Source organism: Mustela nivalis (assembly GCF_964662115.1).
Source record: "Mustela nivalis genome assembly, chromosome: 5".
Taxonomy (NCBI): Eukaryota; Metazoa; Chordata; class Mammalia; order Carnivora; family Mustelidae; genus Mustela; species Mustela nivalis.
In genome coordinates this window covers 140,546,209-140,690,387 of record NC_139024.1, presented here as the reverse complement: position 1 = coordinate 140,690,387, position 144,179 = coordinate 140,546,209, and the positions used below count along the sequence as shown (strand labels likewise).

Below are 144,179 nucleotides of genomic sequence, written 5' to 3'. Positions count from 1 at the left end.
ATTTATTAATAACCAATAAGTAAGCAATTTACTGAATACATTTTTAGTGTAGAATGTGATAATATCAGATTCTTTCTAAGTGAAACTCTTCCAAAGTCCAAGAATAGAAGAGCTAATAAGGAACTCTTTGCTCTGCCAGAGACCTTAAGACAAAGATATAAAAAAATCTATCTACATGGAACATGATAGAAGAATAAAACAATTATTTGATAGTTTTAATTTTAAAATGGCCAGCAATCAAAGCAAGTGTTCATATTCTTTTGTGAAGATTGTATTGTTTGGTTTACATTTTCCAAAAATTTGGACTCTGTTTCTAGCTTTATTTTATACTTGTGAATCATTTGGGCTTTGTGAATCACCAAGGTTCTCCAGATACTATTACTAACAACTCCTATTTCTAAAATTATTTATAGATCCAAAGCAAATCTTCACAGATAATAACAGAAACAATTCTTTCCCTCCTTCTGCTTTGGAGAAATTCTTGGTCACATGTGTTTGGTGTCACAGACCTTATAAGACAGCCGATGACTTGTTTATAAATTAAATCTTTCTGGGAATACCATCACTCACATTAAAAATTTCATAAACTATCATTGCAAAAGGCTGTTTTGTTCCATTGATTGATTGTCCACAGCAATCTGGTCTCCAAATAATTAGCGTGACTGACTTTGATCTGTGGCTATAAGTTGATTCATGTGAAAAAAAAAAATCTAGCCATTTTGTAAAGTCCTTGTCATGATTTCTTCTTTATATTAGAAAAGTCAAAATACTTTACCTCAAGGGATAAAATATAATATTAGTTCTTGTCACTTATAGTTTTCAACATCTTTCATCTGTGCTTCACAAAGTTCATTTTAAGTGAACTTTATATATTTATAAATGAAATTTAATGAACAAAATTGATAAATTTGATCCATATTTCCATTTTCTTATGATTATAGCTACATAAATAATTAGCTTCATTGTCTACATAATTTCAGAAGAATAACAAAAAGTGGGAGGAAAAACTTCTCTATTTTTCTTTGTTGTTATTCATATGAAATAAGTACCTGCAGAAACAAATAATTGGATCTCCTTTGGACAGAAATAGTCTTTGTGAAAGTAGGGAGCATCAGGGGACATCAATAGCCCCACCTATACCTCCCATCCACTGGCACACACAGACACACACATACTTACACATAGAAGGTATGAGTAGCTTCTTCCCTCACTGGAAATTGGGAGAAAAGAGAGGCAAACAGAAGAAACAGACTTTACACACTCAGATAAAGCATTCTGACACTTCATAAATATGTGAAAAAAGTGCCCTACCTACATACATTAGTTAGTGGAGGCCATTCAGAGTATTAAAGCCTGCTTTATCAGTGCTAAAGATTTTACACAAATTTGCAAAGATAAAGAAGCTCTCTTTATGCCAAATTGAGTTGCTCCTGCTAGAACAAGGATATCCTAAATTAAGAATTTCCCATTAATTGATTTATCAATATCAATACCTATTAACTATCATTGTGACACAATAATAATGATACTATCTTTGTAGTGAGGAGTTTGTTTATCAACCTGCATTACACAGATTATCTAAATACTAGTTACCATTAATTAACATAACTTGCTAACTAAGGAATGGCGAGTTTTGTTTTGTTTTGTTTTGTTTTTGAATGGCGAGTATTTTAACAAAATCTTGGTATTTTTCTTTTGTTACATGTAGCTGTCAAATCTGTTTTCAGGTTTTAGTAGTTTAATTTCTTTTAATGTTTCCGTAGAAATAACATTAACAAGATGATAGATTAGAGGCAATAACATGATATCTGTGACATGCAGTAGAATTTATCTTCATCACATGTCTGAGACTATCCTCTTATTGGGTAATGAACCCTGCTATTTGTATCTATCAGACTTTTACTCATTCATCTTCTTAGCTACTAAAGATAGAATTCTCATCCACACTCTGTTATAAATGCAAATGCATACTCCTCTGTGTGTCCTTCATTTTTTGTGGTCATCTAATAAATTGGCGCTTCATATACCAGTTCAAGTGTTGTTAGCTGGAATGCACACATTTGATGCTATAGAAACTGTTTCCATATTAATAATCCCAGCCGTAGGAGAAATTACTGTAATTAATCTCTTCAGCATGTCTGTAAAATGTTAATAACTGAAAACACCTTTCTGATAAAGATTGGTGCTAGGTAGAAATACTGAGAGAAGTGTGGGAATGGGATAGAAGCTCTGTCGTTTACTTTGACCCAGAAGTTTTTTGAGTGAGAGATCCACTTTAATATCTTTTCTTTTGGGGGCCCCTGTATGGCTCAGTTGGTTAAACATCTGACTCTGCATTTCAGCTCAGGTCATGATCTCAGAGTCTTGAGATCCAGCCCTACAGCCAGTTCATGAAACCTGCTCCAGATTCTCTCTCTCCTCCACCTAAAGCAACAACAACAACAACAACAACAACAAAAACTTAAAATCTTTCCTTTAAATGTTCACTATATTTATTCTAGACTTCCTTTTGGCTAGCAAAAATGGAGAAGAAAGCAAAGAGTAAGTATGTATGCTTTCTGGAATTAAAGATATATAATTATAACTCTCTATTTGTTCCTAGCTCACATGGGTTTGTGGCTCATGCTATTTACCCTCAATGATACACTGACTTCCATCTTTCAATGAAAGAGTCAGACCTACATGAAGGGCTTACTGTGCTGCAAGAGATATTATGTGTCTTGGGATGTAATCATAAAAATACTTGAATCTCAACTTTTATATAGCCTAGATTCTGGATAGAAACCAAAGAGAGAAATAATTTTTAATCAATGTTATAAATTATCTCAAATTAATTTTATGCTTCTTCAACAAAGAATTACAAAAAGCCTATAATAGCACCCAGGAACAAGTTAGACTTGAGAAAATGATTTCATTAAAATATATCAAACACTAAAATGGTTAGAATGGTTCTCCCCTCTGATAAAGGAATGACTAATTAAAAAAAAAAAAAAAAACTACAGCTAATATTGTTGTTGATGCTGGATCAATGGAAGATTCTTGGAGGAGATATTATCACCACACATATTTTTATATATACCAGAAAAGAATGGCAGAGAGGGAAAAGCATATACCAAGGGCTGGGAGAACTTGGGAAAACTTGAAGAATATATACAAATTATGATTACAGTGAGAGAAAGGGCAGAAAGAAGTTTGGACAAATTTTCTTGAGAAGATAACCCAAATGAGTCATTTACTTGCATCTCCTCCTAAGAAGAGATCAGATTTTTATAGCTTATAAAGTTAGAAAACTGGTGATTGGTTTACTAGTAACATATTGCAGGCAGAACCAGATTTGAGAAAGAAAATAATAAAAAGTTGAGGTTGAAACAAATACAAGGAAATCCAAGGATTGGGTAGGAACACAATGGCAGCTTGAATCTAGATCTTCTCAGAAACCATACAAAGCAGGGTGTGCTTGGGTGGCTCAGTCACTGAAAGTCTGCCTTCAACTGAGGTCATGATTCCAGAGTTCTGGGATTGAGCCCCACCTCTGGCTCCCTGCTAGGTGGGGAGTCTGCTTTTCCCTCTCCAGGTTCCCTGGCTTGTGTTGCCCCTCTCAGTGTCTCTCTCTCTCTCTGTCTGTCAAGTAAATAAATAAAATCTTAAAAAGAAAATAAAAGAAACCATACAAAGCAAAATAGAGATAAGAACAAGAAAAAGCAAGTCACTCATTTGAAATTGATGTACAGTAAAATAGGAGGCAAGGAACTGCAAACCCTAAACTGCGTAAATGTAGTCCAAAGTTCCTAAGTTCAGCAACATCTTAAAAAAAAAAAAGTTCAAAACAAAAGCAAAAACAAACAAACAAAAAATACAAAAACACCCCTGAGACAATGTTGGTACAGAGGAAAAGAGGATGGATGCCCTCACCAAACACCAAATCTGCTTGTGTTTTGATCTTGGATTTCCCACCTTCCAGAAATAAAAGAGGTGCTTTTATAAGTCACCCAGCCTATGTTATTTTTGTTAGAGGAGCCCAGATGGAAGAAAACAAGTATCTATGTGGTGGAGGGTCAGGGAGCTCTCTAGAATCTATTTTAAAAGGACACTAACCTTACTGATGAGGACCTCACTCTCAGGACCTAATCACCTCCTAAAGGCTTCACCTTTAAATATCATCCTTGGAGATTAGGTTTCAACATAAGAATTTTGAAGGGGTACAACAACTAAAGTCGTTTTAAAATATAGGCGAGGTTTGGTGGGTTGAGGCTCAGAGCTGATGACCAAGAGAGAATTCTTGAGAGGTCTTTGCTGCATGGGGACAAGAACCATGGGCAGAACGAGCTGCCTGCCAAGTTTGGGGTGGGGTGGGGTGGTGATGTTGATTATATACCTAGGAGTTGGGGAAGGTAAGAAAACAAAGGTTTCGAAAGGATTTTCATATGTTAAAGAGGACCTACAGGATATCAGAAGTCTTGCCATTGTCAAGTTAATGTTTTTCCCTCTAGCAAGGCATTAACTTTAAACTTATTGGGAGCTTCCAGAAAGAATGTCACACATCATCCAGGAGTGATGGTGGGGGGAGGAGGTTGCAGGGTGTCAGCTTCTGCTTTGTCTACAGCTAGCTACCTCTTCCCTGTCACAACCATTGAGTCTATCACAGTAACCAAAAATAAAACAACCCCAAAGCAAACAAAGATACTATAAGAAAAAAAGAAAATCTCAGAAAGGAAACAAAACTTTCTTACTAATTAAAAAATAACGGTACCTGGGTGACTCAATTGGTTAAGTGACTGTCTTAGGCTCAGGTCATAATCCCATGAGCCCCACATCTGGCTATCTGCTCAGTAGGGAGCCTGCTTCTCCCTCTCCCTGTGCTGCTCTGCCTGCTTGTGCTCTTTCTGTCAAATAAATAAACGAAATCTTTAAAAGGAAAAAACAAAACAAAACAAAAACAGAAAAAAAGATGTGTTGCCACACAAATGTGAAAATTATTGTAATATCTTAACAGGAATTTTACAAATTGCTGAAAAAAATGATGATATAAAATATCAGTAAACAGAGATCCAAGATTTAGGAGATTTGGTGGACAGACAATAGGAGAACATGGTGAAACAGTGAGGGGAAAAGAAATGGGAGCAGGGAAAACTCAGGGAAGAAAAATTTTTAAAATGCAAATTTTTTTTTAAACTAAACTGCAAGATGCACTCAGAGGAATAAACAAAATAGGAAACACATCAAAGGGCAGAAAGATTTAAAATAAGAAAAAGAAAGGAAATGGGACTAAAGGTTAAAAAGATTTGGAAAGAAAATGATAGATATAAAGGAAAGCAAAAAATCTAATATATGCATAATGGAATTGCTAAAAAAAACACTAGAATAAGACAATTTTAAATGAAGAAGAAAACCAGTTTGAAATAAGAGTGCTTGGATTCACATAGAAAAAGAGTAGCCCATTTTCCAATGAAAATTGACCCCAAAATTCAAAGTCAGAAAGGTTGATAATAAATGTTTTATATTTAAAAAATAAATGTTTTTATATTTTAAAAATGTTTTATATTTTTATGTTTTATATTTAAATGTTTTAAATGTAAATATTTAAAAATATGTTTATATTTTTATATAAAATGTTTTATATTTTAAAAATATATTATTATATATAAAAATATATAAATATTATATTAGTATATTATAATAATATTATATTATTATAATTATATAATAATTATATAATATATATTAATATATTATATATAAAATATATTATTATATATAAAAAATATTTAAAATAATGAAGAAATCCCTTAGCCTGACAAAGACATGAATGCATATTTCATAAAGAAAATAAATTTGGCATGTATCACTTTCTTCCAAAGCAACACTACTCAGAAAAGATTGAACCAAAATGTTCAGAATACTTAAAAGAAAAAAATGTATTAGTCAAGAGTTTTGTACCAAATTAAGATCTCCCAATATAAATTCTGTAGGCAAAGGTTTTAAACACAAGAAACTAGGTGAATATATCTTACATCGTGTAATTGGATGAAACTATTAGAAAATAAAACCCAAAAGAATAAGATATTACAAGATAAACTTAATACATGATAGGGTAAACTTACCCATTATATATACTTTTCTCTACATCTGAAACAAAAACAAGGATAAGGGTAAGAGTGGCCAAATAGAATACAAATGCTGTATGCTATGACAATATCAAAATAATAAAACTAACAAAAACACCAGAAGGTAAGAGAAGGTAAAAAATAGACTAACCACACTGAATACCTAATGTTTAAGAGGTAACAACCAAGGAAAAGTGTGGGAGTACTTAAGATCACAAATCTACTGGTTTTATTGCATTGTGAAGAAGGAATAAAAAACAAACTTAACTGAAGACGGCAGAACAAATAAATTCATCTGTTTAAAAACACCTACCCACCTGGGATTGAGTCCCGCATCGGGCTCTCTGCTCAACGGGGAGCCTGCTTCCTCCTCTCTCTCTCTCTGCCTGCCTCTCTGCCTACTTGTGATCTCTCTCTGTCAAATAAATAAAAATTAAAAAAAATCTTTAAAAAAAAAAATTGTATAAAAACACCTACCCAGAAAAGTAAGTGTACTAAATTAAATAAAACTCACTGTTCAAAAAAAATGTGTATGTGTATATATGTATATACACACATGCATACATACCTATAGGCCCCTGGGTGGCTCAGTCAATTAAGCTTTTGCCTTTGGCTCAGGCCATGATCTCAGTGTCCTATAGCATCTTCCTGCTGAGAAGGGAGCCTGATTAAAGCCCCAAGTCAGGCTCCCTTCTCAGCAGGAAGTCTGCTTCTCACTCTCCCTCTGCCCCTACCCCCAGCTTGTACACATGTGTGCACATGTACATGTGCTCTCTCTCTAAATAAATAAAGTGTTATATATATATAAATCTGTAGATAAACTAATCAAGCATAGAAGGAAAAAAACACAAATATATGAAATAAGAAATGACGAAGGGTAAATAACCTTAGAATTAGTTTCAAGTGACTTTATTTTACATAACTTCATGCAAATTGAATCTGAACCATAGATAGCAAGGACACATTTTGAGGAAAATACGATTTATCAAACTGACTTCAGAAGACACAAAAGTTTTAAGAGGTAAATTTTGTCTAGAAGAAAGAGCAAATTTTACAAAACCTACCCTTCACCCCCACTAAAAATCACTAAGACTATATTTAGTTATATTTAACTTTACCATGTAATGCGTTTATTCTGGTTAAACTTTTAGGGAATTTATTAAAGTGATTTATCATATCAAAAGATATGAACATAACACTCATAATCAGTTTCATAGATGCTATAGGACACAATGTCCTTGCTCTGCTCAAATGCCCTCAGATATCTTTTTATCATTTCTGGGCCTTCCACTTCCTGCTAGGTGTGTTTTCAACAGCCAGGAAATGCTGCTGGTCTTCACAGATTTGTCCTTGGGTACCTAGAGTCACTTTGCACAATTACACAGAGAACTGAAGTATCTAAGAGTTCATACTCTCCTCCCTCGAGATGATGCCTATGGCCATTAACCAATGATTATAAAGCTGGGAATATGGAAGTCAGTTTCTTACCTCAGATTGGGACAACTCAGAGCCATAATTTACATTCCAGAACTGTCCTTCAGGAAATGACTGAAGCTTACCTCTGCAGACCTATTGTTTGTAATCACACTCTGGTTTGCTTTTTCCACCTTTTCTGCCCTACTTTCCTCATGCCCTTACCAGTCTCTCCTGGGAGTATTTCCATAGTAAATTACTTGCACATATGAGCTATTCCTAAGGTCAGTTTCTAGGGAATGCCATCAAAGCAAATGCTGGAAATGCATTCAACATTGCTTGTTTGATTTTTTTTTTAAGATAATAAAAAAGAAACAAAAGGAACATCTCACATCATCATAAAATATAACTATCTTAGTCAAAAGCCAGCATCATATTTAGTGGGAAATAGAAAAGCCATTTTGTTACAGGCAGGAATTAATGATATTCATTATCACCAGTATTATTTAATAATGCTGAAAGTGTTAGCCAACAGCATTGTACAAGAGAACAAAATTAGTGATAACACGAATTGGGAAGAAGATAAAACAGCTATTTCACACAGATGATCTCATTGATCTGAAAAACCCAACAGAATCAACCAAAAACCTACTGCAAACAGTAGAATAATCACTAAAATTGAAGAAAATACTAATCACTAAGATAGAAAAAAATACTAATTACTAAGATTGTATTTTATTATGCAAATGTTATAAAATTAAATATGTGCGAGGTTATACACACACACATTCACAGAGAAAGGAACAATGAAAGAATGGACTATGTAAGAATGAACTTTATAAGAAATGTATCAAAGCTATGTAAAGGCAAAAATGCAAATTTACTAAAAGACCCATAAAGAAATAGTATAAAGAGAACATTCTTGAACAGAAAGACTCAATATCATAAAGGCATTGATTCTTTTTAGACTAACTTAGTTTTATGTGTTCCCAGTAAAAGATCAAATGGAAAAAAGTAGGCAAAACTAGCAGGAAAAATGCTCAAAATGAAGAGCTTTGAAGAAGGAGCAGTCTTACCCATTGTCAAGCACTAGTAATACTCAACAGTTCTCATGGTGTGCTGGTGATACAGGAACTGATAGAGACCAGGGGGACTGAACAAACAACCCAGGAACCAACCCATGCATACAGGAGATGTTAACATAGGATAAAGGAGGGATCTCAGATGAATCAAGTACATGGAAAATTTAAATAATTGATTTTGGTAAAGCAAGTGATCATTAGGGGAGAGCAAGATAAAATTAGAATCTAATCTTATTCTGTGAACAGGATAAACTCCAAGTAGATCAACATTTAAAATGTAAAAAATGGGACCATTCAGGTGTTAGATGAGACAGGTAAATTCTTTATGACCTGAATGAAGGAAAGTCCAGCTGCCTTTTTCAGCATGGTAAAGTATCAGTATGGTAAAAGAAGGGAGATATAACACCAGAGATCATCTCAACAGTAAATGAAAAATGAGAAGATACTTGCAAAAGAAATTTATAGAGGGTTAATCTCTCCAGTAAATAAGGAGAATTCCTAGAAATCTAGGAGGAAAAAACCTAAACCAACCAAAGAAACAAAAAACGCCCCAATATAGAAGATAAAACAACCACAAAAACCCTCAATAGAAAGGAACCTGAAGAGAGAATTCACAATAATAAGATGAAATATCAAATGTCCCTTAAGTATGTGGGAAGATGGCCAAATTTACTCATAAAGAAAGAAATGCAAATAAAGTATCACTAAGATAATCCTTTCTCAGCCATCAGATGGACAAAATTCCAAAAATGTATCACAGTATATTTTAGTGGAAATATGGAAATACAGGCACAACCTCCCTTGCTAGTGGGAGAGTGAAATGGAGATAAAATGTATAACCACTGTGGAAGAAAAGAGGGATATATGAATCATGTTACCACATTGTCTATTAAAAATAAAATTTTCATTTAAAAAATATAAATTCAGAAGTCATGGTTCCCCATTCAGTAGATGTATGATTTAAATAGCTTGCTTCACTTCTGAGTTTCATTTTCCTCATATATAAAAGGAATATAGTGGAAACACTGACTGCCTGGGATTGTTGTGAAATTCAAATTTAGGAACCATGGTTGTAAAATGCAAAACTTCCATCAAAGGTTATTGTTGTTTAGATTAGAATTAAGAATTAAGGCCAGAATTAAGGCCAGAATCTGGTTTCTGCTCCAAGTATACAATTTTATTGTACAATAAAGCTGTCCTTTTTTTGGACTGCAAAGTAATACACAGTGGTTCTACTCTATCTTTCACTGATTTTTTTTTTTTTTTTTCAAGGAATGTCATTGGGTAGATAGAATGGGCAAGAAGTAAGACTCCATAAACATGTACCCCTAGTCATGGCTTTTATTTATTGCATTTCCAGCTAACTGAAGACTTTTGTAAGCTGATTCCTGAGGGCAGAATTTCTCAAAGCCTATTCCCCAGACCACATGCAACAGAATCAGCTGGAGCTATTTATTTAAAAATATGCAAGATTCCCAGAGTCAACTTCAGACTTAACATCAGACTCTGGTAACATGGAACACATTCGGAAACACAAGGTTTAGTATAATTGCTGGAGAAGAAGAGACCCTCATTAAATGTTAGATAAATATTTGTTTTAACAATAACAGGGGATCCTGAGTGGCTCACTCGGTTAAGTGTCCAGCTCTTGATTTCAGCTCAGGTAATGATCTCAGGGTTCTAGATCAAGCCCCACAGAGAGTTACCCACTCAGTAAGGGAGTCTGCTTCTCTCCCTCTCCTTCTGTCTCTTCCCCCATTTAATGCTCTCTCTCTCTCTTTCTCTCTCAAATAAATAAACCTTGAAAAAATAACAACAACAAATGACTATCAGTGCTACCAAGTGCAGAGTTAGCAGAAAAGAAAATATAAATAACATAAACCATTGTTTTCAAGTTTTAGCTTGTTTCTCAAGGCCAAGGACCAAAGCGTGTTTAGAAAATAGAACCTAGCAATTTACACTATGACCCTAAGTTATTGGCAATATATGCACATAGATGCATGTTCGTCTGCATAGGTGTAACCGTGTTACACAGTCATAGCTCCAAAATATACAGTCTGATGGATTCACATAGAATCAGAGGCTATTCAGGTAATCCCTCTTGAGCCCTAAATTCCAGGATAAGTGTGACATATTTCAACATGAACATATTTTAGTAATCTGAAATCATCTAGTTTACACTAAACACACACACATACACACACACACACGTATATGACTATCTGTTTTACATTCTCACAATTATCACTTTATTGGCTTTATTCTGTTATGATAAAGTATATGAATGTATGTCACAAAGACATACCAATGCTAACTGCAGACACTTCAAAATACATAAAACAAAACTTCCTTTTCTGGAATGAGGAATAGACATACTTTCACAATCTACTTCTGCTAAGTACTGCTAAAATCCCTGATCATCGGATATAAAGCAAACCTAAGAAGATGCTGAAACTTAGAGGAGAGAAAAAAGAATGGCTAAGGAGGTAGGAAAATAGAATGCGATAAGGAACCACATGGTAGTGTCAGATGAAAATCGCTCATCATTTCAAGAGACAGGAAGATCTTAAATTGAATCAAAAGAGGACAATTAACAGATGCTAACATGAAGAGGTCACAGATGTTGAAATTATCTGGCAAAGGTTTTAAAGCATTCGTGACAAAATTTCTTCAATAAGCAATTACAAGCATGTTAAAACAAGTAAAAAGATAAAATAAAATAAAATACTCAGCAAAGAAATAGAAAGTCTTAGAAAATAAACAGAAAGTATAAAGAACCAAATGAAAGTTTTAGAACTAAAAAATTAAATAACAGTAGTAAGAACAGATGGGCTCAACAACAGAATGCAGAGGACAGGGGAAAAAATGAGGAAATTTGAAGATGGAACAATAAAAATTATTCAATCTAGACTATAGAGAGGAAATAGTCTGAATAAAAATTAATAGAGTATCAGGGAGATGTGTGAATGTAATAAAAAGACCTAACAGCTGTGTTACTGGATTCCTATAAGAAGCAGCAAATAAGTGGGATTGAAAAGGTATTTCAATAAATAATGGCTGAAACTTTTTCAAATTTGGCAAAATTAAAACTCTAGTGTGAAGGATAAAATACAAAGTGTTAAAAATAACTATAAAATAATTTGTTAATGTATTCACAAGGTAAAGAGATGTAAATTATTACATAAAGATATCAAATGTGTGGGGTTGGGGCAGAATAAAAGTGTAGGTCATTAGTATGTGTTTGAGGCCCATTATTAGTTTAAAATAGACTTCTTAAGATATTTTATGTAAGTCTTGTGGTAACTGCAAACCAAATTGCAAAGCAAAAACCGATAATAGCTGCCCCTCAAAAAACAAGAAAAAAAAAGTAATTGAGCATATCATTACAGAAAGTCATCAAATCACAAAGGAAGAGAGATAAAGAGAAAAAGAAAACAAAGGAATTACAAAGCAGCCAGAAAACAATTAAGGAAATTTCAATAGTTAGTCCATATCTATAAATAATTACTTTAAATGTAAATGGACCGGACACCTTCAATCGAAAGACAGAATGGCTGCATGGATTAAAACAAACACACAAACAAACAAAAACCCAAAGACCCTATATGCTGCCTGTAAGAGACACATCAGTTTTATGGACACCCACAGACTGGAAGCAAAGGGATAGAAAAAGATATTCTGTGATATCCAGGATATTGGCAACCAAGAGAAAGTAGAGGTAGCTAAACTTATTTCAGACAAATACACTTAAGCCAAAGACTGTAATGAGAGAGAGATCATTATATAATGACAAAGAAGTCAATTCATCAGGAAGATATAACATTGTAAATATTTATATATTCAACATAGGATCACCTTAAATTATATAAGGCAAATATTAATAGACCTGAAGGGAGAAATAGGCAGCAATAAAATCATAGTAGGGAGTGGGATGGAGAGAAGCAGGGAGCCCAATGCGGGGCTTGATTCCAGGACCCAGGGATCATGACCCAAGCCAAAGCCAAACTCCTAATGACTGAGACACCCAGGTGCTCCAAAATAATATGTATTTAAGGGTGAATCCTTAAGTGCTTTCCCCCTAAGACTGGGAACTAGGAAGTGTGTCTACTCTCATCACTGCTATTCAACCTACTCATGGAAGTAAGGTGAATTAAATAAAACATGTACAAATCTTATATGCTGTGAACTATACAATACTGATAAATCAAAGTTCTAAAGCATTAGAGACATATATAATGATGCATTACAAGACTCAATATAGCAAAACTATTAATTTTCCCATACTGATACAAAAGTTGAATACAATACCCATCAAAATCCCAGAAAAATTTCTGATATAAATAGAGAAAAGTATTCTGAAATTTATATAAAATTACAAAGAAATTAAAGAAGACAAAAATTTCTAAAAGAGAAGAAAACATTGGGAGGAATTATGTTATATAGCTAGTTATCTGTTTCTTCAGTATTAGAAGAGAGACAGATGCACAAAATACTAGAACAAAATAAACTATTCAGAAATAGAGACGCACAAATATGTCCAATTGATTTTTGAAAAACCAATTTAGTGGTGAAAAAATTGCCCTTTCAACAAAGAGTGTTAGAGTAATTGGACATCTATAGAAATAAAATGAAATCTAACCAAACTTCACACCTGTTACAAAAAATGAATCAATGAATCTACTTTAAAGTGGATCATATTTTTTTCAGTTTTATGAAGATATAATTTGTATATACAGTGTATAACCTTAAGGTGAAAAATATGATTTGATGTATGTATATATTGCAAAATGATTACCATAAAATGTTAATGTCCATCTCCTCACACATCTTTTTTTTTTTTTTTTCTTATGATGAGAACTTTTAAGATCTAATGGTTTAGCAACGTTAAAATATACAACACCTGGGGCGCCTGGGTGGTTAAGTGGTTAAGCCTCTGCCTTCGGCTCAAGTCATGATCTCAGGGTCCTGGGATGGAGCCCCACATCGAACTCTCTGCTCAGCAGGGTGCTTGCTTCCCCCCTCCCTCTCTGCCTGCCTGTCTGACTACTTGTGATCTCTGTAAAATAAATAAAATCTTAAAAAAAATAATATACAACACCTATTGTTAATCATCATCACCATACTATACATTACATTCCAGGACTTATTTACCTTCAAACCCCTAACCCATTTCCTCCACCCCCCACCGCTCAATTTCTGGCAACAGCCAATCTGTTTTCTGTTTCTTTACATTCAGCTTTTCTAGATTTCACATGTAACAGAGATCATACAGTATTTGTCTTTCCCGTCTGATTTACTTCACTCAGCAAAGTCCATACATGTTCTTGGAAATGGCATGATTTTCTTCTTTTCTATGGAGATCATGTATGTATACATACATTATATATATAAAATGACTATCAAAAGAGCAAGATATATACATATATATATATTGCTAATTATAACAGATGTGAGGTGATATCTCGTGCTTTTGAATTTTACATTTTCCTTATGATTAGTGATTTGAGTGCCTTTTGTGTGTCTGTTGGCCATTTGAATATCTCATGTAGAAAAATGTCTATTCAGGTTCATGCTCATTCGTTAATTATATTATCTGGTTTTAAACTACTGATTGGACGCATTCCTTATATATTTCAGATATTAACCACTTATTAGATGTATGATTTGCAAAGTATTTTTCCAATTCTATAGTTTGACCATTTATTTATTTATTTATTTGACAATTTACTTTGCTGTGCACAGCTTTTTAGTTCACGGTAAGGTCCCACTTAACTTATTTTTTATCTTGTTTTTCGCACTTTTTGTGTCATATCCAAAAAATCATTGCCAAGGCTGATTTCAAGGACCTTTCCCCATATGTTCTTTTAGAATTTTTATACTTGCAGAATTAAGTCTTCAATCCATTCTGAGTTGATTTTTCCATATAGTGTAAGAAATGGTCCAATGTTATTCGTTCACACATGGCTGTGGGTTTTTTCAACACTATGAAAGAGATTATCCTTTTCCCATTGTGTGTTCTTGGGTCCTCTGTTGTAAATTGATTGGCCATATGTTTGTAGGTTTATTTCTGGCTCTCTTTTCTGTTCTATTGATCTATGTGTCTGGTTTTTATGCCAATACTATAGTTGTATTGATCACTATAACTTTATAATAGAGTTTGAAATCAAGCAGTGTGATGCCTCTGGCTTTCTTCTTTCTTAAGACTGTTTTGGCTATTCAGGGTCTTTTGTGGTTTCATACAAATTTTATGATTGTTTGTTCTATTTTTGTGAAAAATGTCACTTGAATTTTGATAGTGATTGCATTGAATCTATAGTTATTAGTAGTATGGATATTTTAACAAGGTTAATTCTTCCAATCAACAATGTAGATATCTTTCTGTGTATCTGTGTCTTCTTCAATTTTTTTTCATCAGTATCTTGTAGTTTTCATTGTAAAGAAAAGCTGTAGTTATAGATACAATGCAGACCTTACCAAAATCACAACTGGCCTTTTTGTAAAAATTGACAAGCTGATGCTAAAATTCATATAGAAATTTAAGGAATCCCAAATAACTAAACAATCTTGAAGTAGAAAAAGAAAGTTGGAAATTTCATATTTTGCAATTTCAAAACTGCTTATGAAGATATACGAAAAATCTATGTAGAACTAGCTTAAGGACAGACTTTTTTTTTTTTTTCCTTTTTTGGCAAACCGCCTCTAAAATAAGTAAAAAATGCAGGAATTGTATTTTTTTTTTATAAATTAGAAATACTCAAGGTGTTTTTGTTTTTGTTTTGTTTTGTTTTTGTTTAAAGCACACTTGTTTGTGGTTCACTATATTATATGGAAGCCAGATCAGTGGTTGAAAATTTCACTGATTGTAGAAATGAGACAGGATTTTAAACATTAAAGTATCTCTTTTTTTCTCCTTGAACATCAGTTTACTGAAGAACTGTAACAGGATTGTTTTCTGTTGTGTCACCATCTAACCATGCCTGGAGAAATTTATGGCACCTCTAACTTGTGGTTGCCCTAGGGAACTTACCAAGGAAAATCCAACTACAGTCAGAACCTGAAGAGCCATTCCCAGAACTCACATTTGAGAAGGGTTTTCATTAAAGCATAGAGAACATCTCTCTGGGATGTCTTCACCTTTCATCTGGGCCCACAACTTTCTTCACTATAGAACTTAAGGTAGTTTAGGAGGGGCAGACCAGATAATAAATCATAAACTTTTATAATTTATTAAGGAAAAAACTTTAGCTACAGATGCCTTTTTTTGTTGTTTTATTTTTGGGGTTTTTGTTTGTTTTGTTTGTTTTGTTTTTTTTTTAGCAAAGCCTAAAGAAATCCAACATCAATGACATGGAACCAGTTTTTGAATTGAGCCCTGAGAACTCATTGTGATTTGCATTCATGTAAACACCTACATTTTTTTGTTAACTGAACTGATTTAACTGCTAATTAAAACTAGTTAGTAAGCACAATGCAAAATTAATTAAACCATTTAGTAGATAGATTCAAATTAGGCAAAGCAATGTATTGGACACTATCAAAGTAAGTACAACTGCTACTTGTCATCAGGCAAAATAGTTCTTAGGGTAAGTGCTGTCCTTAGGGAGCAATGTGAAAGAATAAAAATCATCCTGTTGATTATATGATCTTTTATTAAGCAAATGTGCTAGAATTAAGCTTATCTTTAAAGTAGAAAAACTAGAGACTCCTTGTTTAATAATCACTGAGAAAATTTGTGAAATGGGCACATTATTTACAGGAAAACTTGTCATTTTTCAGATTTTCTGAAGGCAAAATTTTAAGCCACATGATTTGGAAATATTGCTTACCTCACCCAGAAGAAAGATATCAACCAGACTTTCCATCTTCAATCTCTCAATTCCAGGTGGTCTTTTATCTAATAATAGTCTTCTGTTTAAGAGGCGACTACTTTCTTTGTCAATAAATACATTGTCTTGGCACTCTGGACATTCTTTATTTTCTTAACTTGTTTTCATCTGACCTTGGATTAATTTTCTTCTTTAAGTAGCTTCCTGAAAAGCATATGGGACATTCATCAAGGGGAAAACAAGCACTTTACCCTTAATGCTCAAAAATACAAAGGGAGAAATTTCATTTATCTTTCTTTTTTTTCTGTTATGAATGCTGGTGATTATATCTATAGACATTCCTTGAATGTCACACTCTGTCACCCTCTGTCACCTCACATGTTCAGGGTAATTATACCTCAGTGGCTTGGGAAGTCATCTACTGACGTGGCACTATTTTTATTCAGGACTGAGATAATCATATATTAGCTGAACTGCTGAACCGACATATATTATATTACTTTACATTCTCCAAAACACAGTCTATGCATGAGAACACACACACACACACACACTTTTTTTTTTTTTTTCTGTTGTGGGTACCATAACTAACATATTTCATATGACCAAAAAAATCTTAGGACTATTTTTAATAAACAATACTGAGTAAGATTTACTATAACCGAAGCAAAATGACCTTTTATAGATAAGTTAATCTGAATTTAGGTTCAACAGTTTATGTTTTGTGCATGTCTGATAGGATGTCCCAGACCACTCAACGAAGCTTCTGAGTGTATTTCCCTAAAACTGGAGTTAGAATGGGCAGTTCTTAGAGGAGCCATGGAAAAAGAACCAGACTTGCTGTGATCAACATAATAAATGCTGAAAGAAGGAATTTTGAATATATAACTAAAAGAAGTATATCAAGAACCAACTCATTCATGTAAATGAAACCTTGTATGTGGTTTCCTTAGCCAGAGAAGAAAATGCTGTTTGACTAGTCACAACTTAACTATTAGCAGATTTCCTCACTATGGAAAATGTTGGCCATGGGATCTTGTACTGTACATGTGATTCCCTCCAGACCATGAGATGGATGTTGAGCCTTTCAACTACCCAAAATAAATCCTGGCCTTGCAGTGTATCCTTTATCTTCTGCACTACAGTCAGGTATTTTGGCTTTGCCATACTTGATTTATACCTTAAGAATAAGCCCAGAAATATAGATGTATAGTATCCTATAGGAACACATAGTAACTTTTATTCCATGTATATAATACCTCCTAGTTCAGGAATTTTGATTGGCGTGGGGTATAGGAAGCGGGGTACAATATATCAGACATGTACATCTCATTAGATCCCTTAAAATAGATATAGAACACGTCACTGAATGCAAAAATGCTAGAAGTCTATAATCCCCTTAAATGTTTTGAGGGCACCTGGGTGGCTCAGCTGGTTAGGCTTATGCCTTTGGCTCAGGTCATGATCCCAAGCTCCTGGAACTGAGTCCCAAGTCCGGTTCCCTATTCTGTAGGGGGTTTGCTTCTCCCTCTGCCCCTCTTTCTATTCATTCTCTCAATCTCTTTCTCTCTCTCTCTCAAATAGATAAATAAAATCTTTAAAAAAAAATATGGTTTGAAATTAAACCATATGTTAGAGAGGTAAGCCTGTTCTTTTTTTCCATCCCAAGAAAGTATGAAGTGTTGATTGAGGTTAAGTTATCCACAATAACCCTAATGAAAACAGACACAATTTTGTAATTCTCAGAGAAACTGGGCAACTGACAGACTGTTAGTTCTAATTATATATTTAAAGAAGCATCCTACTGCATCCGTGCTAGGCAATCATCTCAATGACTCCATTCTGTATGTACTCAGTCATTTATTACCCTTTCTTGCTCTTTAGAACTCTTTATCCATTCAAGGACCGGGATTCAGAGTCTAGAGACACTGACTACATCCATGAGGCATGTGCCAGACCTCACAGCAAGTGGCTGAAATTGACTTCCTTTATTCAGACTAGAATTTTTCTCCATAGGGTGATAGATCATTTTCTTTTGTGAATGGCAGAAAACTAACCAAACTCTACCTTAAAGGAAAAAAGAAGAAAGAAAGAAAGAAAGAAAGAAAGAAAGAAAGAAAGAAAGAAAGAAAGAAAGAGGAATGCATCAGTTCACTAACTAAAAATTACAAATGCAGCATATCCTTTATAACCGGGCAGGATCCAGGCTCAAAGAGCATGATCGAGTGTTTATTTCCTGTCTCACCAGCCCCCTCTCCCTCTGTGTCTCCCTTCTTTTCTTATCTCTCTCCAGATCGTTCAGCTCTTCTTTCCTGTATTTCAATCACGGTCTCTATCCTACAGTCTCAAGGCTTACATGCTTCTCAAGGGCCGTCATCTCCAAAAGAAGGGAATCTCTCTCTGCTAGCTACAATGCCGATTTCCTTAAGGGTGTTTGATGAAGAATCCTAGGTAATAAAGCCGTTCCTGTGATGAGGACTACAGGATCGACACCTGGGTTGTCATCCCTGAGCCCTACCTCCCCTGCCAGTAGGGAAGAGGAAATTTCTCAAGCCAAAGAAATCCCATGAAGAGGAAGCGATGCCAAGAAACAATAGACAATAGATGTTTACTGCCAATGGATTTTGAGAGCCAAGGACTGAAAGCATTGAAGAAATGAAGAATTTGCAACTAGTCAAAGGAAAGAACATAAAAGTAAGAGAAAGATGAATAGTTTTCCTGGGATTTAGATTCTGGTTTTGATTCTGCTGCTAACTGTAGTAACAATATCTTTGTCTTCTCTGAGGCTTCATTTCCTTAGGTAATAAATGGTAAGTGTGGTTATATTGATTCTCACTCCATCATGGTATGTCTGATGTGAAACAGAAGGATAAGGCCATGACTTCTACTCTGTTCACACTTCTGTGCTTCTCACCATATTTTAATTGCAAGGAAGGATCAGCATTAAAAATGTTAAGATTATATTCAAAGCTCACTCTTCAACTGTCTTTCAAAAGCATTAGCAGCCCACATATAATTATTGTTGTACCAGTGCTTTGCTAAAGACTTTCTCCTGCTCCCTCTCTCCCTATCTCTCTCTCTAAAATAAATAAACAAATGTTTTTAAAAAGTAAAAGAATTTGATCTTCGTACCCCTTAGAAACATATGTTTCTAGCATAAATTCACCGTGGTGATTCTGGAAAATTATTTAAGAACGACTATAGGTTTTTTGTGGGTTTTTTGTTTGTTTGTTTTTTATCTACAGCTAACAGAGAGTAAACAGTGCAATATGGAATTGGAATATAAATGTTTCTATTCTAGATGATGACTGTGTTGGCAATAAATTATTTCCCACACCGATGGCATTTTTTATATAGGTGGGGAAATGAACTTGAAAGATTTCAGGTGCCTTATTAGAGTTCCTATAATCAAAAACATTAAAACTAAACAAAATAAAACAAAATGATGACATTTGGAGAATTTCCAAGTTCTAACAAGTCACAAAAAAAACTGAAATAGATTAACAATCTAACCATACATATGTATAGATAGATACAGAAACAATCAGTAAACATTAGCCATAGTTTATTCTGGACCAAGAAGAGAGTGCTCATGGAATTATTTTGGAAGGTTACATTTTTAAAGACAGTTCTCTCAAATAATCATACAATTAAGTTTACATAAGTGTGTTTCCATCAGGAAAGTTTCCATCATGTGTAAAATAAGATTAACAATGCTAAGACATATGCTAAAAATGAGCATTGGTCATATATATTATTGACTTTGAACTGAATGGAATTTCAGAGGAGATGAAAAACAGGATTTTAAGCTGCTCTGACTACAGGGTACCTACATGATTGAATGACAGTTTAAAAGTCCAACCAAAAGCTATATTTACATTTTATGTGTTCAAAGCAGAGATTTCATTTGGCTTCTTTGGTTTTTCTTTATTCATTTGGTTATATATACGTATATATGTTTTTTTTTTCTTTTTAAGATTTTATTTATTTATTTGACAGAAACACAGTGAGAGAGGGAACACAAGCAGAGGGAGTGGGAGAAGAAGAAGCAGGCTGAGCTGGGAGCCCGATGCGGGGCTTGATCCTAGGATCACGACCTGAGCCTCTAAGTCAGCAGCTTAACGACCAAGCCACGCAGACGCCACATGGTTTGGTTATATTTTGTTTCACTGGTAAGTAGGCATAGTTTTATATAAACAGTCGGTCCATTCCTACCTCCTAATTTGGGACTTCCAGCCTTCAGGAGCCAACATTCAAATGTCTGTTTGCAGGGGGAAGTGGCACCTTCTCACCCCAAAATTTATATAGCTTCTTTGACAACCACAGCTGCAAAGGTGAGAGGACAGGAGGGTGAACCAGCCTGGCTCCCTTCCAGGAGCTCTGTGCAGGACATAACTTTCAGAGATGATGCCAGATTGTCCCCTCCTATGTCCCCTGTCCTGCACATAAAATAGGAACTACTGAATGTACAACTTAAGGGATTTCCAGAAGGCCTGAAGGCCTGAAGGCCTGCCATTTCTCTCTTTCATGTTGACTCAAACCTATGGGTTCATCCTCTTTCTGAAATCCTTCATGAATTCATTAGCAAACACAGGATTTAGTCTGAGTTGTGTAATGAAGAGTTTGGTCCAAGAACCTCAATTCCTGATACTAGAAAAGGAAAAGAAAAGTCTGAAAAGCTAAGCTTCATCTCTGGGCTTCAGAATACACTGGCAACAATAATCTAATTGAATTTCTAAGTTTGGAAGTTGTAGGGGAGGAAAAATAAATTTCTCCTACCTCCTGAGTTCCTCGCAGAGATCCCCATAATAAAAGACAGATTAACTGTATGATATATATATGTATGTGTTAACATATATACCTCCTGCATACATGGGGGGTATCCAGGGAGAAATAGGTTACTTAGAAAGGTCGCTTTAGAATTCAAGACTAAATACAATCTGACTAGGGAAAAGGGAGAGAAGATGCAGACCTCGTAGGGGAGAAGGAATGATTTTTAAGAAAGATGATTGGGGTCTTAGGAGAATACGTGGGAAGTATGATAATTTGTGACAAATTTGTTGGGTATGGTGTGGACTTCTAGTTTTCTCTCCTGTGACTGGAGTCAATCTTCCTGGTTGATGAAACTCCCAGGGAGGGCATTTAGGACAATTGAGTTCCTTCTAGAAGGTCTGTCTTTAAGCAGATATGGGGAACTCAGAGAAATTCTCTCCCTGTAATTGCTATGATTCAAGTGCCTACAGCTCAAAATGTACCAAAGTGACATATTTTGAGGTCACACACATTTTGCTGTTCTTCCAGGGTCACATGAGTAAGGAGAATCTCAGAGTTCCTTTTTAGAGATGTATTCCTTTGCTTTATTTTCTTAATTTTGATTCCTCTTTTTATCAGTTGGAACATGGGTATTCAGATAATCCTTTCTGAACAAAGGTTCCTTTATCTTTGTATAGTATTCGTGATTTTTGAACAATAGTTGCAGTGACTCTAATAAGTAGGTATAACAGCTATTGTACAGGTCCACAGTGACAAATCTGAAATCTTGAAGTCCAAGAATCTCTGGAAATCCAAAGTATTGTTGTTATTCATTTGGTAGGAACCCTTGACCTAAACTGATATGAGACCATTCATGTTCCTTTTTTATCCTACTGGATAAAAATAGCTATATATTTCACTGCAGAATTACTAATGTATGTGTGATTTAGAAAACATTTATATTAGTTAGTATCTTAGCATTTTGCTCAAGCACAACAGTGATTATTTATTTTATTTATTTTATTTTATTTTTTTAGAATGAGAGGGCATGCATGAAAGTGGGGTTGAGGAGAAGGGCAGAGGGAGAAGAATCTTAAGCATGACTTTGATTAGGATCATGAACCTCAGCTGAAATTAAGAGTTGGCCACTTAACTGACTGAGCCACCCAGGTGCCCTTGCACAACAACTATTTTAATACGTAAGTACACACACGCATTAAGAAGTCATATTTAACAAATAAGCCATCCTTTTTGTTTTGGTAACTTAATGTGTTTTATTGTAGAGTGTGGTTTCAGACTCTAAGTCTTGGTAAAATGGGCCCTGTAGTGATCCAGGTCATCCTGGCAAATACTTCCAAGGCCATCCATGTCTGGACTGCAAGAACACAGCTTCATAGTGGATTTGCCAGGTCCTACCCTTATCTCTTGTGCATAAGTTTATATCCTCACAACACTATCTTTTATATTCTTTGGAAACCAAATAAATCTCCTCACCGTCCTGCTGTCAACTATCCACTAACAATGAATCCAAAGATCCTTTCTATGGACTGAAGGATTGTCCCTCAGTGAGCAGCCTGGTTCTTCTTCTCTATCACCAAAGCTCATGGCTCATGGTGTTCCAGTCTTCCCTGTCCTCTGGCTGTCCTATCCCAGGCAGATCTTCCTCCCAGGGCACTTGCACTGGCTGATGCCTCTGCATGGGAAATTCTTCCCCTGAATATCAAGATTGCTTTCTTACTCCCTTCACTGGATGACTGCTGAAGTTCCATCTCCTCTCGAAGCCTCCAGTCTGCCTGAGTAACCTTGCCTATCACCCCCTTGAAGTCTCCATCCCCCGCATCCTGCTTTTTCTCCCCTTATCTATCACTTGTTGATAGCTGCCACTTTATTTATGTGCATGGAACAGGAGTTTTTGCTTTTGTTTTTAGTGTTTCACTCCTTTGACCAAGATATTAACTTCATGAAAGCAGGAAATATCTCTTATCCCACTCTGTATCTTCAGAGTCTATAATAATGCCTGGAAAATAGTAGGTATTAAATAAATTAATCTAATTGCTAATAGTTTTTTTTTTAATTTTATACTTACATCTTCGTGTTTCTCTATTGTTTTATTTATCGACACTACTTATTGGTTTACTTCAACAATAGAATACAGAGTTCTTCCTGTCCAAATAATTCCCTCCTTGAACTCTATTCAATTCTGTCACGTTATCAAAACTGTCACCAAATCTAGCAATATCAAAATTAAATAATACTACATTGTGTTATTTTAACTCAGAAACACAATGTTTTGGATAGGATCTAAAGAACAAAAGCAACAGCAAAATCTGTCACTCAAAGATATTTTTTGCATAGAAAGCTCTATTCTTTGAGATTATGTTAAGTTTATTATTATTATGACTCTTAAAAAGTCTAACATCATACAGTTGCTGTTTCTTACATATTTTTAGCTAGCTAGGTTTTATTATACATCTACAAATCTATAATAAAGTGCTATCTTCCTTACAAGTGGCTTTTGACAATAGCTATCATCTTATCTGAATACCAAGGCACGTAGAGATCTAAAAGTCCAAACGTCAATGCACTGTATCTTACAGAAGTTTCTTTCTTACACGCCTTGATAAAATCCCAGGCAACATGAACAACAAAGCAATAGCATATATTACACCTAAGAAAGAGGATAAACACTTTGAAATAGATAAAGCTTCTAGCTAAGCCTTGTAAAACGTGTCTTGTTTTTGTTTTCCATTACAGAATAGGCCAGATGGGGAAACAAGGCTAGAGAAATAAATAACTTCCAGATGACAGTTGAAGACATGGGTGACTCAACTTTTTCACAAATCTATGTAAATGCATTGTTGTAAGTCAGGGCTTTGCGTGCTTGTGCATGTCAATGAAAATATCAATTGTGGCTTCTTTGCTCTTTTGTTCCGAAAGCTCTTTGCCAAGAAGAAGAAGGTGGGGAGTTTTTTATACTTCCCACAACAGGACATAAAACTGGAAGTAAAACACACAGAAGACATGACTTGGCTGGGAGTCTACACAGACCAGAGAAAAGGTGCAATTAAACTGCTACTTTGCTAGTGAAATTAATCACTGTCAAACATCTACAAGGATATTTCAGAAATTCTTCTTTACCTCAGTTCTCCACTGACTTTCTAACATGGATTAAACCTTTGTCAATCTTTACCCTGAATTCTAAGGTGGGTCCTAAAGCAACTGACAGGAGAATATAAAGGAAGACACTTAACTATAGAGAAAGCCAAGAGGCTTAGTCCTTGAGGCTATAAGACAAAACAAAACAAAACAAAGCAAACATATAAATAAACCAGAGGAATTCCCCAAATAGTTCAATTCTTCGCTTCAGTGATAGAACCAGTGATATAACCAGCACGTGGAACAAGTTGTGCTCATGAGTTAGATCTAACAAGATCAGAGGAGTGTATATAAGGAAGAAAGAAGAATCTGGGGAAAAGCTTAAAGGGATTTACCATAGGGTCATTCACATGTCTTAAGAGTTTTACAGATATCTCCTGTGTTCTAACAGTTACATCTGGGATATTTTATCTTTATTTAGTTCACTGTGGACTAAAAGGAGGTTATCAAAGACAAGGATATCATAAAAGTTCTTCAGGATTTCCTCTGTGTCTCAGAGAGCATGTCAATATTGCTTTAAAAAAAAAAATCGAAAGGAAGTATGCTCTACAGTTTTGGGGGAAAGAAACACACAATGCCCTCTTTTTGCTTTTGTTCAAATTCTAAAGATTCCAGCATATTTTGCTGGAATCATCTTTAAAGGTGAACCAAGTTTTAACGCAGCAATATATGGAAATAAGTAATAAAAATACAATTAAGGTTATATGGCCAAGTAGGTTATGTTGAGCAATTTCTGTTATTGGCCATTCACAGAAACCTTGATTAACTTACAGTCTGCTAAACATAGTACGGAATGAAAACAGAACTTTTTAAATGTCATTCAGACTAGCCATTAAGGACTTAAACTTGGTTAGAAAGATAACATTTACTTTCATTTATAAAACAATTAGGAAAGAATTCAGGTTGGTTTACATAAGTAATGTTGAATTGTGTATTTTTAAAGAGGGATTTGAGAAGTAGAGAAAGAAGAGATTGCTACTCTTCCAAAATCTAAACTTCTCCCTGTTTTCCAAGAGACCCTCTTGTTTCATACTTCTGTTTATTTGGCCTTTGTGTTCCATAAACTTGGAAAATGTCCCCTCATTGCTCAAGCCCTTTATTGAAACCTTATCCCTCTGTCTTCTAGGTCTATCTCAAATATGCACCTTTCCTTAAAGTCTGTTTGGCCAACTAAATGCAACCATGTTACCATTCTGTACTCTGCACCATAGGAGGAGGTGAAATATTTTCCCCACTCTATTTTAAGTAATCATTTCTACCACAGAGGAGGCTGACCTTGAGAGCTAAGTAGCACATCCCATTCCAGTACTGTATTGTATCTGAATAGGAAGTAACTAGTAACAACTTATATTAGTGCAAGAATTCTTCAATGGCAACTGGCTTTGATGTCTCTAAAAGTCACATTTGTTGAATTAAGACACTCTTTAAGAAGTAAATACTTAAGGGCAGATGATTAAATACTAGTAGAATTAAATTGTGAAGAGCCATAGTTTCAAAGAAAAAAGATAATTGACTAAACTATGCACTATATTTAAACATGAGTCTACTTCAGCTTTTGCTAAAATCAGAGTGATGCATCTGTGTTTAACTCTTTTTCATTATATTTTCATTATATTGAAAGCATTTTTTGGAGGGGTGGATTTGCATTTTTTTCACGGATGTATAATTAACATGCAATGTTACATTAGTTTCAGGTGTACAGCATATTGATGTAAAAATTTATGCATTACTCAATGCAAACCACAATAAGTGTAGTCACAATACATCATTACTATGATATTATTGACTATATTACCTATATTGTACTTCTCCATGAAGTATTTATTTTATAATTAGAAGTTTGTACCTTTTAATCTCTGTCATCTATTTCATCTCTCCCCACCCACCTTCCATTTGGGATCCACTGGTTTATTCTCTGTAGATTCTGTGTGAGTTTGGGGTTTTTTGTCTGTTCGTTTGTTTTGTTTTTTAGATTCCTCATATAAGTAAAATCAGATAGTATTTGTCTTTCTCTGTCTGATTTATTTCATTTAGCATAATACCCTCTAGGTCTATCCATGTTATCACAATGACAAGATTATTTTATTTTTCTTTATTTTATTTTATTTTTTATTTCTAATATAGCCAGCATGCAGTGTTGTATTAATTTCAGGTATATAATAATTTCAACAATTGCATACATCACCCAGTGCTCATAATGACAAGTATACTCCTTAATAACCATCACCTATTTCACCCATCCACCCTACCCACCTCACCTCTGACAACCATCAGTTTGTTCTCTATAGCTAAGCATCTGTCTCTTGGTTTCTCTCTCTCTTTTTCTTTTTTCCCTTTGTTCTTTTTATTTTTCAAGATCTCATTTCTTTTTATGGTTGAGTCATATCTGTATCTATATCTATCTATCTATCTATCTATATAAAGAAGATGTGATATATATCACATCTATCTATGGACACTTGGGTTGTTTCCATATTTTGGCATTGGCAAATAATGTTGTAATAAACATAGAACTACATAAAACTTTTTGAGTTAGAGTTTTCATTTTCTTTGAGTAAATACCCAGTAGTGGAACTACTGGTTGATATGGTAATTCTATTTTAAATTTTTTGAGGAGACTCCATACTGTTTTCCACAGTGGCTGCAGTAATTTACATTCCTACCCATAAATTCTAGCCATTTTGATAGGTAATAAGTTAATATCCCATTGTTGTATTGATCTGATTTTCCCTGATAATTAATGATTGGTAGTATCTAGTGTTGGTGAAATTGTGAGAAAATAAATGCATTTATGTATTTGTTGTAAATAACATTTTGGATTACAACATTTTGGAGAGAAATTTTACTTTCTTTATTAAAGTTAAAATATGTGTTTACCCTTAAAATATTTCCATTTCTTGTCATTTTTCTTATCAGAATATTAGTATATTGCACAGATATTTATAAATATGTTTTTTGTGCAGTGCTTGTGATAATAAAAATCAGAAATAACCTAAACACTAATACATAAGTTTATTTATTTTTAAAGATTTTATTTGTTTGACAGAGAGAGACACAGGGAGAGAGGGAACACAAGAGGGGGAGTGGGAGAGGGAGCTGTAGGCTTTCCTGTTGAGCAGGTAGCCCAGTGTTGGGCTTGATCCCAGGACCCTGGGATCATGATCAGAGCCAAAGGCAAACACTGAGCCACCCAGGCACCCCTAATGCATAAGTTTAAACAAATGATGGTATGTGTATCTGCAGTATGAAATATTATGTAACACTGAAAGATAATATCAAACTCTGTTTGAGCTTTGAAATAGTCCTAAGAAATTGTGAAAATTAAAAAAAAAAAAGAAAACAAACCCCAGCATGTATAGACCTTATATATGTAAAATAACAACAGTAAAATTGTATATGTGTAAATGAATTATAAAGATTGTAGTCCCCACTAAATTATTACATCCGGGGAAGAGGAGGATCATAGCAAGATCATTTCACATGATATGTACTTGTTGAATTTCTTAAAACGTCAATGCTTTAAATTATTATGTGTCATACAGAAATACTACTATAAAAAATAATCAATAGTACAAAAGCTAGGGGCATTTGGCTAGCTTGGTCAGTAAAGCATGTGATGCTTGATATTGGGGTTGTAAGTTTGAACCCCATATTGGGTATAAAGATTCCTTAAAAATAAAGAGTCTTAAAAAATAATACAAAAGGTAGTTATATGAAAATGAAATGTATCTTTCTTCCATTCTTTCAGACTTCTAAATAAAATTCTTTTCTGGAGCACTTAGAAGTATAAAAATAAGATCATTATTGTTGATGATTTCTCCTTGAGAAGAACAATGCTGAAATGATTTTGAGGTCTACATTTCCATCCAGGCTAAGTAAACAAAATAAACCTTTCTTCCTGCCTTAAACAAATAGAAAATAATATATATATATATGTATATATACATATATATATATTCATATATATATGAAGCAACTGTTTTCAAATATTGGACAGCAGGTGGTGCAGGACGGTCATCCTTGAGACAACAAAAAAACCAGAATGGCGAGACGTGTGATTTCCCAAGTTTACAGCCTCTGTAGAGGTAACAGGCTGTTATACAAGAAGGGAAGACAGAAACAGAGGCTCCAGGTTTACTGAGTTGAGGAAAGCCATCAGAATTTGGGGGAGCCAAGGTGGCTAGTTCGTGATAGACTAATTAATGGGAGGATGTTGCACACAGAGAGTTCTGAAGATCTCTCTCCCAGCGATTCTCTCACATCTTTGATTGACAGAACGTACATGAGAAGAAACTACCCAGGGATAGGGGAAGGATCACCAGAAATCACTAGACTGAAAGATTTCCAGAATTCATAGAATAGGAATATTTGATGTTCCAGAATGGTAAGACAGTTAACTATAGGGGGCATTAAATTCAGCTACATTACAACCAAAATGCAAAACACTGTTCTCCCAGAAGTCTATACCTAGAGAAACTAACTTTCAAAAGTAAAAGTGAAATAAATTATTTAAAGACTTAAAAAGCTAAGAAAATTAATCAGTAGCAGACATATGGTACAATAAATGTAAAAAAAAAAAATATCTTCAAGGAAAAAGAAAATCATCCAGATGGAAATTTAAATCTAAAAAAGGAATAAAGAATGCAAAAAACAAACAAACAAACTACATATTTAAGTAAATATAAGAAATACATATTTCTAAATGTTTACTCTCTTTAAAAGATGATTACTTAAAGCAAAAACAGAAAATGTACTAAATATTATAACATGTATATTTAAAGTGAATGACAATAAGATGAGGAACAAGTGCTGTCTTATTTACTTAAACTATATATGAAGTGATGATAGTATATTATTTGAAGATAAAATGTGAAGAGTTAAAAATGCATGTTGAAATCTTAGAACAAGCACACAGACATAAGAAGTATTGGTATTTATCCAATAATAGAGTTAAAATGAATCATTAAATAATAATTATTTGAAAATAAGGTCACAAGAACCTGAGCAAGAAACAACAGATAGATGCAAAAAATAGCAAATGTTAGATTTAAATCCAATCATACTGGTTGTTGAATTAAATATAAATGACTTAAAAATCCCTTTTAAAAGGCAAAGATTGTCAAAATGGACAAAAATGGGGGTGCCTGGGTGGCTCAATGGGTTAAAGCCTCTGCCTTCGGCTCAGGTCATGGTCTCAGGATCCTGGGATCGGCCCGCATTGGGCTCTCTGCTCAGCGGGGAACCTGCTTTCCCCTCTCTCTCTGTCTGTCTCTGCCTACTTGTGATCTCTCTCTCTGTGTTAAATAAATAAATAAAATCCTTAAAAAAATGGACAAAAATGTAAAACCCTACTTTAAGAAAGCTACTTAATTAAAATTAATACATTCACAAAATAAATACAAAGACAGAGATTGATTTTTAAAAAGTATGAAAAATCAAATAAAATTAATGGAAATATGTATATACATATACTATGTAATATATATTATACATCTAGGTCTATATATATTTTATATGTATAAAAAGAGAGAGAAAGACTATATTGAGATCAAAGTACTTTTACTCTAGTCTAAGAAAATAATTTAGTAACTTTTTTTTTTCATTTTTAGAGTGAACAGGAGCACAAATGGGGAGGGGCAAAGGGAGAGGGAGAAAGAGAATCTTAAGCAGGCTCCACATTCAGTACAGACGCCAACAAAGGACTTGGATCTCACCACCTCGAGATCATGAACTGAGCTGAAATCAAGAGTTAGATGCCCAGGTGCCACTCTCTCATGGTTTTTAGGTAGATTTGCCTGGCATTTTCCCTTCTTCGGTGGAAACCTTCCACTTGAGATTCCACACATTTGGATTTATTCTTTCAGGCCTAAATCACCCTCTAGCTATAACTTAGGCATTGAGATTCTAAGGGGATACTTTTCACTAGACACGTTAGGGCACCACTGTTGATTGGTTGCTCAACACTAGCAGCCTGAAATTGGGTCTTCCTACTAGGAAATGATGAAGTCATTGGAGAAATCTGGCTCTGATATCTATCTCCCTAACTCTCTGTCAAGGGAATATGCATATGCATATACACTAATATCTATTTATCAATAGACTGTCACTTCAAGGTCTTTGTCTATGTTAATCTTGTGGAGAAAAGCAGTTTTGAAAAATTAGGTTTAAAAGATCGTAAAATGGTTCAAACAAAGCCCTTCAGAAAAAAGGTAAGACTTAAATCTTTCTTTTAACTTCCAAAAAAACAGAGCAAGAAGAAATGAGGGGGGGACGGAATTAAAAACCCCGTGCTGCAGAGAGACAGATGCAGAAATGATGTTATTGTCTCAAGTACTGGGTGGTTTTTAGCCAACAACAGAAGCGTCAGTATGGGATCTTGCAGAACAGGCACACATGTCATCACTGTTAAGTAAAGTAATTACAGATTTGGCACCAGTAAAGGCTTTTTATTTGCCAAAATGTGGTGGTTTAAGTAGCAAATGATTACCACCACTTTGAGCAGGTCTGATCATCCATCAGTTATTAATTCCCTTGGCATGCCATTGCATAACATGGCTGTTTCTGGGCAAATGAGCCAGCGTGGCTCCAGTTAAATGAAACTCACTTCTGCAGTCTGATCATTCTTCAAAATTGCAATTTGACTGGGAGATACAATGACTTATACAATCATTTTGGTGACAGCCGTACTCAAATATGTTCCTACTGAGAATGTTTCTGACTGTCTTTGGTAATGTGAAAGGTTGGAATTATTTTCAGAAGTCGTGTTATAGACATAATGGAAATAATTACCCATGACATAATAATTTTTTTCTTTGTTGGTGTCTACCCCGTTATGTTTTCAATGCTCATATACATAGAATGTTCATGCATCATTCAGAATCTTTCATGATGAATGTATGATTCTAGTTAAATTCTTAAAATACACAGTCACTGAGGTTTTGTCTTAGATGATGTGTTTTGGCCTATCTTAGATGAAAATCATTGCCAAATTATATGGTACATTAATTTGTTTGAGTTTTGTTTGGTGCTTGCTTATTTAATTTTTTGTCTCTTCCACTGGAGTAGAATCTCCATGAAAGCAAGGTCTTTAGTCTGTCTGTTTATCAGTATATGACCAACCCTGAGAATAGCACCTGTAACTCTCAACAAATATTTGTCAAATGAATAAATAAAGCTTTCCAGATGCTTTCAGAAAACATATAAGGGCTGATGATTTTATTATTGTCTTTCTGAACACAAAGAAAAGCACTGCATGTAGTTATCCCTGAGTAATAAAGTTGCTCTTCCTCTTTAATGATGATAAATAAATATGCCAATAAAAAGTATATTGTTTATTTCTTTTAATTTGTTTTTGCTGACTCCATGACTAATTTGGGTAGCTGATACGAAGTCCTTGAGATTTAAAGCCTCAAGGTCATTGAGAAATCATATGTTCTCTATATTACAGAAATCTATACTGCTGAATGTTTTTCACAAGTGAAACAAATTTCTACTAATGTATTTAATGATTTTTTTTATAAAGGGATCTCATCTTATACTACAATAATAAATCAGAAGCCACAAATTGCCTTTTTAAGGGTCATGGTCATATGTAGTCTAAATATTGCTCAGTGGAGTTTCTCTACGTCAAAGAAAATGAACCCAAAAGTATTCCCCTAGTTTTTGTATATGGAAATACCAAAGCATTAAAAAACATACATGGGGCACCTGGGTGGCTCAGTCCATTAAGAGTCTGCCTTCTGCTCAGGTAATGATCCCAGGGATCTGGGGGTGGAGTCCCTCCATTGGGCTCCCTGCTCAGCCAGGAGTCTGCTTCTCCCTCTCTCTTCCCCCACCCCCGCTCTTTCTCTGTCTCTCAAACAAATAAATAAAATCTTTTTAAAAATGTAATTTTAAAACACACATAATTATCAACTATGGTAGAGAAGATGCCTCAGGTTGATCTTGTGGCTTCCATGTGTACCAGGTCATGGTACACAACATTCTGCACATGCTTAATCCTAGCTTTCAAACAAGAGTCAGGAGAAGCAGCTAAGAAACAGAAGCATGCACACTCTTCCAGGGCAAGCTTGACAGTTTGGAAGTAAATAATTTTATGATGCAAAAATCTAATCTTCTCACTGACTGCTTATATCTACAAACACAAACAGTTTTCCAGGTAACGTAAACAAATGCGTTTCCACCCAAGAGCTTTCCTTAAGATTTCACTTAAAGTTTATAACAGTGTAAGGTCTAGGGGGCAGAAAATGCAAGGGTAGTTGGTTCCTTGTGCATTTCTATAAACAACCAAGTCCTTTTTTGAGCAGACGCAAAGTGTGTGCTGATTTTTTTTTCCACTGTTTTGCCCTCTTTTTAAAAAACGTACTATCTGCTTTTTTTCCTGCTCTCATAAATGATCAATTTAGAGAGGTTTCATGTGAAGGCAGAACTATGTGAAAAGGGATAAGAGAAGAAGGACTAATTAAGTCCACTTCACCAAGGAGAATGTGACTTTTTAAATAATAACCCATCAGAAAGTAATCTAAATACACAAGAATTTCTCTATGTAGAGTAAAATGTATTAGATGGTATGGTCCAAAAAACTGCAATGGAATAACAGGTGTCTTTATTTTCCATATTCCAAACATTTATACTTTAATATTTTTAAAGCATTATAACAGTAAAATATTTTTCAAATTTTGGTTGAGTTATGTAAAAGAGAACATAACCATATATATATTTTAAATAATTTAAATTTTTTCTAATGGCTTTTATAGAGATTAAACACATTGAAAATTCTAGCCAAGCACTAATTTCATGCACAATTGAATACATTAATATTAATGTCAATATTAGTATTTAATTAAATTAAGATACAAAGGTAGCTCTATTTTGGTTTCTGTCTTTAAAATCAACAATTAGGGACACCTGGGTGGCTCAGTCGGTTGAGTGCCTCTGCTAAGCAGAGAGCCTGCTTCTCCCTCTACCTCTGTTTGCCCCTCCCCCTGCTCTTACACTCCCTCTCTTTCTCTTACTCTCTTAAATAAGTAAATAAAATCTTAAAATAAAATAAAAAATTAATGCTAAATATTAGAGCCACATAACCTAGGAAAAATGACAAAGCACATTCTGAGATCAAGACCTCTTTCCTTTTTGGAGTGAACAATCCTACTTTTTTTTCCACTCTGTATGTTTGTAGATAAGCAAATTTGAATCCAATTCAAGTAGAAGAGTCTACTATGGTAAGATTCTGTCACATAGCTCATGTATTGGATTATATGTAGAATGTTCAAATTCATGGCTTTCTTTTGTAACTAAGGTGAACAGAGAGGAAATAGGAAAAGAAATGAGGAAAAGAGGGATGGTACATAGAGGAAGGGACAAGAGAGTGATAGTGTGGTAGACACAGAGATGTGCCATCTGAATCCCTTTAAGGAAGACTTATTACCTCAGTTGTATGATCTTTCAGGATTTGCCTCTGCTATGGAGAAAAAATTCACGTGAGGTTCAATGTTAGTTAAGTCAGATGCCATATATTTATCCTATTTTTTCTCTACTCTCTACTCTCTTTATGTATACAAACACACACACACAGATCTACAGGGGTTAACTAAGACTCTTTTGGGCCTTCATCTTGGTTCAACATCTCCCTCTGCTGAGTTCTGCTTCTCACCCCTCTTCCTTCTGATGGTCTTTAATAAAGACCCTTCATTCCAACCTCAACTCAGGATGTGCATCCAGAAAACCCAGCTGGAGACATTCAGGGAGAGAAAAAGTGCAGCAGAGCAAGAGAGTACAAAGTAATACATGAAAAAGAAACGGGAAAAATAAAATCCCATTTGTTGACCACTAAATATATGCCAGTCATGGATCTAATCACTTACAGAGACATTTGATTTAAATATTTCACCTTCAGGGTGCCTGGGTGGCTCAGCTCAGGTTGATCCCAGGGTTGTGAGATGGAACCCCAGGTAGGGCTCTCTGCTCAATGAGGAGTTTGCTCAAGAGATACTCTCTCCCTCTGCCACCCCCCATCAAATAAATAAAATCCTAAAAAAAAAAAAAAATTTCATCTTCATGGAAAAAATTAATGAGGACATTATACTTATTCTCATTTTATACACATGGAAACTGACACTCAAGGAGATTTAGCAACTGTTCTGAAGTTACACAGGTAGTAAATTGAGCAGCTAAGATTCAAACACAAAGAGTTTCAAACCTCTCCACTACCCCACCACTCTTTTGAGCACCTGTTTTTTGTAAGACTGCCGAATTTCTTGAAATACATTACCTTAGTTAAACATCTATATTATATGCATTTTTAGTGAGGCTGGCAATACCTTGATTCCAAGTCCTGACAAAAATATTACAAAAATTATAATAATCATAAACCAGTCTTACTCATGAGCATTGCTTTGCTTTATATAGTCAACAGTCCTTTGGATTTACCACCTACTGGCAATTTCTACTCCTTCCACCTTTGAAGTGTATCTCTCTGACATCATTCTTCTATCTGAAAGACACCCTTTGTTAATACTTTTTTTTTTCCTTTAGTGTGGCTTTGCTGCCGGCTAACACCTCAGTTTCTTTGAGCATTTGTATTACACCTTCATGCTTTTTTTTTTTAATTTTTAATTTTTTATAAACATATATTTTTATCCCCAGGGGTACAGGTCTGTGTACACCTTCATTCTTGAAGAATATCTTCAGCGTCACAGAACTCTACATTGGCAAACTATTTTCCCTTTTTTTGAAAGACGTTATCCTATTGTCTTCTCACATTCATTTTGTTGGTGGGAAAGTCAGTTTTTAGTCTTTCTTTTTGCTCTTTTCAAATCACCAGGTGATTTTTCTTTTTTTAATGTCATAGCAGGCATTAAGTAAGAGAAGTTTTAGAGGGGCACCTGGGTAGCTCAGTGGGTTAAAGCCTCTGCTTTCGGCTCAGGTCATGTTCTGAGGGTCCTTGGGATCGAGCCCCACATCGGGCTCTCTGCTCAGCAGGGAGTCTGCTTCCCTTCCTCTCTCTCTCTGCCTGCCTCTCTGCCTACCTGTAATCTCTGTCTGTCAAATAAAATAAAATCTTTAAAAGAAGAAAGAAAGAAAAGTTTTAGAGCCTCCAAAAGATGTTTCCCTTCTCTAGATGGGATCGAGTTATCTTGTAATAAGCAGTTAGTGTGGGAACGTGTCACCTGGATTCAATAAGGGACGGAGATGAACCGAGGCTGACCTAAGTGATTTTTGAGGGCTGGTCTGTTGGTTATTTGCCTTGACTCTTCCGATGTCGCCCTTCAGGAATGCCTGCTAAAAACGTAAGGTGTTTAGAAAGGTCTTCCTTGGTAAATCCTGAATGTAACTTCCCAGACTCACACAAGCTGCTTTATTTCTGGAATTTGAAATGCTCAGAATTTGGAATCACCAAAGGCCTGGGGGAGGAAACTTAGCAGAGAATTTTGGGCTCACGGAATCACACTGACCTTTCCTCTACGTCTTGACCTATCAAGTCCCATCCGTCTTGTTTGTTTTCTGTTGCCCCCAAACTGCCAGCTTTTGCGATTGTTTTCAGCGGGCTATTTGGTCTAATACAAGCTATTCTTTTGTAGCCAGAAGACAGCCCTCATTCTCTCATTAGATCTTGTTAGAATGGTGTTTGGTGATTTTGACGCTATTTTATTTATTTTTTTATAAACAAGCATTTTGTGTCGAGAGATAATATTTTGTTACTAGTTTTACCAGTCTCTCGCTCTCTCTCTCTCTCTTTTTTTTTAACATATCTAGCTTTTGATGTGTTTCTCTGCTTACCTATCATAATGTATTGCTTCAAGCTGTGGCTGATGACTTCATTTGTGTATATGTTTCCACATGAGTTCCCTACTGTTCTCCAAAAAAACACACTATTTCTCTTATTTTCTCTTTCATTTCCCTACCTCTCTATTCTTTCTAGAAAGCCATCTCTATTCCTAAAAAATAATATGTACATAAATATACACACATATATATACATATATTATATATTATATTATGCATATATGTATATGGCAAGGCTAGTCAGAAGTGGGGTATGAGAAAGATAATAATTAATAAAGATTACTGATTACTTGGAGAAATAAATGTTTTAGACATAAATGGAAATGCATTGTAAACATAAAGGACCAGTATGCATTCTTACAGAGATCAAACTATATCAGATATTTTTCTAAGTAAATTTATGTAAATATACCTGGGCATGCTGTAAGTTGGAGTTAGAAATTTCAGGCCATCATGTTGGTCATGAAGAAAGTATATTGGTATAACAAACTATATTAAAACAAACTGATCACACACGTGAGACAGTAATTTCTTACATTTTTGTCATAAGTGAGACCAAACCTTGCATATTTCCATCTTATATGCAAACACTTATTTTCAAATGTTTATGTGTTAGAAGTCCCATAGCCTATGTCTTCTATCCTTAGAAAGTTTTGTCTTACTCCCACTTCCCTGAAAGTGATATAAATCACCAACTTGTTTGAATAATAAACAAATAAAATGGTACATAATTTTTCATTCCTTTCCTAGGAACTTGAATTTTATTACTCTGAATGCAGAGATATAATCTAATATTATCAATACATACTGAGCAACCTCAGCTTTCTCAATCTGTTTGCATTTGTAATGTAATATTTCTTCAGAATCACTCTTTTAAAAAGTCAAACTTATCTGTATCACCATGCAGTGGTATGTGGCTTTATTTTTTTAAAGATAATGAAATGTTGGGTAAGTCTCTGCTAAGATACCTGATATTACCAATGCATGTATTTCCTCTGCCTCTTTAAGAGACTATGGCATGTAACAAGCTGGCTTCTGCGTTATTATATTTCTATAAGTGATAGCAATTAAATAAAGATTAAGATTTGAAAAGTATCAGATGGTTACCAATCATAAACATTTTAAAGCAACGCTTCCCTACAAAACAAAAACAAAAAAGACACCCGTAATTAACATAAGCAAGATAATGCAGTGCTTTCTGAATCTGAACATAGTAATAAGAGGATTACAGTCCACTATTTCTACTTCTGTCATTCTGACATGGTGATATTATGACTGATGAATGAATAAGACCTCAGAATTATTAAGTGCAAATGTTCTGAATTTCCATATGAGAAAACATGGAGACAGGGTGGTTAGATGATATACAACTAGATACATTTGAAAAATAGAGTATCTGGGGGCACCTGATGGATCTGTTGGTTAAGTGTCTGCCTTCGGTTTTGTTCATGATCCCAGGGTCCTAGGATCAAGTCCCATATTGGGCTCCTACCCAGCAGGGTCTCTGCTTCTCTCTCTCCCTCTGCCTCTCCCCACCCCACCTCATGTTCTCTCTCTCTCTCTCTTTCTCTCTTTCTCTCCTAAATAAATAAATAAAATCTTAAAAAGGAAAAGAAAAGAAAAATAGATTGAAAGGGATGTGGTTGCTGAAAGGTAGAACAGAAAATCTAGGTATAGATAAGGAGAGCTCAGTTGGATTTAATGGCATCTGTCTAGATAGACCCTGACCTCTCAAAAGTATAGGTATTTGGGTGGCAGAACCCACTGGGCTTTCCTACAAAGAAAACACCCCTCATTTCTGAGGTATTTCTTGAAATAATCCTAAGCCCCAGGAAGAGAGTCAGGACATCAGTTTGTAATCTTCCACTGAAAGACATTTGTTTTATTTTTATTTATTTTTTATGATGTACAATGTGATGAGTTAATGTATGTGCACATTATGAATAATTACCACAATCAAGTTAATGAACACATCCATTACTTCACATAGTTACAGTCTTTTTTGTAGGGGTGACAACATTTCAGATCTACTCTTTAAGTATACAATAAAATATTAACCTATAGTCACCATGCTGTCTGAGCATTATATCTCCAGGATTTATTCATCTTACAATTGAAATTCTGTCCCCTTTGCAGTCTGCTTTCCTCTGTGCCCTGTCAGCAAGTCCAAAGATTTCCTTTTCTCTACATCTTCACCAACACTTGTCATCTCTCGTCTTTCTCATGATAACCATTCTACAGGTCTACAGGTGTGAAGTGATATTTCATTGTGGTTTTGATTTGCATTTCCTTAATGATTAATGACTTAGAGTACCTTTTGGCCATTTTATGTCTTTGGAAAAATGTCTATTCAAGACTTCTGCTCATTTTATTTTATTGTTTTATTATTATTATTATTATTATTATTATTTTGCTATTTAGTTGTATAGGTTCCTAATATATTTTGAATATTAACCTCCTACCAGGTCTATGATTTGCAAATATTTTCTCCTATCCTATAGGTTGTCTTTTTACATTGATGACAGCTTCTTTTGCTGTATCAAACCTTTTTAATTTGGTGTAGTCCCAGTTTTTTATTTATTTTGTTGTTGCCTTTGTATTTGGTGTCATATCCAAGAAATCATGGGTTACTTCTTTTGCTTTGTTTTTTGTTTTTGTTTTTTCCCCTATGTCTCCATTTAGGAGTTTCATGGTACCAGATCTTACATTTAAGTCTGTAATCTCTTCCAAATTAATTTGTGTATATGGTGTAAGTGTCCAATTTCATTCTTTTGCTTTAGTTGATTGTATATGTATGGGTTTATTTCTGGGTTCTTCATACCATACTATTCTGATTACTACAGTTTTGTAATATAGAAATCAGGAAACATGATACTTTTAGCTTTATTCTTCTTTCTCAAGATTGCTTTGGCTGTTTAGCTTCTTTTGTGGTTCCATATTAATTTTAGTTTTTTTTTTTTAATTTCTGGGAAAAAAGCCATTGGAATTTTTATTGGGATTTTATTCCATCTGTAGATCATTTGGGGGTGATATGGACATTTCAATATTAATTCTTACAGTCCATGAACAGAGATATTTTTCTTTTTATATTTCATCTTCTTTAATTTATTTCATCAATTTCTTATAGTTTTCAGTATACAGGTCTAAAGGGTCTTTTGAATTATTTCAATTTGATTTTTATTATTTTATCTTTTTTAGTTATATTTTTTCATTCAGTTTGATTTTAATAATTGTCATTTTATATTAAGTTTTATTAACTAAATGCACTTATATATCAATTTCTAACATTTTTCTGACTTTTCAAATGTGGTAAGGACAAAGGAGGAAGGCACACCTACAAACATCATTTATTTCTTGTGTGAGGATATATGGAACATCTCATCTCTGCATTTCTGAGGTCTGTTCCAGCCCTACCCACATGAATGCCAACTACAGAATTGAGGTGTTAATGATAAACCAAATGTCTCCGTTTTCCAGCTCCCATTTCATCCAGGATAATACCAAGACTGCCCTCATGTATTATTGTAAAAATATTTTAGCAATTTAGTCTGCTCTGTTTCAAAAACCCCATTTCCTTTAGAAAGGAATTTGAAACTAAGTTCTTAGATGTAGCCAAAAAGTTTTCAGTGTAGACCAAGCTGTTCTAACAAATAAAGGAAATAGGATAGAGTCAACTTTGATGGGAAGATCTGTGTAATATAGATTTAGTAAACAAGCACTTCTGATTTTTGTACTACATTTTTTTGGAAAACAATCCAAGAAATTTTTTTTTTAATCTCTATAAATTAGCCCATCTCTTTTGTGAATACTATATCATTCTCTATAAAAACAAGCACTCACAAGGGGTCTCCTTGTTTCCCAATCCTGAAAGCTCAATAGATTTTGTACTCCCATATTAGGATGGGAGCTATATATTTTGCTGGTCTCTCTGTAAATATAGAAGAAAAGGAAATTCATTTTAATTATCTAAGTTTGAGATTTTATTTATTTATTTGACAGACAGAGATCACAAATAGGCAGAGAGACAGGCAGAGAGAGGGGGGGAAAGCATGTTCCCTGCTGAGCCGAGAGTCTGAGGAGGGGGCTTGATCCAAGGACTCTGGGATCATGACCTGAGCCAAAAGAAGAGGCTTTAACCCACTGAGCCACCCAGGTGCTCCTATAATCTAAGTTTGACTAGAACCCTAGATTTCTTTGGGAAAAGAGCTGTCCTTACTCTTAATGATAATGATTATTGAGGGCTCAGTGAATTTTATGGTGTGTGGTTATAATTTACAGTTAGCTGAATCCCTATAAAATCCCTTTGCCACTCAGATCTACACATGGCTGAGATAAGACAAGAGTATTAAGATTTAATCCAAAGCAATGTCTGTCCACTAAACTGCATTCTTACTCCTTAACAAAACTTGTTTCGTTGAGTTACAGAGTTTTATTAAAAAGTTTTTGTCGTTGCTGTTAGTGTCGTCATCATTATATCTTAATGGGAGAATTCAGGAGACCTGACTCAAAGCTCAGATCTTGAATCTAAGCATTTCTAAACCTTCTCATTTGTCATGCATAGGTCTTAAAGTAGACAGTGCAGAAATAAAAGAACAAAAAGTATTAATATATCTCTCCAGGTCCAAGCTTCTGTTACTGATCATACACTTATTTCACCTTCATCACTGAATATAAAACTTGTTGGGTGTCCCTTGTTAATAAGGAAATACCTGATGTGCAGAGAAGTATAACACATGGTCCCTGCTGTTCAGAGACTCACAAACATTGTAGAAAACAAAACAGGTCATCGACAGACTTGTATCTTTTAATAGCAGTATGTGGTTTTGAACACTGGTCAAAAAAGGCCTCCAGTTTGAGATATGAAGCATAAATGATCAGTCATTTTACAGTAACAAAAATATGACCACTTTTGGTTAACTCAACATTGCACATCAAATGCAGTTGGATAGTGTTGGATCTTTTAAGCCTTCTTCCTTTTTCCATTGGTGTAATAAGATGACTGGGTCTCAGAATGTGGGTTTGCTGCAGGCAGCATCATGTATCAGACATTTTATGGTCCACCTATTTCCTGATCAAAGGAGAAGTTCCAAACCCATTTTCATCAACATTTGCAGATGCTCTCCCCCTCCAAATGTCTTTTTAAGTATCCAGACACAGCAGTCTGGCTCTTCCTCTGGGTAGTGATCTCCTCTTCTGGCTACAGGAATAGTTACATGCTCCAATAGACAAGATCTTCCAAAGAACCTCCATCTGAAAATAAAAAAATTATTTCATATATGGATACATGTGACCTTGAACCTAAGATGATCATCAATGAGAAGTGTGAGGAAGCCCTCCCTCCAGTTCATAGAGACCAAGGACAGGGAGGAGGGAGACTTGGATGAGGTTCCTGGGACAGTTTCAGGATTGGAGTGCCATTGACAACTGGAGGAAATATCTTTGTCTCAGTCATTATGCCACCAGGAGTGCTTGAAACTCAGCTGCACACAGTGGGAGATGGGAGCTCTCAGAAGAGGCAGATGGAGCAGCGTGAGGAGGCTAGGAAGCAGAAGCTTCAACTCTACTTGGAACCATCCTCATTCCTCCTTTGTCACACAGCCCTTGAGATTCTGTTCTGAGCTCGCTTGCTCTTTCTTGCCGTGAAAGCACACTTACTGCCGAGAGAGGAACCCAAGCCTTCCCCTGGATAACCCCTCCAACCTTGTCTCTCAGGCCATGGAAGAGCAGAATCAGAGACACACGTCAGAGTGGTTTCCGAAGTCAGCGTCAGGCCAGTTAGCTGGTAGAGCTTCAACTTTGTTGAAGAAGAAAAAAAAAATCTATTTTCTTCTTCCTTCTGTGTATTTTCTGCCGGTTTAGAATAACGCATACGGTGTTGCCAAGAATAAGGGGGAATTATATTTCCCACCATTTCTAATCTTCTTGACTGGAACCAATTTATTTTGTGTTGAATGAGGGTGCTCATAAGCCAAAAGGTAGCCCTGGGACTAGATTGAGATATGAAGGGAAATTGAAGCACAATAAAGCCCCATGCATGAGGGTTTGCACCAGATCCATAATTACCACATAAGATGTTCTTATGTAGACAGGTGCAGGTAATTAAGCAACACATTGACAATTTTTCAGTCCCTTAGCCATTTCCAAGGGAGCTGGGATAATGCCATGCTCAACAGACAAACCTTACTAGATGGGATCAGGAACAAAGAACTTCTACTCCACTGTCCAGTCTCATATGAAACAATCAAAATTTAACTTTGTATTTTTAACCGAGTGTGACATTTACCAATTGTATCTGTTTGGGCTGGTTACCTTTCAGAATATTCCCATTATCATACACTATATATTAAATGAAAGTTAAAGTTAGGATTATAAAAATGTTTAGGTATTCAAATTTCAAAACTTCTAGGGACATGGAATTTATTAATAAAACTATGATTCACTAATAAATTGACAAAATGAGATCTGAAAAGTGATATGAGAAGTTAATAGTACCCATATTTATTTTGTACCTTAATTTAGTTTAAGCTATTTAGTAATTCTTGTTGTAGGTACTCTCTCTATTCTACAGAAGAGGAGGCTTAAAAAGATTGAGAACTTTTTCCAGAGTTCCCAAAGCTAGAAGAAGTGATGTTTGGGCCTACGGTCTAGGTATGTCTCAATACAGTCCTGGTTCTTATAGGGTGCTAAATTGCAATCAGCAGCTAGTCAGTGTGTTTAGAAGATAATTGAGATAGTGAGTCAATGGTTGGAACTCAATCTCCAATGGAATTTTTTTCCCAATTTTTCATTAATAGTATTAGTATGATATTGAAGTTAAAAAATGGTATTATGAGCACATTGACTAATTAAACTCCTAAAAACATTACCTCAGTAAAGAATAAAAATGCATTCTCTTAGGATGTTGGGTAATTTTGCAGATTTCTTGGAATTCCTTGACAGGTATTTCTTACAGTCTGAACTGTGTCCCCCAGAATTCTTATGTTGAGGTCTTCACCCCCACTAGCTCAGAAATGTGACTTGGAGACAAGGGCTTTAAAGAGGTCCTTACATTAAAATGAGGATATTAGAGTGGACTCTAACCGAGTCTGACTGTCAGGGTTATAAAAAGATGAGATTAGGACATAGACCACACAGAGGAAGACCACATGAGGACGCAGGAGGAAGATGGCCATCTACAAGCCAAGGAGAGACACTTTGGAAGAAATCAACCCTTGGTCTTGGACTTCCAGCCTCCAGAACTGTGAGAAAGTCAACTGCAGTGACTTTAGCTGCCAGGCTTTGTACTTTGCTAGAGCAACTCTTTCAAACTACTATGGTGTTCTAAGCCCATATTTATGAAATTCAAATATACAAATTCTTACCGACACACTAATAAGGATATAATGTAATTTAGAAATGATAAATGAAACAGAAAGACCATTTTTAAAGGATTTTGAATATAAAAGTAAGCCTAATTAATGCATCTTCAAACATTCATTTCTTGTTTACAAACATGAGAACAAATTCAGCTTCTGCTAATTCTAGTACAGATGGAACAACCGAGGACAGCAGATAATTGTTTTGGACACATGTGGTGATGAGACCTTTGCTCATTACTGTATCTTGTGTCGGTTGTGAAAGCCATGTACATAAAAGAATAGAGCACAAAATGGGCAATTAATTGAAAAATCAAGCCCATATTTTGTCTCTGCCAGTAGCTTGTTCTGTGTCATTTGAAAAATTCAGTTACCCTCTCTGGGCCTCAGTTTCTCTCCCTCCAAAGTGAGGGAGGTGAAGTAGATGAATCCTGGGGTCCATCTCACATTACTGTTTTAAATTTATGACCAAACAAAGCAGAAATGATAAAATAGAATTTCTTGAAGAAAAAAAAATGGATAGTTTCTCTGGAAAATAAAATACAAGCACCTCATTCAGTAACTCATTCTAAAGCAGAGAAATTTAAAAATTGTTATGATGAAGACACTGACCAATTATTCTCTCATTTCCTACAAATGAAGAGTAAAAATGGATTTCAGTGAGGAAAAAAAAAAAGTTGGAGAGAAAAAAAAGACTTAATTTTGATGGTGTTTAAATTCTAAATAGACTATAGAACAACACTAAATGATTTCTTCTTTGGATATGTTTTAAAGTAATAATAATCAATTATTCATTTTTACATTTTTAAAACATTTTTTAAAAGATTTTACTTATTTATTTGACAGAGAGAGACACAGGGAGAGAAGGAACACAAGCAGGGACAGTGGGAGAGGGAGAAGCAGGCTTCCCACTGAGCAGAAAGCCCAATGTGGGGCTCCATCACAGGACTCTGGGATCATGGCCTGAGCTGAAGGCAGATGCTTCACCCACTGAGTCACCCTGGTGCCTCTCACTTAAAAAAAAATAAAAATAAACATATCAAGTACTTACTATGTGTTAGGTAGTATGTTGGATGTTGGGTGCTACATATAAATTAGCTAGCAAAAATGGAAAGAGACCCCTGCCATCATCCTCAGATAGAAGAAAACATAGTAATCAAATAGCAGAAACATAAAATCAAAATTACTCGAAGAAAAGGTATCTGGGGCTCTGAGAACTCATATAATTGTGAACTTAGGATAAGAAGTTCTGGAAGGCTTCCGTGAGGAAGTGGTCTTTGAGCTGTTTGAACTGATGTCTGAAAGAAGCACAAACCTTGCTAGTTTCCTGTACTACAGGATACCCCCTTCTTTCTTACCCAAAGAATCCGTTTCATTTTTCTTTTTTTCTAGCTTCCATTATGCTGCTCTGAATAACTAACTCCAGCCTTTGCTGAGACAGAGTCCCCACGTGACACAATTTCTTGTACATGAGAACTAATCAGAATGCTGCTAGTGAGTCTCGGAAAACATTATTTTTTCTAATATGAGGGCTACGCTTCTGATTTCATCACATACTTCTACTTCCTACCTGGAATAGAGATGCAATGTTTGGTCACAACCTTGCCATCTTGTGACCGTGAAGAGCAAGATCACATGAAAAATCATGGCAGATCACAATCAAAACGTTTCTTGACTTGTCTTCTAACAATAGCAGTTTAATAATTCACCTGAGCAGCAGCACCAGGTGGAATCAGGGATCAACATCTTGATTCCAGCTAGTATGTCAAACCTACAGTAATTCTTGGCAAGCTTCCACTAGGTGACTCACACAACTATTCACACCTTCTCTAATTCATACTGTTGGATTCTCAGTGGTGCCACTGCATCGTGTGGCTCCACAGGCTGCTCCCACGGGTGTGGCTGCTCACTCTGCTTACTTATTAATGGCAGTTATGCTTCCTGCTAAACCTATTGTCACATGTACTTGGAATTGGAGTTATGCTATTTAATTGCATACAACATAAAACAATGAAACCTAAGTGTCCAAAAGAGTTTTAGTCTTTCTTTTATAAAACCAAGTTAAATGTTTTAAAAATGCAATGATTGTGAACTGCTAAAAATATGTAAGAATGGGTTTAGACAGAGTATTTTTTTTAATTTTAGAAAAAAATTGTCAAATCCAGGGAAAACTTTGCACTTTACTAAAAAAGTGTCTAAATGCACTCCATTGCTCCTGTTAAGATAAAAACCAGGAATTATGCAGAACACAGCATGCGTGTGATTTTTGTGGGCCAGGCCACAGGGAAAGAAGGAACTTTAGTTTACTGACTGACACGCAGAGAAGGAGCTTCTCAAAGGACAGAAAACAAAATGTGCATTTATATGCTTTAAGTTAATGTCTGTATGTTTTTATTTTTTATGGTTTTCCACCTTCAGTAGCTTTCTGGATTAACTAAACGGTTCTAGTGGATTGTTGGAGGAAGATACCTATTGAGTTTCTAATAGACTGTTCTTTTATTCAGCATGTACCCAATTTGAAAACTGGAAATTTTGACACAGCCAATGACTTAAATCTAATCAGGCTCTTTGGTTCAATGTGCTAGTTGTTTATGGATGTAAGCTAGGATTTAAGGATCATATGTGGTTCTCGTTTCATTTTGATTGTTCAATCCCTGGCCATCATTTTGTCCAAGAAAACAGTGATGCATGCAAATAGCAGACATCAATCATGAACTGGGTGTTCCGTGAATACGAACATACACTGGCATAGAATCTCTCATAAGTTATCCCTTGAATATAAGCTAGACACATTAGGAAGTGCATTAATTCTTCTGGAACAAAAGGATATCATTTAGTATCCTAAACCAATAATGTATACAGCTGTATAGCAGTAAGTTGCTCCTGTGTACCAATGACACCCTACAGGGCTGAAAGAGTTCATTAGCTTCCAGAATGTCAAACTAGTATAAAGTAGTTTCTTTATTTGAGACATACTTTCTAGAAAACAGAATGGCAACTCGCCACATAAAGCAAAACAAAACAAAACAAAACCCCCTCCCCCAAACCTGCCTAATTGCACAGACCCTTAGTAGCCGAATTTTGGAAATTTATTGCAAGGGCTGTTTCCTCCCAGCTGCAGGGTAATGACACTATGTATAAATTCAAACCCAGCTGTAAGATCGTTGCTACTATATATCTGTGTAGAAATCCGTATCATGGTTTTCCGTGCTAAGGTTGGGTCCAGTGATTATCAAATGATTGAATTGCCCACAGTTGCCCTAGAATTCTGACCGTTCCAGTGTGCTCTCACATAATCACATGGAATACACCTAGCCAAGGAAGAGCCCTGCCATGTTAGGTTTATAAAATCCTGGTTGAATATATTCATCTCTTCCTGCATGAATCTATAGAAAGTGGTGACAATGTTGTGTTTGTGTGCACACTTTAATCCAGTGTGACTGTATTTTAGGTAGCCTCTGTCCTCAAACAGGAAAGTAGCCAAATCTATAAAGAATAAATACATACCATAAAGCTCTAATGAGCAATACAGACATCAGGTTTTGCGAGACATATAGTGAATGGGTAAATGAGTGAACCTGCACACACGTGTGTGTATGGGGGAAAGGAGTATTGGAAAGAATTTTCCACATTTTTGTCCCTTCTTCTAAACATCTGGCCATCTTCTGTTTATTGCCATACCAACGCATGAATTGATAATGATAGGAGCTTTTAAAAGAGAACGTAAAAAAAAAAAAAAAAAAAAGAAGAAGAAGAAGAAAGAAAAAAAGCCCTACTTCATAATTAAAATTAAAATTAACTGTTTCAGACAGTGTAAACCCAAATTTTAGTTCTAACCATTAGCAGTTACATTTAGGGTCCATATGCAATTTCAAACAATGACTACCTTAAATTATGTGGAAAACTTTCCGCCAGTCTCCTTCCTGGAATTTATATGCTGAAAATTTTCATTCTCTCTTGGAGTACACATTAAGAAAGGTGGAAACAGAAGTGTCTTGAAACATTAGAGGCTTAAGAATACAAATTGGTAAGACCTATTTCTTGCAGAAATAACTTTTTAAATTGAATGTGGATTTAAACACATCTTAGTTAATATTTATATCTCTAAATTTTAGACTCAGAAACTAAATCATGAGGCACCTGGTGGCTCAATCAGTGAAGCACCAACTCTTGATCTCAGCTTAGGTCTTTATCTCAAGTTTGTGAGTTCAAGCCCTCCATTAGGACGCTGGGTGTGGAGACTACTTAAGCAAACAAACAAAAAAGAAATTAAATCAGTATCCTTGTAGAGTATTTATATAAAAATCTTAGCCATATAAATAAATATAGATATAATACTTCAATTACCTAAATAGTACAAGTTTTTAATATGTCTGAAAGAGTATAGACATTATCAAACACTAGCTGTGTCAGTAGAACTTGCTACAATGTTTCTTGAAAGGAAATAAATACCACATGTAATATGGAAGTACAAACATAGTTTTCTCACATATAAGAACCACACATGAAAAACAGAAAACCTTTTCTGAAGGAATCAATTCATACTTTATGAAGTCAGTTTTCCAAAATGTCAGCCATTATAATGCTCTAGATTAAAAAAAAAAAATAAAGGCATGTTTTCCAACATAATTTTTTGAAAGCTCAATCTTATAGATAATAATTAGTATTATCTTCTCTGCTTCACATTTTATCCCGATTTTGTGAATTTAGAAATGCCTCTATATGGAAAAATTAGGTCAAGTACTATAAAACAATGTGTCTTATAGCCCATTGTTCACAGGAAACTTGTTTTCAACATTTTATCATCAGTTACCCCCAAGGATTTGATGTTCTTCCACCATTCTCAGTAGGTACAGGCAATTAAAAACATGAAAATAAGGGAGGTCTCCTAAAAAGGAAACTTAATGTGAGAAGATAGTAGGACCAAAACAGAACTTTAACACCAACAAGACACAGAGGGCAAAGGTGTTATGTAAAGCCTAGATAACACAAGATTATGGAGATTTATTGCAGTGCTCTTTGTAATTGCTAAAACATGGATGCAAGCAACATGTCCTTTGGTGGATGAATGGCTAAATAAACTGTGGCACAGACAGACAAGGAAGCATTGTTCCGTGCTAAAAAGAAATGCACTATTAAGCTATGAAAAGACATGTAGGGAACTTTAATGTATAGACCTAAGTAAAAAGACTAATACCGTAGGATTCTGATTCTATGACATTCTGGAAAAGGTAAAACTGTGGAGACAGTAAAAAGATCTGTGGTTGCCAGGACTTCAGGCAAGGAGGAAGTAATGAATGGGAGAGGCCCAGAGGATTTTTGGGGAGGTGAAAATACTTTGTTCAATACTGTAGTAGTGGATATATGTCATTACATATTTGTCAAAACCCATAGTCCAACTATGGACTTGTTGATAAAGACGTGTCCGTGTAGATTCATTGATTGTGACAAATGTAACACTCTGGTGGTAGTGGGCAGGGTGCTATGCACATATGGGGGGAGGGGGACATCTTGGTACCTTCTGCTCAATATTGCTATGAGGTTAACACTGCTCTAAACAATAAAATATATTAAAAGAAAGAGAGAAAGTAGTTCTCAATATGAATTGTTTCTCAGTCCTCAAGTGAGATCTAAAGACTGAACATTGTCCATAAGATCCTACCACAATGATGTCCCTGGTGACCTTGGCAATCATAATCTCAGCAGAGCAATGTGGACAGAAGTCAGGTTGCAATAGAAAGACGTGTGGAATTTTTCCAGTGAGAGAAATTTAATATTTAAATAAGAAAAGCCCAAAGATGAGAGCCTAAGCATATAGTAACAATAGTCCTATATTAACAATGTAAGAAAAAGGGGGATATTCAAGAATTTGAAGTACCTTAGTCTAGTGACCAGTCTCCAAAATGATCTCCAAAGAGCTTTACCCCTGCTGCTCACACTTTTATGTAATTGTCTCCGTTTTACTAAGGTTGGTTCTGTGTAACAAATAGAGTATGACAAAAGTGATGTTATGGCACTTCTGAGATTAGACTTAGAAAGATACTATGCTTCTGTCTTGGCTGTTCTTTTCTGTACTGTCTCTGGGGGAAACAAATTTCTGAGGAGCTTGGACAGCCTGTGGAAATGTATGTATGGCAAAGAACTATCGTCTTCCCATAATTACAAGAGTGAATTTAAAAACAGACCCTTCCTCTCTGAATCTTGATAGATGACAGTCTCCACCATTGGCTTAAAACAATCTCATGAGAAACCCAGAGCCAGATCCACAGAGCTAAGCCGCTCTTGGATTCTTGCTCCTCAGAAAGGGTGATTCTATGTTTGATGTTTTAACCTGCTGCATTTGTGGTGATATGTAACAGTAGATAAACTAATGCATTGGGAAAGCCAGGCAGAAGGAAAAGGGAACTAGTTCCCAAAGGAAGATACTGACTTTAGACAGAAAAAGAGATACCACTTCTGGAAGAAGATAACAAATAGCAGTATGGATGTAGGTAGATGAGTGCGTCTCAACAACTTTGCAGCACAACTGCTTTTTAGTTTGTTTTTAGTGTGAACATTTATTCATTATCCTAGAAGCTAGGCATTTGTGGAAAGATCGTTAAGCCAACCCAGACCTGGTGGTTGATAGAAGGATGATGAAGCAAGAGGGTTAGCAAGGACACCTACTAAGTAGTGAGAATAACTCAACATGATGTCGAAGCTGGAGAAACAGAAACAGTGTTTGATAAGGAAGCAATTGTCCCCCTCGGCCCGCAAGGACGACAATGAGCCTGGTATGGTGTTAATGCTTCATTTCCGTTTATTTAATCAACTTCCTTAGCTTATATACAGCAGGGTGACCAATAAGGGGTCAAGCAATGGGGAGAGCCAATGAGAGTCCTGTTACTATGCTGATTAAATTTGATACAGCCAATAACTATGTCCTCCTTTAGGCGGGCTTCACCAGAAAGTTCATTGTATACTTGCAGCGTTTTGCTAGCAGTGAGCCAAGCACCTTCTTGTAACGGCGGGGACTTTCCCAGCCGGAGGCAGTCTCCAACAAGCAATTAAGCAATTAAGCAATTAAGAGTTAGGTCAAGAAATGAGTAAAAGACAATGAAATTAAGAGCTAGAAGGATAGTTAAGTGTGGCCAGATTGGGATGTCCAAACTGGTGATTTTAGCAGTGGAACTAACAAGTGTCACTGCGTGGATGAAAGGAAGCTGTGTGTAATCAACTGAGCATGGGGAGACCATTGAAAACCAAGGAGTCTGGCTGTCCAATAGATCAGCAAGATGGATGTGGGATATTTTCAGGAGGTAGAGAGACTTAGAGAAAGAAGAGGCCAGAGAGTCAGAGCCTAGAATATTCTGGATGCCAGTGATGGGAAGGGGTGTCCTTGTACTTCAGATAATGAAATCATAGATGAGTGGAGGTTTTAATAAGCTTTGCAGAAGTGAGGTCATAGAATTGGGGCTTGAGAAAGATGACTCTCATGTAGCTATACTAAGGCAGGCCAGTTATGCAAGGATGAGACCATGTGTAAGAGATGGCTTCAGGAGAAGTGAAATCCTTATGGGAAAAGGCTGTCTTCTGATTGAGGAACTTTTCTTCCTCATAAGTATCTAGATCACTGGCCTAAATGTCATAGGCTTCTGGTAACCAGAGTGATCCCACACCAAGAGGTGGGTTTCCATCTGTGCACTTGAGTGAACCATTCTGTGCACACCTGTGGGAAAAGCATGGGTTCAAACAGAAACTGGAGGAAGTGTTCAGTGAAAAGACTGGTTGAACATAGCTCTTTACATGTTAATCCTGGCTTGTTCCTAGAGAGGATGGCCAACTCCATGTGTGATGACTGGGAAACGTTCCATCTGGGAGAGTGAGATTAATTCCTAATGATCAGGGGTTTGTAGCAGGCACACTCTCTGGTTCTAGATTACTGGAAAGAAAGCAAGTCAGGAAAGAGTCAACACAGCTCAAAACCGATTATGACCTGTTAGATGTTTTCATTTCTGACAATATGTCTAAATTTGTTTTGGTGCTAATGAAGAAGATTTTAGATTTTTCATGAAAACATTATCTGAGTGACGGACATTTGCCCCATTGCCTATATGTAAAGGATCAGGCTGAAATAACCTATGGACTAATAAGGCTGCTTTCAGGGTGGGAATCATCTGGAGAAAAAGAGAGATGAGCCAAAAAGATTTCCCAGTTTTTTAAGTGGTCATCATTTCTATCACCTTGTGTTAAGTTACTAATGGGGCAGCGCCTTAAAACTTGACTTCATGGGCTCTGTTGAGACATAATTTATAATTTTCCTTCAAATCGTATTCTAAATATTGGTATGGTTGCCCCACTTCTTTACTCGTGGTTTGTAGGATCCATAAAAGCTTGCTTTATTTCTAGTTTCTCTACTCAGAGCAACTGAGTGCTTTGAATACAACTGGCATTCCAAAGTGTTTGTTGAGAGAATCAATTCATGAATGAATGCAATTGGAGTAGCTTAAGAAGGCTTCAGACATTTTTCATGCCACCTACTGTTAAAGAAGCTTTCGTACATCCTTTTTTTGTTTGTTTGTTTTAAAGATTTTATTTATTTGACAGACAGAGAGCACAAGTAAGCAGAGGCAGGCAGAGAGAGAAAGTAGAGGAAACAGACCCCCTGCTGAGCAGAGAGCCCAATGTGGGGCTCGATCCCAGGACCTTGGGATCATGACCTGAGCTGAAGTCAGAGACTTTAACCCACTGGGCCACCCAGGCACCCCTAAGCTTTTGTATATCCTTTTAAAATGAATCTTTAATTAGTAAACTGTAGGTTAGTAATATCTCTGCTATATAATACTTGACAATATACTTTAATATATTTACAATTTTATCTATCACTTCAAAATTTTTATTATTATGTTTTCATCCAAATTTCTTATAACATGATCATGAAAAGTTAAAAAAAAAACACAAAGTCTGCTCAAGAATGAATCTGGCTTTGTTTTACATCATAAAACAAATATTGAGGATAAATGGGAGTTTTTAAAGGAAAAAATATCCATTCTCAAACTTCATTTGATTTTTTTTCATCTCTGCACAAATGAACACATTCATGTAGAGCTCATTTCTTTCCATTACCTTTGTAACAATAGTTTTCTTTAAAAAACTATTTACCTGACATAGTCCAAATGAAATAGCTTTTTCTTTTCCAGCGGCAAATATGTATTCATTTAACGTAGCTGTGGACTAATTTATTGTAAAGAGGTACTCAGCTATGTATATTCATATTAGCCAAACAAAATATAAAGTAAAGAATTATTGTTACATTATAAAGATCTTTGAATGGCTAGAAGTGGCAGTGATATTCAAAGATGAAACAAAATTAAGTACTTTGCTTTTCTGTCGATCACCATTCCCCAAATGCTAATTCTTGACAAGGCATACAAGTAGCACTTGTACTATTTTTTAAGATTTATTTCATTTTTTTAAAATTATCATATAAGGTATTATTTATTTCAGGGGTACAGGTTTGTGAGTGCTATGAATTACATAAGACTGATGATGAACTTACTATTTTAATCACCGACCTAACACCACTGTCAGGTTATACACATATGCATATGCATGCACACTTTACGTGTGTGTTTGAGTCACATACAGGTACATTGGTTGACAAATTATTCTACACTAGCTAGACATTTTATTATGCTATCCTATATGTTATCCACCTTAATTGTTGTACAGTTGAGAAAATTGTAGCTCACAATAGATAAGTAAATACTTGACGAATGTTGAATTTAAATTTTTTTTTAAGATTTTATTTATTTATTTGACAGATAGAGATCACAAGTAGGTAGAGAGGCAGGCAGAGAGAGAGAGAGGAGGAAGCAGGCTTTCTGAGGAGCAGAGAGCCTGATGTGGGGCTCGATCCCAGGACACTGGGATTCTGACCTGAGCCGAAAGCAGAGGCTTTAACCCACTGAGCCACCCAGGCGCCCCGTGAATGTTGAATTTAAACTTAGATCAAATTCCAAGACCATTTTTAGTAACTATGGTACACCAAATTTATGAATCACAAACAAACGGCTTTATGAATATGCCCATGAAAGAACATATTCCCTGACAAGAAACAACTTTCATGTCAATAGAGGAATGTGAAGACAGAAGCTGCATTTCAATTATCTCCAGTAATGCTATTACTAAGGACATTTACAACACTTAAAAAGAGGATAGGATAGGCCAGTTTTATAATTTTATCTCTTTTGCAAACATATGAGATCATATATCCCAGAAGCACATGATAAAAACAGGGATTCTGAACCTTTGATGATGACAATTAAAACTAGGTAGGAATTATCCATGGTAGTTCTCAGGTTTCTTTTCATCCTGGTTCTAAAAATCTTATTGCTTACAGGCCATTCAGGAAATTTGGGGCACCATAGAAAAGACATTACTTAGAAGAAGCAAAAGATGGGGTGCTTGGGTGGCTCAGTGGGTTAAAGCCTCTGCCTTCGGCTCAGATCATGATCCCAGAGTCCTGGGATCAAGCCCCACATCGGGCTCTCTGCTCGGTGGGGAGCCTGCTTCCCCCTCTCTCTCTGCCTGCCTCTCTGCCTACTTGTGATTGCTGCCTGTCAAATAAATAATAAATAAAATCTTTAAAAAAAAAAAAAGAAGAAGAGGTGGAAGATATGTAAGTATTTTACACAATATTTCTACTGTATAAATAAGAGGTGTATGGAGAAATACAAGGGAGGTTACATTCAAATAAACAGAAAATAACAGAGCAGAAATAATCAATCATCTTCCTTAATTAGACAGCAGAGTGAAAACATCACAAAACCTCCCCTCCTTTCTTACTCTTAAGTCCCCTTTACCCTTTAAAAGAACTTTTAAAATACAAGGTATTTTTTTAACTATATTTTCTTTCTTTCTTTTTTTTTTTTTAAATTTTATTTATTGATTTGACAGGCAGAGATCACAAGTAGGCATGATCATGACCTGAGCCGAAAGCAGAGGCTTTAACCCACTGACCCACCCAAGCGCCCCTAAAATACAAGGTATTATGTTCAGAAGCTATATTTAGGAGAAATGCCTGGTTAGAAAACCCTGATCTTACAATAAAGCCTTGGATAATACCCCTCAGCGACAGAATTTATAAGTTGTAGTAGCAAACGTTCACACAAGACTCTATATTCTTTCTACCACCATATATATCATGTCTACAGAGAATCATAGGATTCATGCTAACAAAAGAAAGGACTCATATTCCCTCGATCACATTAATATTGCCTTTTATTCATGCCAGACTATGCCCCATAGGAAAATATTTTGCATCTATCAAATTTAAAATGACCACCAGATGAGGAGAGAGAACTGGTGATGAGAATCAGCGGAGCTTTATTTTGGGAGAATAGGAGTAAATTTTCAAAGCAAATGACTTCAAATTAAGCAGAAGTACTAATTCTAAGGGTTATGTTCACCAGAGCACCAAGGAAATAGTTCCCTTAGGATTGGCAAAGAATACTTTAGTGAACCATTAAATTTCTGACTCTCAGTTTGTATTCATGGGCACCACTATGTTTTCTTTTAACTGTACTCTTGGTCAAAAAAAGTACAAGCACCAATGGAAAAAAAAAACAAAACAAAAACAAAAAACAACAACAACATCAAATGCCTTCAAAGTTACTTTGACTTACGGGAAGACTTGTGGGAAATTTTGATTTTTACCAGAATTAGTTTTCCTACTCCTACTAATGATATGGTCCTCTGTGCAGACTTTTTAAAGAATGGCATTGTTGTGTGGTCCATTAGGAGAATGTGTTGATACATAAAAAGCTTTTAAAGAACTACATTTTAATTAGAAGTGTCTATATTCACATGGAAATTATTTCCTGAATTAAAATTTTTAAAAGCCAGAAGATTGGCAATTCAAAATTTTATGTCTCGGTTTCTTAGAAAAGCTCATTTATTTTCAAATCCACAGGCCAACACAACTAGAATGAAGCTATTTATTGCCTGGATGACACAATCAAAGTAACAATGAAATCTTTTTTTCCAAATGCAAGTGGAAAAACAATTGAAACTGTTAAAAGTATATTGAAATATTGGGAAGAAACTTGTAAATGGAGAAAACGTGTTAGAATTAAAGAAAGACCAATCCCTAAAATGAAATTGATTGAAATTTTGGGTTTGTGAATTCTACTATGAAGTTGCATGGAGCCCACAGGGAGCTCTTCTTTAAATCCTTTGAACACTTGCATGTCAGTATCTTAAAAAATTCACCTTATGCAAATCATAATTGTAGAATTAATTTTATATTTTATTACATACAAATGCATTAATCCATTTGTTCTTCTCAGGTGTCCTGTGATGTAACAGAATAGTAATACAATCTTAAGTAAGGAAACTGAGAACTAGAGATGAGAAGGGATTTCCCAACAAAGCACAGAGAAACTTGTAGACTTGGGAGGGAAGCAAGGTATCCTGACTTCAAGTCCAGTGTCTTTCTCACCAAAGTTATACTATAAAATTACTAAGATCGACTATTATTATGCATTCTAAATAAAATTACTATTTCTTATATTGTGTCTACTACTAGCTATTAGTTGTTATTTTTGTCAGTTGTTATCAACCCTTATCAGTTGTCTAGTTTAGCTCATACTTACCAGTTGTCTACTTGAATAAGAAAACATGAGAAACACAGTCATTGAAAATAAAATTCATAGACGAATATACAAATAGTAATATTTGACAGCTATTTCAGTATTTTCCAGAAAAATATGGAGTTTTAATTTTAAGACTCTTCCCAAGGCTGCACAGCAAGAACTGCTTGGAAAATGATATGCTTGTGTGTGTGTGCGTGTGTGTGTGTGTGTGTGTGTGTGTGTGTGTGTGTGAGTGACATTACCCTCAGATAGAGTCAAATATAACGCAATGACCAAAGGAAAAAGCAGCAGCACAAGAACAAAAATTCAACATTGTGCTTGGATTAACTAATCAAACCCAAATAATGAAGATCTGAAAATGCACAAGTATGTCCACAACTTGAGAATTGACATACAGTCAGTTCTTTCAAGAAATAATTCAAAGTAAGAGAGTAACTTTATTTTAGAACCTTGACAGTAGTATTGTTAAACAGAATGTGTGGAAAGAAAAGGTATATGGATAATCATAGATTGGTATGGAAGATGACTTTTATGAAATGATGAAACGCAAATAAAATAAACAAGCTGTCAAACAGACTCAGCCCCTCACACCTGATAAAACACCATTGTACAGAACACTATATATATATTTACTTACTGTTATATATATATATACATATATGTATATATATATATTTATATATTTACTTAACTGTTTCTTTAGAAACTCAGTACGTCAAAGAAGGGAACTTTGAGCAAGGCAATGAACATGATGCTAAAACACTTGCAATGGCCTGAATGAAGTCAGAACTTGAATCTTACAGGTAGAGACTCAGCACCATAGAAACAAAGTAGGTGGTTTGGTACTTCTTAACTAATTAGTTTAATTCATTGATTGGCCATTTGGGGGAGAATTGTTGATTTCTATTTTCTTCAGAGACCATATCAGCTTTGATGTGGGAAATAGAAGCAAAAGAAAAAATTAAATTTCATTACAGTCCACTGACAAATTCTTGAAACAGGCAGGGTAATATTCCTCTAGGATCTCAGCTGCCTCAATGTTGACATTTTGCTAAGGGAAAAAGGCAACCTTAGGTTAACATTATCCCAAACCCCTAGAATCCCTAAATCTACTTTAACATATTCCTTTGGAAATTTCCTGTATCTCCAAACCCCCCCCAAGATATATGTTGGCAATCATCCCTCAAGCATGTGGCCCACCAGTATACATCTGAAGGGTCTCATGACTAAAGTTTTACTAGACAGTATTAAATGACATTTTCCTAACAATAGCTTGACCCCTTGAAATCTTGCTTCCAAATTCCTTAGAGACTTAAGCTATCCCTAACCCCCTACCATCTTGAAAGTATATAATCAGCTACCCATCACAACCCCAATGCAGCTCTTTCTACCCACGGGTCCTGTCCCATGTTTTAATAAAACCACCTTTTTGGCCAAAGACATCTCAAGACTTCTTCTACCTTGGTCATCATCTGAACCCCACCACTTCAAACCACATCAATGTTCTCTTAACATAGAGAAATTTTAGAATTCCACAACTGGCAATAAATTAGAGACTTTCTAATTTGTTTTTACTTATGACAGTTCCACTCCCACTTAGCAGACAAAGAGCCATGCCTCCATGTCATTCTTAACCTACTGTCACTCAGCCAAAGTCAGGGAAACTGTCCATGCCCAGCTTCCACTGACACAGAAAAATTAAGGGGGCAGGAATTCTGAGGAAGCATCGTTCTTGAGGCTGAGGCACAAAAACTTACCTGTGACGGAGACTGCATTGGGAAAACGTAAGAACTACCCCTGTCACACTGTGACGCCTTCACTGCGTAATAGAGAACAGCAGTTTACCGATTGTGGAGGGACAAGAGAATCCTCTGTGGCACAGGTATGTAAGGCCTACTGAAAGCTAAATGTGGAGCAGGACTTTTGAGAAAAACTCTTTGGCAGGCCAGCCCTTAATATAAGCACAAGGCAGTGACAGGGCTCCATAAGGGCTGTGGTACGCTGAAGATAATGAGAACAATGACAAAACCCAAACCCAGCTCAATTGTTGACCAGGTAGACTCAATTTTACACAACCAAGGTCTTATAGAGAAAGAGGCATGCCGATTTCTGGGTGTAAATACTCTACCACCGTCTATGCCCTGCTCTTCTACCAAAATGCCTGGCATTCAGTCATCAAGAATGACTTACCCAACAGAAGGTGAGAATAGCAGAATGACTAACAAAAGATAAAATCCTTAACTGAGCTGGATTCAGAGGTGGAGAAAAATCAGATCAGGATTTAGAAATAACTCTATTCATGTGTTAAAAATCTTTTGTAAAATATAAATAGTACTGTATTAGTAAGGTTCTCCAGAGAAACAGGAGCAATAAGGGTGTGTGAGTGTGTGTGTGTGTGTGTGTGTGTGTGTGTGTGTGTGTAGAGAGAGATTTTAAGAAACTGGTTCATGCAGCTGTGGGAGCTGGTAAGTTCAAAATCTTCAGGACAGACTAGCAGGGTGGAAATTCTGGCATCCAAGTTGCCATCCAAGTTTGTCTTAAGTCCAAAGGTAGTGTGGAGGCAGGATTCCTTCCTCTTTGGGAGACCTCAAGCTCGTCTCTTAATGCCTTCATCTGACTGAATAAGCCTCACCACGTTATGGAGGATAATCTACTTCACTGGAAGCCTACTGATTAACATGTTAATCACATCTAAAAAATCCTCACAGCAACATCTGGACTACTATCTGACCGAACTACTGGACCTAGGTGAGTTAACATATAAACTTAACTATCACAACTAATAAATTGGATCAATTACTAAAAGATGATCATGAACTACAATGAAAGTAAGAAAATTCTGGGGGTGCAGTCAAAGGGGATCTCCATAATTTCTTGGGCTATTGCTCTAGGAACTGTACTCATTTTTTATTGTGAGAGTATTCAAGAAAGAGTCTCTCATGGTCCTGGCAAGTGGAGTTGAAAAATAGCCATTATGAAACACTCCCAGAACATTCTCTAGTGAAAAATACTTCACTAGAGGGCATTACTGAAATCTTATCCCATCTAGGAGAGAAGACTATCTCCCTACCCCAGCCCAAACCAGCCTTCCTGTCTCATCTAAGGGTATGCATGTGTATGATAGGGGTGAGGATGGTGATTAAAAAAAAAAAATCCCCATAGTTAACAAGGGACTGGGTTTCAAGGAAATGGATTGGGACTGTTGCAGCCAGAGAAAGGAGTAGAAGGCAGAGGGAGGTAAAAACAAAAACAAAGCAAAAAACTAAATCCCTAGAGGAGTGATAAAAACACTTGTGAAAGCCACAGTTCTGAGACACAAGTCTTCTAGAAAACTCAAAGTGAAGAAGAGGATGCTGGAGCTCTTTCTCCCTTCCCACACTCTCCCACCACACCAAAACTCCAGTATAACAGTGGAATACAGTGGAGAGAGCTTCACAGCAGAGACTCTTGAAGGAACACTAAAGCAAGAATCCCCAAAGGCAAGAAGGCAAAGAAAAAACAAGGACACTAGAGGAGTCTGAAGCCTCGGGATACTTTACAATAAAAACATTAACCGCAGCCCTACGTCTAGCTGGATTAACATAAATCCTCACACAAAAGGACTGCTTACTTCAGAACTGTACTCACACAACGTGTTTCAACAAAACATTCAAGAAAAAGTACAGTTTGAAGGGCCAGAGCAATAAGAACTACGCTCATATATGACACAGATGTTGGAATTATCAGACAAGGACTTCAAAACAACTATAATTAACACACTAAGGGATCTAATGGAAAAAGTAGACCACATGCAAACCAAATGAGTAATGTCAGCAGTAAGATGGAAACTATAAGAAAAAGAAAAACCCAATGGTAACACTAGAAATAAAAACATTGTGACAGAAATGAAAAATGCCTTGATGGATCCTCGGAAGATTTGACACAGCTCAGGAGTGGGTCAGGGAAACTGAAAATGAGTTTAAAAAAACTTCCCAAATTTAAATGCAAAGAGAAAACAAGAGTATGACTGATAAAGAACAGAACATTCTAAGAGTGTGGGACAATATTAAAATGCAACAAAGCAAACCAAAACATATTTAGAATAATAGAAGGAGAAAAAAGACAAAACAGAGCATAAGAAATATTTGAAGTAGTAATGACTGAGAAATAGCCAAAATGAAGACAGACACCAAACCACAGATGTAGAAAGCTCAGACAACTCCAAGATGTATCATATTCCAACTGAAGAAAATCAAGGACAAAAAGAAAATCCTGAAGAGAATCAGAGGGACTAAAAACCTACTATTACTTAAAGAAACAAAAATAGGGATACAGTTGATTTCTCATCAGAAACCATGTGAGGAAGTAGATGAAATCTTCAAATTGTGTGAGAAATTAATTGCCAATCTAGAATTCTGTATACAGTGAAATTAACCTTCAAAAATTAAGGAGAAATGACATTTTCTCACACAAACCAAAACTACAGGTGATCATTTTCAGCAGATGTGCCCTAAAAGAAATGTTTAGAGAAGTTCCTTGGGTAAAAGAAAAAATGTTGGAGGTCATAAACCCATATCTCCATAAAAAAGAATGTCTGAGAAGGACTAAATGGAAATAAGATGTAACTTTTCTCTTTTGCTGACTTTTGATTGATATAAAAATAAAAATTAAAAGAATATAGCAACAATACACATTTACCCCATGTGTATGTAAGTGAACTGAATAGCAGCTGTGTCACTGTGATGAAAGGAAAGATTTAGGGATACTGTTAAAAGGTACTCCCACCACACCTGAAACAGTGTAGTGGTTTCAAAAGTAGAATCCAATTATTTTAAAATGTATATTTTCTTTTTATACTTTTAAAAGTATCTTTCCTTCCTCTCTTCCTACTTCCCTCCCTGCCTCTTTTGTTTTGTTCTTTTTATGTTCTTTTATTTCCCCATTCTTTCATTATTTTTTTCATTCTTTCTTTCCAGAGAATGAACACAAGACAGGGCATTGGGGGCGGGGGTGCAGAGAGATAGGGGGAGAATCTCAAGCAGACTCTGTGCTCTGAGGGGGAGCCCAGTGCTGGGCTCAATCTCACCACCCTGAATTCACGCCCTGAGCTGAAATCAAGAGTCCATCTTAACTGCCTGAGCCACCTAAGAGCCTTGTAGAATTGTACATTTTAAACCTAATAGAAACAATTAAGTTTTTAAAAAAGATTTAGCCAAATGTAATGAAAGGCAATGTATCACAAAACCTAGAGGTTTAGAGTAACAGACAGGAGGAACCCAAAGAAAAACACAGCGAAGTACATCTCTAGGCAAACTGCTGACAACTCAAGATACAATCTTGAAATCATTCAGAGAGAAAGATACATTACACGCAGAGGAAGAAAGATAAAAAGGAGAAGAAACTTCTTGACAGAAACTGTGCAAGCAAGCAGGTCACAGAAAGACATCTTTAAAGCACTCAAAGGAAATTATGACCTGGATTCTTTGAAATTATCTTGCAAAAGTGAAGGCTAAATAAAATTCTGGACAATCAAAAGCTGGAAGAATTTATCATCAACAGGTTTGCAATGCAAGAAAATTTAAAAGTAGTTATTTGGTTAGAAGGGAAATGATTTTCCAGTAAGAGCTGGATCTACAAAAAGGAATGAAGAGCTCTAGAAACTAAAGTTGTGGGTAAATATAAAAGCCACATTTTTTGTTATTTTTAATCCTTTTGAAATATTAGTGTCTAAAGTAAATAAATAAGTCAAAATAAACAATGTACTGTGAGCTCTAAAACATAGGCAGAATTAAAATATGTAATGATAGCAAAATAATAGCAGGGAAGGATGGAAATACATTGTTGTAAGAACCTTACCTTATAACAGAGTCTACTATTTTTTGATCGTAGCTAGCCACAGGTATGTTAAAATTGTATACTGTAAACTCCAAAGCAATCATGAAAAATAAAATAAAATAAGGAACTATTACAAGTAAGCCATAGTAGTGATAAAAATAGAATCATAAAGATATTATAATATTCTGAAAGAGACAAAGAAGGGAATAGTCTCCAACAAAAAGAAAATAAATAGCAAGATGGTGAAATTAAACCGTATCAATAATTTTACTAAATGTGTATGAGCTAGGCATTTTAGTTAAATTCAAAAATTGTCAGATTGTGTAAAAGCAAGAGCCAACCATGAGCTATTATTTTAAACACATATTGCAAATTCATAAATATGATAAAAATTAAAAAGATGGTAAAATAATATTTACTAATAGTTATCTTATCCACTAATAATGTACCAACAAAATTAAAATAAAATGGTTCTATTATTCATGTTTTTCAACCAATTTTCTATAATGTTTTGAAATGATTAAATAAAAAAATAAGATTTTACATTTAATCAAGTCATTGTTTTAAAAATCAAATTAAATTTGTCAAGCATCCTTTACTTATATAATCAATGGGGAAAATAATTCCCTTCAGTCTTCAAAGTAAAAGCACCAAACAAGGTTTAGTTTACACACTTTCGTAAGTCAAAAACAAGTCCTTGATATCCCAAAGATTTGGGGATTTAAGAAGGTAAACTGTCCTGTGGGATAGGAAGTACACGAACACAAACATTTTCACTCTATAAGAAGCTACTATTATTTTCCTAATGTACAGAAAATATTAATAGTAACCATCAGAGAACCTGATAGATACCTGTCTCTGTTGATATTATCCTATTTTTCAGTGTCTTTAATCTTCAGGACTACCGATGTGCACTTAATTAAGCTATGCATTTGACCTCATGTGGGGAATCCCTGGGTATTTTGGGAAGCTTATCTGGGAAGTATGCCTGCCCAAGACCTGAGGGTTACTGAGTGTCACAGATGTTGAAACTGCTAAGAACAGTGATGCTGTTCTATTTGCCATCACATATGGCTTAGATGCCTCAAAGGGCAATCAAACTCCATGCGAACAAAACTTAACTCACCTTTCCCAGACTTCCTTCCTTTCCAGTAAGGTAGTGACCGTACTAGTCATCCTGCTGCCCACACTAGCAAGCTTGTCACTCCCTTTTCTCTCAGGTCCCTTATCCAATCGGTCATCAGGTTGCATTTATGAATTTATGTCTTATGGGTGACATCTCTGCCTCGCTACTATTATTTATCTGATTATTTGCCACCAAGGTCTTTGCAACATTTTTCTGGCTCATTCTTTTTGTTGCTATTGTTAACTCTGCCCTCACCACAGTTGCCTGAATAAATGGGCTATCCCTCTTTTGCTGAAAAGGCTTCAGTTTCCCAAGATCTGCAGCAGAAACTCTAACCAGTGTCCTCAGCCCACAAGGCCCTACATGATCTGGCCTCTGTCTTTGTCTCCAGCCTCACCTTCTTGACCCAAGTATATGTTTCAGAAATAGACCCTGCTTGTGTCTACACACACACATATTTTGCTTTGTTTTGACTTTGTGTCTATGCCTTTGTTCGACCCCATCCCCTGGAATAAATAATCAATCATCATGTACCATGAATTATCATTATCAGTTTATGTCTTTCTTCCTTATTAGAAGGCAAGCACTTTCATGGGCGAAAACTCTGTATTCATCTTTCTTAGCCACAGCATTTAGCTCAGTGCCTAACATACAGTGAGCACTTGGTAACTGTTGGTTAAATATTTGAATTTATAGGAGCCAGGATTTTCCTTACTTAGACAAGTGTATGGGAAAATAGTCATATTGCTTTCATTATGTCAGTTTAAAAATAGATCCGCAAATTCCTTGAAGGTCCTTGCAGAGAGATGTGGTCTATGCCTTCTCTTCTTGAAACCTGGCAGAGTTTTGTCACTGTTTCAACCAAAAGGGTGTAACAGAAGTGATGCTCTGTGACCTGAAATGCTAGGGAACTAAAGACACAGCTTCTCCTTGCTTACTGGCATACTTGTTCTTAAAGTCTTCACTGGCCAAGTGAGCAGTCTGACATCCTTGAGGCTACCATGCTATTGGGAAGCTGAATCTAGCGCATGTGGAGACCACATAAATAGGCTCTGAGATGACATCAAGAGAGAGGAAGAGATACCCAGACAGCCCACAACTGTCTCAACCCTACGCCAGCCACCTCTATTTCAACTACAGGCATACTGTCCCCAACTGAATTAGAAACCCTGAGCCACAGCTGCTTGACTGATCCCTCCAAAAATCCCTTCCAAAATTTCTGACCTATGCAGATCATTAGAAACAAAAATGATCACTGGTGTTTCAGGTTACTAGGTTTTTATTATTTATTTATTTATTTATTTATTTATTTAGCTAGAGAGAATGAATGGGGTGGGGGGAGCAGAGGGAGAGATAGAGAGAAAGAATCTTCAGCAGACTCTCAACTGAGTGCAGAGCCTGATGCAGGGGTCCATCTCATGACCCTGAAATCACAACCTAAGCTGAAACCAAGAGTCAAAGGCTGCCCAGGCTGACCCTAGGCTATTAAGTTTTTAGGTGATTTGTTTAGCAGCAATAGAAAATTAGAGCATTCGTTTTAAATGGTAATTAAAGATAATGGATTATACACTTTAAAGTTAATTACTCTTTTAAGATTAAATAATATTTAATATTTTAATTTTTAAGCACTATACCTCCATAAATAAATAAATACACACACACACACACACACACACACACACACACCTGATTTCAGGAGAAATGAAAATGCCATACACCAATGATAAAATCTTCTACAATTCTGGAAATACATTTTTTTTTGAAAAGAGAGATATATTTTATAATTCATTTTTACACTTTTTTAATTTCCAAAAAAAGGATATGGTGTGTCATCCTTTGGGTAATTTGGGTTCCTTCTGTTGCTATTAGTTTGTGGCAATCAGAAATCAAGAAAAACTGTAGTCTTACTCTCCTAACAACTTGTTTCTGGGCTGTGACCCAAAGAAAAATTTGGTATATAATACAATGGTCTGAGGAGGAATATTCTTGATTCCAAGCAGACCACTACAGAGACAGAGGGAGGCAGGGTGAAAAGTCAGTGACCCAAGACAAACTTTGTGATCTGTGTTCATCAGATACACCAGGAATTTACTCCCCAAGTTTCATGATGAACAGCCAGCTCCTCAGAATCCTGGAAGGTTAGCGCTAGGATAGAAGGCAGACACAGTATCAGAGTAACCTAATAATCACCAGACCATAAAGAAAATACATATGGTATGATTTCATATATCACTCAGACCTGAGAGACTACCTGAAACAAATCTGAAAATAGGGATTTCCTCATCCTCCTTGATATCGTGATTCTCAGGATCTGAAGTTCAGAATTCTGACTTAACTCCCTGACTGCAATGCCAACTCACAAACGGTCACCTAGGAAACTGAAATAAGTTACTACCTTAGTAACTCTGAATTTTGGTGTCTAAATCCACCCTTGCTACAAGTAACAAGTGATAATGTAGAGCAGAAAATTCTAGAGGGAAACACACCGATAGCAGGAAAAACAAAGGAAATAGGATGGGAAAGAAAGAAAGAAACCTAGTGAAAAGTAAACACTGAACTTTGACAGTATAGTTGACAATACAGTGGGTGGAAGCAGACTTCAGTGTTTCTGCTCACATATAGCACTGCCCATCACCGATCCTGAGAACAAAAGCAGAGCTGAATTTGAGGGAGAGATGGAAACAGAGGGTAACTCGGGATCCAAGCTGAACCTGTCCCTCAGCATGAGAGTTGGGAGTTATAATCCTTTTTTCAATGAGTTCAAGGAAGTGAGGTCACTCTCGGGTTTTATTCCAGGAAATTATCAAGTTTTGATAATCCTCTTCCTCAAGGTTACTCAGATGAGGCCAGGTGATGGACCAGAATCATCAAGACAATGCCAGACAATGGAAGTCAGATGTGATGAAGTGCTGGCAGAAACCCGGTGAGTGGGGGAAGGTCCATCCCACAGTCTGAGGTCTGGGGCTAGGCACTCCCAGAGAATCAGGAGGAAGGGAGTAATGGAGAAAGAGCAGTTTCCAAATGAGCTGGGCCTCTGCATCAGCAATCTGTAACAATTTTCAGTGTTTTCCCACTTTCAATGCAAGATATATAGAAACGTAAGTCTATTTCTAAGATTCTGGCTTAGTAAAGTAAGAGTTACTCACATGCCATCAGGTTAACTGCTTCCAAAAAGTGTAAGGCAAGATTTGGATGGTGTGTTGCCCAACATGCTTTCTTAACCTCCTTCTTTTTCCTTCCAGAAAGTCTTCTCCTGTACAACATGGTTCTGGTGGAGCTGCCCCAGACTAGTTTCCACCTTCCTGCCACAGGGCAGACCCCTGCTGCCTTGACTGCTTCTCCATGGACAGTAATCCAGACAGGGACAATTCTCCAGGATTGATTAATAGATACAGAGAGTTAGACCTCCATTTTCTGGGGAGCTGCCAAGCTGGTAGGATGTGAGTCTGAGTTTTCTGATGGTTGTTCTGCCTGTCATGTAAAGAGAGTGTGCACAGAGAACCGGAGCCAAGTAAAGTCAAAGAATGGAGATAGTGGCCAGATGGCTTTGCTTGAGCTCCTTGAGCCAGCCCTCTTGAAAAACTAGCATCAGGCTTCCCAGATATCAATCCAACAAAATGTGTTTTTCCTTTTCCTTTGGGCTGGTTTAAGTTTCTTAAATCAGTTGCAACAACAACAACAACAGGGGCACCTGGGTGGCTCAGTGGGTTAAAGCCTCTGCCTTCAGCTCAGGTCATGATCTCAGGGTCCTGGGATCAAGCCCCGCATCTGGCTCTCTGCTCAGCAGTGAGCCTGCTTCCCCCTCTCTCTGCCTGCCTCTCTGCCTACTTGTGATCTCTGTCTGTCAAATAAATAAATAAAATCTTTTAAAAACAACAACAACAACAACAAAACCAAAAAACTACAACTTCAAATGCTTATTGCAGAAAGCGAGTTAGGGATGAGAGGGACTAACATTTCTCAAAAGTAGTCCTCACTGGCTGGACCTATCATTGCTACCGAGTTCAACGGCTCTTCTTAATGATGGTAGATCTGGACCTCAAAATAACAGTAAAAATAGCCTTCTAAGATGATAGAACCACATCATGCCTGTGTTCCTAAAAGGAAATTAACGTGTCAATCATCACTTACAGCACAGGTCCCACATGGAGTCTGTCCTGTAAGATCCTCATGATTGAATTTAAATGTATATATAACCTCTTTTAGGATGTTGTGACCAAACACAGTTAAAATAAATCAAAGTTTTGCTGTTTGATGGGCTACATTTCAGCTATGCGGTTGACTTCATTAGTTGAGGATGATGTGTTAATACTTCATGATAATGCATCTTATTTCAGTTCTTTAAAATAACCCAACTCTACTTCTAGAAAAGGTATGATTACCAAAGCAATCGGTATCAACCACCAGTGACAGTTCTTCTTCTGTCTGACTTGCTTCATGTAAAATGGCTCTTTATGTAACATAAATACATACTTTTCTTTCAAACATAATAGTTACACAATCAGAAAGGAGTCATGATTATGTATTTTTAAGATTTCATTTATTTATTTGAGAGAGAGAGTGAAAGGATGAGTTGGGGGTAGGGGCAGAGGGAGGGGACAAAACAGAGTCCTCACTGAGCAGGACTCAATCCCAGAACCCAGAGATCATGACCTGAGCTGAAGGCAGATGCTTAACCAACAGAGCCACCCAGTCATCTCGAGATTCTGTGTTTTTGTTATGCAAGAGAGTATCATACATCTTAAAGCTATTATAAAATGTTTCTTGATAAATAATTCCTTAAAACATTTTCTATCTATGATGTTTGAAGAGGTAGCAAGAACTCAGAAGTTCTAGGAGAGCCTGTTGTCATAGTGTGCTAAAATAATTCTATAGACCTGAGAAAGAACCTTGGAAAATACAGATCAAAAGGATGTTGAACCCAACAAAGATGAGACATTGAAATGGTTTCCCAACTTGTGTTTGACTAGATCAAATTATCGATAGTAACATTTATAATCATCTGGGAAAAGCTAACATTTAATTAAAAAATAAAAGATTATTAACAAAAAAAGAGCATTTATCAGTGTTGGTTTTCAGGAATAAATAAATTGTAATTTTGTCCATGTTTTTCTAATTATAGTCCACTGACATATTCTACTCTTTAAATAATTGGCTACCCAGTCTTTTGATTCAATTTATTATTCTGTCACATAAAGTTCTTGATTCTTAAAAGCATATTGTGGAAATCATTTGAAGTTCTAAAATATATAAAATAAATGCATTAAGAACGAGGGACAAAGTGAATTTCCCTTTGTAGTTCCTTTTCTATATGATAATACCACGAGAAAAGCCAAACAATTAAATAATGATTATTTACATCTGTGGTCCTTTTACACATATTCACTTTGCCTTTCTTATGTAGTTTTGCATAAGGGGGAATTGCCTCTATACTGCCAATGAGGGAACTAAAATGAAATGAATACTTGTGCTTCTGTTTCTTCCGCCTACTTCATAGGAAATTTATTTGCTTTTAATCAGCAAATGATATTATTTATTTTATATAGAAGAGTGAATTGACTACTGCAGTATATGTAGAAATGAATAAAACCTATTTTCTGGTTTCAGAGCTTACAATCTTGAAGGTGAGGCAGGGTAAGTAAATTGACAGAAAGATATATTAAAAAGGCAAGCTCTTAAGGTGTTAGAGTAGAGAAAGATATGGTGTTTGAAAGGCTCATAAAAATATTTTTGAATTAGATCTTAAAAATAAGTCATATTGTTTTCTCTAACAATAGTTAAAAAGTACAAAAAATAATGTCTTTTTGTCCAAGTACCCAGTTTGGTGTCATGAGAAGACTCATGGAAGTGGACAAGGATATTTAGTAAGTTATGGACCAGAGACAAAGAACTAACTTCATGGAAATTCTCAAGTCCGATTTTTGGTTTGCACTCCTGGGTGGGTAAGTTGGGCACTTGGAGGATAGCAACAGCCTTCCACTTCGTCCTGCTGTCAAGTCTGTCTTCCAGTTATTAGCTCTCTCAATTTACTCAATTTTGTATATGCTCTGAGAAGGAGTGTGGCCATTCTACATATCCAAGTCCTTTTGCTCCAAATTTAGTTCCAGCAACAAACTGAGAGAACTCTAGGGACATTCAGAAATACGTGGTCTTTTACCAGCCCCACAATTATTTATCTAAATTATTTATCTAATTATTTATCCTGTATTCCTAAAGAAAATGTATTTCTCTCTCTCTCTCTCTCTCTCTCTCTCTCTCTCTCTCACACACACACACACACACAACCCGATACTACTAAGGTTTATATGGACAACATTTTTTTTTTTTTTCTGATTGGAAATAATATAAGTTGCTTTGTTCTTCTTTGAAATAGTCTTGTGCTTCTCAGCTTCAGAAGACACAGGAACTCAAGGGAGGGGCCTGCCTGCTGTTTTCACCTCTTAAAAATTATTGAAGTCCAGAGTCCAGGTCAGTTTCTTTCTTTGACTAGATCACATTTCCCCCATATATTGTGACAACGATCTGAGGTTTCCAGGTTCAGCTCGTTAAATGTAGGGCTCTTGAAGACAATGTCGTACGTTGACTTCTATCAAGAGCTAGGTGGCCCCATTCTGCTTCATTGCTGATGTCTGAACCCACAATTTGGTTAATTCTTTCATGAAACGTGAAGGGAAGTTCTCTATTACAGAATGAATGTGGACATTCGTCACACCTATGGGCAGATGACACTAAGCTAGAAGTCATGTGACTTGGTATTAGTACAGCAAATACAAATTTATGGGTAAGATAAAGCAGAGGTTGAGTCCCACAATTAACTAATTGATTATGTAACCTTGGGTTACATCAAAGACTTAGAATTAAACTCCCTTGATCTTAAGAAGTAACAAATGTCAAGTGTTTCCTGATCACCTGCACAGGTGCTCAAACTCAAGCTTGCAAAACCACAGTTATGTCCTCCCAGCACACCAGGCCTAACCCCACGCTTACATTTCCCATATTGGTGGCCAGGACCATTCTAGATCCTGTCACGTATGCTAGGAAACTGTTTCCCCTAGTTTCTCCCGCCTTGCTTTTTTGTTTAATTAATAATAGCACTTAAAAAATAACTTCCTGAAAATATTTCATATATCCCCCAGTTTTATCCTGATTTCCTATTCCTTAGTTCTATCTATTTCTTGCTTAAAATTCTAGAAGCAACACTTCACTGTGCTCCTATCTCTAGACCATGCCCCCTCTTCAATCCTACCCACCCAGTTTCCTCTATATGGCCAGCAGACTGGTGTCTTTAAGAGGCATGTGTGACAACATGGATGGAACTAGAGCGTATCATGCTTAGCGAAATAAGTCAAGCAGAGAAAGACAACTATCATATGATCTCCCTGATATGAGGAAGTGGTGATGCAACATGGGGGCTTAAGTGGGTAGGAGAAGAATCAATGAAACAAGATGGGATTGGGAGGGAGACAAACCATAAGTGACTCTTAATCTCACAAAACAAACTGAGGGTTGCTGGGGGGAGGGGGTTTGGGAGAAGGGGGTGGGATTATGGACATTGGGGAGGGTATGTGCTTTGGTGAGTGCTGTGAAGTGTGTAAACCTGGTGATTCACAGACCTGTACCCCTGGGGATAAAAATATATGTTTATAAAAAATAAAAAATTATAATAATAAAAAAAGAGGCATGTGTGAACATGCAAACTTGAGGCTCGTTATCTTCGAATACTCAGGCAGGTTTTTTTTTTTTTTTTAAGATTTTATTTATTTATTTGACAGAGATCACAGGTACACAGGCAGGCAGAGAGAGAGGAGGAAGCAGGCTCCCCGCTGAGCAGAGAGCCCGATGCGGGCCTCCATCCCAGGACCCTGAGATCATGACGTGAGCAGAAGGCAGAAGCTTTAACCCACTGAGCCACCCAGGTGCCCACTTGGGCAGGTCTTACAGACCGGCTTCTTCTTTGAAATATTCTGTGCGTCTGAGCTTCAGAAGACACAGGAATTCAAGGGAGTGGCCTGCCTGCTGTTTGCACCTCTTAAAACTTGATTGAAATACAGAATCCAGGTCAGTTTCTTCCTTCTACCTTCTCCTCCTCTGCCTTCTATAGCCTCAGATCCCACATTAAATTCTCTCCATCACCATAACTTTCTCCTGTCTTGGCAATTATGCTTGCCATCACCTCTGTTCGTCCCTGTATCTGGAGAGCTCTCTCCCTCTGGTCACCTGGGAAATTACTGTTCATTCTGCATCTCAGTTTAGATGTTCCTCACGTGCAAGGCCTTCTGCCACTCATTGGGTAACCTAAGGGGGTCTCCTCAAGATATCTCCATACCTTGTAATAATCATCTATTATAGTGCAATTATTTCTTCTATTTCTTCCTAGCATATTCCCAGATCATTACCTCTTGATCGTTGTATTTTCCTAGTATTTAGAATGGTGATTGGCACATAGTGGACACTAGGATGATTTATATAACAAACAAACTATGACTCCTAAATGGAATAACCTTTGGTCTAATGAGCACCTGGTGGTGTAGCTGTTCCTTTGGGTCATAAGAGCAATAGACGGTCAGTGTTCAGCAAGGATGAACCAGAGCTAAAGAGAAAGTGTGGGGACAAGCTAGAAAGTTATGGGGGGACTGGGTGCTGAGTGGGAGAAAGGCCAAGATAGGAGCCCTCAGTATCAGGGTGGGTAAAGGGGGTGGTTCAGAGGAGACACTTTTTGTTTTCTGTGGATTTCTGTTCTGTGTGATTGCTTCCATCATGATTATCATAAATCACAAATGTGTGTGTGTGCGTGTGTGTGTGTGTGAGTAAGTGTATGCATGTGTGTATGTGTGTGTGTGTATGAGTGAGGGAAAGAAAGGAGGCAGGTAGAGAACTACAGTTAGAGGTGGAGATCGGAGGTAGCGATAGAAACAGGCAGACACAGAGATAGAGAAAATGGAAGAATCTTGGGTGTGCCTTTGTAAATAAACAGTGCTGTGTTTTATGCTGGGTGAATGTGTCACTGCCTCTCAACCACGGTTTCACACTCAGGTATCCAAGCAGCAAAGGAAACCATGTGAATTCCTGGAGAAACCTTGGGCATTCGCTTTGGAATTGAGGCTTTGATTCAGTCTTACTCTCTGAAGAGCAAGGACTCTCTCTCCTAGTCTAGTCTCTGAGGGGGAATGGAAGACTCAGGCTGAATGTCAGTTTTGTGTCCTGCCCTGCTCTGAATATCTGATTCTTTCTACATAAACCAATGAGGCAATCCTATAAACATATCCCTTGATGGATTAAGTTACTTCCTTGTATGTTCCTGCAGGGCAAGAAATTCAGTAGTCCTGTGACTTATAGAATATCAGTCCTGTATTCCCACCTTCTTGAGAATTTCTGTTTTGGAGAACACACGTCATACAGTGCAGCCCCTCCCCATTACCTTAGAGACTGGCTTTGGAGGACTATGTTTATGGTGCCTCCCAGGATTTCATTAGTTCCTGTGATTTGTTGCACTGTACTCGTGTCGGGACCCTTGGGGAGTTTATGACCCATGATATTACAGCACTGCACGAGCCAGGTATCTCCATCATTAGGCTGAAAGAAACAATAAGAGCTGCCTTCCTGGGCACAGCTTGGGCAGTGCCATCACATCAGAGGAGCTCTGCAAGCTTTGAGATGGCACTTAATGGTCCACAACCTGCAGTGGCTCCATCAACTTCAACTGAACCTCCGCTCTCCTTCCTTCTCTGAGTAGAAGAAGAAAATGACATATAACTCTGCATCATGTAGGAATTTGCTGTAGGACGTTTTACTGAAATGACTTATTCCTAGGCCTCTGTATTCCTATTTCCTCTTCTAAAAAAAAAAAAAAAGAAGAAGAAGAAGCATGGTGTTTCAGTTGTTTTCATTAATTAACCTATTTTCAAAAGAAATCTTGCGACTATTCTTTTTTTTTTTTTATTTAATTTAATTTATTTTTTATTTTCAGCATAACAGTATTCATTATTTCTCACCACACCCAGTGCTCCATGCAATTCGTGCCCTTTATAATACCCACCACCTAGTACCCCAACCTCCCACCCCCCACCCCTTCAAAACCCTCAGATTGTTTTTCAGAGTCCATAGTCTCTCATGGTTCACCTCCCCTTCCAATTTCCCCCAACTCCCTTCTCCTCTCTAACTCCCCATGTCCTCCATGCTTTGTTATGCTCCACAAATAAGTGAAACCATATGATAATTGACTCTCTCTGCTTGACTTATTTCACTCAGCATAATAATCTCTTCCAGTCCCGTCCATGTTGCTACAAAAGTTGGGTATTGGTCCTTTCTTTTTTTTTTTTTTTTTTTTATAAACATATATTTTTATCCCCAGGGGTACAGGTCTGTGAATCACCAGGTTTACACACTTCACAGCACTCACCAAAGCACATACCCTCCGCAATGTCCATAATCCCACCCCCTTCTCCCAAACCCCCTCCCCCCAGCAACCCTCAGTTTGTTTTGTGAGATTAAGAGTCACTTATGGTTTGTCTCCCTCCCAATCCAATCTTGTTTCATTTATTCTTCTCCTACCCACTTAAGCCTCCATGTTGCATCACCACTTCCTCATATCAGGGAGATCATATGATAGTTGTCTTTCTCTGCTTGACTTATTTCGCTAAGCATGATACGCTCTAGTTCCATCCATGTTGTCGCAAATGGCAAGATTTCATTTCTTTTGATGGCTGCATAGTATTCCATTGTGTATATATACCACATCTTCTTGATCCATTCATCTGTGGATGGACATCTAGGTTCTTTCCATAGTTTGGCTATTGTGGACATTGCTGCTATAAACATTCGGGTGCATGTGCCCCTTTGGATCACTACATTTGTATCTTTAGGGTAAATACCCAATAGTGCAATTGCTGGGTCATAGGGCAGTTCTATTTTCAACATTCTGAGGAACCTCCATGCTGTTTTCCAGAGTGGCTGCACCAGCTTGCATTCCCACCAACAGTGTAGGAGGGTTCCCCTTTCTCCACATCCTCGCCAGCATCTGTCATTTCCTGACTTGTTGATTTTAGCCATTCTGACTGGTGTGAGGTGATATCTCATTGTGGTTTTGATTTGTATTTCCCTGATGCCGAGTGATATGGAGCACTTTTTCATGTGTCTGTTGGCCATCTGGATGTCTTCTTTGCAGAAATGTCTGTTCATGTCCTCTGCCCATTTCTTGATTGGATTATTTGTTCTTTGGGTGTTGAGTTTGCTAAGTTCTTTATAGATTCTGGACACTAGTCCTTTATCTGATATGTCGTTTGCAAATATCTTCTCCCATTCTGTCAGTTGTCTTTTGATTTTGTTAACTGTTTCCTTTGCTGTGCAAAAGCTTTTGATCTTGATGAAATCCCAATAGTTCATTTTTTCCCTTGCTTCCCTTGCCTTTTGCGTTGTTCCTAGGAAGATGTTGCTGCGGCAGAGGTCGAAGAGGTTGCTGCCTGTGTTCTCCTCAAGGATTTTGATGGATTCCTTTCGCACATTGAGGTCCTTCATCCATTTTGAGTCTATTTTTGTGTGTGGTGTAAGGAAATGGTCCAATTTCATTTTTCTGCATGTGGCTGTCCAATTTTCCCAGCACCATTTATTGAAGAGGCTGTCTTTTTTCCATTGGACATTCTTTCCTGCTTTGTCGAAGATTAGTTGACCATAGATTTGAGGGTCTATTTCTGGGCTCTCTATTCTGTTCCATTGATCTATGTGTCTGTTTTTGTGCCAGTACCATGCTGTCTTGATTATGACAGCTTTGTAATAGAGCTTGAAGTCCGGAATTGTGATGCCACCAACGTTGGCTTTCTTTTTCAATATCCCTTTGGCTATTCGAGGTCTTTTCTGGTTCCATATAAATTTTAGCATTATTTGTTCCATTTCTTTGAAAAAGATGGATGGTACTTTGATAGGAATTGCATTAAATGTGTAGATTGCTTTAGGTAGCATAGACATTTTCACAATATTTATTCTTCCAATCCAGGAGCATGGAACATTTTTCCATTTCTTTGTGTCTTCCTCAATTTCTTTCATGAGTACTTTATAGTTTTCTGAGTATAGATTCTGTGTCTCTTTGGTTAGGTTTATTCCTAGGTATCTTATGGTTTTGGATGCAATTGTAAATGGGATTGACTCCTTAATATCTCTTTCTTCTGTCTTGCTGTTGGTGTAGAGAAATGCAACTGATTTCTGTGCATTGATTTTATATCCTGACACTTTACTGAATTCCTGTATAAGTTCTAGCAGTTTTGGAGTGGAGTCTTTTGGGTTTTCCACATATAGTATCATATCATCTGCGAAGAGTGATAATTTGACTTCTTCTTTGCCAATTTGGATGCCTTTAATTTCCTTTTGTTGTCTGATTGCTGAGGCTAGGACCTCTAGTACTATGTTGAATAGCAGTGGTGATAATGGACATCCCTGCCGTGTTCCTGACCTTAGTGGAAAAGCTTTCAGTTTTTCTCCATTGAGAATGATATTTGCGGTGGGTTTTTCATAGATGGCTTTGATGATATTGAGGTATGTGCCCTCTATCCCTACACTTTGAAGAGTTTTGATCAGGAACGGATGCTGTACTTTGTCAAATGCTTTTTCAGCATCTATTGAAAGTATCATATGGTTCTTGTTCTTTCTTTTATTGATGTGTTGTATCACATTGACTGATTTGCGGATGTTGAACCAACCTTGCAGCCCTGGAATAAATCCCACTTGGTCGTGGTGAATAATCTTTTTAATGTACTGTTGAATCCTATTGGCTAGTATTTTGTTGAGTATTTTCGCATCTGTGTTCATCAAGGATATCGGTCTATAGCTCTCTTTTTTGGTGGGATCCTTGTCTGGTTTTGGGATCAAGGTGATGCTGGCCTCATAAAATGAGTTTGGAAGTTTTCCTTCCATTTCTATTTTTTGGAACAGTTTCAGGAGAATAGGAATTAGTTCTTCTTTAAATGTTTGGTAGAATTCCCCCGGGAAGCCATCTGGCCCTGGGCTTTTGTTTGTTTGGAGATTTTTAATGACTGTTTCAATCTCCTTACTGGTTATGGGTCTGTTCAGGCTTTCTATTTCTTCCTGGTTCAGTTGTGGTAGTTTATATGTTTCTAGGAATGCATCCATTTCTTCCAGATTGTCAAATTTATTGCCGTAGAGTTGCTCATAGTATGTTCTTATAATAGTTTGTATTTCTTTGGTGTTAGTTGTGATCTCTCCTCTTTCATTCATGATTTTATTTATTTGGGTCCTTTCTCTTTTCTTTTTGATAAGTCGGGCCAGGGGTTTATCAATTTTATTAATTCTTTCAAAGAACCAGCTCCTACTTTCGTTGATTTTTTCTATTGTTTTTTTGGTTTCTATTTCATTGATTTCTGCTCTGATCTTTATGATTTCTCTTCTCCTGCTGGGCTTAGGGTTTCTTTCTTGTTCTTTCTCCAGCTCCTTTAGGTGTAGGGTTAGGTTGTGTACCTGAGACCTTTCTTGTTTCTTGAGAAAGGCTTGTACTGCTATATATTTTCCTCTCAGGACTGCCTTTATTGTGTCCCACAGATTTTGAACTGTTGTATTTTCATTATCATTTGTTTCCATGATTTTTTTCAATTCTTCTTTAATTTCCCGGTTGACCCATTCATTCTTTAGAAGGATACTGTTTAGTCTCCATGTATTTGGGTTCTTTCCAAACTTCCTTTTGTGGTTGAGTTCTAGCTTTAGAGCATTGTGGTCTGAAAATATGCAGGGAATGATCCCAATCTTTTGATACCGGTTGAGTCCTGATTTAGGACCAAGGATGTGATCTATTCTGGAGAATGTTCCATGTGCACTAGAGAAGAATGTGTATTCTGTTGCTTTGGGATGAAATATTCTGAATATATCTGTGATGTCCATCTGGTCCAGTGTGTCGCTTAAGGCCTTTATTTCCTTGCTGATCTTTTGCTTGGATGACCTGTCCATTTCAGTGAGGGGAGTGTTAAAGTCCCCTACTATTATTGTATTGTTGTTGATGTGTTTCTTTGATTTTGTTATTAATTGGTTTATATAGTTGGCTGCTCCCACGTTGGGGGCATAGATATTTAAAATTGTTAAATCTTCTTGTTGGACAGACCCTTTGAGTATGATATAGTGTCCTTCCTCATCTCTTATTATAGTCTTTGGCTTAAAATCTAATTGATCTGATATAAGGATTGCCACTCCTGCTTTCTTCTGATGTCCATTAGCATGGTAAATTCTTTTCCACCCCCTCACTTTAAATCTGGAGGTGTCTTCGGGCTTAAAATGAGTTTCTTGGAGGCAACATATAGATGGGTTTTGTTTTTTTATCCATTCTGATACCCTGTGTCTTTTGACAGGGGCATTTAGCCCATTCACATTCAGGGTAACTATTGAGAGATATGAATTTAGTGCCATTGTATTGCCTGTAAGGTGACTGTTACTGTAATGGTCTCTGTTCCTTTCTGATCTACCACTTGTAGGCTCTCTCTTTGCTTAGAGGACCCCTTTCAAGATTTCCTGTAGAGCTGGTTTGGTATTTGCAAATTCTTTCAGTTGTTGTTTGTCCTGGAAGCTTTTAATCTCTCCTTCTATTTTCAATGATAGCCTAGCTGGATATAGTATTCTGGGCTGCATGTTTTTCTCGTTTAGTGCTCTAAAAATATCATGCCAGCTCTTTCTGGCCTGCCAGGTCTCTGTGGATAAGTCAGCTGCCAATCTAATATTTTTACCATTGTATGTTACAGACTTCTTTTCCCGGGCTGCTTTCAGGATTTTCTCTTTGTCACTGAGACTTCTAAATTTTACTATTAGGTGACGGGGTGTGGGCCTATTCTTATTGATTTTGAGGGGCGTTCTCTGAACCTCCTGAATTTTGATGCTCGTTCCCTTTGCCATATTGGGGAAATTCTCCCCAATAATTCTCTCCAGTATACCTTCTGCTCCCCTCTCTCTTTCTTCTTCTTCTGGAATCCCAATTATTCTAATGTTGTTTCGTCTTATGGTGTCACTTAATTCTCGAATTCTCCCCTCGTGGTCCAGTAGCTGTTTGTCCCTCTTTTGCTCAGCTTCTTTATTCTCTGTCATTTGGTCTTCTATATCACTAATTCTTTCTTCTGCCTCATTTATCCTAGCAGTGAGAGCCTCCATTTTTGATTGCACCTCATTAATAGCTTTTTTGATTTCAACTTGGTTAGATTTTAGTTCTTTTATTTCTCCAGAAAGGGCTTTTATATCTCTCGAGAGGGTTTCTCTAATATCTTCCATGCCTTTTTCGAGCCCGGCTAGAACCTTGAGAATTGTCATTCTGAACTCTAGATCTGACATATTACCGATGTCTGTATTGATTAGGTCCCTAGCCTTTGGTACTGCCTCTTGTTCTTTTTTTTGCGTTGAATTTTTACGTCTTGTCATTTTGGCCAGATAAGAGTAAATGAAGGGGCAAGTAAAATACTAAAAGGGTGGCAACAACCCCAGGAAAATATGCTTTAACTAAATTAGAAGAGATCCAAAATCGTGAGTGGGGAGAAAGGGGATAAAAAGAGGTTCAAAAAGGAAGAAAGAAAAAAAAAGAAAAGAAAAAAAATTTTTTTTAAAAAAAGAAAACACCTGAGAAAAATGTAAAAAAGAAAAAATATATATATTAGATAAACTAGTAAAAAATCGTTAAAAAAGAAAAAGGTAACAGTTAAAAAAAAAAAAATTTTTACCCGAAGGCGAGAAGAAAAAGAAAAAAAGAAAAAAAAAATGAAAAAGAAAAAATTAAATTAACTGCAAGACTAAAAAAAAATCACAGGAAAAAAGCCATGAGTTCCGTGCTTGGCTTTCTCCTCCTCTGGAATTCTGCTGCTCTCCTTGGTATTGAAACCGCACTCCTTGGTAGGTGAACTTGGTCTCGGCTGGATTTCTTGTTGATCTTCTGGGGGAGGGGCCTGTTGTAGTGATTCTCAAGTGTCTTTGCCCCAGGCGGAATTGCACTGCCCTTACCCGGGGCCGGGGTGAGTAATCCGCTCGGGTTTGCTTTCAGGAGCTTTTGTTCCCTGAGCGCTTTCCGTAGAGTTCCGGAGGACGGGAACACAAATGGCGGCCTCCTGGTCTCCGGCCCGGAGGAGCCAAGAGCCCAGGGCCCCACTCCTCAGTGCGCCTTCAGAGAACAGCACCCAGTCACTCCCGTCTGCCTGACCTCTGGCCGCGCTCCGAGCTCACCGAGCCTGCGATCGGTTCAAGGTAACACCGAGCTGTGAGCTTACTGTCGGCTCTGTTTCTGTAGCCGGCTTTCCCGTTCCAATACCCGCAAGCTCTGCGACACTCAGACACCCCCGATCCTTCTGTGACCCTGCGAGACCTGAGGCCACGCTGACCCCGCGTGGGCTTCGCCCCGGTTTAGCCTCTGGACTGATGTCCCTCAGCGGAACAGACTTTTAAAAGTCCTGATTTTGTGCGCGGTTGCTCCGCCGCTTGCCGGGAGCCGGCCCCTCCCCCCGGGGTCTATCTTCCCGTCGCTTTGGATTCACTTCTCCGCCGGTCCTACCTTTCAGAAAGTGGTTGTTTTTCTGTTTCCAGAATTGCTCTTCTTCTTCTCTTCGGTCTGCCGATGGATTTTCAGGTGTTTGCAATCTTTAGATAAGCTATCTAGCTGATCTCCGGCTAGCTGAAGCAGTCTCAGCTTGCTACTTCTCCGCCATCTTGACTCCTCCCTCTTGCGACTATTCTTGCAAAATCATTTTGTTCCATTTGCATTTCATTTGTCCAAACCATTCACAAATTCTAACTGTCTTTGGTTGACTTTATTTCTTTTTCTTTTCTTCTTTTTTTTTTTTAAAGATTTTATTTATTTATTTGACAGAGATCACAAGTAGGCAGAGAGGCAGGCAGAGAGAGAGAGGGAGGCAGGCTCCTTACCCAGCAGAGAGGCCAATGAGGGGCTCCATCCCAGGGCCCTGAGATCATGACCTGAGCGGAAGGCAGAGGCTTTAACCCACTGAGCCACCCAGGTGCCCCATGGTTGACTTTATTTCTTTGGACTGCCCTGACTTCTTCTCTCCCTTCAAGACTAGTAACAGGGCCAGAAGGTATACCACAGAGTTAACTCGTAGTTATAATTAGGGTTTTCTTTCACCAGGGTATCAACTGATAAGAGCTATAGTCCCCGTTATTGAGCATTTGAGAACTAAAAATACATCACCCTCTTCCAATTCTCCCAAACCTGAGACCGTGAGGTGCCCACAAACTTTGATGTGAGAAACCATGCCACCATTTTTTCTCCTTGTTCCAATATTCCCGCCTGAACTAGATGTATTTTCTTTAATTTATTATAATAAATGTTTATAATGTTGCAGAGACACTGTTCATATCAGTGACCATAAGGCTCTAGAGAATCAGGCATTTCTTTAAACAATTCAGTTCTAAAGCTTAATCAACACTTTATAATTACTTACTAAGGGACCTTCATCTTTACCCAATTTTTCTTATCTCCCAGTGCCTTTGTTTTCCATCCCAAATCAGAAAGTCAAAGTCTCAACCCTGCTTATTTTTAATTACTTCTTCATATTTTGGCTCTCCCTGGGCCTAGTCCATCTGTATAACCATGTTATAAATAGACACAGAAGAAAGATTGGAGTACGTTGAGAGAGAAATCATGTTCTTGAATGTGGAGGGTAAATGCCATGAAGATGTCATTTTCTAAAAAATTTATTGAAAAATTTGATATCCGTTCACTTAAATTTTTTAAAAATAATTTTTAAAGGACTAGAGAATCTAAATTGACTTCAAATTTTTAGTTTGAGTCTTGGCAAGAAGACTTAAGCCCTTTTTAAAAGAAAAGTGATAAGAGGAGCTTGTTTTTATATGTATTAACATATTACAAAAAGTTAGAAAATCAGAACAGAAGAGAGTAGTTAATCAAACCCTTACGTGCATGAAATAGCATTCAATAAATACAGTCACACAAATAAAAGAAGTGTTAAGTGGCACTAGGACAATTGATAATATCCTTGGAAAAATAAAAATAGACCCTCAACTCTTAACTTACACTAACCAAAAGCATATGGGATAAAAAGTATAAAACTGTAAAACATAAAAGATTAGAAGGGAATGTAGACAAATGGTAAGGAGATTCTTTCTAACCAAAAGAGATATGCAAAAAATTCACAGTGAAAAAGAGAGAGATCAGACCACAAAATAATTAAATCAAAACTTCCAGATGGCTAAATATTTGACAAATGAATTTAAATTTCAGACTGAGGCATTTACTTCAGATAAACTTGATAAAGTGTTCATGGTCTCAATGTGCCATAAATTAAAATAAATAAGACACTAATAATCTAATAGAGTAAAAATGGCAAAATAACTTGAAGAGATAATTTATAATAAAAATATAATAAAATTCTATTTTTCTTGCAATCTAAAATTCTATTTTCTTGCAATCTAATAAAATATAATAAAATTATATTTTTCTTGCAATATTCAAGAGGGATAAATAAATTTAAGAGAGATAAATAAATTCAAATTCATTTCAAGCCAAAAGAATGCAAATAATTAAGATGTGTTTGCCTTCAAAATATGTAAGTATTTGTAAAGTATAAATTGGCTATAGTGATAAAAATTCTGTGTTAGACTCCCATTGCCTCTGTAACAAATTACCACAAACTTAGTGTCTTAAAACAATAGACATTTATTCTATTAAAATTCTGGAGAACAGATGTCTAAGTCAGTTTCATGAGGCTGAAATCAAAGTGTCAGCTGGACCACAGCTTCCCTTCCAGCTTCTGTTGGCAGCTGGCATTCCTTGGTTTGTGGTTGCATCACTTCAATCTCTGCCTCCTTGGGCACGGGGTCATCTCTTCCTCTGAAGTCTAATCTCCCTCTTCTGTCTGCTTGTGATTATTTTTAGGGCTTACATGAATAATGCAAGATAATCTTCCCATATCAAGATCATAACTTAAACACATCTGCAAAGACAACTTTCCACATAAGGAAATATTGATAAATTCTGGGAAATAGAAATGTGGTTCTCTTTAACGTAGGGCTTTTTTTTTTTTTTTTTAATCAAGCCAAAATCAGCAGTGTGATGCTTAACTGACTGAACCGCCCAGGTGCCCTAAGTAAGGTATTTTTTTTTTTTTTTTTTATCTGACAGAGATCACAAGTAGGCAGAGAGGCAAGCAGAGAGAGAGGAGGAAGCAGGCTCCCTGCCGAGCAGAGAGCCCAATGTGGGGCTCGATCCCAGGACCCTGGGATCATGACCTGAGCCCAAGGCAGAGGCTTAACCCACTGAGCCACCCAGGTGCCCCCCAAGTAAGGTATTTTTGATCCTGCCACAGGCTCACTCATTCTGCCAGTGGAAACATAGATTGGGACGAACTCAGAAAAACAAGTTGGTAATGGGAATCACAAATCTGATGTAACAGGACCCTATAGATCTACTACTAAGGAAATATAAAGCCACTGATGGGAAATTGTATTTATTACAAATTGTTTTTAAGTGGAGAACCTAAATATTAAATAATGAATAAAAGCATAAAATATTTAAATAAATAAACAAATGTTAAGATTATGTTGGGAAAAAATGTATAATCATGTAGAATTCACGAGAAAACATTAAAGAAGAAAAGAGTTAAATAGGTATTTCTAGACCAAGAAATGCATTTCATATAGTTATTATAGCTATATTTATTTGTTTATTAATTTATTTAAGATTTTTATTTATTTATTTGACAGAGATCACAAGTAGCCAGAAAGGTAGGAAGAGAGAGAGAGAGAGAAGGAAGCAGGCTCCCCATTGAGCAGAGAGCCCGATGTAGGGCTCAATTCCAGGACCCCGGGATCATGACCTGAGCCGAAGGCAGAGGTTTTAACCCACTGAGCCACCCAGGCACCCCATATATATATTTATTTTTAGATTATTAATACATTTATGTATATATAGATACAGATTATTCCAAAGTCTCAGTGAAATTTTAACTTTAATAACTTCAGAAGTGTAGTGCTGCAATTAAAATATTTTTGAATAACTGATTATTTAAATTTCTTTTATGCTTTTTTAGTTTTGTGAATTTTGAATAATAGATTTGTTTCTGCTAAGCAGTCTTTTTGTACCCCAAATTTATCCATTTCATTTAAATCATAATTTTTTAACATTTTTCATGAAGTCATATTATTTTTTAAGAAATGCTTAATTTTAGAATAGTTGTAGATTTACAGAAAAGTTGCAAAGATACCACAGAGACTTCCCATTTACCTTAGATGACATTTAATAAAAACATGTAGTTCACTCTGTGGGTGGTGGTTATAGCAGAACCTAAAGAATTAAAATGATGACTTCTTGACTTTTAAGTTCTAAAGATATTATCCACGTGTGAGATAAAAAAGTATTTTAAAGGCAACTTGAACATTTTGAATCAATATTTCTTCTTATTCCCTTCAGATTAGGAAAAAGGTCCTTGTGCAGGGGGATGGGGGATTAAGCCTTTTGGAAAAGAGAAGAGAGTTAGAAGTCAATACTGTATCTTTGTACACCGTTTCTAACTTGTAAACCAAGTCCTCGAAGATTAGTGAGCAGTTACTTACTGAACCTCTGCTCTGTGCTAGGCTCTGGGGATATCAAGTGAGCAAAAGTAAGTCCATTCTTTACCCATAGTGAGCAAGTTTCCATTAGAAAGGGAACCACTATGGGAGTATGGAAAAGGAGGCAGCAAGACCTTTCAAAAGATGAGGGGTGAGAATGAGATCAACAGCCCAAAGGAATCTTCTTCTTCAGAGACAGAAGGGTTTTGGAAAAAACTATTTAGTATTTTATCGAGGAGGAATGTAATAGTGGTTTCTGTTTGGGGCTTTTTTTTCCTCAATATTTTATTTGTTTATTTGTTGGAGAGAAATAGAGAGAGCATGCAAAAGCAGGGGAAGTAGCAGGCAGAGAGAGAAGCAGGGGCTGAGCAAGGGGGCCAATGCAGGACTCGATCCCAGGATCCTGGAATCATGATCTGAGCGGAAGGCAGATGCTTAACTGCCTGAGTTAGCCAGGTATCCCTCTTTTGGGGCCTTTTATCTTCTCATTGAAGTAGGAGGCAATGGTGTCTGGATAGAATAAATTGGGAGCTTTAATGAAGCAGAATATCTTTTAAAGAGATTCTGGAGGAAATATTCAAGGGGGATAAATAAATGTGAATTAATGGGATGGGGGGAAAAAAAGAAAAAGAAAAAGAAAAAAAGAAGAAAGTCTGGTGATGTACCTAAAACTAGGGAGTTTGGAGTAACAATAAGAAACAAATAAGCCATGTAATGAGTTTTCTTCTTTGTAGTCATTGTAGTCAGTCAGACTGAGCCTAATACCTTCAACCACTCAGCCTCTACCACTCCAAAGATAGGTGACCAAAGGAATAAGGTTCTGGCACTTTCCTTCTGGATCCCAGCCTCAATCTTGAACCCAATCATTTGGTTCCTCTTCACACTCAGTTTCTATACCTCTTCTCATTATTTAAAACTCCTTCCAAAATTCTCATCTCACCAATAGCTTGCACCTCTCCTCTCTAGGCAAATTTAAAATAAGGAGATATAACACTGAAATAATTGGTGGCATATATTAATTACCCAGATTAAATAGGGGAGAAATAAGAGTTATTTTTGAAAGGGACCAACAATGAGGGTAGGAAGCTTCATATAAATGTGAAGAGGTGGGGGCGCCTGGGTGGCTCAGTGGGTTAAGCTGCTGCCTTCGGCTCAGGTCATGATCTCAGGGTCCTGGGATCGAGTCCCGCATCAGGCTCTCTGCTCAGCAGGGAGCCTGCTTCTCTCTCTCTCTCTCTCTCTCTCTCTCTCTCTCTCTGCCTGCCTCTCCATCTACTTGTGATCTCTCTCTGTTAAATAAATAAAATCTTTAAAAAATAAATAAATAAATGTGAAGAGGTGGAAAAGTTAGAGACATAAGAGTTTATACTTAGAGATGACAACCTCAACTTTGCCATAATAGAGTAGAAATACTTTCACGTGATGACAAAAATCCAAGCTGTGGCTCATCCAGTTAAGCGTTTTCCTTCAGCTTGGGTCATGATCCCAGGGTGATGGGATCAAGTACCACATTGTGCTCTTTGCTCAGCAGGGAGCCTTCTTCTCCCTCTGTCTGTCATTCCCCCTGCTTGTGCATATGCTCTCTCTCTTTCTGACAAATAAATAAAATCTTTAAGAAAAAAAAAAATCCAAGGTGTTGTCAATAGTGTGGGGTGTTGGAATTGAGGAAAGCTTCATTAAAATTATGGTTTCAAGGGACTCCAAAACTAGAGTATTGGATAATTAATGATTCGGATAATTTTTATGAGCCCCCCACACCTACTAAAAATATTCACAAAAGTGTTATAATAATCATTTAAGAAAAAGCAACTGGTCCATGTGTATACCACGCACAGGGGAGAGGGGGTTTGGGAGTAAAAGAGGAAATGAATTACTGTAGTTCAAAGAGCATCAGTGTCATTCTTTCTGTACATTTACTAATCTTTTCTTTTCCTTCCTATTGGCATGGTATTTGCCATGTGTTTGGCTCCATGTAAAAAATTCCCAGCCATCTTTGGAAGGCTGATTCATTGGTCTAGTGATAAACATGGTTATAAAAGAAGAAGAAATTGACAAACCCAGAGAAAATCAATAGGAGTGTCTACTTTTTGTTCAAAACAGGTGAAATTTTTGTAAACTTCATAGGTTTTTAGAGGCAGTCCTGACAGTTGATAGATGACAAATTTTTAGCTCTTCTTCTCAAGAAGAAATAAAAGGCATAGAAAGGTGCATGGATTTCCACAAGTAAGAATGCAAACCCAAGAATCTGCCTTCTAATCATTAATTAGGAAAACAGAAATTCCTCCTTAAATTCCAGAATTAGTCTTCGTTGTGGTTTTATCGGGTACGCCTATCCCTCCCTCTCCCTGACCTGTCATTGATTTCTAGGATCAGCAAGACCAAAGCCAAATGCAGAGAGACATCTATTGTTGTAGGAGGGTAAAAATGCAAGAGGTGGTGATAGTAGCTGCATTTCTTTTCACTTTTTTCTTTTCTTTCCTTTTCTTTTTTCCTCTTCTTTTAAAGGGATTTCCACCACTACCACTACCCTCAACCCCATGAGTCTCCCTAAAGCTTCTGCCCGTGAAAATTGGATTCTGGTACCTATGATGCAGCATAAATGTAGAACTACATTTACAGGGGGGATCATTTGCCTGTTTTGTTTTGTTTTTTCTCTTTCTCTCTAACTGGGAAACTTGTAGGTTCCCTATAATCACAAAATCTTGTGGGTGTACACAGAAATGCCATTCCTTGATTTGTCAATGCCTGAAACGTGCCCAGATGAGCTACAGTGTGGAACTGGAACCCAAGAAGATCTTCCAGGTCCCATAGCAACAAATCACAATGGTTTCTGAACAAAACATCAGGTGATGAGGAGATTACTGAAAGACTCCTTTGTATGTTGGTGGTTGAGAAAATCGACTTCAGCGACTCTGACCATTACAGTACTACGGAGTCTCATCTCTACACAGCTGCCTTATACTTTCATGCTTTTATGACTCTGTTGTAAATAGGCAATTACGTTGACAGTTATGATTTGCAGTGGTTGGAAACATGTGAATTAAGCAAGCTTGAAATTCAGTCCAACCTTTGAAACACTAAACCTTTGTCGCAATATCCTCTTTTATAGATTTCCCTCTTGAAATAGCATTGATTAATTTTTTAAAAGATCTATTTATTTGAGAGACAGACAGATAGAGAGCATGAGAGAGGGGAGAAGCAGAACAAGCAGACTCTTCCCTGAGTGTGGAGTTCAATGATGCATTCAGTCCAAGGACTCTGACTTCAGCTACTCTGAAGGGACCCTGAGATCATGACCTGAGCCAAAACTGAGAGTCAGCAGCTTAACCAACTGAACTACCCAGGTGTCCAATAGCATTGACTATCAGTAGCTGATTATTCAAATAATCAATATTGATTTACAGAAGTAGAAAAATGTCAACTAGCGCAAAGAGAAAATTAAAACTCACCGTCAGTTGAACCACTAAAATACAATTATAAAATATAACCAATTTTAAAGTTTGTAAAAAAGATTTATTATTTAACCTTTTATCAGGAGCGTTTCCCTACTACCCTATTAAATGAATAAATAAATAATACTAATTTAATCATGTTCTATTGTTGGACATTTAGATTGTTTCTAATTTCTGTATGTTATAAATAAGGTTATACTGAACTGTCTGCCTCCGTTTTAACCCATATTTGACAATAAAGAATTGAAACTACTGGATCAAATGGTGTACATTCTTCTAAACTTTTAATATAAATTCCCTCCAGGAAGGTAAAGATAAACAAACCCCTATTTCCTTTTGTTCATATCTCTGGGTGCTACTGCATTCTACAAGCCCCTAAAGAGAGTTTCCTAAGTGAAAATAGTTCTAATTTCATTAATTTACAAACATTTTTTATTATGGTATTAAAATTTTCAGGTGTCTTGTCAATTTGCTTGTTTTATTTCATGAATTGTATCTATTCTTTGGTCACTGGGATCAGATTTAGTCTATTCTTTATTATTTTGCACAAATCCTTTGATTTTTATGATTTTAAAATACTTTCCCCATTTTTTGGCTTTCTTCACAATTTTACTTATGTATTTGTTGCATTTGGAAGCCTATTTATATATAACTAAATATATGGAAAATTTTATTTGAATTTCTCCATTTCTCTTATGATCTCTATGTGAGATTACATAAACATTTCCAAAATTTTCTTCTAGGTGTTTTATTATCTAAAATTTTTCATTTAGTTTTATTATTTATCTGGAAAGTTCCTTCACTCTTTCTATTAGTATATATTACTCACGTGGCTTCAGCCAAAATGGACTTGTACCTTGTACAACAAAATAAAATTAAGTATAATTTATCTTCTTAGTAACAATAAAATTAACTACCAAAAATTTTAACTCTAATATTGACAAACAAAATGCTACAAAAGTACTGAAGACATACTTGAAGACATGTAGTATGTAAATTAATTAAAAGTGGATACAATGGAATAAGAGATGATAATTAAAAACTTTTGCATAGTAGAAATACCCACATATTTTTTTTCTTTAAAACAGTAATAATATTTGGACATTTTCTATTGTTGTATAGTTTCTCCCTTGTCTAGATATTTATAGTCTAGATATTGTATTCTAGATACAAGTCCACTCATGTAAAGAATATGTTCTGGGGTGCCTGGGTGGCTTAGTCAGGTAAGCACCCAATTTTTGATTTTGGCTCAGGTCATGATCCCAAGGTTGTGGAATTGAACCCTGCATCAGCCTCCATGCTCAGTGGGGAGTCTGCTTGAGATTCTCTTCTTCTGCCCCAACCCCTTCTCTCTCTCTTTCTCTCAAATAAATAAATCTTAAAAAAAAAAAAAAAAAAGAGTACATGCTGCCTACACAGGAAAAAAAGGAGCAACTTTCCCTTTATCTGTTTACTGGTTTACTATGAGAAAGAAACATTTTCCAGGTCTATTGACTTTGAAACCGTATTTGGAAGGAGCAGTGAGCATATTCTCTGGGTTTGGGGCTCCATTTAACAAGTTTTCTTGAAAGTCCTGTGTCAAAAGAGTTGAAAGCAATTACAAACTATTGTTCATGTCCAGGAGAATAGAGAGGAGGACTGAGTCTTATTTTGGGTATGATTTATAGAAAATGATTCAGGAAACTAGCTTATATACCTTAAGATCCATCCTTCATCAAACTTAGCAATGAAAGGTACATACATACAAATGAAAGGTATATACTCAGTGGAAAGGGTCACTTTCTGGCCCAAAGCAGGGAGTCATCTTTTACTGTACTCTGCCTAATAAACCTCCATAAAATATTCACAACATCATTGCAAAAACAAGAAAACAAGGAACACAAATGAAGAAAATTATTCATTTCTAAAACCTCCATGGAGCCTAGCATGGTGTGTTTTGCAACTAGAAAATGTTCTATGTGAACTTTGGTAGGACAAATAAATAATCATTGAATTGTCATTATACTACTATATAGCATTATGAAAATATAAGCAACCAATTTTAAATGTTTGACTTTGGCTCTACAAGACTGTTTTGTGTATTGTTTTTCTTACTCATTATTTTATTACTATTTTCTCTACTATCTTATTTAATAAATGTTTCCTATTTAATCATATTCTTTTATTAGACATTTATCTTGTTTCTAAATTCTATGTATTATAAATAAGGGTAAGCTGACGTTTTCCTCACCCAAAAATGAATTCTAAGCTTTGTAGACCAAGATATAAAAGTATTAATTCTTGTTTGCCCTTTTAAAATATCTCTGGCATCTATAAAGAAATGTTTTTTTTAAATTAAATATGTGATAATTTACATTCAGTATGGGAGGTGCAGGACGAATATTTTTCTTTAATAGAAAAGAAACCTTAAATTTCCTTGATTAATTCAGGTATATTCATGTGTTAGATTTGCACAAATCATTTTATTTATTCATTTGTATTATATCACAGATTGTATCATTTTCAAATTCGTTTTGAAGAATGCCATATTTAATAATTTTCTCTATTATGCCAACTTTTCCAACATTATTTTTAGAGGTTTCAATTTATTTCAAGCCTACATCTGCATCAATATTTTGGCCTTGTCTAATTTGAATTTGTCAGATGGATTTTATCCAAGGTTAACTCTCATCTAGACATAGGAATAAAAGAAAAAGGCAAGCACTATTCAAAATTTCTAAGCACCACAACTGACTTGCTTTTGTTAACTGGATTCAATTATTATCAAGCCTCAGATTAATCAATAATTAATATTGATATAAATCAATATTAGTAGTTTTCAGGATGTTTTACAGGTCTCAATCAAGAATGTGTGGATGAATCGTAGCAAGAATTGGCTGGGAAGTGCATCATTTGCTTGAAAAAGTATGACAACAGAAATTTTTATGTTACATCATTTTTGCAGATGACTAAAGTAAAGGCTGAGAAGTCACTTGTCAAAATATTGCCATTAGAAAAGTAAAACCATATATAACCAATTTTCCATGCAGAAAGGAATGATCAGCTTTGCAGAATAATTGAGAAATAGCTTCATTCCTGTTTAGCATTCCTATCCTCTGTTGATTCTTTTTGCACATAAACCCTATAGCTGCTGGAAACCCCCAAGGAGTAAAAAGGGGGCTGAGGGTTGGGAGAGGGAGAGTGAGCTCATGGCAGTCCAGGCTAGATGTTTCTCCTGTGTGATCTTTATTATTGCCTCATTTCCCTCCAATCTCGCACAGCTGGTTCACTTGACCTGCTCCTTCATTTTGTGGGACTTTGTTTAACTTGTTCCTTTCTCTCTCGCATGTGCCTCTGCAGCATCTGGTCACATAATGGTCCACTGTGTTGTTCCCTGTATCAGTGGAAAAAATTAAAGGAAGGAAGGACAGACAGAAGAAAAGACAGAAAGAAGAAAGGATGGAATTTGGCAGAAATCTCAATTTCTTGCACCGAGCTCATCAAAGGTAACTTTCATTTCCATCACACAAAGAACATGAGAAAGAATGAAGAAATAAGGCAGAAATAAGCCTCTTTGCTGGGTTTCCAGTTCTGTCTTCACACTACTGGTTTCTCATTTTGGTTAGAATTTGGAAATTCCTGGGAATCAGACGTAATCATGTTCAAACAAAAGATTTAAAACTGTATTCTAGAGCATTTCAATCAGTTGTATTTCATCCACAATACTATAGAAGCAGAGAATGACACCATTTTATGATGTAGCTTATACTAGCTCATCAATTACAGAATAGATTCCATATTAGTTATTAATACATATAACTGAGAATTTTACAAGGGTATTCAAACTGCAACTTTGAAATTAGACATTGTAAAATGTCATTATAAAATGACAAGGGGCTGATTTTGCACCAATAAGGCATTCGATAGCTGTTAGTGAGATCATCTGTGACCTGAGAAGGTTCCCGTTTTTGGCTTTGTTGCCCTGTAGAGGAAATTTATTTGGAAGGAAATGGGCCCTTAAAAGTCCTAGACAGAGAATGTCTGGAGACACACTTCACTCAGCAAGTACACAGGCCATAGGAGGTCCACATTTATTGCATTTTAAGTGATCTCTACACCCAGCATTGGCCTCAAACTCATGACCCTGAGATCAAGAGTTACATGCTCCACTGACTGAACCAGCCAGCCACCACAGAGGTCCACATTTTAAAGGAAATGTCTCCAGCTCTTTCTCCTTGTTCAACAACAACGCTACAGAAGAGAATAAACTCTCTGTGCTCCTGTCCAATTACATCAGAACTTTTTTTTTTTTAAGTGAAATCACGGTGTCTTCCATGATAGCATGTAAAAACATATTCCCGAAATGATGAATACATTCCAGTTAAAGTTGACAGACTCACCCACCAGAAGTCTGAAGTGTACAATAGAAATGTGCTAATTTTGGGTGCCTGGGTGGCTCACTGGGTTAAAGCATCTGCCTTTGGCTCAGGTCACGATCCCAGGGTCCTGGGATCAAGCCCCGCATTGGGCTCTCTGCTCAGCAGGGAGCCTGCTTCCTCCTTTCTCTCTGCCTGCCTCTCTGTCCACTTGTGATCTCTGTCAAATAAATAAATAAAATATTAAAAAAAAAAAGAAGTGGGCTGATTTTAATATGGGCACCTTGGCAGTGTTAACACTTGACAGTTCTTGTGTTTGAATATATACTTAAAGTTCCTGGGGCACCTGGGCAGCTCAGTCAGTTAAGCGTCTGACTCGATTTCAGCTCAAGTCAGATCTCAGGGTCGTGAGATGGAGTCCCACATCAGGGTCCATGCTCAGCAGGGAGTTTGCTTGAGATTCTCTCTCTTTCTTCCTCTCCCTCTGCTCCCTCTCTCTCTCAAAAAAAAAAAAAAAAAAAGTAAATAAAGAATAAAGTTCTTGGTCATGTGTATTAATAACTAACATAGAACCTACTCTATAACTGATAAGCTAGTATAAACTATATTATAAAATGACTCTTTTCCATATAAGATTAGAAAAAAAGAAAACTGGAAACATAAGTCATGATTTTCATAACACAAATGGCCCTTTTTCCTTCACTTGTCATTTGAGTATAGGTTGTTCCTGAGGAAAGAGTTTGGTGACTATGTGCTGTTCTTCATTTTCCTTAATCTCCTAGGAAAGTGAGCCAGGTCTCCTCCAGCAGAATCTCTTATTCCGTTCTCTGGCACCATTTAATTCCCATCAACTAGCCATTTTAGAAACTTTTTAGCAGATGAAAAAACAGGTTGTTGGAAGGCCATGATTAAAATTAAACACGTCACTTATATTTTCCCTCCTTACTGTAATAATACCACTTAAATGTATTCCATTTTGACAATGGTATTTTTGTGTTGCTCTGTTTTTCCTTTTCAAAATTCCTTTTCCTGAACTTAATGGGGTGAATTATCAACTCCAGGTTGTCAGGACATTTTTTGTGTGTGTGAGTTTAATCAAAATAGTAACTTCAGTGAGAGGTTGCAGATGAGAATGATCAATAAAAAAAGATTAGATTTTAAGTCAAGAAAACATAGTATCTAGAGGTATTTGTATTACACATAGCCATCATAAATTCCTGGTATTAGAAGTAAATTCCTAAAGCAGGTAAAAATGGAACGATTACTTCTACTGCTACGAAAAGCAGTGGGAATTTTTCAATTTACAAAATAGCCATCCCTCCCATTCTTTTTTTTTTTTTTTTCCCCAAAGATTTTATTTATTTATTTGACAGGGAGAGAGAGAAAGATCACAAGCAGGCAGAGGAAGGCAGAGAGAGGGGGAAACAGGCTCCCCAGCAAGCAGAGAGCCTGATGTGGGGCTCGATCCCAGGACCCTGCGATCATGACCTGAGCCGAAGGCAGAGGCTTAACCCACTGAGCCACCCAGGTGCCCCCCTCCCATTCTTTTCTATAATCATTCCCCCCTAACGTATAAGCCATACGAATTGATTTGTAAAGCCCCATATAGACGCAGTATCATAGTGACCCACAGATCCCCCCAGGCATGGCTGACCTGAAGTTTGGTTCAGCTGCTTGTCCAGGAAAACTGTGTCACAGGAGCTCCTTAGGGCAACTTTGAAATATCTTTATACTCCATACTGTTAATAATATTTAAAGAAGCAGTAACTGAATCCAGTTTCATAACACCTTTCCACTGATCAGACATTTTAGTCTGTAATTTATGCGACCTCACCGGCGCAGCAGCCCTCTGTGTAATTTTTCTCCTACTTTTGGGATAAGTACTTTGGGCTCTCCACTCTGCCTCCGTGGATGGGTGGAGACTTGAACCTGGTTATTTAACTCTTAGCCCAGCACACTTTCCATTCCATTACAGTTGCTTTGTGTCATTAACACTTGGGACAAAAAACTAAAACAAACAAACAAACAAACAATAAAACCATTACATCAGGGCTAAGTCAAGAAATGGCTCTTGGGGCGCCTGGGTGGCTCAGTGGGTTAAGCCGCTGCCTTCGGCTTGGGTCATGATCTCAGGGTCCTGGGATCGAGTCCCGCATCGGGCTCTCTGCTCGGCAGGGAGCCTGCTTCCCTCTCTCTCTCTCTGCCTGCCTCTCCATCTACTTGTGATTTCTCTCTGTCAAATAAATAAATAAAATCTTAAAAAAAAAAAAAAGAAGAAATGGCTCTTCAAAATTGTACAGTGTGTTTATTTGTTATCACCCCCGTACTGATGTACCAAGTTTATTCCACTTCTGAGTTCAAGCCAGTGACTGTTAGTGTTGATGGAGAGGGTTGTCCCTCCCACACACAATATGTTTTGATCCTGTCCTCTTCCTGACTCATCTTCTGGTTTTTTTTCCCCTGGAGACATCAGCTAGCATTATCTGGAGACAATTCTGACTGCCAGGGATGAAACTGGTGTCTAGCAGGTGAAGGCCAAGGATACAGCTAAGCATCCTACCATTCACAGGCAATGCTCCCATGACAAAGAATCTTCTGGCCCAACATACCAGTAGGGCTGACGCTAAGAGATTCTGCAATAGAGAAAGCAATCAGAATGTCAAATTGTATAAAGGAAAAATTAGTATAATTTTTCCCAACCTGTCCTGGTTGGGAAAGCCATATTTTCCAAATGTTTGAACCCAAAAGAATGGTATTTTTAAGGCAATGTGCATGTAAATAAGTAGTTCGATGATAGATGGATAGATGATAGATAGATAGATGATAGATAGATAAAAACAGAATTTGACTTCCAAAAACACATAAGTGCATCCATCAAAGCACTGAGACAAAATGTTTTGAAATGTGATACCAAGGGTCAGTTCAGACCAATTAACTAATGTTTAATAAACAGGCAGCTTAAGTTTTCATTCCACTTGCAACCACTAGAACACTATTTCTAGGGAATCATATTTATTTTTAGTATAAACTTTTTCAGACTACACAAAAAGCAAAGACTAGACCAGCCACTCTCACCTGGGATGATTTTTTTTCCCCTGGAGACATCAGCTAGCATTATCTGGAGACAATTCTGATTGCCAGGGATGAAACTGGTGTCTAGCAGGTGAAGGCCAAGGATACAGCTAAGCATCCTACCATTCACAGGCAATGCTCCCATGACAAAGAATCTTCTGGCCCAACATACCAGTAGGGCTGACGCTAAGAGATTCTGCAATAGAGAAAGCAATTAGAATGTCAAATTGTATAAAGGAAAAATTAGTAATTAACAAAAACATGCAGCAACCGTGTGCTACCAAAAGATGTGCGGGCATGCAAATGGTGGCAAAAATGGAAAGACCGAGGATGCCACGAAACATCTGTGTCATCGCAATCTGATGCCGAAAAATATGGCCTTGGCTGGACATGGTCACCCGATGACCTTCCTTGGCTCCATTTGGTCACCAAGATGAGCACTGCCTCCTCTTTCCCCTTTCACACACCTGTCACTCTTCCAACAAAGAGAAGCAGAGAATAGGTAGCAGCCCAGAAGGCTGGCATGACATGACAGCCTTAACTTTTGGAATGTTCTTCTACAGTCAATGGCGTCTTATTAAAGTAGCAATCTTCAGACTTTTTTTACCCGATCCTGTAGGTCTCCTTCCCACAGAGCATTCCTGGTTTTCTCTCCTTCATTCTCCTGTGGGAATTAGCTTTGTCTTTCTCTGAACTCGCCTAACCACGGAAGAAATGCATTGACACCCTATACTCCTCGTGATTTCCTCTTCCCAAACCAGCTAACTCCTTTGTTTGTGTCCATACATTTAAGAAAAAGCAGGACAATTATTGTGTGTGTCCCTATTATTCGATTTCTAAGACACTACTCTTTATTCCATGGCAATCTATCTGCTCTCACTCACAGAAGGTTTTCCTAACACCATTTCCCCTCTGGAGTAATCTCGCCTAGTTTAATGTAGTCGCTTCACACTGTTATACAAGCAAGCCCGTGTGGTTCTGTTTTCTTTGAACCATATACCTTGGCCCAATAAACACTTGTTAAGCCCTGTTTGAACACCCTTCAAAGCCATAAAACGGGTTCTGAAGATCCAGAGGTTACCTTCTTCTGAGCTCAAGTGTGTAATTCTTGAGGAAGTGTACAATTTCTTCGGTTTCCAGTTTAGAAAAACAGCGATTTGTCATGTCTCATATTTCCAAATCGATAGGCCAAACTCATGTGGTTTGCGTCTGAGCTACACTGTAAAAAGGAAGTAAAATGTCAGGTTGTTTATATCTGCAGGACTTTCTTATCTCAAAATAACACTGACTTCGCTTAATCAGATCTGCATTCAATAACATCGGCGGAATTCCTTTGCTGATCACTACTCTCTTTCCAAAACTGACAGCTTCCGGGAAAGGAAGAGTTAAACGTTTTGACAATTGTGTCAAAACAGAATAAAAGGCAAGAGTTAACTAGAACAGCAGCCCTCTATTCCTGCGAAAGAAAGAATCTATTCTCCTGGTCTGCTCTCACAGGCCACCTCCTTTTCAATGCTGTTTCATTATAGATGAAAGGCGAAGATAGGAAGCTCCAAAAAAGACACCTAGGAAAAAAAGCGAAAAACAAAAAACCCTTCCCGATGATAAGCTTTCACTTAGTGACAAGCAGAAACCCTGTCTGCTGATGTCAGCAGAACACCAGCGAGCTCCGAGCTCTCCATTGTGAGATAAGTGATCAAAGTCCTCTATGGGAAAGTAAGGGCAGCCGCCAAAGTTTCTACTTTCCCTCAGAGACCTTCAGTTTGATTTCAAAGTCTGAGAGTCGTACTTCCTAGGGCTTTGGAAATTATAGTGTCAGTGCATTTTTTTTTTTTTAAATTAGCTATCGAAATAAAGCAGAGCAAAGCACTGATATTTTATTAGGTGTCAAAAAAAAAAAAAAAGGTAGTCTTTCTGACCCTGTACGCCGGGCAGGCCCCCTCTGTACACAAATGACATAAAACAGCCGGAGCTCATTCAGCACCCCCACTGAATTCAGAGTGAAGTTAGTTTGGGGAAAACTTCTCATAAACATGTTTATTTTTTATTTAGTTTATATAAAGTGATCTCTCTGCCTTAGAACTTCTTGGACACATGTTTATAACATTCACTTGCCAATTAATCATCTGTTCCCTTAGGATATCTTCGTAATTGCTACCTTGGACCTTTATTTAAATTTTCTGTTCGTTGCTTTTTTCTTTTCTTTTTTTTTTTTTCCCAGTTTCAGGTTTTTGTAACTTGACTCTTGAAGGAAATTAGAACATCTTTCTTGCATTTCTTACACAATTTTTTGCAACCAATGAGATAAAATGTTGGTGACAGAAGGAGGTGTGTTTTGTTTCCTCTGCCAGGAAGCCTGAAGGGTGACTGACAGGTCGTAGATACACACTGTTCAATAATTTCAATACAACTGATACTCTTCCATAAAACGTCCTGTCACTGTGCCTAAATGAGCCAAACCTGAAGCAAAGCCCAGGTGACCTGCAAGTCCTTGTTCACTCAACACGTTGACTGGACTCTGTCTCATGCATCATTATTTACTGAGCATTAATATATACAGGCACACTCCCATTTAATCCTGAAAAAGAACCTACAGGGTGGAGTGTATTTTCCAATTGTATAAACAAGAAAACGAATGCAGCATTTAGTAGGTTGGTTGCCCCCGCTCAAGTACACAGCAAGCGCAGGTGAGTCAGATGCAGAGATGGAAACAGCCTCAGCTAGGAGACCCTAACTAAGTCTCATGGTTTAAGTAATGCTGCATCTCTGACTTTTGTTAAAATATTTAATACTCAGTTCTAGCACTGTGCATTGTCAAAACATTTTAAAAATCGAAATTCATTAGATTCCTACATTATCTCTACGAGGTAAGCATTTTGACTTTTATTTGGTGGATCCTGAAACTGAAACCAAATGAACAAATACTATCCTCCAAGACAAGTGACTTAAATAATTTTGAAATTATTACTCCTTCCTTGTATTCCATAAATGGTTGAGGCATGTATCAAAATACATGAGAAATATTAAAAATCACATTGTCACTAGGTCATAGTGAAATGGGTGATTCCAGGCCAGAATTCAGTGAAATATCACCACCAACAAAAAGAGTAACAATTGGGGTGCCTGGGTGGCTCAGTGGGTTAAGCCTTTGCCTTTGGCTTGGGTTATGATCCCAAGGTCCTGGGATGGAGCCCCACATCAGGCTCTCCGCCCAGCAGAGAGCCTGCTTCCTCCTCTCTTTCTGCCTGCCTCTCTGCCTACTTGTGATCTCTATCAAATAAATAAATAAAATCTTAAAAAAAAAAAGAGTAACAATCCTCATGTTTGAATCCTTACAAGGAGGCAAGTAATATTCTACATTTTTATGTACCTGATTTTATTTAATCTTTGTGTTAACTATGTGAGACAGACCACCCTGCTTCCCCATATCATAAATGAAGATCTGACTTGGAAAAGTTAAATTCACAGAACTAGTTTTTGATAGAGATAGAATTTAAATTCGCATTGCTCTGGATGTAACATGGGTGTGCTTCCTTACCACGCTACACCTCCCCCCTGGGTAACTCACTTCACAGGATGAGACCTAAGTCATGTGAGAGTTGTCCAAATGTAGAAGGAAGCAAGCCTGGACTGACAAGTTTCTGTTACTCACAGTGTTTATTAAGCAATTTATGAGGGAATAATTCTACGGGAAAGAATACTGGTTGATCAATCTATCAATTAAAATAAGCCAAAAAATAGAAGGGTGGCTCCAGGCCATACGTAGAATAAGATTTCATGGGAAGGTGGGGGGGGGGGGTGGTTGCTTCTGCGACCTGGACGAGTCAGAGAAACATGACAGGCAAAGGGGTCTTGAGTTCTCTCAGTCTCTGAAGTTACGGAGTCTCTACACATTGTATCAGAGATACGACAGTGAATAAATCAGAGGGGGCACATAGAGGAGGGATAGGATCTGGACAGTCAGCAGAGAGGGTTAAGGATTTGTGGGGAGGACATGGGAGAAGGAAGACTAGTCACCGACTGAAGAATGAGGTGATCCGGGATTGCGAGGAGTCGGGCTCATCTGCAGGGCTTCTGCGGGGAAAGAGTGGGAAATGTGACCAGACATGCTTATCTTACCATCTTGAAAATCAGGCAGAGGATTCTGATGGGATGGGCTACTGACGGTTCCTAAGGTGAGTTTTTTTAGGAAGAATTTTCTGGTGACACCTTAGAAGGCAGCAAGACCAGAAACAGAGCCTGGTTTGTTATGAGGTGATGTGGGGTGATGAATGAGAACTCAAGGAAGGGATAGATGCCACAAATGTTAAGGAAGAAAATATATGACATTGTGCTGTGTTTATTACCAAAGGGAAAATCCACCTATGTACCTGAAGTGTCTGATTTATTCTAGAAAGGAGGACATGACCAGCGATGTTTCTAAGCAGCAGGCTGGCCTGCAAGTCTGCTGGAGTGCACCTGGACAATGGTCCGATAGAGAGTCTAACCCAAGACAGGAATTCAGGAGCACAGACCATTGGCTATGGTGACCTTATATCCAGCACTGCAGGGGGATTCCGTCTTTTTATTTTTTAATACATTTACATAAAGACCCACCCAAAGTTGAAAAACACAATCACATGTTTGTTAATGATCTGTTATTATTATTATAATACCATATTTTAATTCCATTTTTCCTAGAAGTAACATGGTATGTGGAAGGTGTATCTTTGATAGCTTCTTAAACTTTTGACAAATGTTTTTATGTTTTCTGCTTTTGTAAAAAATTGCTACTCCTTCAAATATATTGGCTCATTTCTTGTATTTATATGTAACCACATGATTTCAAAGAAGCAATTAATTCAAAGCACTGATGAAATGGCTTTAAAAACAATCAAGATTGGGATGCCTGAGTGGCGTGGCTCAGTGGGTTAAAGCCTCTGCCTTTGGCTCAGGTCATGATCCCAGGGTCCTGGGATCAAGCCCTGCATTGTATTGGGCTCTCTGCTCAGCCGGGAGCCTGCTTCCCCCTCTCTCTGCCTACTTGTGATCTCTGTCTGTCAAATAAATAAATAAAATCTTTTTAAAAAAATCAAGATTATTGTGATTGAAACAAATTTTCAATTATATTTCAAAATCAAAAGAGATAATTTTAAAAAGAAGGTATATTAGGGTACGTATTTGTTGCACATATAAAAATGATTACTACATAAAGTCTAAAAATGATTACTTTATTTATTTATTTTTTTTACAAAATGGTAACTTTAGAAAATGCATTGTGCACAAAAAAATCAATTCCAAATGGATTCAAGACTTCAACATAAGACCTGAAACTTTAAAACTCTTAGAAGAAAATATAAAGCAAAAGCTCATGATATTGGCCTTGAAAATATTTTTTTTTGCTATGACCCCGAAAACACAGGCCAAAAAAGCAAATATAGACAGGTTGGATGATATCAAACCAAAGAGCTTCTGCACAGTAAAGAAAACAATCAACAGAATAAATAGGAGAATGTTTGCCAACCACATACCTGAAAAGGGATTACAATATTCTCTATATATTTATATTCTACATTATATTTATGTTTATGTATGTAGTTACTTATATTTACATATTGTCTTATATTGTATATATGTATATATTTATATAGTATTTATATTATATTTAAGTACATTATATATATATAATATTCAAAATTTCTTAAAAAAAAAAAACCCTTTTAACATTTGATAGCAAAAAAACCCCAGATACTTGATTAAAAATATCAAAGGACTTGAATAGACATGTCTTTCCCAGAAGATACACAGGTGGCCAACAGGGTTATGAAAAATGCTCTAAATCACTCATCATCAGGGAAATACAAATCAAACCCTCAATAAGATATCACTTTCTACCTGTTAGGATGGCCATTTATAAATAACAACAACAAGTGTTGGTAAGGTTGCAGAGAAACCGGAATCCTGGCACACTGTAGGTAGGAATGTAAAATGGTGCAGCCACTCTGGAAAATGACATAGATGTTCCTCAAAAAGTAAAAAATAGTATTACTCTATAATGCAGCAATCTCACTTCTGGGCTTGTATCCAAAACAATTGAAGTCAGGATCTCAAACAGGTACTTGCACTCCCATATTCACTGTAGCATTATTCACAATAACCAAGACGTGAAAACACCCTAAAAGTTCGTTGATGAATGGATGGATTAGAAAAATTTGGTCTGTACATAAATATGGAGTATTAGTTGGCCTGACCAAAAAAAAAAAAAAAAAAAGCAAAAAAGGAAATCCTGCAATATGCTACCTTATGGACGAATGCAATAAGCCACTGCTAGAAGTACAAATATTACATGACTCCACTCATTCGAGATAGCTAAAATAGTCAAACTCACAGAAGGAGAAAGTAGAATGAGAGTCACCAGGGGGTAGGGGGGTGGTGGGAGGAGGAAAAGGAGGAGTTGCTATTTGCTGGGTATAAAGCTTCAGTTAAAGCAAGATGAAAAAGCACTAGAGGTCTGCTGTACAATATGGTACAATATATTTAACAAAACTGTTCTGTACACTTAAAAATGTGTTAAGCACGTAGATAGATCTAATGATACGTGTTCTTAGCACAATAGAAAAATGCATGGCAGGGGTGCCTGGGTGGCTCAGTGGGTTAAAGCCTCGGCCTTCTGCTCTGGTCATGATCCCCGAGTTCTGGGATCAGCCCCGCATCAGGCTCTCTGCTCAGCAGGGAGCCTGCTTCCCCCCTCTCTCTCTGCCTGCCTCTCTGCCTACTGGTGATCTCTGTCTGTCAAATAAATAAATAAAATCTTTAAAAAAATGCATGGCAGCTTGTTTAATTTTAGACTGGCATTTGAAAATTTCTTATGATTTCCTTGAGCAGAATTTAAAGCATAAAAAGTACTTATCAGAAGCTTTAAAAAAAAGAGCAATTACTGATCAGGTTTTCATCACCGTTTTATCACTCTTATTGCGTATTATTGAATTATGTTAACAATGCTACGTAAGTGTGCAGTGCTTTCACCACGCTTGGATGCTAAATGAATTCTATCAAGCTTACTACACCTGACGGGCAACATCTAGATTGGCCCATATACACTGACTAGTTATTGATAACATCCATTTCCCTGTGAAACTCACAATCTCATGACATGATACAGTGTGAGGAGGGGCAAGCAACCATTTGTATCTGCCATTTGTATCCAGTTTCTAGAGTCTTTCCTGGATCATTACTCAACCATTCAGTATTTGATTTACACAAACAATAATACTTCCTACCACTTATTAAATTGACACTATGTATTTTACATAAAATAATTATTTTCACATTTTATCAATATGGCAGCTGAAGACCAGAATGGTTAAGAAGTTCAACTGGGGCAGAGTTAATACTGTATCTAGTACTCGAGCATGAGTTTCATGGATTATTAAGGCCAATTATCTAATTCATTCTTCATAAAAATAAAATACGAGTGGCAATGAAAAGCAACAGTTCAATTTAACACTTGAATTTAAAAGAAAAATTGTGCTTAATGCCTGGTTAAGTCTTTACAGGTTAGTTGTATCGTTAAAGACCAGACATTTTATTCAAGATTATCGCTTACAATTTTTTTTTTTAATTTTCTTATTGGAAATCTGGATACTAAATATATGAAAATGTTTGCATTGTAGCTCAAAATGACAATCGTTTATTTAGTTAGGAATGTATCATTACCACAGATCAGATGTACTTTTTTAAAAAAATGCATACGCTTCTTGAAACATACAGAGTAGAGGAAGTTACAGAAAAAATCAGGAGTAAAAAAAAGGAAAAATAGTATACCCTAAGGCAGTGGATATCCTAAATCGTAGGAACATTTAATTGACCCCTGGGTAAATATCACTGGTGGATTTAGATTACTTCCCTTTGTCATTTTTGAATTATTTAAGAAACATACTTAAGAATCTCAACTAAAACCTTTCAATGTAGCATTGATGTTCTAGATTTAGAGCGAGAGTACTTTTCTGTTTACTTTGAACAATGTAATCTAACGTTGAGAATTTCATTGGATTTTAAAGTCTAAAGTAAACTTTTGCTTAAATACATCCACTATGATACTAGTTTTCTTCTATTACTGCCTCTTTTACTTTGCTTGTGTTTCTCTCACTTATAGTATCCTGTGGCATATGTTTTACGCAATCCTTTGCATACACAATAGATAATATTTTAATTTCTAAATGCCTCATCTGAATTGAGAAAGAAAATGTCACAGCCTTCTCAGCTTCAGTGTTCACTATCAAACCGTGCTAGCAAGAAACTCTGTACTCAGAAAGTAAACCCACTGTGCTAGAGTTTAACAAATATTCTAAACTATATAATGCAAACAGGCTGGATTTTAACACTAGTCCACATCAATCTAAAGTAATTGTTTTAAATGCTGTAAATATTCATTTGATACCTCTGCCATAGAATAAACAATTACTTACCACTCTTATATACTTCTGAGGTTTCCAGAATACCATAAGGATTTATTTACTTCCTGTAAAACAACAGGGGTCCTTAATCCTGTCAACAGATTAAGGAGCTGTTTTCTCTTTGAGAGGAGAGTGCGGAGAGCCCCCTGGCTGGGTGCTGGCGTTGTTTGTGAAATGCTGCCATCTATGGGAGAGCAGTGAGCATTACCTGTAGGGCCAACGCAGAGAAACCACAGCGCAGGATCACTGGCTCTACAAGGTGGTTAGTTCAGTAAATGAAGCAGTGCTTGGTCAATAAACAGGAATAAAAATTATAGCACTGGTTAGAAAATAAATTTTAGAAACTCCAAGCCGGCACCACTCGGTGCCACAGCTATTATACTTTCGCCTAAAGTGTTGCAGTGTTATTAGAACACTACCATCTGGGGTGCTGGGTGCCTCAGAGGGTTAAGCCTTCAGGGGAGGTTTTCGGATCAAGCCCCGCATCAGGCTCGCTGCTCAGCGGGGAGCCTGCTTCCCTTTCTCTCTCTGTCTGCCTCTCTGCCTACTTGTGATCTCTGTCTGTCAAATAAGTAAATAAAATAATAATAATAATAAAAAGAACACTACGATCTTTTGCACACTTGAAAACAGATATGCTAAATAAGCTAATTACACAATTTTTTAAAAACCCTGTCCAGTCTGAATGGTAACAGAAACCAAATTTGCAACCTGCGCCTGATCTTCCTATACAGCTGAGGCCTATGAGACAATTTGACATATGTTCATTCAAAAAACTGCAAGGAAATCCTGATTTGAGAGTTTCTCCTTCTGCTCATTCATTTGAAGTTCACACATTAACATCATAAAACATTTTGCTGTTTGAAAGGTCCTTGTGTGTTCATTGACAACATTGGCGAAGCGCTTTCAACAATAATATCATTTCTTACTCACTCCAACCCTAGGAAGCCAATATTCTCATTATTGCCCCTATTTCCAAAAAGAGTGAACTTCCCCAGGAAGAAAAGTTAAGTCACTTTGTTTCTGTTTTACAGATAAGTAAGGAATAGACCCAGGATTTGAACACAGTCTGTCATTCCTAGACCTTCCTTGTGGTCAAAGAATGATGATTTAAAACTTGTTCTCTGTTTTCTGCTTTCATTTTACATCCATATGGCCTTGGGCAAATCATTTCACTTTACTTTGTCTCAGTTTTCTTATTTCTGAGACAAAAAGTTTTGGGTATATATGTCAATGTTCCTTTCCAACTTGAAATCATATAATTCATCTTGCTTGTTGAAGACACAATTAAAGAGTCACAGATTGTCATAAGGAGAGAACTCTGAAGGTTCTTTAATTCAATTCTCTCATCAACAACAAGGAGCTAGTCTTGTGGGAAAAAAAAAAATCAGAGAGCTAAGAGGCATTATCCTTGGAAAAATTTACTTTCTATGCACCAATATCCTTAACGGGCTCAATTTCAGTTTGTTCTAGGCCCTCTGGTTCTCACTTAGCCCGCTAAGTGAGAAAAGGGAGAACAAAAAGGGTCCCCTCAGTGATTTCAACAGGCAAAATGGTAATATGGTAGTGGTTACTCATCTGATGTAGACTAGGAAGGAACAAGGAATCTGTAGAATTATGAGGTATACTGACTTATAGACTTAATAGAGCTTGGAGTCCAGGAAGCTAGACCTCAAGTGGGATGATGGGTTTGTCAGTGAGATAAATGAGCAGGCATTCCTCCAAACTACTACCTTGGTAGTGAGGAGAACAGCATTTTTTTACCATTATTTATACATCTTTGGATGCCCCAAACACGGCTGAGTATAATGGCTTTGTTGTTAGTAGAGCTTGGAAAATAGTTTTCAAGTGAATGAGACACTATCCCATTTCTGTCTAACAGCTGCAGAAGGCATTGCTTCAAACCTAATAAGGAAAAAAAGCTAGACTATTTACAATATCATAGCTTTTCTTGAATTCATTAGAGAGCTGATTCCTCAAAGTGATAAGCAAACCAAATCCAAAGATGAATAAATCCACCCAAGGGAAGACAGCACACACAAATGATCTCACTTTAGTTGGGACAGGAAAGAAAAAGCCATAGGAAAAGGAATAAGCAAACTTTAAAAAAAAATTAATATATTTATTTTAGAGAAAGAGAGAGAAGGAGAGAGAGAATCCCAGACAGACTCCCTGTTGAACACAAGCCTGATGTGGGGCTTGATCCCAGGACCCCAAGATCATAACCTGAGCCAAAATCAAGAGTCAGCCCCTTAACTGACTGTGCCACCCAGGTGCAACAAAAGATAAGCCAACTTTTTAATTACTTCTTAAAGACCAAGCGTAGACTAGTATGTTAGTTTGGAATAGGTAAGGCATAAGGAAAGTCGGCAGTTACTTGCAGACTATTTTTGACAGGTCCCTGCCAGGTGTTTATGAGAAAGATGAGGCTTGGACAAGAAGCCAGAGAAATCTCTTAGTAGTGCAAAGGAAGCAGATGATGATCTCCATGGGGATACAGGCAGAGGCCCTGCCCACTTCTCTGGACCTCTTCAAAGTGACTGCCTTCGTTTCTGGGGGCTGAGTAGCAGAAAATAAGTTCAGACTTATTGTGGTGAGTGGAAGGAAACTCTTCAGGATACATGTAAAAATTCATTACTATTAGAAAGAGGGTTGAACCCTGTACCCCCGGGAGGAGAGATACAAAATAGTCTTAGACCTAGGATCCTACATTGATGCCAAGGTAAGGCCTGATATTGCTAGCAGATTAGCAGGAAATCCCACCCAAAACTTCCAAGAACTGTGAAGAGTCTGAAATTTTATCCTACTTACAAACTAACAAGTTGACTTGACACAATTTCATAGATGCTGGAAAAATAGTATAAGGCTCCTAGGGCATAGACAAAGAACAGTTTAACACTCACAGCAATAGTGGTAGTCAGATATTATTACTTTCTTGTACAGATCCTTGAGTCCCGTTTTCTATAGGGTGACATGATAAAGGCTGGGTGATGTCTGTGCACGTAGTGGGTTGCTTTACAGAAGAGGAGCTTCAATTGAGGATGTTCCAATCTTTTATAATGGACTGCAAGCAAACTTATTTAACTTTTGCCCCAGAAGGAGATTTGATCTTTATTTTAGTGAATAACTAACAAATCTAGCCTGTGCTCCAGAGAGACATCATCTTTTTCTGTCAAAGTTGTTCATTATATAAAATTGTTGAAAAGAAAGCAAAAAAAAAAAAAAAAAAAAAAAAAAAGGTACTTAGTGTCTCAGCTCATTTAATGTTCAGAAGCACAAGAGACTGACGGACAATTGTCTCTTAAAAAATACCTGCCACAGGGGCTCCTGGGTGGCTCAGTGGGTTAAAGCCTCTGCCTTCAGCTCAGGGTCCTGGGATCGAACCCTGCATCGGGCTCTCTGCTCAGCAGGGAGTCTGTTTTCTCCTCTCTCTCTGCCTGCATTTATGCCTACTTGTGATCTCTGTCTGTCAAATAAATAAATTAAAAATCTTAAAAAAAAATAAAACAAAAAAACAATCTGACACAGATAAGAGACAGGGATTGCTGCCATACGGAGAAGGGACAAGATCACTAAATATGTCCCATCCTGGAGGCCAAGACACATATGTAGGTCCTGCCCAAGAGTAATTCTGGACTGTGACAACAAAGAACCCTTTCAATTCTACTACGCACCAAGCACTGAGTACCCAGCACAGCACTTTTCAACTGAGAGAGCAGCAAGAACATGGAGAGACTCTTCTCTGTGGTACAGGTGTGCAGGGTGGCCAAAAGCTGATGGAGTAAAATGGGCCCTGAAAAAATCTTTGGGGACCACTGACTCCCTTCTAAGCAGCTGAAGGAATTTACAGTCTCTAGTGCATTGACACTAACCATAGAAAAATAGGCTCAGCCAACCCTGGCTCAACCCCACACACTAAGTACCTCAGAAAAGAAAATGCAGAACCATTACTAGGCTTAAATACTATTTTTATCAACTTATGTTGTTCTTTCTGTGCTCTCCAATAGTCAATAAAAAATTTCGAAATACACACACAAAGAAGAATTCAGGGAAAAAAATCAACACATTTTCAAGAGATAAAGCAATCAACACAACAAGAAGCAGAGATGACTCAGATATTGGAGCTCACTGGAAGAAGCTTTAAAGCAATCATCACTAGACATTAAAGGATCTAGTGAGAAAGGTAGAAAATGAATGGAAAAATGGGAAATTTCAGCAGTCAGAAATAGCAACATTGAAATGCTATGTTAAAAATAAATGAATAAAAAATCCTATCAGAAATAAAGAAGTGAGTCCTCAGCAGAATCATGAGTAGAAGAGACACAAGTAAAGAAAGACCGAGTGGATTTGAAGTTCGGTAAACCAAATTATTCTAACTGAAACATAAAATTTTGAAAAAGTGTTAAATAATGAAAACAGAACACCCAAGATCTTAGCACAACATCAAATGGTATATGCATGAAATTGGAGTCCCACAAAGAGAAGAGAGATGGACAAGGTAGAAAAAAATTTTTTGAAGAAAGAATAGTAATGAGAATTTTATGAAAATAATGAAAAACATCAAATCACATATCAAAACAAGACACATCATCGTCAAACTAAAATATAAAGATGAAGGAAATATCTTGAAGGCACCAAGAGAAAAAAGAAATATTACAGATAAGAGAATAAAGGTAAGAATTAGAGCAAACATTTCCTCAGAAATAATGCAAGCCAGAAAGACAATGTAGTGACAATTTTAAAAGACTAAGGGTGGGGCTGGGGGGAAAGCCTGTTGAGGGAATTCTATAGGGAAGATAGCTTTCAAAAATGGAGGTGGATAAAGACTTTTGCTCACAAATCTGATAGAATTCATTGTTATTAGACCTGCTTCTCAATATTAATGAAAGTTCTTTGGGCAGCAGGCATCTATCAGATGGAAATGCGACCCTCACAAAGAAATGAAGACCCCTGGAAATATCAAAATATCAAGGTTTGATGACCACTTTAATGCTGCGGTATAGATGGCAATGGGAAATGAAAAATGAAAAATGTTCTTAAAAATTTTCAGTATTTATAAATTTATATTGAAATCATTGATATATGAGATGACAACCATAATCATATTATTACATTATAAGTAAACATCGTGATGATGATGATGAAAATAGTAATAAAAATTTGAACTCTCAAGAAGATACTTAGAATGAGAATCTAGAAAACAAATACCCACATACATAGACACCTTATAATCAAAATGCTCAAATCAAAGACAAAGAGAAAACAGGAATGACAATTGGCAATACTATGAACCTGACCAGCTGGTAATAATGATGAGAAAAGAATAAAGTAAAAACTACCAAAATAAAATCATGTATACATACTCTAAGTTTATGAAATCTTTGGGGAAAAGGTCCCAAATAATTATATTCCTTTCCAAAACTCATGTGTGTGTGTGTGTGTGTGTGTGTGTATAAAATATACATATATAAAATATATATTTATAAATTTATATATATATATATATTTTTTTTTTTACCCAGTTACTACACATTGAGAAATAGTCCCAAACACAGAAAAGAATGCTTTGATCAGAGTTGCTTCACGCTGTTTATCTATCACCACAATCACCTCTTTAGAGGCTTACATGGTACTAGTCTCATTTATGGAATGGTTTTTGTAAACCATAAATCTCTTCACGCCATTTCATTTTCTAAAGGCTTTACAAAGTTTCCATGATCTCAAAGATCTCTTTCAGACACCACATGGGTACTTCGCAGACTTAGTCCAAGCCTTTTTCACCAGGCAACCCTGGTTGTTCCCTCAAGGCAATCTCTGGGGAGCTGCTGACTTGCCATAAGCTAGACCCCACCATATTTACATAAATGAGTTGACATTTTCTAATAATTCCAAGCACTTCCACTCTTGTGCATATACTCATCCCTCATAATAACATCTATTTTATAAGATTTGGTGAAGATTAAATGTGATAATATATGTAAAACACTCAGAACAGTACCTGGTGTGTAATAAATATCAATTTCTAAATTTTGATATTATTTTGCAATTGTTTACTAACCTGTATATATTTTTTCTCTAGAACATTGTTCATCTCTGTATTGTACCTGGCACAAACTAACTCTTAAAAATATTTGTTGATTAAGAGATAAAATCTGAATATTTATTAATAAGAGATTTTAAAAATGCAGTTTAACCCCTTGATTATTATGGATTATGGATTATTATTTCTTTATTTAAAAAAAAAATAGTGGTCTACACCTGGAACTAGCATAGTATTATATGTCAGTTATATTTCAATAAAAACTGTAAAAGAAAATAGTCATCAGTAAACATTAATGTTTTAAAAGCTTATAATTTATTTTTTTAAAATATTTTATTTATTTATTTGCCAGAGAGAGAGCATACGCAGGGGGAGTGACAGGTTTAGGGAGAACCAGGCTCCCCACTAAGTGAGGAGGCTGATGCAAGTCTCAATCCCAGGACCCTGGGATGCTTAGCCAACTGAGATACCCAGGTGTCCTTAAATGGTTACAGTTTCAGTAAAATGAACATTTGATAAAAATCTATACAAATGATATTAGTTCAGTATTTAAGAATACACATAAAATGAAAAAGATGAAAAGGAATTAAATTTTCGAATAGTGACTTTGAGGTCATCCAACAAATATCTGTTTATGTTTTACTAAACTTGAATATGAATTAATTTTTCTTCTCTTTTCTAATACTTCTGTCTTGTGCCTATCATTTTTACAATGAAAAACAAATAGAACTGAAAAGAATTTCAAAAACCATGAGGAACAATATGTTTTGATTCTATCCTTTCAATTCAACGTTTCAGATTTTTTTTTTTTCCTTACCTGGATAGTTAAGACACCATAGTGCCTAATTGTTTCTTCCTCCTACCTGTCTGCTCACTTCTCATAGGCCTTTCTTGGTAAATCCAATCATTGCAATCACTTAATGTTGGAGTATCTCAGAGATCAATCTTCTGACCTCTTTTCCATGTGTATTCACTTCCTTTCTTACAGCCTTAAATATGTACTTGAAAATCCATATTTTTATATTCAGCTAAGACCTCTCCCCTAATTCCAAGCTAGATATTCAACCGTGTACTCATCAGACCTTCTTGAATCCAGGAAAGACACCTTAGACTTAACAAACATGCCTGCAGTTCAAACATTGACCTTCTTGTGTTCCACCGTCAAAGCTCTGGATCTTTTGAAATCTTCTCCATTTGTCTATTTTCTCAAATAACATATTTATTTGCTTTTTAAAAAAATTTTTCATATTAACACTCAACCTAGTGAACCAAAAACAAAATAACTTAAAAATCAGGTAATTCCTAAGGACTTAGCATGTAGTTATAAGAGCACAGTTATTAAATCCTCTAATGGGACTTGTAATAAACATGACACTAGAATCCTAATTTACATCATAGAGATGTTTCTAGGAAAGATAAAAATGCTTTTCACAAAAGATATTTATTATTTTAAATGCTCAGTGCAGAGGCTTTGGAAGCAACCAAACGCCCAGTAGAAAATACATTCCCTCCTTATGCTGTTCATTTTCATTCACTTGTTGACTTAACAGCTATTATATGAGCACCTGGACTTTATAAGATATATGTTCCTTGACAGTGAGGAGGCAGGAATGAACAAAGCACACAAAATTCTTGTCTTCATAGAACTTCTAATGTGGAAGACAGACAACCAAATAAGAAAAAGCCATAAAAATTATGATAGGCAGTGAAAATGTTGTTAAGAGGGTATTATTTAGATATCATTAAGGAGGGACACTTTGAACAGAGACCTGAATATTTGAGCAGAAATTAAAGATATTTTTCTCATAAGACAGCTCAGAACACTGTTAAATCCACCTGCGTGGCTTACTTAATAAGTTGTGACAGCCCAACTGGTTTGCCGTTAGTGATGGAGATATTCTAGTATGAAGCTTCCAGACCTTACATTTGCCAGTTTACAACATGATTGTGCAGAATAATTTTCTATTTTGCTATGGGGTGGTAATGTTTGCGCTTAACTCAAACTCATCTGAGCTCAGTTGGCTCGGGTGCTGCTGCTGAGCTCCAGTGCCCATTTCATTGGAAGATTTGGACATAGCCCAGACTGTTTCATTTAGTTCAGGAGTGGCTTTTCATTTTGTTTGATTTGGAAGAAATATTGGTCAATGAAGCTCAGAGCACTATGATAACTCTTTATTTAGTTAAGAAAATGCAACACTATTTTGTCAAGAATCTCACTGGGTAAGTGTATCTCAGAACTCCGAATTCAGAATATTAGGAAAGTAAACCTAGACCTTTTTGATTAAAACTTTTAGACATTATGTATTTCATAGTCTATTTAAAGGACACAGAAAAATGGCTTAGCTAAAAAGATGTGGAAAGTAGAGTTTAAAAGTCTGAGAACATTATCTTTACATACTCTAGTACATATAAATATGAACACAAACATAACATTTGCAACATACCCATTCATTTAGTTACTAAGCACCTACCCTACTTGGGACATGCTTGTTATAGATAATTCGGATATATCATGTAACAAAACAATCTTTGCTCTCATGCAGCTTACATTAGAACAGGGGGAAATAGACAGCAATCAAGAGACACAGTAAATGAATGCATTATTTGGCACATTAGGTGATAACTACAATAGAAAAGGGAAAAGTTGAACAGAAAAGGAAGATCTGGTGTGCTGATATGAATGAGAGGGACACCTGCAAGCAGGGTGGAGAGGGTAGTGAAGGATGTCAGAGTATGCAGCTAAACAACCTATGATTAAGCCTTTAAATGAATATGCCTATGTCATGTATGGACTTCTCTTATGTGAAGTTGCTACTTTATGTGATATGAATATGCATTTATATATAGACTACATGTACATTCCAGGTTGACATACACACATATATTCATCAACATTTGAATTGAAAACTACATTTCCTTTTAGCACTGATAATCTCTTTAATATTTTGAATAAATAAAATATTTTTGGAATTCACTTGAAAACATCTAATATCAACATCCCATAGACAAATGGATTAAAATACATATATAAATAATTACATGTGCAAATTCTTCCCTGACCATGGTTTATGTGGCCGAGTTTTAAAGAATACATTTGTTTTTCTACGTACAAATGGGAAAGGCCTCTTACCTGGTCATTTGTACCTGACTTTGAAAGTAAGATGTTACAACCCTTTCTGAAGAGACAATAGTCAACTGGCTGCCTGGCAGGCAGAAGAAGAGATGGGTAATCATTTTCAAATTCATTTTATTGGACTCTAGTTCCTTTCGCTGTCTCTGTCTAGCAATACATACAAAGGATAGAGGTGTAGAAATATAGCATCGAGCTGGTATATTAAGTCTACAACATACATGATTAAGAAAAGTGTCTATGCTAAAACTGAGTGAAATAAATTAATGTTTTGTCTTTGGTTTGAGGTTTTTAATCTGGGAGTTTACTGTTCTGCATAACCCCTTTTATGTTGGGTAACTATTGCTTATGTTGATGATATAACACATGCTGACTCCAAATACCAATTCTAGGTAAATCCAATTAAGCCCAGAAGCAAAACAGCTGGATTAGCAGCCCTTGCATAAATTATTTTTCTTCCACTTACTTTGTTTTTTTTTTGCAAATGAGCCCTTTAATATGAAAAATTTGAGCTATCAGTGTCCCCATTCCTTATTAACATCAGAAGCCTAAAATGAATCCCTTTAAAGTAAAGGCTGAAGGTTTTCTTTTATGTAACTAATACAAATCCTATGATTAAGCCTTTAAATGAATATGCCTATGTCATGTATGGACTTCTCTTTTGTGAAAGAGGGATATCAGAAGGACATTTAAAGTGGTGTCCAATAAAGAATTTCCCCCTACAGGCTAAGAAGCTCTGTTATTTTTGCCCACTTGCAGTTTTTGTTTGTTTGTTTGTTTTTGCTTTCTTTTCCTACCCAGGAAAATAAAGCCAATAGTAAAATATAGACAATTTACCTAGTAAAGTATTCAAGATAATCAGTTTTTTTATTAAATCAAGGTACAAGATAGAGTCATCCAGGCACAAAGAGGTGTTTTGTTTCTTTAAGAGCAAAGAAAAGGTATCTCATTACTTCTGGAAATATTTTGATTTTGATTTTTTTTTTTTTAATATTGTGAGGTACTCAACTGCATGATAAATAAAGATATATATATGTGGTATTTTTAAAAGTGTAAGATATAGGGACTCCTGGATGACTCAGTCCAGGGATCATGTGACTCTTGATCTCAGGATCATGAACTGGAGCCCAATTTGGAGTGCCTGGGTGGCTCAGTCCATTGAGTGTCTGATTCTTGGCTTCAACTCGGGTCATGATCTCCAGGTCCTGGAATGGAGCCCCACATCAGACTTCCTTCTCAGTGAGAAGTCTGCTTGAGATTCTCTCCCTCTGCCCTTCCCCCCTTAAAATAAATAAATGAATCTTTAAAAAAAAAAAGAGAGAAAGAAAGAAAGAAAAGAAAAGGAAAAACAAGACACCGTTTACTGTCCAAAACTGGTTTTATTCTTTCATCTCAGTATCCTGTGTTCTCTATGTCTACTACCCTAATTTATTATGACATAAACCTCATTCAATCATAATCAGGCTTACACATCGAAAAGACTACCTTCACGAGGCCCCAAACCCATGACATTTCCGTCTATGCCCTTCTCCCTCAAAGACATTATTAATGTAGTGATTCCCCTTATTGAAGTCAGCATTTTTTCACTTTTTTTAACCATAAAAATCTGTCTCTACTGAATGGAAATGACCACCTTCAAAAACACTGGATATGCCACTGGAAAGTATTTATATAAGAGCAAGATACAGTCTTTTATTTTAGACTTTATTTTTTTTTAGAGCGGGTTTAAGTCCACAGAAATATTGAGCAGGAGTTACAGAGATTTTCCTATACTCCTCCCTGCTCCTTACATTCAGACTTCTCATTAACATCCTCCACCAGAAGGGTACATTTCTTATAGTCAATAAACTTGCATGGATATAATCACTCAAAGTCATTATGATTCACACTTGGTGTTGTACATTCTATGGATTTAAACACATATATAATGATATGTATGCATCATTATAGTATTATACAGAGCATTTTCACGCTCCTAAAAATCCTCTGTGCTCAGCCTCATCTCCCTCACCCCACCCTACCCCAACCCCTCCCTGGCAACTAACATTTGCTCCCTTTCTTTCTTTTTCTTTCTTTCTTTCTTTCTTTCTTTCTTTCTTTCTTTCTTTCTTTCTTTCTCTCTCTCTCTCTCTCTCTCTCTCTCTTTCTTTCTTTCTTCTTCTTTTTAAATATAGTTTCTATAGATTTTTGTTTTTGCTTTTTGGGTTTCTTGTTTTGTTTTGTTGGGATTTTTTGTCTCTGTAGTTTTGCCTTTTCCAAAATATCATTTGGTTGTAATAATCCATATACAACCTTTATGGATTAACTTCTTTCTCTTAGTAATTATATATTTAAGTTTCCTCCATGTCTTTCCATGGCTTTATAGTTTATTTCTTTTTAACACTGAATAATATTTCATTGCTTGGATGTGCCACACTTTATTTATCCATTCTCCTACTGAAAGATATCTTGTTTTCTTCCAAGTTTTTGTAATTATGAATAAGGCTGCTACCCACATCCATGTGCAGCTTTGGATACGGATATATTTTCAACTCTGGGGAAATACAAAGGACTATGATTATGGATTGCATAGTAAGAGTATATTTAGTTTTGTAAGAAAGTGCCAAACTGTCTGGTAGGGTGTCTGTACCATTTTGCATTCCCAGCAATGAATGGGAGTTCCTGTTGCTCCACTTCCTTGCCATCATTTGGTGGTGTTTCAAATTTTGTCCATTCTTACAAGTATGTTGTGGTCAGGATACAATCTTGCAAAGTTTTTTCTAAACCTAGTATAATAAATAGTAATCTACTATTTATGTAGTAGTATAGTATAGTAATATTTGCCTCTAAGGCAGAAAATTTTTAGTAATCTACTATTTATTGGAGGGATACTATTATTAATATTAATATTTTTCTAATATTAGGTTACTAATATTAGTAATCTAATTAGATTTTATTTTTTATAAAATCTAATTAGATTACTATAAATCTAATTAGATTTTTATTTATATTTTATCTAATTTTAGATTACTAATATTAGATTACTAATTTTAGAATAAATCAGAAAAATATCTGTAAAAGAATGCCACCATGTATAAATCCACTTGATATTTAGTAATGTATTTGCTATTTGGTTAAATAGAAAATAAACCATAATTAAAATCTAGATGAGTTGAATCTCCAATAAATAGTATTCTAGAAATCTTTTATTTTTATTTCATCAAAAAAGGAAGGAAATAAAACTTTCTTTAAACATTTTCAGGAATAAAGCATAATCAGCCAACTATTCTCTACTACAAGTTAAAGTATCTTATCTTGAAAGGTCCCCTTACAACCTCTGGTACATATTTTTTTTTCCTATCTTTCTTCATTTACATGAATTCTCACATTGGTAATTAAGGCAGGGATTAAAAATTGGCATTTTCATGCCAAACACTAAAAAGTTTTAAATATTTGCATAATTTTCAAATATACACTATACTCAAGCCCTTTCCAAGATGAAAGACATTTTTTTAGGGAGAAAGTGATTATTTAATTTGGCAAACCATAGAAACTTCCAGCTGAGGTACATTAAAACATTTTTACAATTGCCTCTAAGGCATAAAATTTTTGCCATTCCTTTGGTTATAAAAATCTGTCTCTACTGAACAGAAATAAGCAGTTATCTTTGAAAAAAATGTTAAAGCGATACATTAATAATTTTGGCTTATCCATAGTCTTTATAAAATATTTTCTATCCATTTCTGCAAGTTCAGTCTAATGTTGATTTCTTTATAATTATTACTGGTTATAAAAAAAATTACTGGTAAATTAGTAATTAAAAAACTAAATACTGAATCATACTATTTTTGTAAGAAATAAACTACACATAGTATGGACTCTTTAACAAATGTTAATTGTCCTTTTTGACAATTCACTTAACTTCAGGTAACTTTCACAATAAACCTAATATATATGAGAGCTTATAAGAGATAGAAAATTTCAAAGGGACCTGAAAATTATATAAGAGACCCAAATGTAAATTTAAGAAATGAAAAATAAAACATTGGAAATAATTAATTCCTCTTATAGACTTGCCAAATTCTATTGGCAAGAATTAGTGAAATTAAAAATAGGTCAATAGAAAATAACCAAATTGATGTAAAAGAGAAAAAAGTGAAATGAAATTATATAGATGAAGGTGAAATAAAAGTATAAACGTAAAATAAAAGTATAAAACGTAAAAGTGAAATGTTCTATGGGATAAGAGCAAGCAGTCTAACATGCAAATAATTGGAGTTTCAGAATTAAAGGAGTTAAAAAAAAAAAAAAGCATGAGTTGTATTTCTGGTTTCAGTTCTAACATGTAAAAAGCTTGGAAGTAATTATCCTTATCCTTACAACAAGAAAAATCTACAATCAGTGAAAATCACCAATATTTCTGGGAACTACAACACAGGGAAAACTGCCACCTTAAAATCAGAGGGACATGTTGGTGAAGCATAAGCATCACAGCCAAGATGGGCTCACCTAAAAGAGTAATCACTGGACATATAACCTGGTGGAAACAGTGACATCTTTGCAAATTGCTGGAGACCAAATTTGGATTCACTGGGGATTGAGAAATTCCTGAGGACTGCAGTCTTAGGGGGACCTAAACTCTTTTGTGGTTGGACCTCAAGGAATCTTACCAAGTTCTCACACTGGAGCCCCCAAAAAATATTCTCATGACTCTGGAAGGAGGAGGGAATATAAACTTTGTCAAATATGCCCAGAATATTATCTATAACAAAGGCCTACTTGCCAGAGAAAACATGTTTACCTGAGCCACATTCCACCTGGAGGAAAGACATCTCTGTGACTCCAGTCCCTTCTATTCTTCCTGTGTCAACTAAAGAAGGAATAGCTAATGGTGGAATGAATAGAGGGTACAGCGAGGTACACAGGCCCACTAAAATCTGAGATTTGGTCATCAGATTATAGAATGCCTTTTCTTCCTCACACTTTCCCACCTTATCAATAGTCCTTCCATATGATAACAGTGTATTGCAGGGGAAAGAGCTAGAAGACACTGACTTGACCTAATGGGAGTACTTAAAGAAACCAAAGACAATGACAGCAAAAAAACAAGAATACTAGAAAAATTTGCAGCCTCTGCCCCCTATAGTTAGCGATAGAAACATTAAAGACAGTCCAGCTCCTAGCCAGATGCACATACAGCCTCACACTAAAGCCCTCTTTACCTTCTTTCCTATTATGTGATGCATCATTTCTGGTTTAAAAAAAAAAAAAATTACAAGGCCTATTAAAGTAAAGAGGGAAACACACACACACACACACACACACACACACACACACACTTTAGTAAGCATCAGAACCGGATCTAGATTTGACATATATTTTGAAATTATCATACAAGGAATTTAAAATAATTATGATTACTGTATTAAAACAGTTAATGGAAAAAGTGGACAACATGCATAAACTTGTGTAATGCAGTCAGAAATATCTAAACTTTGAGAATCTAAAGGAAATGCTACAAAAAGAAGAAAATGGGAGAGCAGAAGAAATATTTTATGTAACAATGGCCAAGAATTGTCCATAATTACTGGCAGACACGAAAGTGCAGGTCCGAAAAGATCAAAGAGCAACCAGCAGAATAAATGTCAAAAACAACACTTAGACGTCTTGTATTCAAATTATAGAGAAAAAAAGACAAAAAATTTTGAAAAAAAGAAAAGTCAAGGGAAAATCTTACCTTACCTGTAGAGGAAGAAGTACAAGTTAAAAAAAAAAAAAAAAAAAAAAATTCAGCAGACTTCTCATCAGAAATTATGCAAGGAAAAAGTAAGTGGGGTAAAATAGTTAAGATATTAAAAGGAAAACAACAACACATAAACTTAGATTTCTATATCCAGCCAAATTATCCTTCAAAATGAAGAAATAAAGACTCTCTCAGAGAAATAAAACTTGGAGGAATTTTCCTTCAGCAGAAATTCTGTGCAAGAAATGTTGAAAGAAGTTATTCAGGGAGAATGAAAATGATATAGGTAAAAAACTCAGAGCTACAAAAAAAAAAAAAGAAGGTTAGTAAATGAGTTAGTGAAGTTAAAATTAAATATTTTTTGTTCTTACTTGATACAGAAGATAACTGCTTACAGTAATAACACTACAATGCAGTGGGTGATTATAAAAAATTGGGTATTGAGGAAGCTGGATATGTTTAAAAATCTATGCATAATTCCTCGGGCTTGACCACCGTAAATCACAGAGGCTTTACCTTGCAGGCCTCACAGAGTAAAATGGTCTTTCCTCCATATACCAGACTTAGTGCATAGCCAAATACATCACAGTCTCGGAAGACAGCTAGAGTCAGGAGCTCTGGTTGGTCATGTTTTTGCATATTTGTTTTCCTAGTCCTGAGGCTTTCACACAGATTTTTTTTATCTGAGGCCTTGGACAGAGATTTTCTTCAGGCACCCTTATTATTTATTATTATTTTTTTAAAAACTTTATTTACTTATTTGACAGAGAGAGATCACAAGTAGGCAGAGAGACAGACAGAGAGAGAGGAGGAAGCAGGCTCCCTGCCGAGCAGAGAGCCCGATGGGGAACTCAATCCCAGGACCCTGGGATCATGACCTGAGCTGAAGGCAGAGGCTTTAACCCATTGAGCCACCCAGTTGCTCCTCAGGCACCCTTATTGAGGCATCTTTAAGAGACAGGGAAGGAGGGGAAAAACTTGAAGACAATTTTCTCTACTCTGAGTCAGTATTTTACCACTCTAGACATTCTCCGCAACCTTTCTCTACCCCTGGATCTGTAAAACTACCACAGAATTTTGTCCAAGGATCCCTGTGTTGCCTCCTCACTCTTACCTCGACCCCCACAGCGGGTGTGGTAAGTTTAGAATATGCAGATTATAACCTGCTTTGTAAGGTTCCCTCAGCATCTGAGCTCCCATTTTGGGGATGTGAAAACTCCAAGGCAGTTGGATTGAAAGCCCTTTTTCAATAAACTTACACAAAGGAAGTAAAGTCATAATATTTATTACTTATGAATCCTATAAATGGGAAGAAGGTGTGCAATGAGCCATGAGAAAAGCAATCTTCTGTCCCAGGTCATGAGTAAGCACGAAACAGCTAACAGGGTAGCAAACACTTACTATTCATAAAGTGTTTGTGTTGGTAGTCATTAACTTTTCCCAGGCTCAACTCTAAGTGATTATTTTAAAAGATTTCTGGCAAAAGTAAAGCAGGGATTTGTAGTAGAAATTCTAAGTTCAGGTCTTTATCTTAATATCCAGACTCTGGGTGTAACAGGGTCACCATCCTGTAAAATGGCTAATAAGCAACTCAAAATAGCTGTTTTCCCTTCATACTCCCCCAGGAGTTAGCTGTGTTGATCCACCTCACCTTTGACGGTTTGCACGTCCATGGGGAAAAATGGAACAAAGGATGCTGGAGTTTTTTTCTGGTTTTAGTCTTACTTATACCATCTTAGTAAGTTGTTAAAGGCTTAACTCATTTATCTTTAGCTTGTTACTTTAATTGGTTACTCCAACATCTGGCATCTCAGTTCTCTCCCAGCTCAGCTGAGCTCTTCGTAAATGTAAAATGAATGACGCAAAATTGTGAAAGCTAAGGGGGATGAATTGGGAATATTTTCATATGTACCTTTACTGCTCATGAAAAAATATAGTATGATTTGAAGTTACAATTAGATTATTTAAAATGTATATTGAAAAATTCTATCACAGTTAACTAAAATTTTTAAGGAAATATAACAATATGCTAAGACAGAAGACAGAAGATAAAATGGAACCATATGAAATGTTCAATTAATACCTTAGGAAAGGGGCTTCTGGTGGCTCAGTCAGCTAGGCGACTGCCTTCAGCTCAGGTCATGATCTCAGAGATTTGTGGGATTGAGGTCCACATTAGGCTCCCTGCTCAGTGGAGAGCCTGCTTCTCCCTCTCCCTCTGCCTGCTCTATCTATTTGTGCTCTCTATCTGTCAAATAAATAAATAAAATCTTTAAGGTAAATAAATAAATAAAACCTTAGGAAATAGTAAAATAAACTAAATCCTCAGCAAGTAGTAAAAAGAGGGAGAAACAGAACAGAAATTATATGAATAAAGAAAAGTTGTAAATATAGTAGATACTAATATAATGATATCAAATTTGCATATGAATGATCTAAATCCATTAAAAGACAGAAATTATCAGAATGAATGAAACAAAAAACAAGACACAACTATATTTGGTGCACAAAAAAACCATGTTAAATATAATAACACAGACTAAAAAGAGTATGAAAGATATTGCACACTAACACTAAATAAAAGGAAGCTTACAAAGGATTTAATTTCATACAAAACAGATTTCAGAGCAAGGAAAATTAGGAGAGATTCACAGGTGCATTACATAATGATAAAAAGGTTTAATTCTCAACAAAAAAGACCCAAATTATATCTAATGTGTATGTCCCTAACAGTAGAGCATTAAAATATGTGAAGCAAAGGCTGATGGAAGCAAAAAAAGAATAGAAAAATCCACTGGTATACTTGAAGTTCTCTCTTTCAGCAGCTAAAAAATTAAGCAGGCAGAAAATCATTAAGGATAATTGACCTGAGCAGCCTTATCAAGCAATGTAATCTAAATTACATTTATAGAATAATCTATAAAACAACAGGAAAATATACCAATCATCTGAAGTTTTCATGGAATATTCACCAAGATAAACAACATGCTGAGTTATAAAACATTCCTTCACAAAATTAAAAGAATAGAAATCATAAAAAGGTATAATTTTTCAGACCACAAAGAAATTAAACTAAAAATCAGTAATAGAAAGGTAGTTGGAAAATCCCCTAATATCTGGAGATTTAACAATACCCTTGTATTATTTAATACATGGGGCAAAGAAGAAGTCTCAAGAAAAATTTTAAAATATTTTGAAGTAAATGAAAATAAAAGTACAACTTACTGAATTGAATAGAATGTAACAAGAGCAGTTCTTAGAGGGAAATTTATAACATTGAATACATACATTAGAATAAAAGCAGAAGTATAAAATCAATAACCTAAGATTTTTTAGAATTGGAGAAAGACAAACAATTTAAACCTAAGTATATGAAAAAAAGTAAACAGTAAAAAATAGAGAAGAAATCTAAAATTGAAATCAGGAAAACAATAAAGAAAACCCATGAAAATGTAAGGGGTTTTGTTGTTGTTGTTTTGTTGTTTGTTGTTTTTCAGATCAATGAGTTGCATAGACTTCTAGCCAGGCTAGTGAAGAAAAAGAGAGAAGACACTAATTAACAGTATGGGAAATGAAATAAAGGCCAACACTGCTGGTCTCAGGAAATAAAAAAGATAACAAAGGAATACTAGAAACAACTCTTACCTCAGTATTTGATAATTTATTTATTCATATACTTATTTATATTCTAATTTTTATCTTTTTAAATATTTTATTTATTTGACAGAGAGAAAGAGAGAGAGAGAGCACAAGCAGGGGGAAAGGCGGGCTGAAGAAGAAGGAACTGCTAGCAAGCTCCCCACTCAGCAGGGAGCTCAATGCGAGGCTGGATCCCAGGCCCCTGGGATCATGACCTGAGCTGAAGGCAGATGCCCAACTGACTGAACCACCTAGGTACCCCAATATTTGATAATTTAGTTGAGGTAGACCTATACCTTGAAATATTAAAACTACCAAAACACAAAGTGAAATAGATTACCTAAATAGGATTATACACTAAAGAAATTTAATCAATAATTAATAACTTTCCAAAAGAGAAAACCTCGGGCCTTAATGATTTCAGTGGTAAATTCCACAGAACATTTCAGAAAGGAATGGTACTAATTCTCTACAACCTCTTTGACAAACTAGAAGCAGAAGGAACACTTTTTAACTCATTTTATAAGGCCAGTAATATCCTAACTACAAAAACAGATAAAGATATCACAAGAAAGGAAAACACTAAATTAGTATTTCCCATGAACACAGATGCTAAAGAAAAAAAAAATCAACAAAATATTAGTAAGTAAATTTATCAATGTAGTAAAAGTGATACATTTTGATCAAGTAGGATTTATCTCAGGAATGCAAATTTGTACTAACACCAATAATTGATCAATGTAATGTATCACAGTAATAGAGTCAAAGACAAATCTACATGGTGATCAAAATTTATTTAAAAAAATGATTTGACAGTCTCTAAAAGCCTTTCAAGATAAAAATACTCGATAAACTAGAAACAGATAGAAATATCTTCAGCCTGATAAAAAACATCTACACAAACAAACTTATAGTTAATATCATATTGAGTTAGCAAAAGACTAAATCCTTTCCTATTAAGATCAGAAACAACATAAAGATGTCTGCTCCAATCATTTCAGTTCAACATTAACTAGAGGCTACAGCCAGGACAATTCAGCAATAAAGAGAAGTAAAAGACATCCAGATTTTGAAAGAAAATAAAATTATTTTTAGTCCTAAAGAACCCATTAAAATCCTATTAGAAACAATGAATGGAATACAGCAAAATTGATGGATGCACAATCAGTACACAAAATCACATATTTTTATGCAGTAGTAATAAACAACAAAAATAAAACAATCTAAAAATGAAATTAAGAAAATAGCTTCATTTGTAATAGCATAAGAAGAAAGAAATTAGCACAGTAAAAGACTTGGATGCTAAAATCTATAAAACATTATTGATATAAATTTTACAAGATCTAATTAATGGAAAGACATCCCATGTTCATGAATCAGAAGATATGATAGCATTAAGAAGCCAATATCTCCAAATTCATATACAGATTTAATAGAATCCCTACCAAAATCCCAACTGATTTTTTTTTTAAATGACAAGATCTCAAACCTCATGCACAGCTTAGAAAAGCCAAAATTATCTTCATAAAGGGAAGTTTGGTGGACTAGCAATTTATGACTTCAAAACTTACTACAAAGTTACAGTAAATGATCCTGTATGTTACTGGTATAAAAGAATAGAACTGAAAGTACAGAAATAAACATATATACTTATGGTAAATTTCACAAGGATGCCAAGAATATAAAAAGAAGTAAGAATATTCTCTTCAATAAATGGTGTTTGAACACTCACATTCAAAAGAAATATGTTGGATAACTACCTCACATTATTCAAAAATTTAATTTAGAATGGATCAGAAACTTAATTGTAAGATCTGATTCTATAAAACTCTTATATGTGAACTTAAATTTTTGTGAGTTGGTGGCAGGAAATAATTTCTTAAACATAAATGATAAAAGAAAATAATACATAATTTGTATTACATCAAAAGTAAAAACTATTTTTTTTTCTGAAAATGATATTGCCAAGAAAGTAAAAGGAGGAAGTGCTCTCATCAAGATGGGGATATAGGTCATTGCTACTTCAGTTTCCGTCATAAGAAGACCAACTAGAAATATCCATAGATTGTGAAAATCCCAGGACCTAGTAGTGAAGTAGAAACTTCTCCCTGGACCACAGTAGATTTAGAAGGGCTACATTAGAATGGCAAAAGGAACAACCACACTCTTATCATATTGCCTCTTCTCGAGTCCAGGAAAGCATGATGTCCAGAGGTCTTCTACTAGGTGTATGGTTTCTTTGGTGGATAAAAAAGAGTCCAAGTGGATATCCAAGATCCTCAGTGGTGTGGGAACTTTTTTGGAGGTTCATTTAGGAGTTACCTCACATAAATCACAGGGGAATCTGGGGCCTTGACCAAACAAGAATAGGGCAGAAACTGATAAAGGTACTGGGCTTACAACAGCCAGCAATCAGATCTTGGTAGACCTTATATCTCTTTACAACTGAACCAGAACAGAAAGTCCAGCCAGTAGTTTGTCCATCTATAGAACTGAGCCAGTGGCTCTGTCTGATGGGGAGAATAGTAGGTAGTTCTTCCTGATTTGGTCAACAGACAATGAGCTGTAAGAGCCTTGGAGTCCTTTCTACAGCTCATTCTGGAAAGGAAGCAAATTCAAAGCTCCACTCATGGTGAGTATAGCACCCAGTACCATCTGACCAGGAAGCGTAACCAGAAAATCCAGCAGTTTACTAGAAGGGAGCCCAGCCAACAACTCTTCTTATCTGTAGAACCACAACAGTGACCCTGTATGGCCAGAGAGCTTGGAGGGTGGTTTTACCTGATTTGAGTCACCAGCCAACAAGACATCCTGGCCATGAAACTCACTCTACAGCCCTGCACAGGCAAGGAACCCAAACGGAAGTCCCACTAAACTGCTAAAGATAGCTTCCAGCTCTATTTGACCAGGAAACATGACCAGAGAATTTAAGCAGCTACAGAGCTCATCTTAAAGCTGAGGCAGGAAGGGAACCAAACCAGTAGTTCTGCCTAAAAATGAAATAAAGCCTTTGCCCCTGTACAACTAAAGATCCTTAACAGTTACCCTGGAAAGAATCAGAACCCAACTCTTGGTACTTCCCAGGCCTCACAGATGAGGCTACAACCCACCTCAAGGCAAAGCCCAGCATATAATTTTGCCTAACTGGATAATGCAACTTTCAGCCTTATCTAGGCAGGGAGCCTAGCCAATGAGCCAATCTAATTGAGGAGCATAGTTTGTAGCCCAACTCAACAAGGGAATCAGACAGCAAACTCATCTGACCACAGAATACATATTCTAGCCCCATCCAACTGCCGGTTAAAGCTGGAGGATCCTGTTGCCCCTACGGCATGGCTAGTGACCTTGCTCAACAGACTATCAAGTTTGTGGAGAGTAGCCTGTGGCCCCATTCAACTCTGAGGCAGTCTGCATGACTACCTGCCTGAAGAGCCCAGCCTGCAACCCTGTTGAACCACAAACATTGCAGACCCACCTCAACATAGAGGACAGCCAATAGTACCATCCAGCTGGTCCGCTGAGGAGGCTCTACTGAGGAACAATTGCCCTGTGTTTGACTGAGAGTAACTGAAAGTGTGGAAGCAAAACCATGGATATAGGGAGAATATATATTCAGAATACTGAAAGGAAAAAAAAATAACTATCTACCAAGAATACTATCCCCAGCAAGACTGTCTATAAAAAACAGATAAAGAATTTCCTGAACAAACAAAAGCTGAGGGAGGTCGTAATCATAGACCAGCCTTATAGGAAATGCTAAAGAGTATTCTTTAGCAGAAATAAAGGGATACTAAAAGAGACATAAGAAAGTTTAAAAATGATTGGTAACAGTAAACACACAGTTAAAAGAGATCCTTTAGTATTGTGATGGTGGTATATAATTGATTAACAGTTAAAAGCAAGTGCATTAGAAATAACCATAGGGCATGTGGATGGCTTCGTTAAGTGTCTGCCTTTGGCTCAGGTCATGATTCCAGGGTCTTGGGACTGAGTCCCACATTGGACTCCCTGCTCAGTGGAGACCCTGCTTCTCCCTCTTCCTCTGCCACTCCCCTGCTTGTGCTCTCTCTCTTGATGTCAAATAAATAAATAAAAAATTTTAAAAACCCATTATAACTGTATTAATATATTTTTGAATACATAACAAAAAAGATATCAAGTATAATATCAAAACCATAAATGTGAAGGGGGTCAAGGGAAAGCATAAAGTTTCTATATACTATTGTTATCAACTTAAAATAGGATGTTATAAATATGGCATTTTATGTAAGTATACTGACAACCACGAGAGAAAAACCTGTAGTAGATACATAAAAGATTACAATAAAGGAGTTAAAGAATACGACCACAGAAATTAATTCAGTCACAAAGGAAGAGAGCAAAATAAGAAGCAAGCAACAAAGGATATTCAAAATAATAAGAAAACTTTATAGGTATTTATTTACTTATAAATAATAATGTTAAATAAAAGAATTGATTTTCCAATTAAAAGGCATAAAATGGCTAAAAGAATGAAAATAAGATCCTACGAAATGCTGCATCAAGGTTTAAGGACACACAGGGAGAATAAAGGGATTAAAAAGGAAATTTCAAGCAAGTGGTAAACAAACTTCACTCTTGTAAAGTATATAGTGACAAATCAAGAAAAAAGAATGCTATCCAATAAACAACCTAACAAGAATCTAGAAAAAGAACTAAGTCCGAAGTTAGCAGAAGAACGTAAATAATGAAGATTAGAGCAGCAATGAATTAGACAATACGAAAACAATAGAAAACATGAAGACAATCAAGAGTTGATTCTTTGAAAAGATAACGTGCTCGCTTTCGCAGCATATATACTGAAAAGATAAACAAAATGGATGTATCTTTAACTATACTAAACAAATAAATTTTAAAAAAACATAAAAAGTAAAGGATCCAAATAAATAAAATTATAAAAGAAGACAAAAGATAATTGATGCCACAGAAATTAAAAACAGATCATAAAAGACTGTTATTAACAGTTACCTGCCAAAGCTGGGAAAATTGAACAAAATGGATAAACTCCCAGAAACATACATCTTATAAAGACTAAATCAGGAAGAAACAGAAAATCTGAACATATCAACTAGGAGCATTAAGTTTAAACCAGTAATCCAAAACCTCCCAACAAAGAAAATCATAGGACCAGACAGTTTCATTGGCAAATTCTACAAAACACTTAAAGAAGAATTAACTCTAATCCTCTCCCAAACTCTTCCAAAATTGAAGAGGAGGGAACACCCTCAAAACCATTTTACAAGGCCAGTATTACCTTAACACCAAAGGTAATACTTAGTAAGCATACTACCAAAGTAATTTATAGATTCAGTGTAATCCTTAAAAATTTACAATGTCATTTTTATAGAAATAGGAAAACCAAATTCCTAAAATTTGTATGGAACCACAAAAGCTCCCAAAAAGTCAAAGCAATCCTGAGAAAAAAGTGTGAGGTATCACACTTCCTGATTCCAAGTTTATGATGAATCCATAGAATCAAAATGGGATAGTATGACTGCAAAAACAGATACATAGACTAATGGAACAGAATAAGGAGCCCATAAATAGCCCATAAATATACTGTTAAATAATATTTGACTTGGAGCCAAACAAACCAAAAGGAAGGAAGACAGTTTCTTCACTAAATGGTTATTCACAAGCAAAGAATGAAACCGAACCCCTATCTGACACTATCACAAAAATGAACTCTAAATTATTTGAGTCTTAAATGTGAGCATCGAAGCCATAAAACTCCTAGAAGAAAACATAAGGAAAGTTCCTTGTCATTGGCTTGGCAATAATTATATGGACGTGATGCCCAAAGCACAAGAAGCAAAAGCAAAAATAAATAAGTGGAATTATATAAAACTAAAAGCTTCAGCACAGCAAAAAAAAAAAAAAGATCAATAAAATGAAAAGACAACCTTTGAGTGGGAAAATATTTGCAAAGTACACATCTGACAAGGGGTTAATATCTTAAATATATAAAAAATTCATAAAAATCAATAACAACAACAAAATTAATAATAATAATACAATTACAAAAAAAATGGGCCAAGGACCTGAATAAACACTTTTTTTCTAAAGAAGATATTTGATAGGCTAACAGTATATGAAAAAACATTCAACATCACTTATTAACAGGCAAATGAAAATCAAAACAACAGTGAAATGAAGCTCACACCTTTTAGATTATAAGAAATAAAAACAAAACAAACAAACAATAGAAAATAAGAGATAATAAATGGCGCTGAGGACCTGGAGAAAAGGAAATTTCTGCCTTGGTGGGAATCCAAATTAGTATAGCCACTATTAAAAACAGTATCTTAATCTCACAAAACAAACTGAGGGTTGCTGGGGGGAGGGGGTTGGGAGAAGGGGGGTGGGGTTATGGACATTGGGGAGGGTATGTGCTTTGGTGAGTGCTGTGAAGTGTGTAAACCTGGTGATTCACAGACCTGTACCCCTGGGGATAAAAATATATGTTTATAAAAAATAAAAAAATTAAAAAAAAAACAGTATGGAGGTTCTTTAGAAAATTAAAAATAGAATTAACATATGATCCAACAATTCCATTTCTGGGTATTTATCCAAAAAAAATGAAATCAATATATCAAAGAGACACATGCACCCCTATGTCCCCTAGGCATTAGTTACAATAGCCAAGACATGGAAACAACCTTAGTATTCATCAGTGGATGTACGGATAAAGAAAATGTGGTACACACACACACACACACACACACACACACACATATATATGTACGTATACATATACATACATATATTTAAGATGGAATGAATATTCGTCCCTAAAAGAGGTGATATCTTGCCGTTAGTGACAATGTGGATAAACCTTGAGAGTGATGGAGAAAGACAAATACTGTGAGATCTCATTTACATGTGGAATCTAAGAAAACCAGACTCAGGAAAGCAGAATGGATTGGTGGTTGCCAGGAAAGAGGTGGGGGATGGGGCAAAAGAGTGAAGGTGGTCAAAAGTTACAAACTTCTAGTTTAAGATGAGTAAGTTCTGGAAATAAAACACACAACATGGTGACTTTGTTTAACAATATCGTATATTTGAAAGTTGCTAGGAGAGTAGAGTTTTTAAAATTCTTACCACAAAAACAATTAATTGTGCCAGGTAATATATGTACTAATGTTATTGTGGTGATCATTTTACAATATATACATATGTAAAATTCCTACATTCTATACCTTAAAACTATACAATATTATATGATAATTATATCTTTTTTTTCTTAAAGATTTTATTTATTTATTTGACAGAGATCACAAGTAGGCAGAGAGGCAGGAAGAGAGAGACAGAGAGAAGAGGAAGCAGGTTCCCCCGCCGAGCAGAAAGTCCAATGCGGAGCTTGATCCCAGAACCCTGGGACCGTGACTTGAGCCGAAGGCAAAGGCCTTAACCCACTGAGCCACCCAGGTGTCCCTATGATAATTATATCTTAATACAATTTGAAAAAAATTTTATTTTTATTTTTTAAAGATTTTATTTATTTATTTGACAAAGAGAGCGAGCAAGGGGGAGCAACAAAGGAGAGGGAGAAGCAGGCTCCCCGCTGAGCAGGGAGCCCAACGAGGAGCTTGATCCCAAGACCCTGGGATCATGAGCTGAGCTGAATGCAGATGTTTAATGATCTGAATGACCCAGGCACCCCTCAAAAAGCTTTTTAAAAAATATCACTGACAGCCCATAGATTAGGAGAAAATTCTTACAAGTCATATATCTACTAATAGATTTATACCTAGAATTTACAAAGAACTTTTACAATTCAATAACAAAAAGGAAACATCTCAATTAAATAATGAGCAAAATATTTGAATAAAACTTTCTCTGAAGTAAGCATATAACAGGTCAATATGCTCATGAAGAGATATTAAATATAATGATATTTAATTAATCATCAGGAAAATGCAAATCAAAACCACAAGATACTTCACACTTATTATATTGACTGTAAGCAAAAGCAATGATTACATAATGGACACTGGTGAATATGTAGAGAAGTAGAATCTTTAGTATTTTGCTATTGGAATTGTACAACCGTGTTGCTACTTCAGAAAATGATTTGTTAGTTTCTCAGACTCTTAAACATAGGATATTCATGTGATACAGAAATTTCACTCCTAAGCATATACCCAAAAGATGAAGACATCTATCCACAGAAAACATTGTACAAAAATGTTAGTAACAGGTTTTTTAGTCAAAGGATAAAATTAAAATATCTCTCAATTGAGGAATAAATAAATACAGTGTGGTGTATTCTAGTGTTGGAACATTATTCTGCAATAAAAAGAAATAAATTATTGCTATATGATGCACCATAGGTATAACTCTAAAAACTATGCTAAATACTAATACTATGCTAATATTAATACTATGCTAAATATTAATACTATGCTAACTCTAATGGTATGGGATTCTTTTGGAGAAGATGGTAATATACTAAAATTAGACATAATCCTATAAACTTATTAAAAACTACAGTGTATTCTTTAAATAAGTGAATTACTTGAATTATATTTCAATGAATCATTAAAAAATGGCAAATGGCCAATGAGGAAAAGATTCTTAACATCATCAATCATCAAAGAGCTGAACTACAAATAAAACCACAATGAAATAACAATACATATCTATGAGGTTGGCTGAAAATGAAGAGGTTGAAGAGAATGTAAAGTAATTGACTGTCATGCATGTTTTTAACTAGAGTGTAAAATAATATAGCTACGTTGGAAAATAGTGTGGCAATATCTTGTAAACTTAAGTATATATTTCCCACATAACGCAGAAACTTATCTTCTGGGTATTTATCCTAGGAAAAGGAAAACATATGGTCACACAGAAGCATGTATGTGAAGTAATAACTTATAAATCCAAGTTGTCTCCTTGTATACTTTCAAAATCATATTTTCTCCTTTATATGAGAAGAATGTTAACAACTTTCCTAAATTTTCGTAAAGGCTATTTTCTGATCTACATTCAAGTATGTTCACATTATGTGCTTGTAAATAAAGAAATTCCTAGAAAGGAAAAAAGGATGAGGAAACACATTCCAGAAAGATAACTTTTAGAGAAATTATCTCACAAATTCCAGTGTGCGCTCTCTCTCCCATTTGGCTCTCTGATATACTACTTTGTAGGGCAAAGATATTTATTCTGCTGAATCTGTAAATAAATCCATCATGTTAGATACTCTCTTCCCCTATAATTAGTCATATTGCACATTGATTAAGTTTGGAAATCCATGTATATTTATATCTATGTTAATTTACCAACAGCACATGTGTCCTGTAATACCATTTCAATTATGTGAAAGATATGGTTTTGAAAGATTATATTGTCATTGTTAATTATTGGTATTTTCTAAAATAATCACAAATCATTTGCATAAGTAAACATCATAAATACTATTAAAATTTGAATATTTAAATATTTAGTGTAATAACAACACAAGCCTTTTTTGTTAGAATATATTTAATGAGAAAAATTTTTAATGAGAATTATTTTATTTAATTGAAACTATTTCATCAATTCATAGAAAGAAGAAAACACTGGAGAAATGAATATATTGCTTAACTTTCAAAAAGAGTGAAATTCAAAATGACAAACTGAGAAAGACATTTGCCTCCCCTTACTGCCAAAATAAGGGAACAAAGGGAAAAAGGAAGGAAGGAAGAAGGATGGACAGAAGGAAGGAAGGAAGGAAGGAAGGAAAGAAAGAAAGAAAGAAAGAAAGAAAGAAAGAAAAGGGAGAGAGAAAGAGAAGGAGGAAGGAAGGGAGGAGAGGAAAGAAAGGTAAAAAAAGAAAAGAAAAAAGGAAGGAAGGAAGGAAAGAAAGAATTAAAGAAAGAAAGAAAACTGAAAATAATAGCTGAAGGAATAAAAAATGTATAAATAAATAGAAAAATGAATAAGGATGGTGATTGTGAACATAAGAGAAATGCAGTGAATTTCTAGAAGATGAATATGGGTATGAATGATATATAAGAAGCCACAACAAGGACAGGGGTACATCAAATGATAGATCACATGGAAAACATCCTAGGAAGCCCCAGTCCTGAAATCAATAGAAAGAACAAATGAACAAGCATGAGAAATAAGGATGGAAACAGGAAGATAATTAAGTCTGTCTAACCAAAACTGACCCTCCCTATCCTACAAAAACCTTCACCCACTCACCGACACTGGTATACAGAATACAAGATCAAAATTTACTCTCAGACCAAAAAAAGTAGAAGACTCGTCTCTGAAGTTGTTTAACAAACCAAAGGAAACTGTAGCAGTTAGTGTGGGTGGTAGACATGTTTGTCACTAGTTCCCCATCTGCTCAGTAAAGAAAAGCCAAACATTGGTCAAATGTTGCCCATGTTTACAGAAATCACAATCAGTTCTTTCAATTCCTCAATTTAAAACATGAGTGGAAAATCAAGAAAGATGTCCTGTAGCAAGAAAGAGAATGACCAAAAGAAATAGAACATCATATAGAACCAAAAATTAAGCCAGATAATTTAGAAAAATAAAGGCAAGTTTTAAACATACTAATTAGTATGGCCAAAGAGAGTCAAGAAGATAATTCATTCATCAATAGAAACAGGATGCCATGAAAAAAGAAACAATAGAAGAACAAGAATTTTAAAAATAGTAATGAGGATCAAAATTTTAAAAATTAATTAAAGAGTTTTGAAATATAATTGAGAAAATCCCCAGAATATACTGCAAAAGACTAATGAAACCATTTTGAGGGAAAAGATGAGCCACAGAAAATTTAATCAGGAATGGCCAGTTTCTGATAAACAAGTCTAGAAATAGAGGAAGAAAAGGTGGAGTAGGAAACGATCAAAGGAATAATAGCACAAAAAATCAGACTGAGTATAAGCAGAATCTATTCAAATCCACTGGAATTTCTTCACATCTGCATATGCTGGATCTGGATCCAATGGGATAAACCACCTTGCATATAGCAACTATAAAACCTGGACAAAGAACTACCTACACATACAAAACAGTGAACAGAGACATATTCTGGCAGAAAATCCATGCTTACTAGGAGGACAAAGACAGCTGTACAAATAATTACTGCCTTTGAAGAGCTAAGATTAGTCTTTTGGGCCAGCAGTAAGGAAGGTACATGAGAAATCTCAAGATCTTTCTGGCTGAGGAACCAGGAAAATAAAACCTGGATACCATGAACATTAAGGGGGTGGGGAAAATCCCAGGGAGGAGGGAGATGGAGCCAGAATTTCCCAAACTCTCACTGACTCATATCTAAACTATGCATGCATGGACTAGAATGACAGCAGCTCAAACAAGGGGAAAAAACTGAATGGTGATCAATATTGCTATCCTCTATATTTAACATAAGCAGATAGGTTTGGCTGGAGTAGAGACTTTCTTGGAAGTGGGGTGATGAGAAACTTTGTTTTTCTATCTGCATCTCCTTGATGCTAACTACAGTCCATGGGACACACAACAGAGGCAAGAATATATATGGAAATATTGTAGTGTTCCTGTCTGCTGAACAAGGAAAGAGAAGTTAAGAAACCATGTATGCTTAAGACGGCGGGCATTCCTGATAGGGAAGGAGTCAGAGAAAAAAATCCCTAGTGCAGCCCAATCTCAGATAAAAAAAAAACTATTTGCTGAAACAAAAGAAAAAATGGTTATCACAGAAAAAATAACAGAATTCAGTATTCTTTTAACACTTAATAATGTCTAAGGTACAATCTAATATTATCCACCACATGAAGAACTAAGAAAGTAGAACACATTCCAAAGAGGTAAGAAAAATCAGTCAAGTCCAAAGCAAGATAAACTAGACGTTGCAACAAAAATTTAAAAGCAGCAATTAAAAAGTATCCTTAATGAGGTGAAATAAAGCATGCTTTAAATGCATGAAAATCTCAGTAGTGATATGAGAAGTCTCAGCAAACAGAACAGTAATACAGAACCAAGTGGAAATTCCAGTAGTAACAAGGAAATTTTTTGAAATAAATTTTACTGGATTAATTTAGCTAAATGAATAGGCCATAGAAAAGAATAAGTGAACTTGAAGGGTAGCAAATAAAAAATTATCCAAGGTGAAAAACAGAGGAAAAAAAGGAAAAAAAAAAAAGGCACCAACTCAGGGACTTGTTAGAGAATATCAGTCAAATATATATGGAGTGGAAAATCCAGGAGAAAAGAGAATGAATGGAGTGAACAAAGAAATTCTTGAAGAAACAATAACTGAAAATACCTGAAATGTTCAGATGCAAGATGGTAAACAATGAAAGAGCAACATAAAAACTAAAGAAGCCTACACGGAGATACATTGAGTAATACAAACACGGACTACTGAAGTCAACAATAAAAGACAACAAGTTGTCTACAAGAAAATAGCAATCTAATTAAATCTTACTTCTATTTATTTATTTATTTATTTCAATTCATTCAGCCAACAGATAGTACACCATTAGTTCTTGCTGTGGTGTTCAGTGATTCATTAGTTAGTTGCCTGTAGCACCCATTGCTCATCACAACATGGGCTTTCCTTAATGCTCTTCACCCAGTTCCCCCTCCCCCCCACCCACCGACCTCCCTTCCCACAACCCTCAGTTTGTTTACAGAGTCAGGAGTCTGTCATGGTGTGTCTCCATCTCTGATTTCTTATTCAGTTTTCCCTCCCTTCCCCTATGGTCCTCTAGACTATTTCTTATATCCCACATATGAGTGAAACTGTATGATAATCATCTTTCCGATTGACTTATTTGAATCAGCATAATACCCTCCAGTTCCATCCACATCGATGTAAATGGCTTACTTCTTACAATAAAGCATAGAGACCAGAAAAGCATGAAACAACTCTTTAAAGATTTTAACACTTTTAAAGGGCACAGATTGTTAAAAAAGATGAAAATAAGAAACAATCATATGCTCTCTATAGAATATGCACTTTAAGTATAAAGATACACATTAATGACTAAAGAATGGGAAAAGGTAAATCATCCAAAGATCCCATTCTTGGGGAACTTAGGTGGCTCAGTCGGTTAAGCATCTGACTCTTAATTGCAGCTCAGGTCGGAATCTTGGGGTGCTGAGATCAAGCCCCACATTGGCCTCAGCATGGAGTCTGCTTGAGATTCTCTCTCCCAGTTCGTGTGCTATAAATAGATAGATAGATAGATAAAATCTTTAAAATTTCTACTCTTATAAAGATAATACTATTTTTCTATCATCCACCTGTCCATCAATGAATTCATCGAAACTTCCATCTGAGGTGTTTATACACTGCCCATACAGTACTAACGTTGCATTTTTCTTGGTATTGTAATTGGTGCTGAAGTACACATTTATGTTGTCTGTTTTGTTTTGTTTTTTACATTGCTTGAATTTTTTTTTTTGCAGAAAAGATGAATCATTTTTAAGAAAATGTGAAAGTTTCTTCAAAAACAAATTTATATAAAAAACAAGAGGAACCAATACTAAAGAACAAAAAGTTAAAAACATAACTAATAAAGGAACCATTTAGGAAGTTCTTTAAAATATTTGCAGAATAAGATGTCATTGAGAAAAAAGTAATAGTTTTAACTATTTAAAAATTAATACAGTCTGTGTTAAAACATTAAAAGGACACAGATTGAAGATTAATATGCTTTTAAAAGTGCTAATAAATTAATTTTTAATATCCAATATCAACAAAAAATTAGTCAAACTTGAACTGAACCACCACAAAAGGAAATACACATGTGAAGATATGTTCATATTTACCAGTGAATATAGAAATGCAAACAGAAACAATAATAAATAATTTTTGAAAGATTTTAATACATAAAACATCTTGTATTGACAAGTGAACAGGAAAACCAGCACGTCTATACTGGGTTAATATCTCCAAAGAAAACAGCTGTACCATTACCAGAGGAAGGATAAATAATGTCAGGCAGAAAGTAATGAAGACTTTCTGTTATATATACACAATGGAACAGAGTAGTTATCACTGAAACTGGAATTTGGATAATGTTTCTATGTTAAAAAGAATGTATTTACCGATCCTGTATTTCATTTATTATCATAGGACAAAAACAAATGTTCGTTTTGTTTTGTTTTGTTTTTAAACAGACAGCAAAACAACTGAGAAGTCGTCTAAGACTGGAAAGTAAGGTTAGTTTATATAAAGATTATGCTGGGGGTGCCTGGGTGCCTGGGTGGCTCAGTGGGTTAAAGCCTCTACCTTCTGCTCAGGTCATGATCCCAGGATCCTGGGATCGAGCCCCACATAGGGCTCTTTGTTCTGTAGGGAGCCTGCTTCCTCCTCTCTCTCTGCCTGCCTCTCTGCCTACTTGTGATCTCTGTCTGTCAAATAAATAAATAAAATCTTTAAAAAAAAAAGATTATGCTGAACACAGATGTTAATGCTTGTCTCATTTCTCCAACCCACACAGACACGCCCTTTGTTTGTTTATTTGTTTGCTTGTTTTCTTTCTAAGCCAGGTAGGAACATAGCATAAGAAGGCAAGGGGTCAAAGAAACAGCCCATTGATATACTAACTGATAAAGACATCTGGTATGATCTCTTTCATTAACTCTCAGGGCCAAAGCTTGTGAAACATGTTATCTCTTATGGACAATGTGGAAGCTTATTTGACTTGAAATCACAGCACCAGTAACAATTCCAGAAGTTGTCTGATTCGACGGTGAAGATAAAGGATGATTTTTAATATTGCATTCTAAACAATTTTGAGACTGTAAATTTTTTTTATCAAAAAGTTTGTGTCATCTTTAATACAAAGCCTAAATGTATTTATTAATCTATTTTGCATTTGAATTTCTTTGAAAATAATTAAACTTATAGTTACTTTTCAGCTGAAAAATATTTGTTTCTATTTTTGGTTATTTCTTTAAGACCAGACGTTATCTTAGCACTGTAGACTAATCCTCATCAGTCATGCTCTATGGGTACATTCACTGAACAGTTACAGAGATGTTACCAAAGGAGAAAGGGCCCTCGCTACCAAGGAAGTGATTGAAAACACGCATGCAAAATAAAACCCTATTGTATTAGTGTCGGTAGTAATCATTCAGTAGTCTGGACTATTTTATTATACAGAGTTCATTTTATACACAATTGGTAATAGAGTTATTCATACATATATGAATCATATATATTACTCATGTATCCACTCATGTATATGTGTCCTTTTGAAATTCCCAAGATATTATAGCCAAAGAAACTTTAGAACAACTTTAAACATAATGCTTTTGGGATTATATATTTGAATATACATCAAGAAGTGTCGGTCAAAGAATACAAAGTAAAGAAGACTATCCTTCTTAAGAATCGTTACCCAGCAATTCTCCTTCTGGGTATATATATCCAAAGGAAAAGAGGGCAGGATACAGAAGAAATATCTGCACTCCCATGTTTATTGCAGCATTATTTACAGGAGCCAAGACATGGAAACAACCGAAGTGTCCATCCACAGGTGAATGGATGAAGAAGAGGTGGTATATATAGAGAGAGAGAGACAATGGAATAGTATTCAGCCACAAACAAGAAGGAAATCCTGCCATTTGTGACAACATGAATTGACCTTGAGGGCATTGTGTTTAGTGAAATAAATCAAAAAGAGAAACAACCCCTTATGATATCACTTATATGTGGAATCTAAAAAAGCCTATCTCAAAAACAGAGAGTAAAATGGTGTTTACCAGGGGCTGGTAGGGGGCGATTAGGTAGGTGTTATGTAAGGGTACAGACTTGCAGCTGGTAGATAGATAATTCCTGGAGATCTAATACACAGAGTCGTGATTATAGATAATGATACTATATTATAAACTTCACAGTTGCTAAGAGATTAGATCTTACTTGTTCCCACTCCAAAAAAGAAATAATTTTGTGACAGGATAGAGGTGTTTGCTAACTCTATGTTGGCAATCATATTAAAATATATAAATGTATCAAAACAACACATTGTGCACCTTAAACTTACACATTTTTTAAAAGATTATGTTTATTTATTTGACCCGGAGAGAGACAGTGAGAGAGGGAACACAAAGCAGGGGGAGTGGGAGAGGAAGAAGCAGGCTCCTTGTGGATGGGAAGCCTGATGTGGGACTCCATCCCAGGACCCTGGGATCATGACCTGAGCTGAAGGCAGACGCTTAACTGACTGAGCCACCCAGGTGCCCAAACTTACACAATGTTATATGTCAATTATATCTTAATAAAAATGTATTTTAAAACAGGGAGCTATAGATAACATGAAATCATTTGCATCCTAAGTTGAAAAACAAATTCTGTTCAGGATGCAGCTCAAAATATTTTAAGACAGTTATTAAGAAAAAGTATTTAAAAACCTAAATACAGGGCGCCTGGGTGGCTCAGTGGGTTAAAGCCTCTGCCTTTGGCTCAGGTATGATCCCAGGGTCCTGGAATCAAGTTCCTTGTCGGGCTTTCTGCTCAGCAGGGAGCCTGCTTCTCCGTCTCTCTCTGCCTGTCTCTCTGCCTACTTGTGATCTCTCTCTGTCAAATAAATAAATAAAATCTTTAAAAAAAAAAACCTTAAATACACCATTAAAAATAAAGATGCTATGTAAAATTTATACAGAAATGTATTTTCTTATCAATCATTTACTTAGAAAGAAAGAACTGTCAAACTTCCTTAAGGATATATTCCTCTGGTATATATAGTAACTTTATATATAAATAGACATATACATGAACTATAGTATATTGGATTGTTTTCCTCGGTGATTTGGGTCTTGTTCTATGTAACTGGATGATTCATTCGCACTCACTGATGTTTGACTTACCGATTCATTCTGTGAGAAACAAAAAATACCTGTACCCATGTGACATCTTTACTGAGTTTGCATGTGAAGTACTGAAGTTTGCTGATAAACATCTAGACAACCAGGTTTTCAAATGGAGGTAAGTATTTCACTTCTTATTTCAAACAACTGTGTGGACAGACTCTAAGGGGGATCCTCATGATCCCACTTCCTGGTATGCATTCCTTTGTATAATCAGTCCCTTGTCTCCTTGACTGTGGGCTGAACTTGTGACATACTTCTAAAATTAGCATACAGCCAAGGTGATAGACTGTTACTCCTTGTAAGGGTCCATCTTGCTGGCAGACTGGCTCTAGAGATTGTCTCTCTTGCTGGATTTGAAGAAGTTAGTGGCTGTGCTAGGAAGCCCATATGGCAAGAAGCCAAGGGCTGCCACTAGTTGCAAAGGTGTTCCTAGCTTCCAGCCAACAAGGGCTAGAGCCCTCAGACTTAGAGTTGCAAGGAAATGAATTCTATTAAAATCCTGAAGGGTTATGGAAATAGACCATTCTGTAGTGAGGCCTCTGATAATCCTGGCCAACACTTTGTTTCAGTCTTGCAAAGGACATCCCTAAACCATGCTTAGACTCCAATTTCACAATATTTGCTACCAAAGCAAACACTAGACTCCTGAGATAATAAATCTATTTGTTGTTTTAAGCTCCTCGGTGTGTGGTAATTTATCATACCAATAAAAAGATCATACAACAGTCACACCTGAAATAATAGATAGAGAAGTGTATTAAAGCATGGAATACAGTATAATGAACAGGGTTTTTCAAAATGCTGTTTAATATGTATCTGTTCTCTATCATCTATCATCTTTCCATCAACTATCCAGAAACAGAGAGAGAGGTTAAATTTATAATAATTTGTCATTAAAATCAGTGGTGTTCCAGTTAGGATCCCAGAATTTTATAGAGAAGGCTTGGACCCAGCTGGATAGGGAATGAGTATCACAGCAAGTGACAAAGAGACTAGGTTCTTGCCCCTCCCTTATGTGCGTTTCTGTTGGAGTCGTTAACAAACAAACAAACAAACAAAAAACAAACAAAAGAAAAAAGAAAAGAAAAATATACATTTTAAAGTTTTATTATTTATTATTATTGGTAGAAAAGGTTTTATAATTATCACTTTGAAAACCACAAATGATGTGCTAGAAACTTTCATTTAGAGATTTTACCTATCATGCATAAAACTTAAGTTTTAAGACTTGAGATAGTCACAAAAATTTTATAAAGACTGTGCTTGTAAGTGAAAGCTACAAAAACTCACCTTCGATCTTGTCTTAAAGCTTAATATGACCATGAAAAGAGCACACGATAAATTGTAGAATGAAGTCCGCTTTTTTGGGGGGGGCAAGATTATCTGAGCATTTTCACTATTTAGTCATTGTTTACTGATAACGAAGTTATACATCAGGAAGTATCTTGGAAAGTCATTACTAGGGCATCTTAGGAGCACACCACATTAAATACACTTAATTTTCCATGAGTTGATATTTCTGCACTTTAAAATATTGCAAACAATAGTCTTTGATGATTTTAATCATAGACAATCAGAAATATTTGAAGGACCATTGCTAAAGAAGAAAGGCCAGATACGCATGAGTCATTAGTTCAGCCTCTAAAATAGATCAAAGAGCCATCTAAAAATGAACTGGTATTTACTGCTCTGAAGGCAGTCATGGTATTCAGCTGACCACAATGTAAACTTTTCTCCAGCTGTGTGAAATGAACATTAGAGTTACAGACAAATTACTGAGGTCTAGAAAGGAAGGAAATATGCAATGAAATTTAAATGGTACTTATTGCTCTTTTCCCAAAAATAAGTCTTAAACATGAAGTAGAATTTTAAGAAATAGATCATTTTTTAAATGAATTCATTTAAATCTCTTTAGTTGTATTTTTTAAGGGTGAATTTTATTTTATTTCTTTTCAGTGTTCCAGAATCTTTACCTTTTTCCAAATTCCAAAAAGTAACAAAAATAATCAGGAAATATTCTATGTTGGCACTGTTTGGCCTAGTTTATTAGTATCCAGAAACCAGGGAGGTGATAAAACTACTTTCGTTTATTACATTTTCTTAACCGATTTTTGTAGATCGAACTTACATCTAACAATGTTGATGAATGCATACTGATTCTGAATTTGTTGTTGATTTTTCTTTGATTACCTATGTAGGAATATCTGTTACCAAGCAGTAATTCTTCATTTTCATTTTCAATCATTATACTTTTCTTTTTTCCTTCTTTGGTTTCACCAGCTGGATCTCCAGTAGAATCGTGAATAAAAGGAAGGGTTCATATGGTGCTTGTTTTTAATACAGATGTTTCTCAGATCTGCCATTAAGTATAATGATACTTATTGGTGTTTAGTAAATACATTTTATTCAGATTATGAAAGGTCTCTCATCTCATCACTTTATTAGAAAACTATTTTTTATCAATGAGTATTACATTTCGTGGGATACTTATTTTCTGCATCTACTTCAAATCTTATAGTTCATTTGCTGTCTTTTTAACCTTTACTGTGGTTGTAAGTTGAACTATTTTAGCTTTCCTTATATCATTTCTAAGTCAATTTTATTATTTGAAATCGCCTCTAGAATTTCCACTAATCTCATAAATGAAGCACATAGATTCATTTTTTAAGTCTTTATTCTCAAGTAGTCTGTATTAGTCTGTGTCATTTTTTAAGTCTTTATTCTCAAGTAGTCTGTATTAAGGATTGTTTAGGTCTTGATAATTTTGCAAAATTCTCCTCAAAAATCATCTGGTCACTTTTAGAGTTTTATGGGTAAGATAGTTTTTGATAGTCATTTTCATTTCTTAAATATATTCTTAGATATTTAGGGTTTTGTTTGTTTGTTCTTTTTTCATTAGGGGAAGTTTTATTTTTCTAGAAAATTACCATTTCATTTTTGCTTTAAAATATATTGACATACAGCATTTCATACTATTACATATTCTTTCACTTTCTATTGTAGTAGTAAGCTAACTCTATTCTTATCTGTAACATATTCATTTCATAAGCCTTTTCTTTTTTTTTTTTTTTTTTTTTTTTAAAGATTTTATTTATTTATCAGAGAGAGAGGGGGAGAGAGCGAGCACAGGCAGACAGAATGGCAGGCAGAGGCAGAGGGAGAAGCAGGCTCCCCGCTGAGCAAGGAGCCCGATGTGGGACTCGATCCCAGGACGCTGGGATCATGACCTGAGCCGAAGGCAGCTGCTTAACCAACTGAGCCACCCAGGCGTCCCCATAAGCCTTTTCTTGATCAGTGTTTCCAATTTGTGTAATTCAAGTCCTTTCAAAGGTTTATCTTTTACGTTCTTGGTAAGTTTTAATATACATTTAATATTCCCTGTTTAATTATTGTTTTATTTTAATATTACTTCCAACTTATTTGAATTAATTTCTTAAGTTGTGCTCTTATAGCTTCTTGATAGAGATGCTGGCACAGTAATTTTCAGTCTTTTTTCAAATTAAATGCATTGGGGATACAAATTCCCACATAAGTTACTTTTTTGCTTGTTTTTCACGTTTCAAGTTACATATTTTTGTTGTCATTTTATGATAAATATTTTATAATTTCTGCATGTTTTATTCCTAATTGTATAAATCATTTAGAATGGTGTTCTCCAGTTTTCAAATACAAGGCTGTATTTCAAATACCTTTTTAAAGTTGGTTCCTGAGTTAATTGTATTGTGACCACAAATGTGATCTACAAAATACAAATCTGATTGAGACTTCCTCTGTGGCCAGTTACATGACATTTTTTGGTAAATGACTCCATGTGTAGTTGAAAAGAATGAGTTGTTTTTTTTTTTTTTCTGGATATGAATCTACACAGACCTAGTAGAACAGGCTTTTTCATCATGGGAATTGAACTTATAACTCACTGAAGTTTACTTAACTTTCTGAAACAGATGTACTAAAGTTTCTCATTGTAGTATGACTTTCAATTTTCTCCTACGTTTCTGTTCATTTTTTACGTTGTATATCTTTGAAGCTATGTTGTTAGATTCTTGTTAGTTCCTGTATTGATGTAGCTTGGAACTGCACTTTTCATTTTATAAGGAAAAAACAGTTTTTATTGGCTCTTGTATTGTTTTCCTGTATGATGTTGAGAACTAGGGTCTTAATGACTGGTAACAACAAATTAATCTATTCCCTTATAGTTCTGGAAGCCAGATGTCTGAAATAACTATCACTGGGTCAAAATCAAATTTTGGCCTGGTCCCACCCCCTTCAGAGGTTCTAGGAGAGGATATACTATCTTGGGGTTTCTAGTGACTGCCAGCACTCCTTGGCTTGTAGCCTTATCACTCCAATTTCTGCTCCGGTGGCCACCTTTCCTCCTTTCCAGTCTGTGTGAAATCCTCTCTACATCTCTCTTATAAAAACATTCATGATGGCACTAAAGGATCACCTGGTTCTTCTAGGATCACCTCCCCATCTAAAGGTCATTAACTTAATCACATCTGTGAAGTCTGTTTTACCATGTAAGATAACATTCACAGATCCTGGATGCCTTTTAGTGAACATTTCAACACTTTCTTTGATTTTGTTTTTAATTCTATTTGTCACTTTCATATCACTATACCGATTTTCCTTTGATTTATATTTTATTGCCATAGCTTTCTCATATCTTTATTTCAATTTTATTGAGTCATTTTATTTTAGATATAGCTCTGACAAGAGTATTTTCACTTTCACAAGTGAGTCTTGGTGTTCTAATTGCTGTTTTACTTTACATTGATTGTGATCGTTGTTGTTTTAGTTTTTGTGCTATTCCAACCTCTTTCCATTTCCCCACTTGCAATCCTCCTCCCATTTCCCATCCTCACACTCTCTGGTTTGATTGAATTTGGTTTGTCAGATTTCATTTTTCCTCTACTAATTTGAGACTTACATCTTGTGCATTAATTTTTCCAGGGTTATGTGTAGGTTTTTATAAACTTTATCTCCTAACACCCATAGTTAGTATCTAAATGATTCCCAGAATTAAAATAAAAATTTCAACATGCTTTTACTGCCCTCTTCTTGTTACCTTCTCTTCCTGTCCTAAATCAGGAAAATTGATTCTAGATTGACAACCATTTAGATAGTTTTTAAAATAAATTGCATTAATTACTATTCAGCATTACATTTTCTGTCTTCTTATTTTTGCCTGGATTTACTTTATTTTTCTTGAGAATCTATTATAGTAAATTCTCAACAATCTGTGGGTGGTGAGGTTTCTAACTATAAGTATGAATATCTTAATTTTTAAATATGAATATCTTAATTTTTAACTTTATGTTAAAATGATAGTTTTACTGAATAAAAATTCTACACTTTCTTGTCCTTAGTCCTCATTAAATATGCTTTTTGTATAGTGTATAACTGATTTGGTAATATTTGATTAGGATGCTTACATCTTTTTTTTTTTCTTTCTTTTTTTCTTAAGGTTGTTTACTTCTGTAATCATTCTTGGATATGGACCTTTTTTTCCAACATGTGTCAAGATTACATAACTATGAGTTATGAGTTAGGCAGCATTTGGATTTTTATAACTCTCTAGACTATTTTAACATAGTTTATTATTTTGAAGAGATTCTAGGTAAAATTATTGGTTATGCTTTCTTTATTCATAGTTTTTATTCTAGTAAGGTATCCAACATTCAGGATCAATTTTATTCTCATGTTTTCCTACTTTTTCTCCTGAGATTTCAAATTTACCAACATAATAATGAACATTATATTCTCTAGGGATTTTCTATACTCCATGGTATACTTTTTCTTCTTTATTAAAATAATTTTGAATTGACACATAATGTACATATAAACAAAGGCACAAATCTTAACAGTGCAGCTCATTGAACTATGAGAACTATGCCT

At 35.9% G+C, this 144,179-nt stretch overlaps 1 long non-coding RNA gene across 1 annotated transcript; it reads right to left on the bottom strand.

The window, feature by feature from the left end:
• Window positions 1–40,906: 40,906 nt before the first annotated feature.
• On the bottom strand, window positions 40,907–103,055 carry LOC309864487. Its single transcript, XR_014311558.1, has 4 exons — window positions 102,921–103,055; window positions 95,555–95,692; window positions 94,477–94,669; window positions 40,907–41,367 (listed from the first exon to the last, which is right to left on the bottom strand). It is a non-coding gene; the product is annotated as an uncharacterized lncRNA (long non-coding RNA).
• Window positions 103,056–144,179: the final 41,124 nt, after the last annotated feature.